Genomic DNA, 106674 nt, shown 5'->3' on the forward strand with positions numbered 1-106674 from the left:
CGCGTGTTTTAGGCGGTGGTGCTTATCAGTCATTGCTGGCCCAGCCCTGGTTCAAGCGATGGAAGGGAGGTGGGCGTGTCTTGGTAGCTGAAGACGAGGACTCGCACTGTATTCAGACCCTAGCAAGGGACCACCTGATTTCGTCAAATTCCCATTGGGTAAAAGGGGACTGAATTAGGTGGGAACCAGGGCGTCAAGTGGGCTCTCGGAGAGGGCTGCCATCTGTCTTGGCGGCGCGTGGCGCAGGTGCCACACGGTGCATTCGCGTAACTGTTCCGTGCACTAGCACGGTACGTACCTGATTTTTCTCTTTCGTCTGCACTACTCCGTGCTAGCAAAGCTCTTATTTTTTTTTTCCTCTCGAGGAGGGGCTGCTAATTGTGTTCCGCTGCTGCTATTGTTACCAATACTCTTCCACTATCTATGCATGTACGAGTGGATCTGAACCTGCATCAGGTAATGATGCGTATCTGCTAGGTACCCAGCCACCCTTCACCACCAACAACGAACCCAACAAAACCCCGAGGGCATCTATACTAGCAAAGTGCGTCGTGTCAAGAGTTCCTGGGTAAGGTATACGCAGCAGAGTGGACACCCAGTCTGAAGGGTACCATTTTCTCATCCAGACACCTGGCGGCTGATGGCTGACTGCAAACCGGCAGGGGCTGTTGGCTTAAGCACAGGGCGTCAGCCAGTTCCAGCTCCCTCTCCCCCCCCCTCCATAAGAAAGCTCACAGCCAGTAAGTTTCTGGTGTGCTCAAGGTGGCCTACACTTATGCCAGTCAGTATCTTGCCCAGACTGGGAAGCTTGAGCACTGAACACTCGACGCCACAACGCCAGGTGCACCCAAGTACATTGACAAGAGCATATTTCTGCTGCTTCGCGTGCCTGTGTCTCGTTCCAACTTATAACGCAAAATCATCCCGTTATCGCCAATGAAGTAGCTATTTGCCGGAATTGCTAGCCACTAACGCGCAGCAAAGGCACATTTGTTGGCACATGGACCTCCTTCTGGACGGCCTGATAGCAGACAAGATCCATACCAGCCTTGCTCGTACTCGTTCAGTCCGAAGATTGAACGACGACGACCTTGCCTGAGCTTGCGTCAGATCCATATCTTCCAACGCCTAACCCGAATTCCTGGCGCCGTACATAGACACCGCTCTGCCTTGGCTTGATCTACCCTCCCCCTGGTCACACATACCATACAATAACCAACACACAGAGCGCACATCACCAATCTAACCCAACCTAAATTACCTGAAGTCACAAAACGACCAAAACGCCCTCGATCCACATTTCTGTTCCATTTCACCATTGTTCGTGCTATCGACGTGTCTGTGCCTGTGTCTCTGATTCGGCCGTCGCCCGGTTTGGCTGTACCTGAGTGGCTCGGTGCATACGAACCAACCTCTGTCTGTCCCTTTGGACATCGTCGTCTCCCACACTCTTCAATCCCCCTCAGCCATAGCCAAAAAAAAGACAAAAAAAGAAGTTGTTGCCTCTTACTAAAACCGAAAGAAAAAAAACCTCTCCGGTCACCGGGGGGCCCGTTCATCAAGGTCGCACAAGACTGGCCGACAACCGTCTCTGTCCTCCTCTCGTCGTTACCCCCATTTCACGCTAGACAAGACGTTCCTCTCCATCATATTCCATCAAACGGCCACCCGCTACACTTCCTTCAATCCACGGCCTGGACACACCTAGCATCCTAGCATTGGAACGACGAGCATTGGCCAGACTGATTGGCTTCATCTATCTCGATTTGCGTCGCGATTGCTCCTCCCCCTTGTTCTGACGAGAGCAATTTCGAGTCACCGCTTAGAGAGACAGACTTCACTTGTGAGACATTGTTACCGCCTCGACTGTCCGTCCGTACATGCGCCGAGCAAGCGGCAGTAGTAGCAGCAGCAGCAAGCAGCGGCATTGGCAGTACCTAGACAGTGGTGGCCAGCAAGAGACCAAGACTGGACTCTTCCAATTTTGGGCCTACAATTTCCGCCCAGCCTTTTCTCCCTCCCCCCCTCTGCTCATCCTAACCTAACCTAATATTACCACTCCCCTCTCAAACGGGGGAAACAAAAAAAACAAATCTAACGATTTTCTCGCTCTCTTTTTTTTAACTACCACCGACAATACACAAAGAAAGAGGGAAAGAGAGAAAAAAAAAAGAAAAAAAAAAGGAAAAGGAAGACATTCACATTCCCAACGCCACGATGGAATCGTAGTTCACCCTATCCACACTACGTATCAACTTCGCACCGTACAGATTACCCTACAGTCACGAACAGGCATCTCAATTTCCAAACTTTCAGAAAATTCCCCCGACGGTAATTTCTCAGGGTCTGTTGTACCGTGTATCCGCACCGCACCGCACCCACAACGCTGCCTGAGCCCAGTGCGACACATACACCCACACACTCTTTCTCTCCAAACACTTGCGAGAGAGACTCCCAGGGCGGACTCGCATTAGAGGGACACAGGACAGTGGGCCCCCACTCCACCGCCTGGGCTACACCACTTTACCACGAGACGCCCTTTTCCCCACAACATCCCCAGACCGAGCTTTCACCTCCCCTTTCGTCGCCGTCTCCGTCTCCGTTGTCGTTGTTGTTGTCGGCCTCAACTTCCATCCTCGATAATTGTTGCTGGCAAGGTATGACGACTGCTGGTGCCGCTATCGGTGCCAGCCCTCTGCCACCCGCTCCGGGAATGTCCGCCACCGTCGACTTCAACGAGTATCTGGATTACGACGAAGAAGGCTTCGGGGCCTCGAGTCCGTTGCCAAATTTCGATCTCTCCAACCCCGATACCCTCAAACTCTTCGAGTCATCGCAATCAATACACGAGACCAAGGTCCTAGAGCCGCAAACCACCCTCCTAGCCAACAGCACCGTCGCCGCAGCATCACCAGACTCCCTCGTCGACTCATTCCGAGACTCATCGTCCGACTCCGCCTCCTCGAAAAGGACCGGTAGCTCCGCCTCCGGAAAGACTGGCTTGACAGTGGGCGACGTGATGATGACAGATGGAGCCGATATCAAGCCTGACTGGGACTCCTCGGCGGCCTTCGTCGGCCGCCCTGAGGATAGTGTCTTCCTCTTCGGCGCGAATACCGACGCGACACTGCCCGACGGCCTCGATTTGAACGACGACAAGTTCATGGACGAGTCTTTCGACTTCGAGAGCGCATCCAGCAGCCCCAACACAGCCGCCGCCGTCAACATGGAATCGCCAGAAATGCCCACCATTCACGCAAATGGCCCACAAAAGGCTCCCGCCCTAAACAATACCAGAACCGCAGCTCATGGCAAGAGGAGTTCAGTGAGTCTTATCCCTCAGTGTCATGCCGGAAAACGACTAATGTGGTCAGCAATATTCCATTTCACAGCCCATGAACGGACTAAAAATGACCAACTCGAGAGAGTGCTCGCCAATGTCTCAGAACATGATAACGAGCCATGAGGCTTCCCCCTCGGCCTTCTTCACCAGCTCACCTTCGCCAAGCGCCCCCCCGGACTTTTCGAATGCCACCATGAACGCGATGAACCCCAATGGATTTTGGCCGGCGAAACTGGACCCGACAGCGCATCAGATGGTGCACAACATGTCCCTGCAACCGCAGTTTCACTCACACGATGGCCTCCCCGTCACTATGCCTCAGCAAATGCCAATATTCACCCAGCCAAATTACGAATTTCTCAACCGTGGTTGCCGGTTGACGATTCATCCGACACCGACCAAGTCCCGCGTCGAGACGCAAATTCCTATCAAAATGACTCTGTTCCCACTCCCTCCCGGCATTAAGCGCCTACACCTTCCCACGCATACCATTTCGAAGCCGAAGCTGCTAGCGAAGCCGCCAGCTGAGCGTTCTCCCGACACTCTGGAACTCTACACCATGCTAGTTTGCACTAGCGCGATGCAAAACGATGACAACAAGCGCAAGGCCTTCCAGCGCGCCGCAGCCGCCACCCACAGCCCTGTCATGAACGCCCGGTCTGCTAGTGATGACGACGACGAGGAGAACAAACCGCAAAACGGCGGCGAAGTTCGTATCTGCGCCGGCTGCATCACACGTGAGCGAAAGCGGGCGGCAAGGAAAAAGATCAAGAAGGTTGAAGAGGAAGAGATGTGGAACAGGGACGAAACGAGACGCGTGATCGTTTTCAATACACAGGAAATTAAAGAGTGGCAGACGCCCAACGGCGTTGTATCGGACTCGACAGTTACAGGACGGCCGGAGCCGGTAGCTCCTCCTGGAGCGATGCAAGTAGACGCGCCGATGAGGATTGCCTGTTACTGCCGACACCACGCAGAGAAGCTGGGTTTTCAGGTTATCTTCACCATCAAGGACTGGCAAGACCGTGTTGTCGCACAGGAGATGTCCCAGTCTATCATGATCACCGACGACCACAAGACGCACCCGATTCCCCAGCAGCTAAATCCCCCGGCGACACAGAGCTCGGAAAACAACCTCGTGCCTATGATGAGCACGCCCTTAGACACAAGCCCCCTTAACTCAGGAGGTGCCCCTTTCCGGTTGTCACACTCTAGCTCCGATCTGCAGAGTCTGCACCGCAACGCTGCTCCGGCCCCATCCTTCCCTGTCTCGAACCCTCCGAACAAGATCCCGGCCCCTACGCCTCCAACAACGGCCGCTCGCTCCTTGTCACGGCCGCCTTCTCCGAGCTCACACTCAGGCCCGATAACAAAGAAGCGCAAGGCTAGCGGGTCAAGGGTGCCCATCGGCATGGCGATGACTCGTTTGGATACGACACCTCCGCCGTCGCAAATGCCCGGGAACCCAATACCTTCTGCCCCGTCTGCCTCGACATCACCCTTCACCCCCAATCTCACCAGCTTCCACACTCCTCCCGATGCGGTGTTCCAAAACGGAGCTGCCTCAGGTATGCCTCAGCCGTTCGCTACCGGACCGCCCACCCCCAACAGCAACGACCAGACAATGTTCACCAACGCCAATCGGTCCGCCAGTATGGAGAACGTGGCGATGCCCATGTTCTCTGCGCCCGCGTCGGCCCACCAGAGCCGCGCACCAAGCCCCAACAGACTGCCGAACGGAGTGAACGCTGTGTCACAGAACCAGTTCAACGCCATGTCGTACCTGCCCACGAACGTCGCCCCTGCACGACCGCAACCGACCATTCACAAGATCATTCCCAACGAAGGACCGAAATCCGGCGGCATCGAAGTTACGATTCTCGGTGCAAGCTTTTACCAGGGCCTGGAGGTATTGTTTGGAGATCAGAAGGCTACAACTACCACCTTCTGGGGCGAGTCTTCTCTAGTGTGCCTCTTGCCCCCCTCGCCCGTTTCTGGGCCTGTTGTGGTCACATTCAAGCAGAGCCAAACGCAGACTGGACAGCCATTCCCGGCCCTTTCCAAACAGAACCAGATGTTCAAGTATGTCGACGACGACGAGGAGAAACTCATCCGCACGGCACTCTCGATTCTCGGTCACAAGATGTCGGGTCAAATGGTTGACGTCAAGGAGCTCGCTCAGCGCATCATTGGCCAGGGCGACTCAAGCTGGGGAGCTGCAGGCCCTTCTGGCAACGCGGGCGCCTTCGGCGGAAGCACCTTCAACATGAGCACTGAATCACAGCTTCTAAAGTGCCTCGAGTTGATTGATCTGGATGATAACCCGAGAATGTCGCGTCTGGACTTGAGGAGGTCTACGGGACAAACAATGCTGCATATGGGCTGTGCCCTGGGTTACCACCGTTTCGTCGCTGGTCTGCTCGCGCGTGGTGCCAACCCGGATCTGCGAGACAAGGGTGGCTTCACTCCGATGCACCTGGCGGCCTTGAATGACCACGAGTCGATCGTTCGGAGGCTGATGCAGGCGGGCGCTGATCCTACGATCCGAAGCCTTTCGGGTCTGCGGCCGGCTGATGTTGCCCGGTCACGCAAGGTGATTGAGCACATTCGTCGTTGCGAACGCCATATTCGATCCCGCAGCGGCGGCTCTCTGCACAGCAGAGCCAGCAGCGCCGCGTCGCTCAGATCCCTATGGGATCCTCTGGGCATGTCCAGCGAATCCGAGTCAATAGATGATGGCGAGGAGAGCCCTGAGTACTCATCTGGGGATTTTGAAGACGAGGAAGAAGAGGAGGACACCTGGCTCGATATGCGTCGTCGCTCTAGCGGCCATGCATTCACACCTCGTCCAGACCGGCAAGCCCTGCAGCGAGGGCACGATGAAGTGCAACCGGGACTCGCATCGCCCACGACCGCTATAGCGTCGGCTGTCAGAGACCAGTTCGCTGCTCAGATCCAGCAGTTCCAGCAAGCAATGACGATGCACTTCAACAATCTACCTCAAATGCCAGCTCTGCCGAGGATGCCTATGTTGCCCGACTATCAGGCCTATCTCCAGCAGAACCCTCTAATGGGCAGAGTTACGTCCTTGATGCCTGGCATGTCTGGTTCAAGGCCCGGCTCTGCAGACGACGAAAACCCGAGACAGATGGATGGACGTTGGTGGGATCTTTCGTCTTTTAGGAACAACAACAACAACTCTGCCCCGCCCCCGGCGTACGATGAGATCTTCCCGCAAGAGGAGCTTGACAGGAAGCAAGCGGCAGCCCTTGGCGCCGCCGCCGACGCTGCTGCCGATATCAAGTGTGCATCCCTGTACGACACTCAGACAACCGAGACTGTTGAGGCATCATCAAGCACGGCACCAGTGCCCAGCGTACTCAAGATTGGACGAAAGAGTGCCATCACCAAAGAGCAGCAACAGAACTTCCTCCGAGCCCGCGAGGCCAAGTTCAAGGGAATGCGTAGCGACAAGAATTTGTGGTTTATTTGGGTAAGTCAATCGGTCTGAAAAAGAGTCTCCTGGGGCTATTCACTAACAATGCCTATAGATTCCACTCCTCACCTGTATACTGGGTGCCATGCTGTACAGCCGATTCCCCCAGTACTTTACCATGGCCTTTGCCATGCTTCGATCTGTTATGAAACTCGACCAGGTCCCGAACACTGTCAGGAACGTTCAGGACCGCGTCGTCGAGGTCCTTTAAAATGCTTCTTCGCGTTGCGAGCCCACTTCACACTTGTTGGGCATTGGGGTGCGCCCCCATCTTGTTTGTGCTTAGGGGTCTGCTGATATAGGGGAGAAATGGAGTTGGTATCTCTGGGTATATGAAGGGCAATTTCAGTCCCTGATTTACAGCACCGTGGGGGAATTCTGGCGCGGTCTGGGAGTGCCTGGCCGGACCCTGGACATGGATATTGCGCAGCACGGAATCAAGGAAAGAGCTTTTTTCACGGGACCAGTAAGCTACTTACCTCACTGGGAGTTTTAGCTTGCTCTCCCTTTTTTTTTTTTTTTTTTGCGTGCTTTTCTTTTTAGTTTTACTTCTTCATTCGTTGGAGTAACGCGTGGGAAAGTCTCGATCGATATAGTATTGGCAGGAGAGGGAGGGACGTTACGAGGTCTAGATGGTCTCGAGGTAAGGGCTGTATCGAGTATATATAGCGAAGCTACTTCGAACTCTTTTATTTACATAGCGGCGGACGTTATCGGTTCAAGCCGAGGAATAATGTCAGTGGTACAATCACTTTTGCGGTTGTGATGGGTGAGATGGTGTGAGTTCGATAGTGCATGATTGATGTGTTTACAGGCCTTGCCTGTATATCTACAGGGTTCACTCCTTTCTTACACTTGGACTTGTTTCTGGTTCAGTTACTGGCGATTTTAGAGGCAGTCGATATGCGCCCCATTTCGCACGTTGTCTCTTTAGCCGACGGTTCAGAGTTTTATCCGTCGACGTCGCGATCGAATATCGAGCGTGAGTATGAAAGGCAAGCAAAGGAGATGCGGAGTCTGAACCTTGCGGTGTCGGACAGAGAGATGTCATGATTACAGTTTTACCGCCAGGCACTGACTGTTATGAGATATGTACACGTATTGCCCAACTTGCTCAAAATGCCTTTGTGCCGCCTGCATGATCTGCTACTGTCAACCGGGCCGTCGCGGTCGGTTTAAGGATGCGCCAGCATTTTGGTCTGGCTGCCACCGTCTGGTTAGACATTCATTTTGTGGAGGGTGTTGTTGTGATGAGGATAGGAAGGGCTTGGAGCAAGGAGTCTGACCTCTCCACCGTAGGACAAAAAATGAAAGAGCAAAAAAAAAAAACGCAATTCAAGGTAATAATTGAGAAAGAATGCGGTAGAGTGAGTCTACAAAAAGATTATTATGTTTGCTCGATAACACAAAAAGATTCCGGAACGGGGAATTGAACCCCGAGCCTGACGGAGCTCTCGGATGAGAGCGTCAAATGTTGACCATTACACCATTCCGGATTGTTGAAGACCATTGCGTTTGATCCTATTTATGAAGGGCTAACCCGAGCGCATGGACCAGCTCCACAACATCAGACTAACATCACGCTGGAAGCCGACATACTGTTCGGTTTCTTTTTCGTTTCTTTTAATATTGACCTGAAATAAGTTGTAATCGCCCGAATCTGGAGGTTAATGGTGTTTTAGAGACCCCCGCAGTGAAACCAGCTAGCACATCTGTTCCTCGCTTCGGGCTTGCTACACGAATGATCGTGCTGATGTGAGAGATGAACGAAGAGCCGACACGACACGACAGCTTCGACAGAGAACGTATTTCGACGCAAGGTACATTCTGCCCGCATAGTAAAGGGAACATCTCTTGACACATTCTTTTTCAGAGAAACCGATCAATCAACGCTCTGCAAGGCAAATCTTTCGCTGGTTGCCGTAAATCTAGAAGTCCCTCGTTCTCACGGGGAAACCCACACACCATATGATACCCTAGACCGGCATTGCGTGATATCTAGATACGACAGATGACCCATAACTCCGAGGGAACGGGTGCTTCCAGCCCTCATGAACCACTGAGAGCGACACGCAAAGTGTCGAATCTGCAAGGCCAATCGAGCCTCGAGCCATTCTGGCAGTTTACGCTCTGGAAAGTATACCTAGACTGACGAGATAATGTGTGGATGGCATGTCAACACGGCAGTCAAATCAACCAGATAGACTTGTCAGGAAAACATCACTAGAAGTGATACACATAATACCACTGCACCAGTTTCCACCCCCCGTGGCGATTGTCCAGATTACGCCGCATTCCCGTCCAACCTTCAATCACATAAACCTTAGCCAGCACAAGAAGTCTAAGAATCGAGGTCACTTCCACGTGCTGATTGATCTAAGCCACACACCAACGTACACGGAAAGCCCACGAGGCGAGTGACAACCAGTTACAAGTAATATCAGAGACGACGGGACCTTGAACACGTCATTCGCAGCGAAATCCAGCACGGATTCTTAACATGATCGACCGTGGCCGCGAGGCAAATCATATAACCGCACACTCTTCACATTCTCCAAGACGACTCATCCTTGGTCAGTAATGTCAGTAGATAACAACACAAGACACACACACACACACACAGCAGCAGCAGCAGAAATCTCGTCGACAGGTAACATATGTATTCGGCCAGCAGGCGTCCATCGTCCGCCTCATCAAGCCAGACAACAACAACAACAACAACAACAACAACATACACATCTACCCGCGAAAACTCGGCTCATACCAAGCATCACATTCCCGCAGGCCACGTCCAGTCAGAAAGACTACAAGACGACCACAGACCGGGGAAACCGCCATGAGCACATCAAGAAAAAAAAGTAATTCCCACAACATACAAAAAACACCCCACCCACCCCCTTCCTACATCAAATAAAAAACGGTTTCCCATCCCATATCGACACATCCAGGTCCATATCCGGCATACTACAGCACGGATTGGTTGACGCGGAATAAAAAACGGCTGACATGGAGCACTTATTCGTCCCTCCCCACTGCTTCTCCATTCCGCCGTTTCCTCCAGCAGATGTACTCTACCAGATAGACAAGAACGTAGAGAAAGCAAATGGGAGAAACTGAAGACAGCCAAATGTCGCCAGATACATGAAGAGAGGAAGAGCTTTCCCTCATAAGAAGACGCGAAAATCGTTCAAGGACATCTCCCGTCCGTCCCGTAAGCATTGTGTAACGGGGTTTTAGTCGTGAGATTCATCCTCCTACTCCCTTCTTCTTTTTTTCTCTCCCTTTTTTTTCACACATCGTTGACCGTCTTTTCCGATGCTTTTCGTCAAATCCCTCCCCTTTGCTCGTCCTTTCTGCAGGATACTATCTTCAATCAATGTCATCTTCACTTCACGTGAAAACTAGACGAAAGTCTTCTCCTATACAGGTTCTTCAAGGGGAGGAAACGATACGTCGTACTATGCGGTCGATGTCGATTTCATAAAAAAAAAGAAAAAAAAGAAAAGAGTGTTCATTTCATGTCGTCATAGTCGTAAAGCTCGTCGAGATTGTAATAACGCCCGGCGCCTTTTCACACCCTTAGAATATAATTCCAGCCCACCATCACACGAGACAGCAAACACTTCGCTTGCCTCGCATCTATGTGAACCTCATACCCCGCCACCGACCTCCATGGTGATCACGCTCTTGCACGGCCAAGCCAGTGTTGAGGTGCGTGTTTTCCCTCTCGAAACCGTACCCGCGGTAGCCCTTGTACTGCTCAGACACACGCGGCATGGCCGAGGCGCCGTGGTTCGAGTTGGGCCGCAGACCGAGCGGCTCGGCGGCCTTGCGCGTGGCGCGCGAGGTCCAGGCCCGCGCCGTCTCCGCAAAGGATCGGCGCGACTCGTTTGAGTCGATACTGCTACGGCTGCTGGCGGCGTACGCCGGGTTCGGCGGCACGAAGTCGGTATCCATGGGTGTAGTCGACAACGCCGAGTAAGACGCGGACGGGGCGTGCTTGGACAGCTTGTTGCTTGCCCTGGTTGAGTTGCTGAATGTGCGCCTGGCAAACGGGCCTGCCCCACGAGGGGGCGGTGGGGGCATGTAATTCGGCGGTGGGGGAGGGGGCGGCATTGCGTCTGAGGCCTCCACCATGGCGTGGGAACGAGGTTTCCGAAGACCAGGGAGGGAGAGATCGACAGAGATGCGCGAGGCCGACTTGCGCAGCTTCTTGACGGTGGACATTTCGTCTTCGTCGTTGAAACTGCGCTTCCTGTTTCCGTCTCGGGAGTCTGGCAGGGGTTCAACGTCGTCCTGCATCGGCTGCAGGGGCCATTGCTGTGATACGCGCTCCGCGAACGACTTCTTGTCCACGGGCGGCCGCGTTGAGTAGATGGCGTTTGAGGAAGAGAAATTGGGCGGAGGGGGCTGGCGCGTGGAGCGAATGGCATGCGCGTCGAAGAAGCCGTCCTTCATCAGCTGCTGGTAGCTGGCCATGATCCCCTCCCTAGAAGGCATACCCGCACCGTGTTCCATTGCTGCTGCCGCCGGCGTTGGCGCGCCACCGCCGGTGCCGAATCCGCCGGCTCCGCCTCCTGCAGCGAGAAGCTTCCCGTCCAGGCTCAGTGGACGCTTAGCCCCCCTATCCTTATCCCTGACGAAGCTTAACTTCTCGCGGAGACCGCCCCAGAAACCTTTCTTTGCGACGTTGCTGCTCGAGGAGCTTGCGGGCCTCTTGACCTCGCCGTAGGTGACGGTCGGTTGGTGGAGAACGGGATGGCGCTGATGATGCGAGGACAGCAGCGATTGCGACGACTTGTGATGATGCGGCTTGGGAGGGGAGAAGACGCCGGCGTCGGGGGCTTCGACATAGAAATCCATGTGGAAGCGGCGCGCGATTTCGGACGAATCTTCCGGGCCGAGAAAGTCGATGGGCGGCGCGGCGGAAGTGCGGTCGTTCATGGAACCCTCGACGAAGCGCGAGTTTGCGCGCTGCATCGAGTTGGTGCGCTTGGCCGCGGGTCGCTGCGCAGTCGCAAAGCTGTTGGAAGTCGCTGGTGGGCCCATGATCGGATGAGAGGTCAACGGACCCGGCGCGAACGAGTCGTCTATATGCATTGCGATTGATGTATGCGGATGGTTCGATTTTGTTTGAGAGAGAGATTGGTGGTTCCTTGATATCAAATGTAGAGGTGGCACCCCTCTTCTGTCCTCGGTATCGAGATCGATGAAACAACCTCACGTCGTCAGACGTAATCGAGGCGAGAAGAGGTGTGAAAGGCGATCAGGTGTGCGGTAGGAGGAAATTGAGGGGGGAAGGGGGATGGTTGGATGTTGGTGCATCCAAGTAAGGGCGGGTTTTGTTTACTTTGGCGGCCGTCGCACCATCCGCAATCCGCAGCCCGCACACCCGCAACGGCTGCTGCTCTTTGCGTCGAGGCTTCTTCCTTGCGCACGATGGCAGGAAAAGGGTGCAAAGATGACGAAAAGCAATAAATAAAAAAAGGAGACCAGAGTATCAAATGGTTATATAGGTGTGTGTGTGTGGGGTGGGAGAGGGAGCAATATTGGAAAACAAGTTAAAGGCGACTGAATGGCAGGAGCAAGCGATGCGATGCCGAGGGGGTGACTGTTGATCTTGTAGGATTGGCTCCATTGGAAGGGCAACGACGGGTTGCGGTCGGCCGGGGTTCGATGTCTTTGTCTTTTGTCTGGAAGGGATGACGGGGGCCCGTTGCTCGGGCAAACAAAACGCGCCCACACTTTTTGGTAGGCGCGACCCTCCCGTGCTCCACTTGGGTCTTTGTCGGCCAGTGATGCCGTAACCTCCGCGCTGGCCCCTTTCGCCTTACTACGGAGGACTACTCTGAACTATACTAGTACCATGTAGGCTGATAGGATAGGGTAGTTAGGCTAAAGTGCTCTTAGTCTTGAGCTTTTTAGCAGGCGGAGACACGTGACGCTTGGACCTGTTTTTTTTTTTCCCCTTCCCTTTCTCCCTCGTCTATTCGTTTCCCTCCCTCTTTGGATCTAGAGTTACTAAATTGATTCGTATGTAAGGAAAGAATCCGAGGTGAGCTAAACGAAAACTCGGGCCGTCCTCTCTCTTGTCCTCCCCGCCCCCCCCTTTCCTTCCACGCATCCGACGCTTGTCAGAAATCTGCCACGAAGCGCTAGGACATTCTTTTGGTGTCTAGAGAGCTAAGAGATCCTTAGCCCGCTTAGCGCAACGTATATTGAGATCTGCGAAGCAAAACATACCGTCTTGACAGCGGATGACGCACCCACGCACATACAGATAGATACCTTTCTATATATGGACATATACACACAGACATTTGGCTTACTCTCTCTCTCTCTCTCTCACTTATCACCCACATAAACTCTCCTCGCGGCATCATTGTCTCACACAAACTTGCGCACCAGTCTACACTTTCAGCTTCAGAGTGACATTTCCATTTTCCTATACAAACTAAAGTCATGTCTGCAACGCCCTTGAGGCCAATGGACAAACCAAGTTCCACTCGATACAGTAATACCCCCAGAATAAAAAAAAGCCCAGTTAACAGAGGAAATTCAATAGGCAAGCCAATGACACATTACAGCCACATCAAGTGTGTCCATGTCTTCGTGAGCCCCAATCGTTTCGTTTTTGTATGCCAATCTGAAAGAAATCATACCGCGAACCACCTCATAGGCGGCCTAAGTCCGCTGAAGTAAAACATAGTAGGAAAAGAAGACATGAAAAGAAAAAAAAAAGAAGAAGAAGAAAACATGGGTTAGCTGACAAACAAGCCAAAAAGGCGGCTGCTGTCATCGCAGTGAGTGAGATGTCGTGTATGGATGACTAGACAAAAGGAAAAGACGGACGTGGGTAATGCCGCCATGTCGAAGTCCTTGATATATACAGTCGAATAAGTTGATAGATGTGTCGCAATCCGTCTGAACGCCTTGGTTGCCCGTAAACGCCTACGGCCCACATGTCCGCCTCAAAAGTGCTACCAAAACGCCGCCCAACACAAATGCGCCAATTCTTCTACTCGCGGTAGTTGTTCGATGGCTTGGATCCTACAGAGCCATCGGCACGCTTGTATGCCAATTCACTCCATGCTCGTGCGTTGTACATTTGGCTGCTGTGGTGGGGGTCTTGAGGTCGTTGTCCGTCGTACAGAGACCGCGTGTTTTCGGTAAAGGTGTCGGTGTATCCACGCTTTGAACCAGCGCGAACCACCTCAGGGGGAGGGGGCAGGCCGATCGGGGCAGCCTCAATAACATCGTTGCGCGACAGGTGAGGCGGCGGCGGCGGCGGTGCAGTCATGCTGTGGATAGGAGGCAGTTGCAATGAAGGCTGCGGCCTGTTGACGTCGACCAGGGGTGGCATACGGTAAGACGGCAGGGAATCCCTCCTGACGTCTGACTCCCGCCGCATGAGATCTGCCTCTCTCGGAGCATAGACTGAGGGAGACGGTGGCACTGCCATCGAAGATCCCCGTCGGTCGTACGCATCAAGGGGCGTCGGAGGCGGGTTGCTCGGGGCGTACTGCGAGCTGGGTCTGCTGGAGTAGCCGTGGCTAGGCGCCTGCTGGTACGGTGACGGCTGGCTAGAGTAGTACGACGCCGTAGGCGAGATGGGCGGCGGTTGAGCCATGGGCGGAGGGTGCTGCTGGTGAGGCGGGTAGGGTGCGCTGGAAGTATCGGCTCCAAACCGCAGGTAGGCATTTGATGGTGCGGCACCAGCTGCGTGAGGGGGCGGGGGCGGAGGGGGCGGCTGGAAAGACTCCACAGCGGATGGTCGTCGCTCGGGGGCAGGTGGATACGCGGCACGGTGTTCGCTGCTGTTGCTGGCCGACCTGGCTCGGTACTGTTCCGCATTGCTGCGGAGCTCGGGCGTTTGGGTCCTTCTGCTGTTCCTGTTGTACTCGCTGCTCTCCGGGGTGTTCTCGAATTCGTTGCCGCTTGGCTTTCCCTCCCTGCGTCTCATGCGGACATCGCGTCTAATACGGACACGGCAGCCCTGCTCTGAGATAGTCTTGCTGAGGTGGGTAGACTCAGTGAGACCGGGGAACTTCTTCGCGCTGAAGACGCTGAAAGGAATGGACTTGACAGCCATTCTGTAGTGGAAGCAAGGGTTCTCGTCGTCGGCAGGGTCGCTGTCGTGGTCACGGTCCTCAACATTCTTAATCTCCTCATAGAGGTGGAAAGCGAGAACGTAGCGGCCCTCGTGGCGGACCGAAAGGTCGGGGAACAAGAAGTAACCAGCCTCGCTGGGTCGGTCGAGGTAGGCCATGCCGGAGACGGGCATACCAGTCAGAACGGGAGTGGTGGTGGCGGCAGGAGTCTGAACGCGACCATGGGCCATAGGGCGGGCGGGAGCGAGCTCAGCGAAGAGGAAGAAGTTTCCATTGTAGGCCATGGTGACATCCTTGGCCTCCTCCTTGCTCATGCCCTTTTTAACCTTCAGTTGAACAACGGGTGGCGGGTCGACGGGACGACGATCAGCGGCAGCTAGCCAACAAGGTCAGGACGGTGCACTGAAGGAAACAATCGAGGAGCTCGTCAAGGCAATCTTACACTTTTGACCGGAACCGCAAGCGCGGGCGCGCTCCGGCTGTTGCAGGACCGTCAATTCATAGAAGAAAAACGGACCACCTCGCGTGCGGCGCTCGTGGAACGAGTGAGTCTCGGTCACCTCCTCGATGGAGGTCGGCGGACGGGGTTCGAAAGCCATTGTGATCGTTTACGGACTCGATATCGTCTAGGAATGAAAATGGGTTCGGTCTACTTCAAATTACGAATAAGGGATCTCTTGGGGCTGCGCAGATGTCAGAAGAATTGATCCAAACAAGCGACAGCAGCGTAGTGCAGGTCCCCCGTCCAAAGGCAATCCGACAAAATGGATGTGGACGCTCCGGCAGAAGGGAACGCAGGGCGGCTGGCTATTCCTAACAGTGGCGGGCGACTCACTGTGTAAGTTGGCGAAAGGTTACGATCCCAGCAATAATCCTCCACGTCCTAGTTACCAAGGCTTGTCGTTGTGTGTCGTATGTAAAGGAACGTTGTCGAGGCGGCGACAGCGATGGCGACGACTGCGATGATGCGGTTGTCGAAGATCGCAGGCGGCTCGGTGGTGGTGAACAGGTGTAAGAGGGAAAGGGGGCGATGAGGTGGGAATGGGGATTTGAAGAGGGAGAGTGAGTGAGTGGGACGGGGTGGGTAGAAAAGAGTGGGAAGGGAAGGAACGCAATTGGCTTTGGGGGGTTGTCAGAGTGGTTGATGGCTGGGAACCAGGTTGGACCAGGGGAGAAAAGGAAGAAACCGTGGACAATGAGCAGTACGGAGTGGACGGTGGACTGTGGACCAGGACTAGGGGGGTGGATTAGGCCTGAACTGGCCAACTTGGAAGCAAAGACAGAGACACTGTGAGAAGTACCCCTACTATGGAACCCTGTCTAAACCCAAGTTGGGGGACGGGGGGAGGGGGCGTGGGTGTGAAGGAGAGAGAGAGAGAGGGGACCCAACGCCTCGGACTGGGGCCTAGCTGACTCGGCCTTCATTGGTAGAGACGAAACTGACAATGACGGCGGCCGCACTGCCCTGCTGAATGACCTTGACCTACTAGTACTTTGTATGCTATGCGCAATTGGGATCCAGTCCGTACGTAAGGAGATACAGATCTTTTTGCCTTGCTTTTGTTCTCCTTGCACAGTTCATGAATTGCAAGGTGGATATGCGGACGAAGAGATAGATGAGAGACTAAAGCGAAGACAAGAGGCATTCACTGGTTATTGGCCGTGCTGAGTGGAGATCGAGATGTATGGTTTAGTGGGCGGCGCCTTTACATTGGCAAACGCCGTGGCTGCACCACTGGCTATTGAAGTGAGATGACGGATGAGGAAGACACACAGCGGTATTTAGGGATGAGGATACAATACATACAGTACAGAGCCACGGTAAACCACCCCGCTAGGCGTCGGCATGAGCACTACGCATACGAAATACACACACTCGTGCATACATGCATACCTACATAGTAGCGTACGAGTAGAGAGAAACAGACACAGGAAGCCGACGACTGCTCGCAAGGAATATACCATCACTATCACCATCATAGGGGGACAAGGGCAAGGGCCAGGGGCGGGGTCGGGCAGGGGAGCTTGAAAGAGAGAGCCAGGCCGGTGATACTGCGGTAATGCCAGGCAGGAAACCAGTCCGGGATACCTCCGACACCTGCCCATTCCTCTACCATTCATCAAGTACCACACACCACAGTGGTACACTTGGGTTTGTGGGGCCCCATCTCAGGGAAGAAAGAGGCTAGTATGACGACCTGGGGGTGGAAGAGACGAAGCACAAGCCAGCGGACGCTAGATACAGACCAAACTAGTCCAAATGCGTAGGGCATTTCGTCGTGCGCACATGGGGCCAGTCCCAGCAGGGCCTCGCCAGCTGCATGCTAAAAGTGCTGGCGCTGGGCCATCTCTTTCCCGTGCATCGTTTTCTGGCCGGACTGGCGTTGGGCGGTTCGCTGGACACCAAAAAAAAAAAAAAAAAAAAAAAAAAAAAAGACTGGCCCTTCTATCTTCCCTGGTTACTCGTCTCCCGTTCACAGGTAGTCGAGTAGCACGGAGTACAGTGCCTCCGACTCAAGGTGGATACTGGTGTAATTGGAATTCGACGGTTCAAGTTAGGAGAATCTCATTTTTTAAAAATCTACGCTGTCTCCTTGCGGGATGGCCTCACATTCCGACAATGGATGGAAGGTTTTTTTGGGCTGATTCCATCTCTGAGCGATGATCACTGATCAACTACTTTTCCAGCTGAACGGTTCGCTGTAGCGTGCTCACCAGCTGTTGGGCGTGCGTATGTCTCTCCCGGCACGGAGGTACCCTTTTTCGATCCCCTCAGAACAGACAGAGCACAGCATACTTTCTCTGCCTTTTATTCGGCCGTGCTCAGTACCAGTGCTCAACCCAAATGCACAAAGAGCCGAAATCTCGGGATCGATTTGAGGGGAAGGAAGACGTATACTGCTTTGCACTGTGCCGCTTTGCTGTGCGAGAAGAGCGAATTGAATCCAAGAAGCTGCATTTTACTGGTACTCAGTTTTTAACTGCACTGCGTAGTAAATCCATAAATCCACGCCCACGCACATATCATGAGAACGAATACGCTGCAATAGAGTCCTGGCCTAGCCAACCATCAACTTACTTCAAAAAATACCACAGATACAGGCGCAGGCACGGACAAATGATGACCTGTTGGACTCAATCTACTAGTTAGGAACCAGGCAAATCCAGCGGGCAAAAAAGCGACATCCTGGAAATAGGCGAACGAGGAACATTAAAAATGGAATTGAGACTGCTACTGTACCGTGGATGGCATGTACCTTTTTTTTCTTCTTCTTCTTTTCCCCCCCTCCCTTCCCTTCCCCGGCGCCCGCCAAAAACGCCGCCAACCCGCCCATCCATCCATCATCACACCCAACCCAACCCAGGGATCTCTTGTCCCCCGTCCCTGTTGCTGCAACTCCATCTGCAGCTAAACAGTTGCTGCAGCTCGCAGTCGTGGGTGTGGTTGCCGTCAGGCCTTTGTGCCCGCTCTCGGCCTTTCGCGCGGATGTAGCTCATCTTGATGAGCCCCCGACCTTTGATTCGCTCATCACCCCATCTCCCCATACCCCACTCTCGGCTCGGATAGACCAATCCCGTCTCATTGTCCGTCCCAGCCCTTGCGCGGCCCCCCCTCCCTCCCCTGCTTTGCCCATCCATCTTTCTCGTCCTTCCCCCCCGCCCTTGTCCATGCCCAGAGCCTATCCAAGCCAAAGGTGCCAGCATCTTAAAAATCACTACCAATGGGAAATAAGAATTTGAAGACGGGCCCTGTCGCTTGTGGTTGCAGCCAAGATACAGTGCGAAAGGTATGACCCACCTCCAAGGGTAAGGGACGAGATATGCTTGCTCCCATCGATGGGTGTGTTAAAGCCACCATCGTAACTTACATACGAATCACCTTAGGTAAGATGCGTGCTGATGCCAGCGCTTGTCTTTCTCTCCTCCTCCCCCCTCTCCTATCACCGTCGAGGGCTTGAATCATTGTGCACCCCGGAAGAACTCGCCCGTCGTGGTGAGACATTCTGCGTACTACTACGCTGCGAGCTCCTCTCTATCAGTATCGGCTTCATCGCATCGAAGCTACCCGATGCCCACTGGGCCGTTCGACTTCCAAAACGTCCCACTCATGCGTGCGTGCGTGCGTGCTTCTGCTGGTATAACTTCGGATGGAGGAGGAGAGCAGGTGCCTGCAGCCTCTTTTTTTTTTTTTCCAATATGCATCCAGCGGGCAATTATGCCCCTCTCCGCTCTCTAGCTTGCCACAGCCCTTTTTTTAAACCTGCATCGCCTCATCCAGTCAGCTAAGGTCTCGGCCTTGCACTAAATTTATGTGATGTGCCGTGCCGTCGAGGTGCACGATCGGCACATTGAGAGGCTGAAGAAGCCTTTCGGGCCCATAATCCAACCCGGGTAGGGTATCCCCGTACCACTGCGCTGCGTCAAGCTTCCTCCGGTATGAGAATCAAACAAATATCCTATCCCTTCGTTCCTCGTCTACCCATCTTTGGGGGGGCCATGGCAGGACCTGCATTCTTCCATGGTCTACGAGATGAAGCTGGCTTCCGCCGCTCCCGCCGCTCCAAACGTACCAAACAAATTAACATCTAGGTTCCATTGGCGGGGTGGTGAACCGAGTCGAACCATGGCGTTCGAAACGGGCGTTCTGTGAGGCGCTGCAAGGCATCGGATGGCCTCACCCTTTCATTTTTTCTACTTCCAGCGCAACGACCAACCCCGGCATGACGGGGAGACTCTGTGCGAAGGATGAATACGGGTCCCTTGCCTACAGTGACAGAGTCTCCGTCCCATCGGCACTAAACCATCCCCCAAAAAAAGCCAAACCCCAGCATCTGGGGGTCATGTCTTGTCGCCTGCCTCAGATTGAGCTTGGCTCCAGTCTGGGTCGGCCGAACTTTGGAAACACTATTAATCGGGCCCAAGGAAACACCGTAGCACCCGAACAACCGTTCCCGGTCTCCGTGTGCGATGAGATGCTGAAAAGACTTGGAAGCCAGGGCAGCAGCGTTTACGCCTGGTCCGCGACGCTCGTCATAGGGCGTGGAATAGGCTTTCTGACGCATGCCACGAGTCGGGAGTGTGGGAAAAGCTGGTAACGCGTGACTGTAGGCCGTAGCGGCTTGCCACTCGCGTTTTTCTTCAGACGTTCATGTGTTGTCGATATTCCTTTGACGGCTCTTCCGAATTCCCGAACCAAGAAAAAACGAAACTAGGCGTCAAAGGAAAATCCGAGGTTGACTGAATCAGTTGCGCTCCTGACCAAGGACAGTTCCGAATGATCAGCGTCTACCGAGTGCCCTTGACTCCACACAGGAGATTTTTTGATGTTGGCATTGGTCAGGTTAAAGAAGGCGAAATGAATGGTCAGGGTCCGCGCACACGGATGTGCTATGGGGGGGTTTGGTAGACGGGAATGAGTTAGAATTTGGACATCCATACTTGCTTTGTACTCAGTGGCAGATGTGATTATGTGTACGGCTTTGCCCCGTATCATTGGGAGAATGAGACTCTTGACGCTTTAGGAAGAGGGGTGAAAAAAAAAGCAAAGACGCCTAAGGGTTGATCGTCCCCCCAAGCACAACTGTACAGAATGGCATGGTCAGGCAAACCTGTGAGCAAAAGGTTGCCAAGACTGGATCTGGCAACGCAGATGCCGGCCGACGACCGACAAGCGAATGAGCTTGCCATCACCCAAGGAGAAGTAAAAGTCTTCAGAAATCGAATGACCAGCTAGTGAAGGCAGCATATCTGAGTTGTAGTAGGGCGGGGACGAGTGGGTATGTCGGGACCGAAAGTGAAAGTCGCCAAGGCAAAGGGCGGATTCATCCCGTCTTTCTCGGGCTTCGACCAAGCGGCGCTTTGGAGATGGGGAATGCCAATGCAATGCGATGCAGCCGCAAATGTTAAATCAGCGTTCCAGACATGATCCATCAAAGGTTTTGGGGTGAGAAAACAAGATGGTGAGGGGGGCTCGCTCATTGCTGGGAGTGATGGTACATGTTGGCAGCATGAAAGTATGGCACTGTGCAGTAGAATATACTATGTAGGGAGGTGAGAGAGATTCGCCGGGTTGGGACTCGGTACAAAGTAAAACTCTGACTGAATGCAGATTGAGCCGTGGCGGGCCACACCAAGGCTGCTTTGCCACTCCCAATACCATAGTGGTGGATGAACGGCGCTTTGTCCACCGTGTCCAGGACCGTAGCTTCGGGTGCTGAGTGAGATGAGGTGAGTGGTCGACAGCGTGTGAGGACATGTCTTGGGTTTGTTATGCAATCCATAGCATTGGGTTAACTGCCATCCCAAAGGGAAGTGGCTTCGGCCCTCTCATTGGTGAGGCTCATGCGACAGCAGCTGTGCTGGTGACGTTTGAGCTTGCCTGCCCGCTCAAAAGAGTGCCTCGACTCTGCCAGATGGCCCACCGGCACAGGGGGGGAAGAAGCCCAGTACCCTAGGCCTTAGGCAGCGGCTCAATGTTTCCAGGGCTTTGCCATGGATCTGGGTGCCCTGCGGCATGCTGCAAAACTCCCTGAAATTTGGGGGGTTCATGTCCGTCTCCATATGACGGCCGGATTCCGGATTCCCTTCCTTCCCTATTCGTGAAATGGTAATCTGTTTTCTATTTTTTTGGGCAGTTGCACTCCATATTGTGTGGACCTGCCCGGGAAATAGCAAATCGAGAGGCGCAGTGGAGACAGAGCAAGCGGAACGGATACGCTACGGGAATCGTCGCTCACCCGGCGGCCTGAGCGTTTTTAGCCGACGCGGAACAGAGCTCATCCACAGCGAACACAACCTCCCCGCCTAGGAAGGAACCTGCTGGGAAAGTAGGTAGGCAGGGGGGTCCTTTCCTTGGTCCTTCCCACCCCAAGGCAATGGGTGGTAGATGCACTCTCCCAGGGGGAGAAAGCCGTGCTGTTAGGATGCCACAGATGCTTGACCTTGACGCCGATGGAGGATCCACAAATGTCCACCTGCCTCCACCTGTCACCAACATGCCTGGTCCTCGCTCCTCGTCTGCTCATCGAATCAACCTCGCTGCCTCGTTCTCCTTACCTCGGCCGTTTCTTTTAGCCCTGTAACTTGCCCTGCCTGGGTAAACACTCACTGTGACGATGTACATCCACCTGCCCCTGCTTTCCGGACAGTTTCCACACTGTGTATGCGTCCTGCCTCACAACCCTTTCGTCGTCGCCCACCCACTTCAGCTGCGACCTTGATCCACATGCTTCTTAAGCGAAGACAGATGTTGATCCACTTCATGATCTGATTCTATCTAACTGCCTCCTCATTGACGCATCCGGTGCCCAGCTTTAATGTATGTTTCTGTACGTAGTGCAGACACTTATTCGACCATTGTCGAACTATCACGATATCACACCAAAGGCAAGCGAACCTGTGAGAACGGGGATACCTTGACGAAATTTACATTGTGGGTATCTGAATTGCCCGGCACTTCTCCTTGTTTATGTTTTTTTATCGTGGTTTTCTTGAACGTCTAAACCCAAACCACTCAACCTTTTTCCTCGGAGCTTCTAAGCAAAACTGCTTCACCCCAAAACATCTGCGGTCTGACTCCTCGCCAGACCTGTCAAAGGGCAAAGACAGGGACGCCACAATGGACTAATGAACCGCAGCTCCCCTCACGAATCGACGTGCCAAATCCGACAAAACAGCCATTTTGATGTTCTACCTAAGCCGGCGGCGTGGGAAAGTTGTCAAACTCAACGCCACACATATGAGGCCATGTTATATGTTTGCCAGCAATTGTTGGTTCTACTTGCGGCAATCTAGGCGGCATGAGGCACACACTCACCTTCCACACACACACACACTACTCACTCACACATATACGTAGTCACACACACACACACACAAATAGCCACCCGCCCGTTCCTGCCTGGTGGCTTTCTTAGTGATCGACCATGACCACCAAGCCATCTGGAAGCCACGGGGGCGGATTCCTTGACCCGTGACTGTTGAGGTTGGTCTGATCTCCATCTATAGCGTTGTAACGTGTGGTTAGCAAGTAGCAACCAACGTCCGCTCCTCTCTAGTGTAAGACATGGCCCGCAAGGGATGAGACTTGCTGGATAAGTGCAAGTGATATCCACCCCAGGACTCAGAACCTGCTGTTCGGCGACATACAATCTCGCATTTCCAACTCGCGGCAACCTCGTCTCAATTCCCACTCGTTACGGGCAACCTAATCACTCTTCAGTTCTCGGCAAGCTACCACTACTGCCGTGCCGTGTAACACGTGAAGAGATTTGCTGCCGATTTTGGTTATGGATCTGGCTGTTGGGATGTAGTCGGTCGGTCGTGTATGTCTCCTGCTGTTCTCCGTTGGACATGTCCCGTATCACCCACTAACCATCCATTCTGCTCCAATCATCTCGCGTTACCCTGTAGCATTGTTGGGGGTATGTGTTAAACGCCCTGCCTCATCGAAGCCTCAAGATGTCTTGTCGCTGTCGCACAACATGGAAACCCACCCCAGTCAGAGTGGCCACACGCGAGGCAAACAATGGGCTTGGCCATATATGAGGGCCGCTGTCATTGACCACGCCAACTCGCACCCTGTATCCTGCACGTGTTCACTAGCCTGCAAGCTCGTTTTTTCCTCTCATGGCCAGGGTGCAAGGAAAGGTCTTCCCATGTGTGGTGAAGGGGAAAACAGCGCTTGCAATTGCTCGCCGTCGTCCACCTCCCCTCCACCGGCTACTATTTTGTTCTGTCATGTCTTCCATGGGCTGAGGCTGAGGCATCTATTACCTTACCGAAATCAGATACATGGTTTGGTGGCGCAGGAAACAACATGAATAGCTTGAGCTTCCGCAGAGGTTGCCACGGACATGCATGCCATAATAGAGAAGGCAGCACGAGCCCGTTATCCAAACAAGGGTTCCTGGTGAAAAAGGCTGGCGATTCATCCACCATGTCCTAGCAGTTGCTGAGTCCATCCACCGTGTGCTTTGAAAGCATTTACTCAGCTCGTTGTCACCTATGCCCCCGACTTCTCGACAAGGACCACAGCTGCAGAGAATCCAGAAACGTCTCTGACGCACGTACCTACGCCATCTCTATCGAGCCTCATCGACATGACATCTGCTCACCCGCTCGCCCACTTCCCATGAAACTAACTCGAGCTGCAGAGACAGCTCCTCAACTGCCGACCCTCCGTGGACCCTTGCGCCGCAGCTGCGTGGTATGTCTTAGAATCAGTCGTTTCTGTCGGGTACAAGCAGGCATGGACATTGTTCCACGAGAGTGAAAAGAAGAGGGCGTTTCCGATGGCATCATGCCCTTTTTTTTTTTTTTTCCTTTTTTTCTCTCTTTCTTTCCCGCCTTCTATAGCTCTTCTGAGCATTGCGAGACCGTTGTGATACTCCGGGTCTAGAGGCTCTCCGGCCAGCTTCCAGATGGTGTGACGTCGACCACCGCTCACAATGCCAAACCCAGCCTTTTTTTTCTCCCCCCCCCCAACACGCTCGTCAAGGTTCCATGGTTCGCGTCAGTAAGAGAAATCGGTTGACGCGAAAGAGCGAGAAGCCAAGCCCGCCCTTCCGTCTCAACATGGTTCCCGGCACACCTAACCTACCCGGCCCAACTACTTGGGGAAACAAAAAAAAAAACGTTGCTACAGGAATCACCCCGGCCCGTCCCTTTATGTTTCTCCGCCCGTGACACCAAATGAACCTGCAACAATTACTCGTTCATTGTTCCCTCCCTTTGCGCGGTAGAGAGAAGGGTAAAGGTGGTCTGAGGAACATCGAGGGTGTGTGACGTCTATCTATCTGTCTGTACTGTGCCAACACATGAGACTCTACCGGGCCGTGGAGGGTGAACACTCTAAATTGTGTTTTTTTTTCTGGTTTCTTGTTCTTACCTCCATTGGAGAAATCTGACCACCCTCTTGCAGTCTACCTCTTCATTAAACCCACCGTGGAGAGAGAGGGGAGAAAAAAAAAAAAAAGAAACTCGGGAAAGTCTATATGTGAAGATGATGCCACCTCGCCAAAGTTCGTCTTTTACAGGAGACGTCGGGGGTTTATGACGGCTCCTCCCTGCGGCCGGCCGGATAGAGAGGATGTTGACCCTTGAATCGAAGGACACACCACGTGGGCGGGATAGGGGGGAGGTGAAGGGGGAAAGCATGTTTTGCTTTTTCGTGGGGATCGGTCAGGAATAGGACCGTGGCGAAAGAAGCCCGTATTTGCGTCGCAAGTGTTTTCTTTCTTTCTTTTTGCGTCGTGATAAGCGCGCCTGGGCGGCTGGTTTGTTTTTGGTAGGTAGCTTTCGTTGGCTTACTGCATGTCTCTGCGCCATGATGCTGGGGCAATCAGGATATTGGGCGTCCGCCCCGCAGACCCCAGCGTCCTGGACGCAGGGTTGGTGATTCCCGTGTTGTTGGTGGTCGTGTGGTCGGCTTGGAGACTGATAAATACCACTTTTCTTTTCGTCGGGGTTGGCGTATTGGAAGACACTTCTGGGCTGTTCGGTGCAGCGAGTGGAATACGTCTAGTTTTTTTTTTTTCCCCCATCCGAAAACTAGTGCGTGCTCAGCCCTGTGGAGGCCTCGTTGGGTTCTTGCTGATGTGTTGTTGTGTTGGCCGTGTTAGACCTTTGCGGGCTTGCTTGTGGTTCACTGCGTTTCTGGCGGCGAGCAAAGTCTCCGATGTATGGTAGACACAGGGACTCGCTTGTCAAGATGTAGTTTACACGCAGAAACTCTTTTTTTTTTTTTCGTATGACATGCAGTTTACTGAGACGAGTCGACGTGAGAGGATTTACAAGTGACCTCTGGATATGGGGTAATAGACTGGCCATGAATAGATCACGGGTAGGATCTCGCACGAAAGCAAACACATCAAACGACCGGAACTCTAAGTAGCATTTTACGGAACCGACGCAGCCAGTGTTTAACTTACTTCTATTGTAAAGTCAGCCGGAGCGGGTTCTGAACTGAAGCGTTCAGGGAGGCGGCAACTAATAAACTTTGATGAGTCTATTAAAAAAAAAAAAAAACAGCTGTATGTGACGAGGAAGCCAAAAAAAAAAAAGTCAAGTATGCTATGCGGTAGAGACTCAGTCGGCCACAAATGCCCAGAAGTTTGCCGCGCAGAAACTTAGTCACGCTTACAAACCTGATGTCGCTGATTCAGACAGAATCACTCGTGATGAGCCGAGTCAAAGACTTCCGTAAAGCCCTCGACGTCTCTTCATTTCGCACCCTGACTACTTGTGAGTCAAGAACGCTCCTGGCCCTGTAGGCATTAACAGGCCTGTTATGGTAAAAGGATAACGATTCATTCACTGTCGTTGGCATTTTCGTATGGAGCAGAAGGACGAGATATACGCTCGACGATTCGTATGAAGATTTGCTTTCTAAGCTCACATTCCATTCTGATAACCAACCTTCTTGACTCGAAACATTAAAGCAACTCAGCCAGGAAACACGTTAACAGCACGGTAATACGGGCTGATTCAAGGATGGGTAACTAACATTTTTGCAATAAGTACCATCAAGATGGAAGGTTTATCGTAGAGACAACTCTAACTTTATTCAATGTAACTATTGGCAACTTTCTCCATTATAGTATTGCCCAACAGGTTTATTACTGGTTTCCATTTTCTGTTTCGGCCAAACTTTTACAACCTTGTTTTGACAGCTGAAAGTCAGGGGTTCAAACCTTCTTTCATTTGTAAGTGGAAACACCTGGCGACGATGCCACAAGGAAGTGAGATTTCGTTACGTCTCTTCCCATTCCAAGGTTCTACAGTTTTTCAGTTAGACTCGGCTGTTAAAAGAAAAGAGATAAACGGGCAAAAAAGCTTGTTCGGAATCTTATCACTGGAGAATTCAGTGACTCGTCTGAGCAAAGGGAGGCGATACATTCGAGTTAAAGTTGACGAGGAAGAGGCATCGAAGAGATCAGTCGGGAATAGTTGTGTCCAAACTTACGCAAAGTCGACTCTTATTCCCTCGCCTCAGCTTCATGGCTTCTTGTAGGGTGGTTGCGACGCTATCGGCGAATTATAACAACGAGGGTTGGGTTTCTCATAGAACCGAGACAAGCGCATACGTTTCGATAACTGGGACGTCACGGCGGCGTGGAAACAATGACGACTTGGCGGACACAACATCGTAGATAAGAAAGTCGAGTGCCAACAGTGAAACTCGGTTAGGGGGTTAGAATGTGAAGCTGGACAAGATGAGCTGATGGGGAATAGCGAGCTGAGTTCCTGCCGCTGCGATGTAGAGTTTGGGAGTTACTACAACAAGAAGACCGTTTTCATGATTTTGCTGAGGGTGTTAGCTTGTCTGATCGCAAATCTAGATATCACGAGGCTTGCGGTGCTAGTTGAGATGTCTGCTGTGAGCCGTCAGTTCGCCAATCTGGACGTAGGTGATTGTACCTCGGCCACGTTCTCAACTTCTGGGACATCTTACACATAGGTCCTTGTCGTCATGATTGGCAGTGGCCTGTTATCCGAACACTCTCCGCTCAACTGCCTACCTGCTATCAATAGCTGAACCAGAGCGTTTACATGTTATACATCCAACTGGCCGCCGTCAGGGACGATTCTATTTATGACACATGTCAACGCGTTGATGGTGCGCTGACAAGTTCTGAAATCAGATCCCTTGACGATTATTGGCTGTCAGAGCATTTGCCCTGCAACCGCAGGCTTGGTTCCCATTGACAAGTGCAAGGCCACAAGTATCGGTGGAGGAATAGGAGCTCATCACCTCTCTGTGATTTTTGCAGCTCGCTTGCAATTTCATCAGTAGTTGACGTAAATATGGCAGCCTTAGTTTTTAAGCTGTGCGTAAGGCGGAGCCAGTTTGCTAGACTTTTCATTTGTTGTAAGGTATGATTTACCAACAATCAACCGAGAGAAGGGGTAAACAAAGCGAGAAAGCAATACCATATCATGAGCCGTCCTTACAGTTTTCTTCGTCAACTTGTTGTCGAATCCATTTCATTTCGGCCGCAGTATCAGGTCACCTAACCGGGCAACCCCGTCAATGTTCGATGATGAAGCGAGTAACAATAGCAGCATCGTCTCGACAATAGAAACGGTTCACCCGTGCTATTTGCGGTTACTGAATTATTCAATGTGTTAGCTATAGGGATGTAAGACGTGTCGGAAACGTCAACGGCGTCTCGTCCGCCGTCGAGCAACACATGCCAAGCATCAGAGCCTCAGCCAAGACAACGACGACACTATTTTATCATCCTTCGGCAAAGCATCCGAGAGAAACAATGACTGCTATGCATACTTCAACCCCTAACTCAAACCCGATTAAAGCCACAGTCGTCGATCATCCATGAGATTGACACCATGCTTGACGGCTGCAGATCTATCTCGAAATCTCTGGAAACGGCCGCCACCACCACCACACGACACGATTGAAAGGGACAAGGACGCGTGGCGTAGTTGTTGTCGCACCTATGATTTTCGACGAAAAACAACACATAACAGTTATTTCGTCAGCATGTGTAACATCCGTCGTTCATCGTCGCAAAAAGAACCAAGACATCGGTGGTTAGACGAGTGAGATAATTTTGAGGTGATTGAATGCAAGCCAAGGATGATCTTATGCCAAGAGGAAGGGGGGCCCAAAGCTTGAAAAATTATCCCGGCGATACTCTGGGAATCCCCGTTTCCTCGTTAACTGCATAGCTGCCTGTTCCTTTCGTCTCTGAGCTCTTGGCTATGCTGCCTTTGTCGGTACGGAATGTGAGCGGAAATGCGAACAATGTCAAGGTGTATGAGTAGAGAGCCTGCGGTTCAATTGTGTCGGTATTTTAATGCCTGTCCGTTTACGGGTTATTCTTGAAGATGTTTGGGCACAAACAATGGCCTTTAATCGATATATCGGACGGGCAAACGTTCATAGGGAATGAATGTTGTTTGCCGATATCTCTCGCAAGTCAAAGCGATAGAATATACGATGAAGCATTTTCGCATCCATGGATTATTTAAATGTACCATATTGTTTTGATTAACCTACCATTGGTGATATCATTCCTTGTTGCCTAGCTACACTACATCTCCGACAGGTTTTCACAAGTCATAAAAGCATGTAGTCAAAGAAAACAATTATTATATCTATCATAGAATATTATCCAGCCAATCTATTACATATTACCAGGTATTCCTTAGAGTATCCTTCTTTCCAAAACGTAAGGGGGAATCTTAATATGATCAAACGAGTGAGGGTATTTCAAGTCGATATTCGCCCAGTCTATTACAAATCCGCCGTGACGCTTCCTTCCAACTCCCGTATCAAAAGAGTGTGCTCATTTCTTGTGTCATTTGTTTCGTTTTCGTTCGTGTGTCGTTGAAGCGTCAAATGAGTTGCCGTAGACAAAGTCATTGGCAGAGGGGTTATGAGACTCCTTAATTTGAACATCTCATGGTATCCCACATGTTGCAGGCTAGCTTAGACAGCAGCAGTTGTTGCCGGAGTGGCGGCGGGAGCGGGGCCGGGGCCGGGAGCGGGAACAGCCGACTTCTCGGGGAAGTGACCGCCCTGGGGAACACGGCCGTACTGGGTGAAGTAGAGGTTCAGGGCGTTGTAGTCCCACTTCCTGGAAAGGATAAGGAAGAGGACGGCACCGAAGGGGATCATGAAAATATCCAAGATGCCGAAGAAGATGAAGTGAGGGGTGACGCCAATGGTGTTGCCTCCCTCAGAGACACCAAAGGCAATGGGGTAAAGAAGCCACAAAAGGTTGAAGTAGCCAGCGAGGATCCAGTAGTCGCCAGCAGTGCCCACACGTCTGGCACCGACGCGGCCATGGGTGAAGGTCGAGACGGCCAAGGCAAGGTAGGCGACGGTGCCGAAAGCGAAGAAGCCCCACTTGTAGTCAGACGAAGTGTAGGCAGAGACGAGGTAGCTAATGACCCAGACCCAGGAGAGGAAAATGTTCCAGACAATAGTGGCCCAGGACATGTTAGCGACGAGGCCGAGGAGGATGTTCACCACGGCGAATGAGACAACCCAGTTGATGTACTTGGTGAAGAAGATTTGGCGTCCAGACACGAGGGACCAGCCGAGATCAGAAGCGTTGGCGAAGTAGGTGATGGCGCCGACGAGGAGAGCGATGCTTAGGAGGTAGTGGAAGATCTTCTCATTGCCCCTGGGTTTGAAGGACATGGCATACACGCCGAGCTGGGATGGTGTTAGCTGGCCCTAGACGAAGGGGGCAGGGTAGTAAGAGGTAAGACGTACGAAGAACAATGTGTAGATGGCGACGACGGCCCAGAGCCAGTTGGAACCGTTTACGCTCAACCGCTCTACCACTGGTGGGGGTGGGTTGACGTCGAGAGCCTCGTTAGCTCGGTTCAGAAGTAGACCCATGGCTGCGTTTGTTTGGATGTTTGAGATAATATTAGATGGTGTTGTAGGTTATCTCGCAGAGTCCGTCTGATACAGGGCTGGAAACGAGATCAGAGCTGTTATGATCGCCGCGAAGTGGTGGAGGCTGTCTTAGACTGTGCTGTTTGTTGGTGTTGTGATGGGCCAACAGATCTCTCGGAAAGGAGAAGAGGGAGGAGGGTCTTATACTTCTGGTCAAGGCCAGGTGCCCTCAACTTCTGAAGCGGGATACTGTCCAAGGGTTTCAGCATGTGAATCACTCATACCTCTAGAATATCGAGCGTCACTAACACGTCCGAGGCGTCCGATGACTGGCTCTCGCCGGAATGGAGACTTGCGATTCGAGGCCGGAGGAGACCCTTGTTCCCATCCTCCCATCCTCCCATCCCAGAAACCACCTAGTCATGGTCCCCAGGGCGGATGTTACGGGCGGGAGTAAGGTGAATCGTAAAAGGTCCCGCTATTGTCGGAAATCGAAGGAAAGATCTCTGCCCTGTTGACAAGGTCTTTGGGTCAGGCGACCTTGTCTGAAGTCAGCCAAGTTGGAGAGAAGGTTTGTCTAGATGGAACGATTCTGCACGAACAACATGGGCTGCAGTACGTTCCAACAAGGTCCGCTCCCAAGGCTGCCGGGGAGGAACCCTGGAATGAAGGCGTAGTTTGTTTGTGATTCTGCCAATCCAATGTGGCCATTGGTGAGGGTGCTGTGGAGAAGGTGATGAGTCGATGATGGGGCCAGGATGGATTTGAGGTTATGTGAGCGTCAGAGCCGCTTGCACCGAGAGGTATCCCGGTAATCGCCTGCAGATGTACCTGAGCATGACACCGGAGAAGGTGTGGATCTCATAATAGGTAGGGTATCGCATCGTTACTTTATTCATCAAGCAACATGTCGAAGCGCCTCATTTGTTGGTTTGAAGGCGTCAGCGCCAATGGTCTAGCATTATTAGTCTCTGTCTTGGTCTTGTACGGCTCCCATCCCAACAATGCCGTGACAGGCTGCAGCTCTCAAGCTCGGACATTTTTGTGTCAATCTTTCCAATTGCATGCCTGTAGGCCCGGAGGATATCGTCCAGGCTTCCAACCCATCAAGCTTGACCTCTACATTAGCCATTATGTGCGCTAGAACAACCGGCGAGGAAAGCAAATCCCGACCTGGGTAAACAAGATGCACAGACGCATCGTTCGGCGGGTTTGAATCATAACAAGAGACACAATCCTTGTCGCTACCCGCGAGTGACCTGAAGGACGATGGGGCAGAAAGAGAGGGAATCCTTGCCATGCATTGCAGAACGGGCAGAACGGGGCTTCACAAGGACCCAATTGCAACACACGTGGTTCGGCACCAAAGAAGCCACCATTAACGGCTCTAAACATTGGAGCCCGTCATTGGATTGGTAATGCTGCTGGCGCAAATGTGGAAAAAAATGAGGAAAAAAAAAGTCTGGACATGATGACATCGACTTGATGGAAGCTTGCATGCCAGCCACACGTGTTGCCTGAGGGAGCCATTACAGCGACTAAACCTCGCGGAAGACCCGCTCCGGGCTCCCCGACCGCATTCAACCGGCGCACATTCGGCACTGTCGGGATCCCGCCACACTTAGTACGCATGCCCTCTGATAACTAAAGGGCGTATTGTCCAGACTCATATCGTAGCATTCTTTAGCAAATCAAAGACGCTAGCTTTTGAGTAATGGTGATCAGGGCCAAGGCAGGGCGCCATAGTGACACCCAGGATGGGAGGGTTGACGTCCCATCTTCTCTATCCATCTCACCTCACAATACTCGTCAACTGGAAACCAGCAAAACGAACGGCTCGCATCCCCACAGCAGCCCATATTTCATCTCATCACAGGGTGGTATGCAGCTCAGATAGTTCTGTCGAGGAGTCACGCCAGAAAGTTTCAGAAACCAATGGCGGGGTATCAACGGGTAAAGACAGCCATAGCTTCGAGGAGAAGGTATCACGACGTACTATGTATTCAGAGACCTCTCTCTCTCTCTCTCTCTCTCTCTCTCTTTCTCACCCCTCCCAAAATGTAATCCATCTCACACGCTTATTCGTCTTCCCAACCGGATAACATGCGGGAAGCAACTCCATCAAACACAAGGCCGGTAGTTGGACGCACCACACCGCGCCAAGATGTAGCAGCAGCAGCAGCAGCAGCGTTGTTGTATCTCGATGCCGTTCCGGCCCCCCTCTCTCCCCCCTCCCCAATCGTCTGCAAAATACTTTCTGGCCCTGTCCATAAGTGAGGGTAGTGGTCCACAATCCAATAACCCTCCCCTCCCTCCCACTGCGTCATGCCACCAACACCCCTGTGCCGAACGACCCTGTCGTCGATCGTGACCCGGTTTGGAACCCCTCCAAGGCACATTAGCGGCGTCCACTTTTGAACCTGTGGTGGATCCCGCCTTATGTGAACCTAGCTCGGCGTTTGTTCTTGTTTGCCTATTTTTTTCTTTTCCAGAGCTTTCTTCCCTTTCCCTCTCGTGATCATCAGATCACATGGAGGACAACGAACCCATCCGTTGCTTCCGGGGACTTACACAATAACACCAAATCCTGCTGCGAGCGGTACTAACAAGGAGGGAAAAAAAAAAAAAAAAAGGGTTTCGAAATGTAACGGGCGACAAATGGAGACCAGAAGAACCGCTTTACATGATTCGAAATACCCCTCGCTCGGCCATCTCCGCCAGAATCAATCTCGAATGACGTCCGAGCCGACCGCTACTCCGTTACACGCATCCGTTGCCGGGATTACTCACAGGGGAGCCTCCGGCGAGAACACAGCATATGCAATGTCCGATTTTCCGTGCTGCAGTGGAATCAGTCGATGTCTCCCACAGATTGTGACGTTTCCAAGCTCCATTGGGTTAGAAGTCAATCCATAGCACACTCAAGTAGCTACTTGCCTGTACCCGAATGCTTCGGATCAAGGCGTTCATCATACGAGACACGGCAGAGTCAAAACGAATAGATCGATTGGCTTTTTCCCAGTAGAACCACGCCTTGGCTTACTACTCTTCTTATTCTTACCCTCTTCGTGAACAGCCATATGAACCACGTAATCCTCAACTGGACATGTCTTCTCGTTAAAAGACATCGCGTAGCATCACTTACGAGTTGCGCTCTGAATCTGGTCAGACTGTAGCGAGATACAACCTTAGTTGAGAATCAAACAATAGTCAATACCTGAGGTAACGGCGCCCTGGGTGCTCAAGCTGACAGGTACATTTGATTCTCGGCCCGTGGCAAGCTAACAGTGAGAACCACCTGACAACGTTGCCTCCACCCCTAAAATACACTCAGCCAACGTTATTACCACTTTCAAACACGACAAGTCCTCGATAGAAGATGTAATCATATCCAATCAATGCCTGTGCTTCATTCATCATGTACTGTTATACCGTATACAGTATCCCCTGCAAGCAAAACTCCATGTACATCTATCGTACATGCATATAACACACCATTTCAAACACACCCACTCGCGCCTTCTAATAATTGCTGACCTGCTTCATCTGCCAAACCGCACTTTTGGCCCGCTCCCGCACGTCTAGTTCGCAATCGTCCTCTAAACCCTCCAGCTTGGTAAGGAAACCCAGCTTCTTCAGCTCGTACGCCCGCTGAGCGCACGCCCGCGCGTCGCTATCGTCGTCCTGCCACGTCAAGTTGCTGATCAAGTGGCAGAGAGCAACCCGTACCTCCTTGTCCTTGCTATTGAAGTGATTTGCCAGCAGCTTGAGCAGGTCCGTCTGCGCAATGACCAACTGTCGATGCCTGGGAATGCTAGCTGCCATGTGAACCAGGATAAACACCACGGCCTCAATGATCTTGGCTTGCGGGTAGAGCACCCGAGTTTCACGCCCCGAGCTCCCGCCCGCGCCTACTGACCGCCTTGACGTTGGGTGGAGGACCTTAGCCTGCAGTTTTCTGGCCAGTATATCAAAGAACCTATCTTGCCCGAGCTCGTTGAACAGGTAGTCAATCATTTCCGTGGTTTCGTTCGCCGATTCTGAGCTCGAGCCAGACCCCGTTGCTCCGATCAGGTTTCTGATGAAATCGAGCCCCTGCTCCTGAATGGCGAGATCATCGTTCCGTGCTTTCCGCAGCGGGTTTAACTCGGCCTCGCGCAGGGCTGCCAGCTTAGCTTCCGTTTGCCTGAGCTTGGCTGCCCGTTTGCTGTCAGCATCTTGTGGTTGTATGGTGGAGCTCAACCACGATTTAGACAACGGATCCGTCTGGTCCATCTCAACATCTCCGTCCATGTCGTCTTCGGTTTCCACTGCGGTTTGTTTATCCATCTTTGATCTAGCCAGGAAGAGTGCCTCATCCTCCGTGTCGTCGCAGATGAGCTGCACAAGCCATCCGGATTCAAGTTCCTCCAGACATTGCTTCTTGGTCTCGGGGTCCACGGCATGAACGAAATGCTTCAGTGCCCAGAGAGCGTTTAGTCGCAGAGCAGCATTGAGCGAATGTGCGTGTTCGCACAGGATCCTCATGACACCCCTATCGGCGAGAACCTATAAAAGATTTGTTAACAGGTAAATTCTACTGGAACATGTGGCGATTTGCTTACCTCTCTCATGGGGCTGACTTCGGTGACCAGATTGCATATCGCAGCAGTTGCGGCAATTTGGACGTCAACGTCAGGATGTCTGAGGAACCGGAACAAGGGAACAGCAACAGCATAATCGACCAGGGAAGTTCGCAAGATGCTCACGGACCGCGACAGCATCCTTATTGCGTGGCAGCCCGCAATCAGCACTGACAATGGATTGCTACCGTACCCAGAGTTGTGGTCAGACGGTGAGCCGCCAGAGACGGGTCCATCCGGCTCGTTCGTCTTGGAGCGGTCCTTAGGGTTCGACGGCTTGCCGGGGGTCGGAGAAAGAGACTGGACGATGTGGGCTACGACATCTTGCTCGACAAACGCCTTGCGGTACTCATCCTTGCCGGCCGCAAGGGCCCCGATCGCTTTCAGCGCACTCTCCCGCGTTCTTACCCTGTGTGCTAGGAGCGGAGGCTGTCCTTCTGGCCCCAAAGCACACGAGGGGGACGTGTTTTCCGTCTCCATATTCGTATCAGCTTGCGGCGACCATATCTTGGCATATGCTGACGGAGGAATCGGTTCGTACGCATCTTTGAGAAGCTTGCTAAAAGTCTTGACGGCCCCGCAGTCAAAAGCAGCCTTCTGAAGAGGTTCACTGTCGGTGATCATTCGAGCAAGTATCGCTGGCGTCCGCTCCAAAATCGCCCACTTCAAGGCCGTCTCCGCATCGATTAGAGGGGAATTGACCACCGGCGGTGAAACTTGAAGCTGGTCCAGCATTTCCGTGAGTACGGGCACGACCAGTAATCCAAGGCTGGTTTCTCTCAAATGTTTGCTTCCGAACCCAGACCTGAAGAGCGATGTCAAGAGGTGAGCAGCCATCAGCCGCTCGGCATTTCGACGCGACCTGATTAGAAGAATGAGCCAGGGAATAAGAGGGCTCTCTTGATCCTCCTCAGGTTCTCCCTCGTTTCCAAACAACTCGAATCGTGAAGCTTCCCAAACGGATGCGGTAGAACTGTATTTACTGGCAGCTGAGCGGGCCCGCTCCAGCGCGTCAGAGGCACCAAGCGGGGGGAAATGCGACTGTTGGGAACCCGAAATTCGACCTTGGTGCACCGGAATAGCAGGAAGCAAATAATCCATCGCACTGAGGTTTTGGTGCCGCGCATAGCCGAGACCGGTTACTTCGAGTGAGTTCCAGGGAGCTCGGATTTCTTTCGCAGGGGTAAACTTGATGGAGGGGAAAATGGCCATGATTGCAGGAGAGCATAGTAGCATACAAGCCCTGAAGCGTGAATCAGATATAATTGTAGCCAATGCTTCCAAAATCGGGGCCAGGTTAGAGGTTGAAGGCGCCGCGTCCGGAATGGAATCAGACAAATCATCCACGCGCCCAAATATTTCAGCGTAGGGGACAACATGCCCTTCGGCAACAGCAATGCTTGCTAGCCTTGTCGCGAGCGAGTCCAGAGCGCCAGAGTTCGCCAGGGCAAGCTGGTGCCTTTCCTCCCGACATAATTGACTGATTATATTCGCCACTAGTGTGATCTGAGTTTGTTGTGCCGGAGCCGGGGATGCAGTCGACAGTATAGCATTATAAGATTCGATATGTTCTGATGCAAAAACTGCCTCGGCCAAAGCTTGCGTATCAACTGGAGAGGCTGGTGTTGCGAGGGCGGAAGCCTCGATGATGTTGAGCAGGGCACGTAGGGCCGTGGTGACGAGCAAGGGAGCATTCGAAATCGGGCAGACATTAGCCAGCAAAGCTGGCAGGGCTCCGGCGGCAAGAAGCGGTTCGATAAAGGCAGTTCCGCCTGTCAAAGTATAATTTCAGCATACAGTCGAGATGACTGGGTGTGTGAGAACTGGCGACCTACCGTTGGCGAAGCTTGCGAGGAGCTGAAGAACCTGCAGCCTCACGTTCTCTTCCTCGCTCAATCCCCGCGAGTTACCGTGGGGGCGAGTGTCCTTGCCGTTTACCTTGGCCGGCGATCGAGCGGCATTGAGTATCTTGACGATCGGTTCCAGCACGCCCAGTCCAGCCCACAACTCTTTCTTTTGCGCGTGGCCAACGATATCATTCTTAAGTGCCCGCAACGCACTTGTCTGTTCGATATAGCTCCTCGCACTCAGTATCTGGGAGAGGATCGGGGGACTTGACAATCGCGCCATGATGGAGATATTCGGTGATGATGCGGGGAAGGACCTCGGCTCTCTGCTGTCGACTTCAACCAGCACGTCGTGTGCTTGCAAGGACGAAGTGGTGCGGCGGCGGCGACGGAGCTTGCGTCAGAGGCCAAGGTCCATGCAACTGGTCGAGTGTCAAGCAGGGGCGGTTTGAGCTTTACAAAATCGGCAACCGTCTCCCCGGCGAAGGTGGCGATGTAGTGACCGGTGCGGTTCTCGAATGGTGTTTGTTGAAGCCTGGTACTAGGTTGTGAGTCGTACAGCAGATGCAATGAAGCCAGGAAGTCTTTCGCAAGATGGCCCACGATTAATCAATCACCTTCAGGGCGATAGGTATCCGTAGGCTGGGAAACTGGGTACCCGTGCCAGTTGGCGGCACTGGGGGATAAGGCACGTGCGTTTTACGTATCGCAACCAGTCGTTTTCAGGATCCTCACATGTCAGCTGAAGTTTGGGGTAGCGCCTGGCGTGTGCCACCTGCTGTCAATGTAAGAGTGTATGCTGCCCTCCTTTCAGTTTCAGCCTTGAAATTGAGTACAGTTGATTAATCTATGAGCCTCCAAATAATAGTATTCTCAAGGAATGCGTCTTTGCATGCCAGTTTTGCCGCAGTTTTCTTCCCCCAGATGATAAATAACAAGTGTCCCAGGAGGGAACTGGAGCTCCTCATTGATAAGGTTAAAAGCGCCTAACAAACTGGGTGGCTGCGCGCTAAATGTGCTGGCCAATATCCCGCCTCCTGTCTCATTGATTCACACAGAGCTACCTTCCGGAAAGAGATAAACGGATCATTAGCATTTACTTAGGTACAATAGTCAATCACGTGAGGAAAGTCCGTGTAAGCTGGACCTCATCCTTCCGGGTCAGCGACAATAACCCCTCACTTTAGTCAACTTTGATGAACTTTTGAGGCTTTGAATCAAATGGTGATATCTATAACCAATTCGTATCATTGTGTATGTGTGAGAATAAGGGCTGGAGGATGAAATGTGAAGGGCCTTGAAGTAGATCATTGTCTCTATCGACACCTTAATCTCAGTACCGAACGCTTAAGAATGCTGTAAACTTATTGGAGGACTGTTGAGATATGTTGTCTCGGTTTTTACTCTTAGACTAATCTGCCATTTGTCATTAAACAAGCGCCGCTTCGTTTCCAGTCACCCTCGTAAATAAGAGTAGAAAGCCACTGTATGATACCTCCTTCATGCAAGTTGTGTGAAATACTTGATTGATTCCAGTGACGTAAAATTGAGACGGGAGTCGTGGCAGCAAACGTCCATGATCGTTGACCTTTTCCACCGCTGATGTCGAACAACTGGTGGGTCGACTCTTATCTTAATACTTCTCTCTTGTTCATATATCCCGCCTAAAGCTCCTGTCACTCAAGAGATGCTGGAAGGAATGGTTTTACTACGGCTCAACCCAGGCTTGTTTGTGTCAGGCCTTCGTCCTTCTCATGTATTTTATGACATGTCCCTTCTCTGTTCTTTGTCTCAAGCTGCATCTTAAAAACCCCATCTCAACGCTTATGCAACGACGGATGGCGTCTTACCCTGACTCAGCTGCTATGCAATTCATCATGCCCGTCAAGTAGGACAACGTGAGTGACTATGAGGGTACTGGAAGCAGAAGCGGTTTTTCAACAGCCTGTAGTAACACGCTACACCGTGATGTCAAAAGTGCGATAGAAGCCCTAGTTCAGCAAGTAAAGCTCATACTAGACTATTCCATCTGCTTCATATGCTGAGAGAATCCTAGTCTCTACGCCGTCAGTCACTAGTGCTCATTCGACGTCTACAACCTCAAAAGAACAGCTACCACCCTCCCTAGGCTACGTCTCTTAGGCAATGAAACGATAGAAGCTATGACGAAAGAGGAGTACCCGTCGGTTTTCTCGAAGCCCTTAATACATTCTTCATGGCTACAGCAAGATGATCCCTTAGAACTCCGTCAACGCTTGGATCCAAGCTAACCATCAATACCGACAAACAACAGCCAACTCAGCTCTCCCTCACCCACAACTCTGCCGAGCGCTCTGCAATTCGAACGAGGAAGAATGTATGATGGTGATAGACCACTGACAGGGAACGAGATTCGGTGATGGCGGGTTTGCTAGAAACGTATCCACAAGGAAACCAACCAGGACGGCAGCCAATTATGGCCTATTTCGCAAGGAGACATGGTGTCTACCAACTAAGAACTAAATCAGCAACTGCAATTGTCAAGTAAGTTCTTTACAAATGGTTACGTACAAAAAACATCCAGCGTATCCATTCAGTCAGCTCCTACCCCCTCAGGTCTGTTTGATTCCATCAGACAAGCTGCATATTCTCACCGATGTTGAAGAAAACAGCCATATACGAGCGATCCCGGTTAGCTCAATTGGTCAGAGCGTCGGACTTTTACGACTACCACAGTCAACAATGTTATCCGAAGGCTGCGAGTTCGACCCTCGCATCGGGAGGTGTTCCTTTTGCTTTTTGGCACCTTAGTGTAATTTTCTGAGCGTGAATGGCTTCAAATTGCTAAAAACAATCGAGGAATACGCGGCTACACATGACGTTACATGTGATTGTCTGTCTAATTGAGCTGTTTGTGAATTTGCTATAATATGTTAGACCAAGTGCGTTGAAGAGTTTAAAGAGTAAATTTAGTTCGTATGCATCTTTCGTTGAATGGTTAGGATATGTTTCCGTCAAAGTTGGTCAGAGCGAATGGATGATTTCAGTAAATGACTAAAAACCCAAAATTGAATTGGTTATGTTGTCAATAAAGCTGAAAACTCCTACGAAGAAGTACAGTCACGCAATGAATGATGGGGACATCCCGTGGCCGGAAGCCTCGCACATATAAATGAGCATCGATTTTCACTAGCTTTCAAATACGGTTGATTGACATGATGAAGTGTGCAGATCCCTCGATTTACTGGTGGTATAAGGTACGGTTGAATGTAGGCTTTGATAACCACTACTAGTGGAATCCCATTCTCCCAAGCGCACGCAACATGCTGCCTGCGTCACTGACATAGTTCTTTTGGCCAACACGGCACGGAGGGAGTAATTTGGGTTTGAGAATCAACTTCCCCTTGCGGAGTTGCCAGTTAGGTGCGATACGTCTAAAAGGCAACCTCGGAGCGGGGCACACAGCCCGCCGGCTGACGGATGTCTCATCTCATTGGAGCAACCGGATCTGGACCATGTTGTCGGGTTCCGTCATAGTGAGTAAAAGGTGGCCTCAAAAGCCCGTATGAAGGCGGTCACTAAAGCGGGATGCAGAACTGTTACGTACAAGCTAGACACCTAAGCGGACGAAGGATCGGCTAGGTGATGGACAAAGACGAAGAGAGTGTATCTTCTCTGGTCCAGGTGGGCATATGGACCAAAAGAATAAAATAAAAATAAAAGAATCGTATGCTGTCCAAGGTGGTGCAATCGTGAGAATCAATCAAGGACTGGGGGTTATCTGGCGCGAGATTACTGACATCTGACGACTTGTAGTGACACCGGCATTCGAGGCTGGGGAGCCTGGTAGGGGATCAACGATAGGCGGGGTTGAGCAAGGCAAGGTGGACGCCTAGTGTATGAATCAAAAAAGTCAACCACTCCCCGCCCCAAAACAACACAAAGTGGCAGCCAGCAGCACGTTGTCTCGGTGCGGTTTCCCATACGAGGAAGGCACCTAAGGCAGGTACGTGGAACTCAAAGAGGTTCGTCTCAAACAGGCTGGATTGGATCGTTCAGAAGCCCGCTTGCCAGTTCACTGGTGCCCCGTTGTTATCTTCTAGGCGGGTGGTGCCAAGCTTCTTCCCCCCCGTCCCACGTATGGTTCCTCATATCTCTACGGATAGAGATGGGGAGGGGGAAGAAAAAAATTCAGCCTCCTAAACGGCGCCTCCGGTCCAGGCCCAAGGTGCTGTAACCAGCCAGTACCCTGTAAGCACCTGCGTGAGAGGGTGTCCCGATGCCCCAGTGGGGGTAGAAAGGGTTACAATACTGGACCCCAAAGCAACCTTAGTGGCTTCCCTCGGTGTCCCGAACCAGAAGAATGGCCCACCTAGAAGGGCCGCCTCAAGGAAAGAGTATGGTGCAATCAGCGGGCCCCCAGATATCACAAGGGGGAAAAAAAAACAGCCCTCTGCACTGATAGCACGTAGCACCACTCCTGGCACATTTCACACGTCCATGTGCCAATTGCACCCCACTAAACCCGCCACAGATGACTGGCTGGAAGAAGCAAGCGTGGTGCTTGGCTTCGGTGCCGAGACCGCAGAAAATCAGATTCGCGCGTCCTCCTCCACACATGCCATGCCATGCCAATATTATTCTGGTACTTCTCACTGGTTAGCGGTACGTAGTCTGGATTACCCATTTTCCAGTCCAATTACTAGCCCGTTAGTCCACTCTTTCCCCCTTGACCTGCTGCTTTTTGCTGGTAGTGTAGTGCTTGCTGGGTTCGCTGGTGCCGATGAGCCCAGTGAGTGGCACTTGGGGGGGACCTGGTATTAGGTAGGTAACGTGAACTGGGCGAATGTGTTCAGGCCATCCACGTCGGCAAAACGAGCGCCCTCCTCCCGATTTTCCAGCAGGTGTTAATCTGATCTTTGTAGTTCTGTCAATCTGCAAATCTGCGCCTACTCCAGACATACCAAGCCTTCCACGTTGTTGCCCTTAAGCACTATCAACCGGCCTCTGCTCACTCTCCACGTCCGCTCGTTCTGCCTCCATCAAGACCCACGATGCGCCCGGGACCATGTTGACAACATCTCCCATCGTCGCCAGCTCCGCCAATGCCTCGCCGAGCAACTTTCATTATGCCCCTACGCGATCCTCCCCGCACTCATCTCCTGCCCGGCTTTCGGCCCCTTTGCCGCGGCGACACTCTGCATCCAGATCCTCCCCGTCTGCCTCAATGGCCTCGCCCTCCCAACAACCACGCCCCAAACAATATGTAGCTGTCGATGCGGGCACACAATATTCTCCCATGGAACCATCGAACCAACACGCCCAGGCGCAGGGTCAAGAAGGTGCCGTCGATGTCCCGCGCACCTCTGTCCCTGCGACGCCTGCCGAACCCCCACCACCACCGCGTCCTCAGCCGATAGACCCTTCCGCACCGCTTCCGCGACCACAACCACCAACACAATCACAGGCTGTCGTGGCTCCCGTTATACGCCAGGCCACGACTGTCATGGCTTCGCCCGGCAAACGACGCAATTCCCAAGATCCTGCCGTCGCGCAGGCGAGCGCATTCACCGCTGGCGATTCGTCTACGAGCGCCACTAAGCGCCCTAAACCGACAGCCGGGCCGCCCAAGATTTTGCCTCAACGATATGAGCTGTGCAGCGTCGAGGACATGGTCGTCCTGATAGCACACATGTTATCGGAGCTCATCGAGACCAACGACGCCCTAGCCCTTCGTTCCGGCAGCCTGACTCGGTTCCACTCGAGGTGAGCAAAAAAAAAGCTCTTCATGTTTTCTTTGATGTCGCAGTGCTCACAACATATTTCGCGCAGAACGGCACCGAGTATCTCGGTTCTTGAATACTTAAACAGATTAGCGAAACATGCGACGCTGACACCGCCGCTATTACTATCCATGGTCTACTACATCGACCGTCTGTGTGCATTATATCCAGAGTTCACCATCAATACGCTCACTGTACATCGTTTCTTGATAACGGCCGCCACCGTCGCCGCCAAGGGCTTATCAGACTTGTTCTGGAACAACACGACATATGCGCGGGTAGGAGGTGTTAGGGTCGCTGAGCTCAAGCTCCTCGAACTTGAATTCCTCTATAGGGTAGATTGGAAGATTGTCCCGAACCCGGAAGTTCTTGTTGCGTATTATCGTGGCCTGGTCGAGCGCTGCCCCGGCTACGCCCTGCAGGACGAAGAGGCAACCGTAGAGGACGAAGATTCCGACGACGTCGACGAGGAGGACGGGTCAACTGAAATTTCAGACGTTGCCGGTGACGATAGTGGGGACTCGCCCGATGATGCGAGCCCGACCAAGTCGCCGCCTTCTGAAGCCGCAGTAGAAGCGGCGCGAACTCAGTCCTCGTAAATGATTGTTGGGACACCTATTTTCAATAAAAGGGAGGGCGCATGTTTTGTTTTCTTTTCTTTATTCTTCCTTTAAAAACGGACGGGCATCACTGCGGCCTTTAGAGGCATGGCAAAGCGGCGTTGGGACAGGCGGGATCATTTTGAATGTTGAATGAGTGACAGCGGTAATGAAATACCACACTTTTCTGAGTCATCTAAACCAATCATCTCATATCTGGGAGTGCATCTTGCATGTTCGAATATGACTTTATACTATTATTTATTCTCGGAGATATCTCCGGTTTGTCGAATGAATGTTTGACGCAGCAGGCGGTGGTCCCATTTCCTCCTTCTCAATTCAGTGATGCGCTGCACCCGTACACCGTAAACCTGGAAAATCTGCCGAACTAATCCCGGTCCTGCCAGGCTGGGGTCCCCATCGAACCTCCCCTCCAACAACCATCCATCTTCAACCCGCCCCCAAACGAAACCAGCGCTGTCACCCGGAGCGCCAACACGGAAAAATCAACGGGTTTCAAACCATTGCCGTAATCATGCGCGCCGCGTCCTTCTTTTCGGCGCTGTTCGCAGCGACCCTCGCAACCGCAGCCGAGGCGCGCCTCGCCAAGGTCTACGTCCAGCCCGTTTCCCTCACGAGCACCTCGCCCTCCCTTCTCGCCGAGGTCGACTACGACGTAAAGCAACCCTCTGAGGCAACCGTCCCCTCCTTCGAGTTCCCCGAGCTTCCCGACGACGGCGCGAAGCTCGTGCGCGTCGGTGTCTACGACCCCAAGACTGCCAAGTGGATTTCCTCTGTGTCCGTCGCCTCGACAGAGAACTTCGCCAAGGGGTACCAGCCCAACATCCTGCTCAGTGTCGATGCCGAGGGGAACGTCATCGGGGCGGGTCTGAAGGGCGTGAAGATTGATGCGGGTGCTACGAGGGATTTCGGACCGCAGGCCGTTGTGAAGGTTGCTGGGCACGGAAAGACGCCAGAGCTGAACAAGCCTATCGTGCTGAGCCCCGAGGGAAAGAAGGTCGTGCAGGAGGAGAAGACGCTGTTCCAAAAGTATGTTGCCCCTGGTCCTTGGGACTGCACGCCGTGGGCGCAGCTTGATGGCCTTGTGCTAACGGTGAATCAGGTACTGGTGGGTGGCTGCGATAGTTGTCCTCATGACGGTTACGGGTGGCGGAGACGGAAAATAGAGAATGAGGCAGAGGGAGGTAGCTTTCACGAATACCCATTAATTGACCTTTTCGTTGATTTGACAGCATGCCCAACACCACTCTTGATTTGCCTAGGCTGAACTGAAACCACCGTTGATGATGTCTACATAGTGCGTATCCCCTATGAATCCTGCCTTGAGAAATGATTGGTCTTCTACCGCTTCTACTTTGTGGGTGGTTAGGCTCCGGCATAATACTACTGTTGTTTGCTTGGAGATCCAGTGTCATAGGCTACTTGACATTCGTGCTTGGATCCTCAGCTCATATATGTGCTGAGGCTAGGATGGGTACCAATTCAGCCGGAGAAGCAATGATTCAGAGGGGCTTAAAGTATCCGCATAACTAGCTGCATACCACTCAACCAATTTGTCAGAGCCTCAATATGTCTGAGGCTTGTTAAACTGAATCCAGTAGAGTGAGGAGGTATCGGTAGCTCGTCGCACCTCGAAGGTGCAGCTGAGCTGGGGCAGGCAAGAACAGACAAGGCACGTGCAGTACAGTTTTTGTGGGCTCCACCCCCAACTGGGCTAGCGCCGTCGCTCAGAGACTCTCCCTACTTACATGTAAACCACACAGGCACCTTAACTCTTAAAAGCTGGGACCGGGGGAAGGTACGATCGGCTTGATAAAATCCGTCGCTTGCCTGCGCAGCTTCCCTCCGCTCTTAGTCTTCATCCACCTACACTAACCCACCCAAACTTTTACAACAACGTTTGCGACTGCACTTCACTACTCGCCCTTTCGTTGCGCAAATTTTACCAAAAACCAACAACAACAGATCACCTCTACGGAACCCACCTAGCCAGACACAATGGCTGCCGAGAACGGATCCGTCACCGACCCCACCACCAATGCCCCCGAGGTCGAGACCAAGGGAAAGGGCAAGGAGGTGGCCAGCGAGGAGCCCGTTGAGCAGAGCGAGGCCATGGAAGAGGATGATGAATCCAGCGACGAGGAGGAAAACAACAACGAGGTAAGGCTACTTCCCTTCCCAACTCTACCTGCTTTGCGCTGAAGCTAACACAACAAAATAGACTGCTGAGCCCGGTAAGCACGCTACGGGAGCTCTTGTATGACGGTGCGACTAACCTTTCTGTGCTACAGCTGATGAGGATGACGGCATGGACGAGATCGACCTGAACAACATTGTCGAGGGTGGCCGCCGCACCCGCGGTCGTGTCATCGACTTCGCAAAGGCGGCCGAGGAGAACCCTGCCGACGATGATGATGACGATGAGGACGACGACTTCCAGGCTCCTGACGACTCCAAGATGGACGAAGACTAAGCGGACAAACGCGCTATCTCACTTTGTCTTTCTCCCCGACCCCCACTCGCAGTGGTATAGTCATGGCCATGGAACGAACGGCACAACAGAAAACGGAATGGGTTATACAAAAGTTTCATGCCGGCCTGGTAGTGGTTCGTTCTGATGAGAAAGTATTTGGCGGTTGGGCACATCGGGTCACGCATTTGACGGATGGATATTCTGCGTTTGGACGGCGTTTAGAGACGAATTGGTCTGCTGTCTGGCCCCAATACCCTGGTTGGGAGGGGATGCGTTTTGTCTAGCCCGCGCTGCCCTGCCCGTGGTGCCATTATCCCGACTATGAGAGCTATGGAAATGAAGATTATGCGACATGGAATCGTCCCGTGACTTGATTGTGACTGTAATCGTATGTGTTGTCTCTTAGTATTTCATGCGCACGTGGGCCGATGCAAGGCGTTGTCTACCATGTACTTTTCTCAGCAACTGTGCCTCATGGCAGGTCCTCACAAGCTATCAGCCAAGGAGCTGTCCACACACCAACAGCCATCTCAGTCGCTGATTCATGCATGAAATGGCCTAGAACCGTCCAGGGAACCAGTACTGCCCCGGCAATGACATGTACGTAGCTACGTAACTTGCCTTGTTTGTAAACGGGCCCTGTAATGCAGACAGGACGAACTGACCCGTCTTTTATTTATTTATTTATTCTGTCAAGTAAGATATGGTTGGTATAACGGGGCTTTGACATGTCGTCCTGAGACTTCAAGGTCTTGGCTTGGATCTCTACAGACTGCGACTCGCTTTTAAAACTGCCCTCCCCGCTCTAGAATGCCAGTGCCACCCAGAAGGTAAATGGGAGGGAGGCGCCCTAGTAGTCAATGGGTTCTTTATCGCCTTACTTTTGGGACGGGCATCCCGCCCAGCGCCAGGTCCAAGTAACAAGCCGCATTCGCGGTCTGGCCCGTCCCATCGCATATTAGGTCATCACCGTTTTCAATTGGACAGCGGGAAGAGCGAGACCACTTCCAAAAGGGTTGTTCCCCAGAGCAGTCTCCGATGACAGGACACATCGCATCTAAAATGAACTGGACACGCTCTCGTTGTCTCGAGTAAGAACTCATCTCTCGTCTATGCGGCTCCCCGTTGATCTTCTTCACCCCTGACTTTTTTTTTTCTTCTTCCTTTTACTTTCCCAAGGTTCGGACACAAAATCTCGTCCACCGTCCGCCCCTTTCTCACGCAGCATTTAGACCTATACCCACTAACAAACCCCCCTTCCCCTTCCTCTGACAGGGGCGAACGGACCAAGACAAAAGACGTCAGGGTCAGGACTGCCGCTACGGAGCCTTACCAAATAAAATTAAAGATCGCCCAGCCGTCATTAACATACCCCGGCCGAGCGAAGCGACAACCCGACCTAGCAACGAGCACATCTTGGATGGACGACGAAAAGTTCTTTATTGTCTGACACAATCTAGCCCCCCTTCCCGCCACTTTTGGCATTCCGCCTCGAGACAAGTCCCGCGAAACGCCGCCGGGTATTGTCGCGCGCATACCGTACAAAACCTCGATAGTTTAGGAGCCCCCAAAGTTGGCCGCCATTTGACGGCGAAGCTTCGGACACCATGGCTTCAAGGTGCGTACTCTACAAACTTATACCGACGCCCCTTTCATCCTGCACCTGTTCTGCTCTTCTGCGCGTGGGCTCGCGCAATGCGAATCCGTCGCGAGGTACCTCCCGAGACCATAAACTTGTGTAGACGTCATGCTGCGAGCACAAAGGCCACGGTAGCTACGGACTCGACGGCGGCCCCTCGATATATCGCGGTTCTCGCACCTCTTGTTCTCGAGGGTCACGTCTGCGGGTCTGGTGCTTGGCGACTGCAAGTGCCGTGCCGGCAGACACAGAACCACACACCAAGAAAGTAAGCAAGTTGGACAGAAGCTAACGAGCGTCTGCGGACTATAGATTCGGCGCCTCCTCGCTCCACCAGCGCGACTCCCGCAGCGCCCTGTTCGAGGGCTACACCGGGGACAATTCAAGGCGGCCCGTCAGTGCCTCGCCCTCGCGCCTCGGCGGTGGGTATGGCTACGGCTATGCCGGCGGCAGCGCCTCCCCCGCCCCCATGGGGAGCCACCTCGGCGTCGACAACGGCACCCGGGGGTTCCGACCCGCGACGCCCAACTCACGGTATGCCCCCACAGTTCCAGCTGGAGAAGACTGGTATCTGGATGTAGAGACGGCATGCTAATACGAACGGATTAGTGGCCAGTACAGTGACGCAGTGCTCAACGAGCTCGAGAGCCAGAACGATGCACAGGTGGAGGGTATCATGGGCAAGGTCAAGATCTTGAAGGACGTACGTGTGCCATCATCCTGTTACGCAGCTCCTCTGTCCCTGTCATCAGGGGTCTTGTGCAGAGGGGCGCTGCGAACCTAGCAAATAGACAACACGTTGCTGACGTTCGGGGGCCACAGATGACGGTAGCCATTGGCGATGAGATCCGCGAGTCCTCCGCCCTCGCCGAGAAAATGAACGACACCTTCGACTCAACGCGGCTGCGTCTGCGCGGTACCATGAACCGTATGTTACTGATGGCTCAGCGCACCGGCGTCGGCTGGAAGGTCTGGCTCGGTTTCTTCGCCGCCGTGTGTTTCCTCTTCATTTACGTCTGGCTATTTTAAGAGGCACGCATAGAACCTCTGAGAAGGCCAGACGCTTATCAGACGACGGACCCGAAGGCCCACCGGGGAGGGACGTCAGTTCTGAAAGGCATACGACCGTAACGAGACGAAGGACGAGCCCTCACGGGCCGCCTTCGGCCGCATGAAGGAAGGCGCAAGAAAGCCAGGAAAAAGCGACTGTTTGTTCCCGCGAGGGATAGCTGTATGGCGGTCTTCTCTGTTTACTGATCACGATGGAATTGCGAGGGAGCAAGCGGGACCTACAGTTCACACGCAGTCACGGGTTGGTCGATTGATAGTTTTCTTGCATTCTCGGCGTTGGGAGGCGTTTCTGATTCCCGTACTCCGCGTCGCTACACCACCGCCCCGCTTCACATACGTTGGAATCCACAGACTCATCTGCCATGAGAGAGAGAGATATGAACGCGGCGGGGGTAGCGACAAGAACGAGAGCGGGAACAAGAAAAAAAAAAAAAAAAACCCCCGAATTTCAAACTGGAAGGCGTGACACGAAATGAGAACATAGGAAAAAGAAGGAAGCAGGCCTTGATTTGTTTGTGTGTGTGTGTGTATGTTTCTCTCTTATTCGACATGTGTCTACGTTTTGAAAGGACCAAGGGAAACGGGGATAGTTTGTTTTTGTTGTTGTTATTGTTGTTTTGCCTACGGTACATTATATGATCTGTGTCTTTCTTGTAATAACGTGTATACCGTCTAATTCTACCACTTTTGAGGGGTCTATAAAACAAAACGGCTGCGTGTGTGTGTGTTTGGTCTTTTGGCGTCGTCAATCATACAATGTCCCGTCCTGCCATTCCCCCTAGACCAAATGCAAGTCCCCCAAAACTGCTACGGTTCCCTATGTCTTGCTTCTTTTCCTCTCCTTCTCTCCCACGATAGCTTTAACATGAAAAAAAAAAAAAAGAAGAAATAAAAAAAAGGTCAAATGGGTATCATGAATCACCCCTCAACCCCCCCCCAGCCCAAATCCTCAGGAAAGGGGTCTCTCAACACGACTACCGTCTCTGAGCCCTGACATTGGGACTGCTCTGCATCATACTACTATCCATCATACTGCTCTCGGCCGAAAGAAGACCGCTGAGATCCATACTGCTCCGCGGCGCCCCGCCCCTGCCGCGCGTCGGGCTCAGCGGGGCCCTCAACAACGGCGCCGCCCTCGGCGGGAAGCTGATGTCTTCTTCTTCTTCTTCCTCCTCATCCTCGTCCTCCTCGTCGCTGCTAGGTCCCCTGACGGAACTGGTAAGATCCACTTCGGAATCCGTGTGCTCATACACGCCGCTTAGCTCGCCGGCCTCGGGAATGTCGTCGTCGAGGTCGGCATCCATGTCCATGCCCATGCCGAGATCATCCTCACCCTCGCCGGGCGCGAGGAGGTCCTCTTCGTCGAGCAGATGTCCGCCGCCCTCGGCCTCTAGTTCTTCGCCGCCGTAAATCTCTTCGCCGCCGCCGCCGTCCCCGCGCGCCATGGCTTGTCTGAAGGCGTCGTCCGCCATGCGCATCCGTGCCTCGACGAGATTATCCCTCTCGTCCTCGCCGCCCACCTGTCGTGCACCGGCAACAGCGGGACTGAGACCACCTTCGCCACCGTCATCATCATCGTCGTCGTCGTCATCTTCAGAGGCGTCTTCAGCGGTACTAGTCATCCCGCTCAGCCCCCCATCAGAATCGTCGTCGTCCCCACCGTCGAACCCGAAACTCTCCTCGGCATCAGGAATCTCGTCGTCCAAATCCCGCACCTCCTCCTCTTCCTCCTCAGCATCGAGATCAGCACCGAGATCCCCGCCGTCTTCCAACACGTCTTGCCCCGCGGCCTCGGCCTCGGCCAGCTCCTGCACAAGCTGCTCCCTTCGCATGGCCTCGGCGTGCTCCGCCTGCTCCTTTTGTTCCTCGCGCATCTGGTGCAGCGTCTTGGGCACGCCGGGCGGCCGGAGCCAGCCGCTACCGAAGTTCTGGACATTCAGCCGCCGCCTGTCCATGTGTTGCTCGTCGACGCGCAGCCTAGCGAGCGCCGACCGCTCAATGAGGAGCTGGCCCGCGCGGCGCGAGTTGGAGCCATGTTGTTGCTGCTGCTGTTGTTGTTGGCCGTTCTCGTGAGCGTAACGCTGCTCGTGGGCTTCAAGTAGCGCCGCTTGGGCTATTGGGTTGCGGGAGGATGTGTACCATATCGAGTGCGACTGTTACGGGCCGGGAAGTGTTAGCAGATTGTCACGACGGCGGGTGGGCTGGGTTCAAGGAAGGGAGGGGACGAGCTTACGTCTCGCGGGGTCAGGTCTGGGAGGAGACCGAACATGGTTGGGTTATGCGTGCCGGGATGGCAGCTGTTTACATATGGTGGATAATTGAACTTGCCAACGGGGGGAATAATCGTCGAAGTCACATGAAAATCAGGTATCGCATGTCGTTGAGAGCTGTACGTGTGTGCGAAATGGCACTCCCCCCCCAGCTGCAGGCGCCTAGGCTATCGTGAGGTTGCAAGAGTAAACAATTCTACAAAATACGTACTTGCGGCAGTGACGGGGGTAGGTGGGTTAATACCCCACAATCCCAGACGCGCCGCGCCTAGCGCGCTTGGGGCCAACCCCGCCGCAAAAAAGTTCACGATGCTTTCACTAACAGACGGCAGAAAATGCGTTGCGTTGACTACAACCTGTTCATCCAACGACATCCCTCAATCACGATACTCAATAATAGCGAGGTTGTTTTCGGCGCTACGACGGGTGGGTTGTGTGTGTGCACATCCTGGGGACCGCCCGTCACTCGGCCGCGCCCCCCTCTCCTCTCCAGGCAGAGAGCAGCCCTAGCAACCGCCAGCCGGAAGACTGAATAAGTCGGGGAGAAAGGGTGGTTGCGTCGACTGCCCCTGGACCGTTGGTCGCCCACCGCCAAAATATATTGCCTGCCTGCCAGCCTCCCAGTCTCTGAATTGTCGAGGCTGTGTGCGCTGGTTGCCACGTTTCATTGAAGATGCCCACGGGCCACGGCTCCTCGCGGCGGCGGCTACTTCTCCTCGGTTCCAGTGTTTCTCCAATTTCTGTGAGGTAATAAGAAACAGGGGGGTCGCGCATCGCTGCCGCCCTTCTTCTGCCCACTATTGCTGCTTTTCGTCTGTCTACCCTAGCATTCGTGGGTGCCTGTCTGTCCCCCGACTCGTCCCGTACTAGACGGGGGAAAACCAAAGGACCAAGTCCTCCCCCCTTCGAGGCCCACGGCGGGCACTTCTGGTGTGTCTCGTCGGGAAAAGTCGGAATGGACGATGACAACAAGGTCATTGGCATTGGCCATGCATGTGCTGGTGGAGGTTTCAAATGCCATGTTTCCGCAATGTGGAAATCTTCCTTGCGGCCCATGGGCTGACTCGAGTGGGTTCCTTCTATTTTTTTTTCTGCCGCTGTTTTTTTTTCTTTTTTTTTTACTTTCCTGTAGCGTACGGTCTGTCAGTGGGTGGCCGCTCCGATATAGGGCGGTCTAGCATTACAAAACCGCTTCGTCAGGGGTTACACCCGCCCGGCCCTAGTTTGGAAAGGGGAGGAAACGGCCGAGCCGACTTCGGCGGGGCTTCGCTAGCGCTGTAGGCATGGCAGATGCCAGCCATGCTGTGCAGGACGTAGGTCCGCTTCCTGTTGCTGGTGGGAGAAAGAGAGACCCCACCAGAGAAAGTGCGGAATTTGTTCAAAAACAGTCAGCCCTTTTCCAGAGCCGATTCAGGCATTTATAATTCCTGTTGCTCAGGCCGGGCAGCCACCGTATGCATAGAGAGAGCATGGGGGGTTTATCAGGCCCAGTCTGACCATACCATTTGACAGCATTTAACGCTCTGTTGATTCGCCCGGTTAATCATGACCGAAATACATGCCAGTGGGGGTTACGGGAATTAGCAGCGCCCCAAACATTGTGGTTGTAAACATCAGCCGCCGTTACACTCAGATTGGGATAATAGAGGGTGGTCTCGAAAGGGCATAGGCGATCAGCCGCTCGCGGAATCTTGGAATCTTGGGTTCAGTTATGCGTCCATCCAGATCAAGGGTGCAGACACGTGCTGCTTGTAGAGGCTAACCTGGAAAACCCTAATTGTGCTCCAAGAGAACAAAATTCATCAAGGTTGGGGGGTTAAAAAAAAACAAAACAAAAAAAAAGTGTGGTGCGCAGTATGATAAGCATCCTTAGCACACACCAGCTCATGCACCTCCACGGCATCTGTGACGTAGGAGCTGCGTGTCACTGTCGTGGTTCATCACTGAGGAGGAGTGAGACTGTGTCTCTCTCTCTGTGTTGTTGTATGGCGTCCACTGGTCTTCGGCAGGCTAAGCGTTTGATTCCCTTCTGCGAGGAAGCCCCTCTCCTCTACATAGTGTATGTAGCACACACACTATAGTAAACCCCCCTCCTTCTCCCGACGGCCCCTCCAACTCCAATAGCCAAGAGGCGAGAAACGTCTGTGCGCTCACACCAGCAGGGGCCCGGAAAGGCAGGGAACTGTGAGATCTCGAACGCCTCCGGCCGGCGGGGTTGCATCTAGCAGGGGTAAGACTAGGGGATGCCTAGCTTCACTGTAGCTCAGATGCAGATGCAATCAGTCGCTATCGTGGTTGGTCCGAGATAAGACGGTTGAAGATGCGGCTCCTGTCATGATTGGCCGGCCTCTCCAATTTCACGTTGTCGATTTTTTGACAGCAACCCTTATGGCGTTGGCCGACATCATCCCTCGAATACTGTAATACGGCCAAGTCACGCGCCCACCTCCATCTCACTGGCCTCGATATGCCGGACGTGAAAGGATACTGACTGAGTGGTTGCCTTATCCGTATGTCATTCTGTGCAACAATGGAATGTATCTCGTCCCATCCCATCTCATCTGGCTGCAGCCGTCGCGCTGCCTTGGATGCATGTGCTCGGTGCTCCTTACTATTGGTTAGCCTTCCAATAGAGTCTATAATGTTTGCAGTCGCGACGTGCATCTCTTCGGGAATCTCGCTCTTCTAGGCCGCGTGCAATCTTGCTCGTCTGCAGACCGACCTATTCTCTCTCAGGGACTTTGTCTATCCACCCTCCCACAGGGCACCCATGGTCAAAGACGCCTCCGGCGCTTTCGAGGAAAAAAAAAGTTAAGTAGGTTACTCTCGATATCCCCCTGGTCTCCTATCGGCGTATGCCGCACAGCCATGTCTAACCTCAAGTTCCGTAGATCGGAGGGGGCGATAGATGGATGAGATACGCTCTCCATCCTTATTCGCGGTTGGCACTCCAGGCACAGATCGGAATTTGTATCGGCGTCAGCTTAATGATGCAATAGACTATAATTATCGGACATGGTCTGGTCCCTTGGACATGCTCCTACGGCTGGTTGCTGCTACTACAGATGAATGGCGCATGCATAACCGCCAGACACGGAGATGAACTGATGGGGCATAAGAGGCGCCTCCCAGTAGTAGCATGTGCAAGCGCAGTTGGAGATGAACGAGGTTCAATCCCCTCTCTCTCTCCCTCCCTCACTTCCCCAAACTCCATTCCCCCGAATCACCCGCATCGAGTGCTTGACTTGCCCTTGTTCAAAAAGGGTCCGGGTCCAGTTCCTTAGGGGCTTCCTGCGACCCGTCAGGGGCCCCCAAGGACCGAGGCGACAGACAACCAAGGGCCTCTTTGAAATGCACAGAGATGATTGGCTGGAGCTCAAAGCTTGCTCCTCGGTGACATTAACCTTTCAGCTTCTCTGTTTCGCACGATGCAGAAGTCGACTGGGTGGCCCCTGCTTAGCCTGCATGCGGTGTGTGGGGTGCATTTCTGGACGCTGGATTTGGCCGAAGCGCTGGGTTTCTGTGTCGAATTTCTCTTACACCAAGCTATTGTCGCAAAAAAACACTTGACTGGAAGGAGATTCGTCTGGTTGGAACACCCGGCAAGGATGAACGGGACAACAGGCTGTTGCGTCGGGAATGAGCGGGAGAGGCTGGAATAGATCAGCGAATCCTAGAACATGCGCCTAGAAGGACTTGTGGTTGCCCTGAAGCGAAAAGTGCAGCAGGGTTGAGTACGGCGAACGAATCGCTGCTCGCAACATTACAATTGATGTTAATGCTGAGTTGAAGACATGCTGAACGTAAAATCATGTGATGGCACATTACCCTGGGAAGCCATTGGCAAGTACGATCAGCCCACGGAGAAGTTGGTATTTACGGCGGTTCAAAGAACTCGCTTCTTGAGTCAATGAAAAAGGTGGCAGATGAGGCGGTCTAGCTAGTTAACGACTAGTTCGCTCTGCCCAATTGTCCAACCAAGCGGCTGGCGGCTAGACGCAGACCAGAAGAAAGGTAATTCTGCGGAATTGAGAGGCCATGTCTCCGCTAGTCTCGAACTTCAAGAGCGGAGGTCAGAATGTCCTCATAAAAGTGTAGATCTGAAATTAGGTCACCGCCATTGGCCACGACGTCTGACGGGGACCGCAATGACCCCCGAGGTGTACCGAAGCTGCGAGCCTAGCGTGCAGGTTCGGAGCGAAAGAAGATGCGCAGTGAATTGGACGAGACGATGGGTAATTGTCGGTCTACACCGTAAGGATCAGCTGTGGACCGACTACTATCTCCAAGACGGGTCTAAATAGCGGCGACCTGGGGGATTGAATGCGCTTGCGGACGATATCCATGCTCCCCCAGACAAGGCGACCAGGTAGTACGTCAGGCAAGCCGGTTTATGCCTCGTGGTTGCGGTTGGGCCCCGTGTCGTTCAACTGAAAAGGGGAGTGAGTACGGGGTGAAGCGCTGTTAGCCCAATAGCACGATGTGATGGAACACACCCAACGGTCAGGGGAGAACCCCGCAGAACAACGTTGGCACGTCCGCTGGAGTGGGAAGAGGCCGTCGCGGCGCATGGAGACACAAATTACCGGGAGGTATCACCTTACAGAGGTGACTGGAGACCAAGGTTTCCGGAGAGCATTGGGATGAGTGCGGCGTGTGCCACGGTTAGGGGGAGACAATATGAGGCGAGGCGGATGAAGGAAATGGGTGGATTTGCGGGCAATGGGTGACGGGTGAGTCGACGAGGACAAAAGTCGATCGAGGTTGACGTGGCCAGAGATCACCACAATGTCCTGAATGATGCACCGGTGTGTGGTTGGTACTGTGTGGTGAGTCGAGGAACAAGAGCACCCCGGCGTCTGTATCTTAAGCGTCCCAGTGTATCCGTACTCCGTGCCCCGTACCGAGACACGAAATGATGACCTGAGGTGGTGCTCACTGCTCGACAGTGCACTAGTGCCGATGGTGTCCCATCTCGCTGCCGATGTGCGGTGTTTTTTGGCATGTGGTTTTTGGAGTGCCCATTTCCTTTTTCCGAAGACGTGGTGTCCATCAGTGTGTCGAGCAACGCCATGGAGGGGCGAATCGTGCGCTGGACGGTCCACCCGCAGACCATCCTCACCATGGACAGGCCACTCGAGAGGGAGAAATTCCAAGGTTTGTTGCAGGGAGGTAGTCGAACAGCCCTGGATTACCTGGGCAGACCATGGCAGGCCCGGAAAGCTAGCAGGGTGGCATGGGAACAAAATGGTAGCATCAGTGGCAGGGGTGGAAGGAGTCCACTGAAGAGACATGGACCGAAAAACGGAGCTTGGGAGGAAGCAACACACTTACTATGTAAGCCTGCCAGAGGCGGGGCGGAGAGGAAAGAGTCAGAGGTGTCTACCGCACCCCACCAATAGGAGCCAGTCCTGATGGACTGACCGAGAGTCTAATTGGCTCTCGCATCTCGCTGTCTTCTGAAAGTCTCCACAATGCTTTTCGGTTTAATTTTCTTGGCCTACTCCGTACCGCTGTTGCTGCTGCTATTGTACGGAGTATTACCTTACCACCATAGTAGTGTAAATGGGCAAAGTGGGAAAGAAACCCGTCATCAACGATGTTGTTCTAGAGTTACTTTTAGATTGATAGAATTTATGGTGTGCTACCATGTATCTATCTATCTTATCATACTTCGTAGGTAGGTAGAAAGTAAAATGTGAGAAACCACCGACTCACCCGAGAATAACAGGCAGAAAAGCACAGCTGCAGCGCACTGACAGCAAACCGCCGTCCACGGAGCCTTACATAGGACGCAGCGGATGACGGGGTACGTACCCTTTTTTCCCCATCCACTTATACTGGGAAATAGCAGATACTAGTTATAGTAGTATCATCTCTATGTATGGCATACACATCCCATCTCGGCCATATTCGCAGGCAGGTGGGGTACGTATCGTTTTCATCCCACCACGCAAGCTGCAAACCCCCACCACTTTTCGGCCCCTCTCTTCAGCAGACGTGGAACAGCACCCAGCGAGAACGAAAGCGGCAGCAGCGGGACGAGGCATGAGGCATACCTTTCCATGGTATAGCGCGGTTTCTCCGTCTCGCGTCTCGTCTGCACCTCGCAAATTACCAGGGGATGGGGGGGTGGTTTGAATACGGTCCACGGATGCTCTGCTCCAGTAGATGGGTTGATGGGCTTTCCATTGCCTAGAGCCCTCGTACATTAGTGTGAGCTGCCAGCAGTGGATCGTTATTCTCTGCGCATTAACGGTTGGTCGGCTTGTCTTGCCACAGCCCAGCCCATCCCACCTCGCTCAGAAAATGCCCAATATCCCGAAAAAGGTTTCTCTGCCGCCGTCTTGTCGTTCGGGGCCTCGTCCGCTTTTCGCTCCCTTTTGCTACTGCCTCTGCCTCTGCCTCTGTCTCCCCGGTGTCCACCCATTGATTGTTCTCCATCCACAGCCGTCTTAATCATCCAAATTACATTAGCTTCGTATGGTCTGTGGTCTCGTTCGAGTGGCCGCCGGCGAGTAAGAGTGCTTCCCTTTCCAATCCCTCCCCCCCCTTCTTCCAACCACCCCCAGCTTGGACCCAGCGTTGCCAGCGCCGACTCAGGACTTTCACTCTACTCCTCCTCACCCATCCCACCTCTCCTACTCCCACACTCCCTCTTGGGCGAGAACCGACCCTTTCATAAAAGGTTGCTCCTCTCCCTCCTCTCACAGTTTCTTCCTTTCCTCTTTCTTCCGCCCTCCCATTCTTCTTGCGCGGTGCCTCGACGGTAGTAAAAGAAACCCTCTCGATACCATTGCGCAACCAGCCTGACCCTTCGGTCCTTTTATATACCCCACGCTTGCCGGTAAGTTTTTTTTATACTTGAGCATACACACAGAGAGACACAGAGCTCAAGCCCACGCTTGGTGCCTGAGAATCTACCATAATCAATCCCACCTCCTTCCCACCTGTTTCGTGAAGGGGCATTACCTTTCCGAATCAGCGTAGCAGAGAGAAAGAGAGAGAGAGAAAGAAAAGATCCACAGAGAAAGACGAACCCGAAAACCAAAGGAGAGCCCGCAAAAGAGACACGCAAAGCATATAGCTCGAGAGTCAGAAAGAACGAGAAGAGAGACAATTGCATAAACCCAGAAACCGAGACACAGAATTCCAAAGAGACAAAGCTACCGAGACGAAAGCGGCGATTCGACAATGAACCTTATCATCCAAGCAAACAACCAGACAGCAGCAGCATCAGCAGCAAGAGTAGAGCCATTGAGATAGCAGCAGAAGCAGCCCAGCCAGAAGCCAATCCACCCCATGAGTTTGGCATCTTCGCCTACACTCTACGCTTTCTGCGCAGCGCTTCCCTACCTACCACATGCGCTTTTTGGGGGCTTGCGCCTACGACTGCAGGCAGACCCCACACCCCCAGGCCCAGACAGCCGACCCCTGGTCAGAATCCCTGTGGCGGTGATGTAAGGTCACCGCGGGAATGGAGCTTGCAGTCGCCTATCAGCCGAAGCCAAAACAATACCTACCACCACCAAAAAAAAAAAAAAAAAAAATTCTTGGAGGGGCATTCGGCCGGTGGCGCCCTAGCACCACTAGCCTGCAGCATGGCATAGCATGGCATACGGGGGTGTGTACGATGCTTGTCCGGTCTCTGATAGACGGGCGCTGGCGTCACACATCTTTAGCCGCACATTTCTCTTGCTATTAGCTAGTCTGTTATTGGCTGCAGCCACTGGCACCGACTGGGCTCGGTCGGCACCACAATCTCTATTCTGCAATCGTCCCACTGACTGACTCTCTGCAGTCAGTCGGCCTGGTTCAGAGGTTCAGAGTGGCTTTTGCCCATTTTGCTATCTACCCTGTCCGAGCTGTCTCTGGGTTTGCCGGTTGTGGCTTGCTTGCTAGCCCCTCTCCCTCCACCCAGGTTCGGCTGGCCTGTTGATGACCACTGCTCTGCTGCTGCTTGCTGCGGACGCCGTCATTCCTGATCCATTTTCTGCTGTCATGGCTTGTTGCATGTGCTGCTGCATGCTGGTTTTGCCTTGTTTGCTACTCGGACTTCTGCTCCGCAAACCTTGGCCTTACGTCGATGCCGACCAGGGCTGGAGGCACCTTTGCTCCAAGAACGCTCATCTATTTGGGGCCGTCCTATTTCGGAAGACGTTGGACACTCCGGTTCGAGAGCAAAGTTTCCCCTACCCTGGAATAGCCGTACTCTGTTCCTCCGTGCGTCCCCTGGACCAGCTCGAGCTTAATTGAAAGATATCACCCCGCATTCGATCTCTCAGACAATTCTTCCTGTCACACATCTGTCTGTCACATAATCTCTCTCGGCCACCCGGGTTATCACTCTTGACCCTTCGTCTCTCTTCCACTCGTGTGAAGGATTGCTCGCGTTCTCTGTGCGACCCTCCTGCTTGCTCGTTGCCAGGCATCTCTCCTCATCTCACCTCGTTTAAGCAAATCTGTCTTTTGTTGCTTTTCAAATTACTGACCTGGGTTCTTATCGTCTTCGCAGATCAGTACAAGAGCAATTGCTCATTACCGATCGCCTGCCGCCGACTGGAATAGTCACTCTCTCGCCGACCTATACCAGCCTTTTCATTTACATACAGGCTCGAATCCTCGCCTAGCATGGGCCTGCCTGAGGATTTCGACGACCGAAAAATCCACATTGAATCTGAAAAAGAGCAATACACTCCCTATGAATACCAGACGGAGAACAACTCCTCCTGGGCGGGTGCTCTGCCGGTGAAGCAGTACGTTCATCTCTCCGAGCCCACAAGTCTGTTCCTGTTGCTAACAAGATATCGCAGAGGATTGTACGATCCGAGCTTAGAGAAGGATGCATGCGGTGTCGGCTTTGCTTGGTACGTTAACAATCATCGCCTCTTTTCGTTAGTGTAACAGCGACTGACCCCTTGTAGCCACATCAAGGGCAAGCCTAGCCACAAAATTGTCAGCGATGGTAAGATGGAAAACCTTATACCCTCTTGAAGCCTCTCAACTGACCACTCCTGCAGCGCGCAACCTGCTTTGCAACATGACCCACAGAGGTGCTGTGGGATCTGATGCACGAGACGGTGATGGCGCTGGCGTCATGACTTCGATCCCCCACAGGTTCTTCATCAAGAACTTTGAGAAGGAGGAGGGCATTAAGCTGCCGCCTCTGGGACAATATGCTACGGGAAACTTGTTTTTTAAGCCAGACGAGGAGACTCTTCAAGAGTCCAAGAGGCAGTTGGAAGATATTGCCGAAACGTTAGGCCTGCGTGTCTTGGGATGGCGAAGGCCTCCCGTTGACTCAACTCTGCTTGGTCCTGCTGCCAAGTCTCGTGAGCCCATTATCATGCAACCCTTCGTCGTCTTGACCTCCGCCTACGGCTCGGGCAATGCCCCCGAGAACACCGACCCCGAGCAATTTGATGACAGACTCTTCGAAAGACAGCTGTATGTCCTCAGAAAGCGAGCCACCCACACTATCGGCCTCCACAACTGGTTCTACCTCTGCTCCCTCTCCAACAAGAACATTGTTTACAAGGGACAGCTGGCTCCCGTCCAGGTCTACCAGTACTACTATGATCTGGTAAACGCCGACTACGAGGCTCACTTTGCCCTTGTCCACTCTCGATTCTCTACCAACACATTCCCCTCTTGGGATCGTGCTCAGCCTTTGAGATGGGCCGCCCACAACGGTGAGATCAACACTCTCCGTGGTAACAAGAACTGGATGAGAGCCCGTGAGGGTGTCATGCAGTCTGACATCTTCCGCGAGGAGCTTGAGATGCTCTACCCCATTGTCGAGGACGGCGGTTCCGACTCCGCTGCTTTCGACAACGTTTTGGAGCTGCTGACCATCAACGGCGTTCTCTCGCTGCCCGAGGCTGTCATGCTCATGGTTCCCGAGGCCTGGCAAGGCAACACTCACATGGACCCCAAGAAGGCCGCTTTCTACGAGTGGGCTGCTTGCCAGATGGAGCCCTGGGATGGTCCCGCTCTGTTCACCTTCGCTGACGGTCGTTACTGCGGTGCAAACCTCGACCGTAACGGTCTGCGCCCTTGCCGTTTCTACGTCATGGATGATGACCGTATCATCTGTGCTTCCGAGGTCGGCACCATCCCCGTCGAGCCCGAGAAGGTCATCCAGAAGGGCCGTCTTCAGCCTGGTCGCATGTTGCTCGTTGACACGCTCGCTGGACGCATTATCGATGACAAGGAGTTGAAGGAGGCTGTTTCCAGCCGCCAGGACTTCCGCGCTTGGATTGATCAGGAGCTTATCACCATGCCCAAGGTCCTTGAGACCATTGGCCAGACCGTTGACGTGGCCGCCAAGCCCGATGCCACTCGTCTGCAAGAGGACCCTCTCCTGCTCGCGTTCGGCTACACTCACGAGCAGGTGAGCTTGCTTCTGGCTCCTATGGCGTCTGACGAGAAGGAAGCCTTGGGATCCATGGGTAACGATGCTCCTCTGGCATGCCTGTCTCAGGCTCCTCGTCTTCTGTACGAGTACTTCCGCCAGCTCTTCGCTCAGGTTACCAACCCTCCCATCGACCCTATTCGTGAGTCGATCGTCATGTCCTTGGAGTGCTACGTCGGCCCTCAGGGCAACCTGCTCGAGATGGACAGCTCTCAGTGCGGTCGTCTCCTGCTCCCCAGCCCCATCTTGTCGATCCCTGAGTTCAACTCTATCAAGAACATGGCGAGCATCCACCCCGAGTGGACTGTCAAGATCATCGACCTGACCTTCCCCAAGAGCGAGGGCACCGAGGGCTACCTCCGCCATCTCGACTACATCTGCAACGAGACCACTTCTGCCATTGAGAACAAGGACCGCATTATTGTCCTGTCTGACCGCAACACCTCCAAGGACCGCGTCCCCGTCTCTGCTCTGCTCGCTTCCGGTATGGTGCACCACCACCTCGTCAGCAACAAGTGGCGTTCCCTGGCTGCCATCGTCGTCGAGACCGCCGAGGCTCGTGAGGTTCACCACATGTGTGTCCTCCTCGGTTACGGTGCCGATGCCGTCAACCCTTACCTTGCCATGGAGTGCATTCTCAAGCTGAACCGTGAGAAGCTCATTAAGAAGAAGCTTTCCGACGATGCTTTGATCCACAACTACAAGCACTCTTGCGATGGTGGTATCCTCAAGGTCATGAGTAAGATGGGTATCTCCACCCTTGCTTCCTACAAGGGTGCCCAGATTTTCGAGGCTCTTGGTCTTGACGAGTCTGTCATTGAGCGCTGCTTCAAGGGCACTGCTTCCCGTATCCAGGGTTCCACCTTCGAGCTCATCGCCGAGGACAGCTTCCGCTTCCACGAGCGTGGTTTCCCCTCCCGCTACACTGTCGGCGTTTCTGGTCTTCCCGAGTCTGGCGAGTACCATTGGCGCGATGGTGGTGAGGCTCACATGAACGACCCCACCTGCATTGCCAACATCCAAGACGCCGTCCGCACCAAGAATGACAAGTCTTACGAGGCGTACTCCAAGTCTCAATACGAGCAGATCAAGGCCTGCACGCTTCGTGGTATGCTCGACTTCAAGTTTGAGGACTGCACTCCCGTCCCCATCGAGCAGGTCGAGCCCTGGACCGAGATCGTCCGTCGCTTCTGCACGGGTGCCATGTCTTACGGTTCCATCTCCATGGAGTCTCACTCGACTCTGGCCGTTGCCATGAACAGACTTGGCGGTAAGTCCAACACCGGTGAAGGTGGTGAGGACCCTGAGCGTTCTCAGCGTCTGGCCAACGGCGACACCATGCGTTCTGCTATCAAGCAGGTTGCCTCTGGCCGTTTCGGTGTCACCTCTGCCTACCTCGCCGACTCCGACGAGCTCCAGATCAAGATGGCCCAGGGTGCCAAGCCTGGTGAGGGTGGTGAGCTTCCTGGTCACAAGGTGTCCAAGTCCATCGCTCGTACCCGTCACTCCACCCCTGGTGTCGGTCTCATCTCCCCTCCTCCTCACCACGACATCTACTCCATTGAGGATCTGAAGCAGTTGATCTACGACTTGAAGTGCTCCAGCCCTCGTTCCCGTGTCTCCGTCAAGCTCGTCTCCGAGGTCGGTGTCGGTATTGTCGCTTCCGGTGTTGCCAAGGCCAAGGCCGACCACATCTTGATCTCTGGTCACGATGGTGGTACTGGTGCTTCTCGCTGGACCGGTATCAAGTACGCCGGTCTTCCCTGGGAGCTTGGTCTTGCCGAGACTCATCAGACTCTGGTCCTGAACGACCTCCGTGGTCGTGTTGTCGTCCAGACTGACGGTCAGCTCCGTACTGGTCGTGACGTGGCCATGGCCTGCTTGCTCGGTGCCGAGGAATGGGGCTTTGCCACTACTCCTTTGATCGCCATGGGCTGCATCTTCATGCGCAAGTGCCATCTTAACTCGTGCCCTGTTGGTATTGCTACCCAGGATCCTGAGCTGCGCAAGAAGTTCACCGGTACCCCCGAGCACGTCATCAACTTCTTCTACTATGTAGCCAACGAGCTCCGTGCCATCATGGCCAGACTTGGTTTCCGCACCATCAACGAGATGGTTGGCCACGTTGAGGTCCTCAAGGTCCGCGATGACCTGCGCACCAACAAGACTGCCAACATCGACCTCTCCCTGCTCCTGACTCCCGCTCACAAGCTTCGCCCGGGTGTCGCCACCTTCAACGTACGCAAGCAGGACCACAAGCTCTACGTCCGCCTGGACAACAAGCTTATTTCCGAGGCCGAGTTGACTCTGGATAAGGGGTTGCCTTCCAGAATTGAGTGTGACATTGTCAACACCGATCGTGCTATGGGTACTTCCCTCTCGTACCATATCTCCAAGCGCTATGGTGAGGACGGTTTGCCTCTCGACACCGTCCACGTCAACATCAAGGGTTCCGCTGGTCAGTCCTTCGGTGCTTTCCTTGCCCCTGGTGTGACTTTGGAGCTCGAGGGTGACGCCAACGATTACGTCGGTAAGGGTCTTTCTGGCGGTCGCCTGATTGTCTACCCTCCTCGCTCTGCCGTCTTCAAGGCTGAGGAGAACATCATTGTTGGTAACGTCTGCTTGTACGGTGCCACTAAGGGTACCTGCTTCTTCCGTGGTGTCGCTGCCGAGCGTTTCGCGGTCCGTAACTCCGGTGCCACTGCCGTTGTTGAGGGTGTTGGTGACCACGGTTGCGAGTACATGACTGGCGGTCGTATCGTCATCTTGGGTAGCACTGGTCGCAACTTCGCTGCCGGTATGTCCGGTGGTATCGCCTACGTCCTCGACATCCACAAGGACTTCCTGTCCAAGCTCAACACCGAGATGGTTGAGGCCGAAGCGGTCGAGGAGCCTACTGAGATCGCCTACCTCCGCGGTCTCATTGAGGACCATCACCACTACACTGGATCCGAGCTTGCCGCCCGCATTCTCGTTGACTTCAACCGTGCCCTTCCTCGCTTCGTCAAGGTCATGCCTGTCGACTACAAGCGTGTCCTCGCTGAGGAAGCTGCCAAGGCTGCCGAGGCTAAGCGTGCCGAGTACAACCTTCCCGTCATCGCTGGCGTCCCTCACAAGAAGGAGGAGAAGGCCGCCAAGCTCCAGGATATCGAGGAGACCATTGGCGACAACGCTGCCGAGAAGAAGCGCGCCCTTGTCCTGGACAAGACCAAGGGCTTTATGAAGTACCAGCGCCGTGCTGAGAAGTACAGAAACCCCAAGACCCGTACCAAGGACTGGGCCGAGCTTTCCTCCCGTCTCGACGAGGATGAGTTGAAATATCAGTCTGCTCGTTGCATGGACTGCGGTGTTCCTTTCTGCCAATCCGAAACTGGATGCCCTATCTCCAATATCATCCCTAAATGGAACGAATTGGTGTTCCAGGGCCAGTGGCGCGATGCTCTTGATCGTCTCCTCATGACCAACAACTTCCCCGAGTTCACTGGTCGTGTTTGCCCTGCTCCTTGCGAGGGTGCCTGCGTTCTCGGCATCAACGAGGACCCTGTTGGTATCAAGTCGATCGAGTGTGCCATTATCGACCGCGGTTTCGAGATGGGATGGATGATTCCTCGTGTCCCTGAGGTCCGCACTGGCAAGAAGGTCGCTATCATCGGTTCCGGCCCTGCTGGTCTGGCTGCCGCTGACCAGCTCAACCGTGCCGGCCACACCGTCACCGTCTATGAGCGTGCTGACCGCCCTGGTGGTCTGCTCATGTACGGTATCCCCAACATGAAGCTCGACAAGCGCATCGTCAAGCGTCGTACCGACTTCATGGCGGCCGAGGGCGTCATCTTCAAGTGCGGCGTTGCCGTCGGCGAGGACATCCAGCTTACGGACCTCAAGGCCGAGAACGACGCCGTCGTCATTGCCACGGGTGCAACCGTCGCACGTGACCTCCCCATCAAGGGCCGTGAGCTCGAGGGTATCCACTTCGCCATGGAGTTCCTGCACAAGAACACCAAGTCCCTCCTCGACTCTGAGCTCGCCGATGGCTCCTACATCTCTGCCAAGGGCAAGGACGTCATTGTCATTGGTGGTGGTGACACCGGTAACGACTGTATTGGTACCTCGGTCCGTCACGGTGCCAAGTCGGTCATCAACTTTGAGCTGCTGCCCCAGCCCCCGCCGGAGCGTGCCCGTGACAACCCGTGGCCCCAGTGGCCTCGCATCTACCGTGTTGACTATGGCCACTCCGAGGTCAAGCAGCACATGGGCAAGGACCCTCGCGAGTACTGCATCATGTCTGAGGAGTTCGTCGACGACGGCTCCGGAAAGGTCAAGGGTATCAACACCATTCGCGTCGAGTGGACTCGCTCCGCCAGTGGCGGTTGGGACATGAAGAAGATCGATGGCTCCCAGCAGTTCTTCCCTGCGGACCTTGTCCTCCTCTCCATGGGTTTCCTCGGCCCCGAGGCCCGCATTCTCGGCGACGACATCGAGAAGGACGCCCGCAAGAACGTCAAGACCCCTCCCGGCAAGTACAGCACCAACATCCCTGGCGTCTTCGCCGCCGGTGACTGCCGCCGTGGCCAGTCCCTCATTGTTTGGTAAGTTCCACGTGTGACCTCATCCACTGTAAAACACCCATCAACTAACAGAATTTTCAGGGGTATCAACGAAGGTCGTCAAGCTGCTCGCGAGATTGACTTGTTCTTGGAGAAGTGCACCAACCTGCCCGTCACCGGTGGTATCGTCAAGCGCACCGCTGGCGAGATCTTCAACCAAGTCAAGCCCGTCCAGGCTTAAATGATTAGAAGGGAGAGGATGGAGTATGAAGAAATGAAACAGAATGACCGCGAGGTCGGGGATCGGACTTGGAGGGTTCTTTCTTGATACCCTAACGAAACGTGCTTTTCAGCGATCTATTGCGTGGGTTGGTCTTTGTCTTGTCTTCTGTTGTTAGTTTATGGCGGCCTGTATTCGATGATTATACCACATGTAAATACGTGAAACAATACTACTAGTGTGCATACTCGCTTGGATCTTTTGCGTGAATGTGATGTGCAACTCACCTTGTATACCTGGACCTCACTAAGCGCACTTGCAAACCAGTTTCTCCAAGTATAATGCCAAACCCATCAGGCAGCGTAATGGCAGGGCTGTTTGTATTTACTTTGCAGCGTGGTATAGAAGTAGATGAGAGACCAATCGTTACTCGGTCCTACTAAATTTGCCTTTGTGTGTCTTAAGTATCTGATTCCTGGTATTTGCTGCGTTTGTATCTGTATTTGAAAGCTACGTCGTCGTTTTATATTTTCTGGCAACTGGAAGGAAGCGGTTAAACAGCATGGCAACAGATAACACGACATCTACAGCACCTCGAAAGACAAGAAACAAAATTTCAACACAATGTTCACCTGGACTCCCGTAAACGACTCAGTCCTCACTTAACGTCCCCAATGAAGCTATCGCGGTTCTCAAGTGGGGGGACATAGATACATTTTCTTCATCCATGTCCACCACCCCATCCCCCCCCCCCAAATCCCGATCCTCAGACCCTCACAACACCCCGCATTCAACCTCTCACATCTTCGGGCTCACTCGTCGATGGACTCGTGTTCAATCCGGCATAGTGTAATGGTTAACATACTCCGCTTTCAACTGGATACCCGTTCTGGTGAAGTGCTCCGGAGAGCTCCGAGTTCGATTCTCGGTGTCGGAAGTTCTGACTTTCTCACTTTCATTTTGCCAAAATTCGAAAGGTGCACTTCAAGGATTGGTGCAATCGCGTGTGGTGTTGTGTGGGGAGGACTTGTCTTTTCCTTAGGATTGATGAGTCTTGCAAGGACGAGAGTATACGGATCAGGAGTTACATCGGGTCAAACACCAGCATGTAAGCCAACAGAATGGAGCGCTATTCTTCATCCTCTATAATTAGGTGATACTGAACGAGCCTGAGGAATCTGCAGCAGCTTTTTGAAAAAAGTTTTTCCTAGTCTACCAGTTGCGCTTGATCCTCTTGCGGTGATATCGGCGATATTAGCCATTCCCAAGCAGTGTATGCCTTCAGCAGCCGCTTGACCTAGGACATGTCATGTTCATGAACGGAGTCAGACAGCCGTATCGGTGCTTCCGGGGCAACCTTCCATGTCAGATCGGCCATAACGGAGCAAATGCGCCGGGGAGCGGTACGACGGAACTAAACCGGCGTTGCAGGGACGCGCAGATCTTGGTCCTTGCGGAACCTACGTCTTTAACGACTCAGTAGCTGTATTATGTATAAGGGCCATATCGGATTGCTACAGGGACGCATGTTGGCTAGTGAGTATCTCTGGTATAGCTCTAGGTGGTTGCAACCAACTTCTCTACACGACAACCCAGGGGCTGTTACAATTCTAGTTACGTCCAACGCCCTGTCGTTAACGTGTAACGTTGATCTCTGATGTTCCTTTGCGCCCCCTTGATGGCGAACCTCGAGACTTTAGTTCTTCATGATGCGTCGTCTCTCATCCTTCTTTGGCTTTTCCCCCTTTTCTCCGCCGTCCGTCACCTCTGCCTCGGACGAGTCTGGTATATTCCTTTCGAGTATGCTCCTCATGGTCTAGAACCCCACCGGCCGCCCTTTACCAAAGAACGGTTTCGGGAGGGCATCAACCGATCGAAAGCTTGTGCCTTTGAGTATGCTGTAGTTATACTCTAGTGGTGGGTGGCTCGGTGGCATTGTCCTATCTCGTCAAGACCCAGATGGCCAACATCATAGATATAAAGCATGGTAAGACGGCGGCCAATGATGGATAGCCAAGTTCAACCCGAGTGCGATGCCGTTGGTTGCCTACTTTTCAGAATAATGGCAAGTTATCTAAGTCTGTGGGTTATGTCATACCGCTGATTGGGCCTTTCACCGGCAGCCACGGGCGGCAGCAGAGTTTAAATCGCGTAGAGTTGAGTTGGCCAAAGGTGGGACGAAAGGCGGCAAAATTATACCCGCAGGAGAACATGTAGGTGATTACATATCAACTCAGTCATGGATGGTGACAGTAAGGTTCATATCTGAACGCATGTGCCAACTGTAACTTAATCTTCCAAAAATCGCCACAACCCTTACTCAGTTTAAATACTGTGAGCAACGTGTGACCAGTCTGGCAGGGGGCAGTTGCTCTTGCTATTGTTGAAATCGCGCAGCCGATCGCGATGAATATAAGAGAGCCGCATGCTATAGCTAGGCTACAGGCATGAACTGCATGCCTGGAAATATATGCAGAGGCATTAACTTGGCAGCACGTTGTTCCGTTGTGGGCCACCCAACGGATCAGACTCCGGGCGGCCTTCCGGAGTAACAAATGCTAGAAAGACGTGCGGGGAGACTTCCAAGGTTCGGAGAACAGACGCAGCACATGTGAGATTTCTATTCTCGTAGAGCAACCAGAGCAGAGTTCAGGGTCCAAGAGCCCGCCGGATGCTTAACTTACACCATATAAACCACTCGCAAAGGGTCCAATGCGCACAGATAGTTGCACTGGGCTTAAATCAGATGGCCGATTCTGGTCTAGCTGGCGACAGCTCTCGAAAGTGCTGCCATCATTGGTGGCTATTACGCGGGTGTAGCAAAGCTGTTTGCACAGTTTGCTCTCCTTGCGGTTTGGTGTTTGGTCCCCGAGATGGTGAGCTACTATATCGGGAACACGACAGACGTGCCCAAATATGCCAGGGCAGTAAGGAGGGTCGTTAACTGTCATGTAGCACATGTAGTGTGGTGGGAAGTCTGTGGATACCAGGCCTACTACGTGCGATATGGTCTTCAGAAACCAGCTTTCAGGATAGCATGGACCCTGAACCCGGTTGCCACACCACCTGGCCAATATGTCGAAACAGCAGACCCAGAGTAACACTGGGAAGATCCATCAGATCGAAGAACTGGTCAGACAAATGATCCACAGAGGGCCATATGTCGGAGTCACGTCGTCGGGTCACTAGAACACATCGAGTCGAAGGCGTAGAATAGCCGCGACGTCATTTTCAGAAACGGCGAGCGAAAGAAATTGCGATGATCGAAGATGTGTTGGCAGTTCTTGATATTCGGCAGCAGAGGACGCAGGGCGGCCTGGGCAAAACGGACGGGGCGGAAGCCGGAAGTGTCGGACATTGGTTTCTGGGAGTGAGAGAGTTATTGCCCAGTAGCGTGCACGCGTGATGAGTTTGGCCGACGGCGGGTATTGCGATATAGAAGTTGGTCCTAAGACATTGTTTCGCCCACAATGGATGTTCCTGAGAAAACTGTGAATTCTGGCTCGCTGGAAACGGTTCCGAGCGAGGAGATGCCGATTGATTGGACCGCTGGACAACAAGCAATTCAGGAGTTCGATCTCGATCAAGGAATGTCGGGGTTGCTGTCGAACTCTTACAGTGCCATCAGATGGTGGATTCGGCGGCTGACGTGCATGGATGAGGATGAGAAAAGCTGGGTATGGGTGCTGTTGGCGAGAGACAAGAGTGGAGGGGGAAAGGGCTTGTTGTTGGCTGTTAATGTCGGGTATACCAGGGTTAGGGTTCCTGGATCGGGAGACAGCCGGAATGAGCGTCGTCCAACGTACGAGAGACAGAAAAATAATACTATTAAGAAAGGAAAGACGAGAGACGAATACAGTTGGGAAGGCGTCTAGGCGTCGAATTGGTCTTGGGCGAGTCAGACAACGTGGGGAGAGCGGGATGACATACGACGTGGCAGGTTTGGATTTATCACAGGTAGGTGAAGACGACTGGGTTATTCCCCTTTGGAGGTCAGACCATGCAGGCTCACCCTTTCCTGTTGGTTTTGGGGCGTCATTGCGTTAGGCATTTCGCGATGAACGTCGCCTGCAGCGAGCGCCGCAATAGTAGACTTTTTTTTTTTTCCTTCACAGCCACACGTGGATCCCACACATCGTTGTCAGTCATTCAGGTCACTCATAAAAGTAAATTATACAGTACAGAGCACGCTGTGCTTGCCTTGCGCATACCTTAAATGCGGTTGGTGTTGTTCTTTCCGTCATTCTATAGCGAGGCAAGGGAAACTCGGAAGGCACCGCCTCACTTCAACGAAAGGCAAGTAGTCGCTCCTTCCTTGCCTCACAACGCATGCACCATACATAGTACATACAACATAGTGCAGGAGCATCCACAACAAGGTGGTACCTGCCGACCTGGCCAGCCCACTTAGCCCCAAGCAAAATATGACAGGGAAGGTACCGCATCCTAAAGGCTATAGGGAAGGGATTACTACGTACGGAACAGTAGAACCCATTTCCCTAAAGCAAGGAACCGGCGATGAGAAGTCGATAACCAGTGAGGCTTGCTGCGGCAACACACAACTGTGACCGGCAGCCCTGATCAGAGACAAACAGAATTTGGCAGCAAAACACTCACCAGTCGTACGCAGCACGTACGTACGTACACACACTTTCGTGACCGTGTCACTGTGGGCTAGCTTTCTCAAAAACAAAATACTGTGAGCTCCCCCGTCCAGTCCTGGTTCCTTTACTCAACGGTGCCCACCCACCGTTCTTCGCAGCACTCAAACCCAAAAACCCCCAAGAGACCCGCTACCGCCCGGACTCACTCCGTCATCTCATGCCGTTGCGACACGTGAACCACCATCTTGGGCTGAGGTAACCGCCACAACTGGATAGCATCTTTCAACCTTTTTTACCTCATCCAACCTTCTGTGCGCTCGATTGCGTGCAGTGCCGCTGTGCTGGCAAATTCGGGCAACACAACGGATGCGATTACGCCTACAATTACTCTTGCGCTTGGGACTGCACACCTTACCCAACCTTGCCCGCCCTTGCCTTTTCCTGACCTTCAGATGCTTCTTTGATATTCGGATACCTCACAGACGTTCACTCACGGACGCCCGCTTTTTTCCATCCCTCGGGCGACAAACAAACGACGGCTTGAAACTCTCGCCAGCCCCCAATAAACAGTCCGCTGTCCTTGTTAAAATAATGCGCTGCCAATTTCTGCATTGAATTCGATCAAACTGTCCATCGCCAAGACGCTCCTTCACTAAGTAATCTGAGCTGATGCCGGTCAGCCTAGTCTGTCTGCGACAGGCGCATTCCTCGTGACAGCCACGCGACTGACCAAATTACTGACGCCCGCTGCTATCCGGGCCTCGACGGATTTTCTGCACCTGTTTTTTCTTTCTTTCTTGGCTTCTACGTCGACATCTTTCTCTGAGCGCCCTAACCGCCTCCAAGGCGCGTCTTGACCTTAATCTAATCAATGAGACATGGCCGACGTCAAGGACGGGAGAGATCGAGAAAGTCGATCCGAGAAAAAGAGCTTCTGGGGGAACATTTTTAGGAACAGGAGTCATGCAAGGAAAGGGAGACTGGTAAAGCCCCCTTGGACGATCGTGATTATCACGCATTTCATCTCGGACTCAATTTTTTGCTGATTCGATCGCAGGAGAACCCAGAGTCACGCAGAGCCAGCGATGGAGATGTAGCTCCGCGGAGACGTCGGTCGACACCCGACATGGCCAGCGGCACCAGAACTGTTGAATCTCCAAACGGTCACCCGCCTCAATCGCGCCGGAGGCCAAGGAGGCCTGATCCGGCCCGTGCCAAGGGTAAAGGCCGCGCGCATCCTAATGGCCATCTTTTCGACCAGGTACCATTGACAGAATGGCCTCCTTCCGGCATGTCGAGCCAAGAGGAACTCACTCTCGGTCATGCCATGGAACTCATATCGCGGGGTGTGCCTGCCCATCGAGGGCACAAGCGCCCCGTCCCTCATGCATCAGATCACTACTACGCCTTATTCTCAACAACGATCGGCAATAACACTGAAGACTCCGATGCTGTAAACTTACACGACTCCATGACCCAGCTCATGACCCTTCGCATGCAAGGGCCTGGTTTGGCCGATTACCCGTGGGAAACACTTGAGCAGCCCAGTTATTCCTTCTTTCACGGCCAGCGCCCCGGTACAATCACTTTAAACCAATGGGCTGCCATGTCCAGCGTGTTGCCTCCGACGATTGCCTTGAGAGATTCTGGTGTCGAAGCTCGCGAGGTCGACTTGGGCCACATTTTTAGGCGTCTCAAAGAGCTGGAGTCCGGTTTGGAGGATGACAATGAGGAGTTTATGTACAAAAGCCTATACCGCCGCTTTCTCCGCGACCCTGATAAACTACTCAACCCTCACAAAACACTCGACAAGCAGATTACTGATTTGATTATGGTACTCTCGCGACCAGACTGGATTGACTTCACCAACCCCAAAAACCAAGTCGTCGCTCGATATATATTCGACCCCAGCCATTCCAGCCAAGCGCAGTATATGAAATTCTGCCACCAACTCGTCCTCAGCATGGAGCTGGACCTACGTATCCACTCGAAACTGCATGGAGACTGGGCGAAAGAGAAGTTAGTACCACAGCTCCCACCTACTATTCAATGGGATCTTGCCCTAGCCAGGCGTTGGCGAGAGCATGTTAGGGTCGAAGGCTATGGGAAAACAGTGGATCAAAGTAAGGAACCGTTCATTCAAGCTGCATTTACATGAGCTAACGAGTAACAGTCAACCTGCGCTTCAGGCTCAAGAAAAGGCAGATAAAAATGCTTCGCCGCTTTGCTCAGATAATGAAATGGCCGAATTTGGGTCAGACACTGGACAACATGAAGCAGCGGGATATAGAAGCAACCCTTGACATTATCAGCTCTGATGCTCTGGCATTTTTCAGCGGTCTCGTGCTCCCTGGGGTAAGTGTTCTCCTTCTCAAATACACCACACGACGCTAATGGTCTGAAAGCGCACATTCCCCTTCCTCATCATGAACACGCTCATCGACATCGACCCTGACAAGGCCACTGACTCCCTCGCCCTTCTCACCCATCTCCACCCTCACTGCGGATTCCAGTACAGAAACAGTTACACGTACTGGACTGCGACGTCCATCGTTGGCAAGGTCCTTGCCCCTACTTGCCGAACCCTGGCGGGCTGGGTTGGGCCCGCCCGTCCGACTACCGACCTCGGGCGAAGTCAGATTGCACGGGTGCGCTCACGACGCCCCCGCCAACGCATGACTCCCGAGGATGTCCAGTCGATGAGCGAGCGATCTGATCCCCTGGGCCCACCAGCGGAGGTTTTCCCCGTAAAAGAATATAAGCTCGTGGCTCCAGATATCGATGATATTGTCGATACGGTGCGCATCGAGCTTCTCAGTCTCAAAGTTATTCCCGACCGCTTTCAAGAACCGCCGCCAGCACCGAGAGTGTACGACGCCACAGTCCAATTCGCCATTGACGGAGTTTCTTGGCCTATGCGCCTCACCTACGATGTCTCGTTTATTTCCGCATGGCCCTGCACAGACGGTCCTCACCCGCTGTTCTTCGATTATGTTTTCCAAACTGTAAGGGTGGATGAGATCATGGGCATCAAGGATTGGGGCGGACTATATGGACAATCCCCGAGCGCGCGCAGCTCTAGGACCAGCTCCAACGCAGGACCCCACGCGGCAACAAGTCGAGAGCAAGTTGATGAAGAACAGGTTTTGGTTGTGGAAGCGTTCGGCGTCAAGGATAACGAGGTTTTGGCGCGAGCCTGGTGTTCACACTGGGGGCTTAGCGCTGTGGTTGCAGATCTTCGAAAGACATGGTAGGTCTGCCGACATGAGTGGCGAAGAAGTAGAAGCTAACTTTTGTTTTACAGCATGGCTTGTGCCATCCGCGAGGCTTACGCGGCAACTCTAACAGTCGTGGTATTGGTCGACGACCAAGATTACAGCGATAGTGAATAATGACAATGCATGAGCGACGTTTGCAATAATGATGATTAGGTAGGATACAAGGGGTGGGAATATTTGAATGGCATGTGGTCATCACCCACCAGGTCGATTTCCCTTTATCGGGCTCTGAGATACCCCTGCGAGTCGTCTTTCTCGTGAGGAATATCTCGTGGATGATCAGCAATGAAGGTGTCAAGGGAAAGAGGGGCGTATTTTTGTTGCATGAGAGCTGGCATAGCGCTCTGGAGCGGTTTTTTTTTTGTCCTTTTTTTTTTTCCTTTTTTTGCGACCACGAAATACCCATGGCAAAATGCATTCTTAGGCGTCTAGTCATGGATGTTGGGGAGCTGTACCTCCCTTCTGAATACACTATTACCATCTATCATTAAACTTTGCGGCTCTCTTGTGTGCCCACTCATTCAGTATCGCCTAGGATAACTTTAAACTGCCCAAGGCTTTCCTGCCATAGCTTTGATCCTTCACCAGTGGCCCAGGCCGTCACCCTCTCTACACCGTCGAGGTCGCCCTTCATCCGGGTTTCGTTCGTTGTCCCGTCAAGCACACTGACGCCTCGCAAGCCGAGAACGAGGCTATACAGTGCGACTTCATTGCTCACGCCTATGGCCGCGGCAACCTTTCTCACAAAGTCACTTTTGACCAAGTCCGGGTTGGCAGTCAACGTCCAGAAAGATTGGAAATTGATACCGCGCTCGCGGCAGAAGACTCGGACGGGGGTGTTGTATGCCTCCTTCGGGTTGAGCCGGTTCTGGACGACGACGGGCTTGACCTCGGCATCGTCGCAGAGGGCGCGCAGCTCATCCAGGTCAACGTTGGAGATGCCGATGGTCCGGATGCGGTGGGGCACGTACGACTCCAAGGCACGCCATGCGAGGAGCGTATCTTCGTAGGCGGGATACGGTGCGTGGAGGAGCACGCAGTCTAGGTAGAAGTCGGACTCTTGGCCGGACGCGGTTGGCTCCTTTGGCGATTCTGCTGCAGGGGGGCCGTCTTTGAACAGCGAGCTAGGCGCAGAGAGGTGTTTGAACGAGGAGGTGATGGAGCTGTGCACCTGGTCCGGGATGGGGAGGTGGGACGGGGATGGGGAGAATTTGGTCTGGATGTAGAGGGAGGAGCGGGGTAGGAGGCCCGGGTTCTGGGACAGCCAGGTCCGGAGGCCGGCGCCGACGCCCTCCTCGTAGTAGTGGTGGGACGCGGCGGTGTCGAGGCCGCGGAAGCCGGCGGACAGGGCGGAGACGACGAGAGGGGCCGTTTGGGCCTTTTTCCAGGCTGTGCCGTAGATTAGGCGGGGGATCGGGGCGACGGTGTTGGTTGCCATTATTTATACAGCTTCAGATGGGAGGTTTCACGAATAACAGAATGGGTGTTTGACCTGGAATTGGCATTTGAGACCAGGCTTGCAAAGTGCACCATGTATTGCAAGGGATGATATTACGGTTGCGTTTGTTTGGCGGAGAAGATTACTACATGTGATGTCAGGGAGGGGGAGCCACTGAGCGAGGGGTGAATATTGAGGCTCAGGCGGCGCACATTGATTGTTTCAAGATATGAAACCTTACCGGGCGGGATGCAAGACACTTTGTTACAAAATGCTACACTAAGCTTATAAATAAATGTTCAAGTGTGCGAATGCCCTCCTCATCCAGGCCGATACTCCCCGGTGACTCCCCCTTCCCGGTCACCAATTTCCGCCATTGCATGGGATTCATGCCCCGTATAGCGCTTCAATGACGTCTTATCGGCAGCGATAAGGGAGCCCCGCCGCGGGGTATGGCCCGACGTTCCACGGAGACCCCGCTACTGCTACCCCTCAGCACCTTGGAGGGCTGGAAGCTTCGCTCAGCAATCTCCAAAATGGCCAGAAGAGGAAAGTTTAGCAGTCTAGCTGGTTAGGTCACGGTAAAGGTGGGCTGGGCTACCTTTATTTTGATGATCTTCAAAGGCGCATCAATAGCGTTATGTCTTTTGGGCTGTTGGTTATTAAGGATTAATAAAAGTCATGGTGGTTGGTACACTATGAGATCCCCAAGAATACATCATTTCTAAGCGTATGGGGGTCTGGCTATTTAGTTCTTGTTTCAATTTACCCGGTGTTAGGGCGTGATTTTGGCGGGATTTGGGGCGGAATCTCCGCCACCTAGCTCCCCTGTTTCCCCTTCTTGTACCCCGCAACAGCTGCCTCCGAGCACCATTGGTGACTTGGAGGAGGGGTCGCGTCGACGCGGAGTTGCAAATAGAAATAAGGCACACTCGCCGATTCGAGCTTTTTGGACCCATCTTATTTTCAAGCGTCGGAGCTATCCTCTCGTTATATAACGTGCTGTCAATTCCTCCTTCTTCTTTTTTCAAGAAATTGCAGCGTCTCGCCAAACCACCTTCGAATTGCAAAGTATCGTTCCCTTACGTCTACCAATTCAAAATGGCGCCACACACTGTCAAATGGGGCATCATGGCCACTGGCTGGATCGCCGAGAGTAGGTTCCCTTCGTCCTAGCGACAGCTCCAATCTAGGATTTCTTTTCCTTGAACGCCAGAAGCTAATGAGTTGCTTTTCAGCTTTCTGCAAGGATATTCTGACCAACCCCGCCGCTCGTGATGTCACCGATGTCGCCCACAAGATTGTCGCCGTCTCCTCGTCCAGGGACGCCCAGAAGGCACGCGATTTCATTACCAAGATCGACGGCCCTACGGACGCAGTCTGCTACGGCTCCTACGCCGAACTCGTCCGCGACCCCAATGTCGACATCATCTACGTCGCCACCCCTCACAGCCACCACTTCCAGAACGCCATGCTCGCCCTCGATGCCGGCAAGAACGTCCTCTGCGAGAAGGCCCTGACCGTTACCGCTGAGCAGACCCGGCGTCTCATCGAGACCGCTCGCGCCAAGAACCTCTTCTTCATGGAGGCTGTCTGGACCCGCTACTTCCCCCTCAGCATTAAGGTTCGCGAGCTCATCTCGTCCGGCGCCATTGGCCGTGTCTACCGCGCCACCGCCGACCTCTCCTTCAACAACAACACTGAAGACCCAGTCAAGCTGAGCTTCGCCGACTCCCACCGCATGGTCAACCCCGAGCTCGCTGGCGGTGCGCTGCTCGACCTGGGTATCTACTCCCTGACGTGGATCTTCCAGTCGCTGTACCACCTGCAGCCCGAAGCTGAGAAGGAGTCACCCCAGGTCCTGGCGGCGGTGCAGAAATACCCCGTCACCGGCGCCGACGAGTCGACCACCATTCTCCTCAACTTCCCCAAGCACCAGACCACCGGTATCGCCACGACTTCGCTGCGCGTGTCCACCGACCCCGATGGCACCGGCAAGGCGGCGCCCGCCATCCGCATCCAGGGCTCCGAGGGTGAGATTCAGGTTGCGCACCCCGCCTTCCGACCTCTTTCGTACAAGGTCGTCAAGAAGGACGGCACCGTCGAGGAAGTCGACTGCCCGATCCCAACAGACCCGGGTCGCAACAACTGGGGCCACGGCATGTACTGGGAGGCCGACGAGTGCGCGCGCTGCCTGCGCGACGGCAAGCTTGAGAGTTCTACGCTACCGCTGTCGGAGAGTCTCGTCATCATGGAGACGATGGACAGTGCGATCAAGCAGGGTGGTATCCAGTACCCCGAGCTCATCACCACCCACGAGTTCGACCCCAAGAGCCCTTTGAACTTGGGCAACGCTTAAGACGGGGTTCAGTTGCTAACGGGTATAAGCGGTGGATTTTTGGTTTAATGTTTTGGAAAATGAATGTATGTAACTAGATGCAACATGAGATACACGGTGAAGATTTGGGGTCAAGGGGTTCCCGCCTCCGAGAATCTGGAACCGCCGCCCCGGTCCGAGGTCTCGGAACGGGACGGGGCGGAGGAGGCGGCAGACTAAGAAATTTAATGAAATAAGCGATTCCCAGTTACCCGCCACCACTACGTGCTCATTATCCGTAATGTCTCGACGATGCCACCCCCCCTCTACGAGAATAAAGTACGTACTGCGTGGTAAAGAAAAAAAAAAAAACAGCCTCGAGGGAGAGAAAGAAAGGTAATCAAGCGTTCGTTCGTCACAGTATGTTGCTACTCACACACCCCATCTTCCACCCCCCCCGTCTGTCCTCCCTGCTTCCCGAAAGAACCCTGATGTGCTTCGAGAACAATCACACACCACCCAGGTACTCCGTACTTTACCTCGAGTCCCGCCAAACAGGGTCATCACATCCTTTGCGCACGCCATGCAAATTAGCGCAACGTGGCAGTATTCGACAACGCCAAGATACCAACCGCAGCATCACCCGCCCTGATTTCTCCTGACCCTTTTTTTTCTTTCGCATGCACTCAAAGTACTGATGTGTGGGACTATCTTTTTCTGGGGGGGTGGCGTGGAAGAGCCGCTTACCTGCTTGATCGCAATCACAACCAGCGGCACAGCGCCAGCATAATTTCGCATGGCCACAACGTAATTGGGCTGATCGGAGATTAAAACCTGGTCCCAAGGACCCGGGGCCTCGAAGAATGGTTCACCTGAATCTGACATTGGTCCTGAAAGGGGGGCCGGGCAGTGGTGGTTTGTCTGTCGGTACGCATAAATCGATTCTGTGTAAGTCAATGTAATTAACGCAAGGATGCAGAGACCCGAGACTCAAGCAAAAATTGACGACCCATCTTGATCCCTGATTTTGGGCACTGCTACTCTATGCGCCCCGAACCCATCGAGGAGAATTTCTCGGAATGAACAGACGTTGGTAAGGAGAATTAAAAATGTAAGAAACCGAAAGAAGAAGTAAAAAGTAAATAAATAAAAGAACCTTGGGTCGCCCTATTCGCGGAACCGAAGAAGGCTTATGATCCCTGACGACAATCACGCAAGAAAATCCAGGATTGATTCTCCATCCGTTCGTACCGAGGATTCGGTACTTCGAATTTCGTTTGATGCCCCGGTCGATAATGCAATGTGTCCCCTTTTCACCTTATTTTACCGCTTTCGCGTCTCTTTCTTCCCCCCTTCCCTTCGCTGGTGGTTTGCCGCCGTCCTAGGATCTCACACACACACCCCTCCCCATTTCCCTCTATTAAGGTAGGACAAGGGGCAACAACATGAAAGTGATGGACCAAACACCCATGGGTTGAATCTCATCGGTAGCCCCATCGAATACCTCCCTATACATCAATGCGCGACGAACTACACTTTTTTTTTTCCTTGCCAAGGATTAAATATACTTTTACTCACCCTTCCGCGGGATATGGAGGTGGCATCCGGGATTGGACTCGGAGTACTCCGAACCGGGCAAGGGTCCCTAATCCCGGAGCGCATCCCCGTTCGAGCACCATGGCCCCCCTCGTGCCGCACCGTGCCGCACCGTGCCGCGTTTCCTCTTTCGTTCAACCGGAACCGGGACCCACCGCACACAATGCCTACGGTAGTTTTTTTTTTTCTCCCGAACCTGCCCCCTTCTCTCTCCCCAAAGCAGCGCAAACCAGCGGGGGTGCCACCCGCCAAACGGACTCAACGCTCAGACGTCAATTTTCCCTCATTGTGCCCTCACTCGAGTCCGCTGTGCTGTCCTTCGTCATACTTTTTTTTCCATCCTTCTGCAACCACACCCGTCCGCCCTAACACCTGGCAGCAGCAGTACCTCCAGCAGCGCACGCACCCTTTTCTACTCTGGAATTTTCTGCTCTTTTATCGTGCATTTAATATATTGGGCAAACACGCGAGACGCATCCGTCCGGACCCAATTCCAACCGGCCCGCCGCTATATACCAAGCCCAAGCCCAAAAAAAAAAAAGCATACCAACCTTAACAGGACCGCAGACCAGGGCCCCGGTTGATTTTGCTTACCCCTCCCAGCCTCGCTGACTCCCCCCCCTATCTGTGGAACGCAGTGATACATAGCCCTACCAGGGACGGACAAGGGAAAAACAAAGGGGAAAGCTACACCGACAACAGAACCAGGGGAAACCCTCACCGCAAAAGTTAAGGCTCATCTCCTGAAAGGGGATAATTGCTGCGGCAGTGTAATACCGCTGCAACCAAAAACAGAAAGACAGAAGTGAGAGAACAAAAAGAAAAAAAAGGGGGTGTGAGATTTCCAAAGTAGCATACATCCACAATGGACGGCGTATCATCCGGCACCCAGCCCGGCGCCGGCTCCGCGGCCGTGCCCGCCGCTGATCCCCGTTCGCCGGGACTCTCTTCCGCCCCGTCGTCCCAACCGCCTGCAGATGCCTCCCAACAACAACAAACATCGTCGCTTCCAGACCAGGGCGGCAACGAGGACCAGCAGGAAGACGCAGAGTCCTACGAGTCCCGCCACGTCCACTCCGTCTACGAGGCCATCGCCCCGCACTTCTCCTCTACCCGCTACAAACCCTGGCCCCTCGTCGCCTCCTTTCTGCTCTCCCTATCCCCGGGCTCTGTGGGCCTCGACGCAGGCTGCGGAAACGGCAAGTACATCGCCGTCAACCCTTCCCTATACATCATCGCCTCGGACCGCAGCGCCAACCTGGTCTCGCTGGCCCGGGACTACCAGCCGCCCTTCTTCAACGAGGACGCCCCGAAGCGCAAAGGTAAGAATAAGAAATCTGCTGTCGCCACTACCGAACCTCCAGCAGCAGCAGCAGCAGCAGCAGCAGAGGCGGCGCCGGCAGCGGTGGTGCCACCGCCGCCGAAAGCAAGCCCCAAGAACCAGGTCCTGGTCGCCGACTCCCTGGCCCTGCCCTACCGCGGCTCAGCCTTCGACTTCGCCATATCCATCGCCGTGATCCACCACATGTCGACCCGCGAACGCCGCCAGGCCGCCGTCGCAGCGCTGCTCGACGCCGTCCGTCCCGGCGCGGGCAAGGTCCTCGTCATGGTCTGGGCCCTCGAACAGGGCGACAGCCGGCGCGGGTGGAAAGCCGGCGCGGACCAGGACCAGCTCGTCTCGTGGGTCACCAAGGGGAACAAGACGGAGTCGCAGGAGAAGCCGCGGGATACCACTTACCAGCGGTATTACCACCTCTATCGCGAGGGGGAGCTGGAGGAGGACGTGGTGGCCGTCGGTGGTCGTGTGCTTGAGAGCGGGTACGAAAGGGATAACTGGTGGGCTATTTTCTGTCGTGATGCTTGAATTTACACATTGTGAAGAAGGGGAAGAAGAGGTATATCATGTTGAATAGACCCAAAAAAAAAAAAAAAGGAAAAACGAGGACATCGGAGACAGCAGTGAAAGAACACATGCGTACACAGACACACAAACAAAAAGAGACTTCATGATCTAGAGACCTGCAATTCTATCATGACCCGTAATCCCATCTCTTCATCAAGCGACATCTTGTTATTCTGTTTCTCTCGCTCTCTCGCTCCCGCTCCGGCGTTCCCACCCCGGCTCTCCAGCACTCAAAGAGACAATACATACATACGAAGTTTCCATGCCCGCCCAGACCATCACCATCACCATCAAACCCCTGAGAGATACCAAAAAAAAAAAAAAGGAAAGGGGGGGGGGGGGGGGGGTTCGCCCATGCCCTTTGAAAAAAGAAATATCCCCCTCATTTCCATCCCACCTGCCGGGTACCGTGGAAACCCAACGGCAAAGAAGAAGAAGCTGTTTTTGTTTTCTCTTGCACATCCCGCTACCGGCTGAGAAATGTTCTGACAAAGGAACGGAGAAGAAAATGAGGAAATATTCGGGCAAGGGGGGCGGGGACTGGTAAAAAAAAAAAGTAAATGACATGAAGTAGAGTAATAAGAGACAGGAAGGGAAGCATAGTGTAGAATATGAAAAAAATAAAAATAAAAAAAACCTCTCGCTTGTGGACGAGGTCGCCTCCGCTCGTGCCGTTAAAAACAGAGGGATGAGGAGGAAAACGCCTGACTATCACAGGCGAGAGGGGGTATGGTCAAGCCCGCGGATATGCGCGTGCGTGTGTGGTAACGATGTTGTTGTTGTTGATATGAGAAGTAAAAAAGATGAGACAAAATTTTTGCTCCGATCCTGATGCAACATGCTGGTGTGTTCCCGCTCGTCGTTACCTGCCAACCCTCCCCGCAACACATAAAATCCGAAAAAACAACAAGATTCCTGGGAATTCCCCATGCTATCATAACTGGAAAAAATGGGGGGGAACATGTATGTTCGCCTCTCGTAACAAAAAAAGAGAATATTTTTTTCCCCAACTCCAGGTTCGCCCTTGCCACATTTGCCAGCCCTACAGTCATGCTATGCGTCGCCTTTCCATCTCCTCCTGCCGGGGGTCCAAATGCCGCCGTCGAGTCGTCTCTCGTGAGCTCATCTCCGTGCCTGGGCTTGCTCGTCGTTTCGATCCGGCTGGTTCATGTGGCGGGTAGTGGAGGGCAGGGAGTAATGGCCCCGGGCTTGCCCTCGCACTGGGCACGGGACTCGCCGTGGGCATGCCACCCATCGCGTACGCTGGGGTACTGTACGGGCTCACGCCGGTTGTCAGCTCGGCCACTCCCGGAAGCATTCCTCCACCTCGGCCCGGCGGAAGGGCTTGAATCGGTGCTAAACCGGGGCCGCCCGGCGGTCCGATACCAGCCAGCGTCACGCCCTCGTTCGGATCCGGGCCCAGCGGGGGCCTTCCTTGGATGCTTTCGCGTCTAGCAGCGATGGCTCGTCCGCCGGGAATCGGTGATATGCCCGGTGGCGGTCGACCGTATCTTGGGGAAGGTCCGCCAATGTCCCGAGGTAAACTCCCCTGGGATTGGGAGTGCATGTGGCCACGTGAAGGCGACTGCCGGTGACCGCCGCTCGGTTGATCGACGTTAACCGCGGTGAGGGAGAATGGAACAACGCCCGCTCGTCGGGCCATATCGGCTTCACCAAGTTGCCAATGCATGGCTTCTGCGGCACGCCAGGGTACCGCCATTTCCTCCGCAACTTTTGCCCACATTTCCGGCTTAAACCTAGATTCACTTATTAGCTTCTGCTCCTCACTCTATGGGTGACGGAGACTGCAGATCTGTCCTCCGTCGTCGATGTACTATCTCGTACCTTTCGTACAGCCGTGCGAGCTTATTCTTGCGCTCTTCGTCCCATTCGCTCCGCCTCTCGAGATAGTTCTGGTAATGAAGTCGGCAGCTAATGGCACTCCGCCCCGGCAGGCGTTTCGAAATATCCTCCCACTTCATCCCGCTCCCCCGGAGCTCAATGATTAGCGCATCCTCCTCCGGCGACCACTTGCTCTGCTTCTTAGCGGGAGACTCCGCTACGTGCGGCGGCATGGCGCGTTTGCCGCTCGCAGCCAGGCCCGTTGCTACGGGTGGTGGCGGGACATACGGAGGTAGCCCGCTGACAGGCGCTGTGGTCGCCGTGGTTGCGGTTGTTGAAGGGTCTGACGATGATCGGGTGTGCTGAGGAGGAGCAGCGGCGGACTCATCTGAGTCGGGGGCCTTCAGGAGAGACGCGATATCCACGGTGACGGTTTTGCCGCCTAGGTATGTGGGATACGGCCTTGTGTCATGGGCGCGATAAACGCGCGCCAGCTTTTCGGTTTGTGCGACGCCACCTAGAAGGCAGGCGGTTTTTAAAAATGGGGATGGAGGGGCGATGGTCGGCTCAGATGTTTACCTGGTTTGGAGCCGAATCAGATGTTGTTGGATGCTCGCCGGAAAGCTCTTTACTGGGTAGCTGGGTAAAAGTCGACTCGCTCGAGAAGGTGATTAAAAAAGAACCAGAGAATGTCGACAAACGGGTATTAGTGACGGTAAACCGTTGTTGGCGGATAGGAAGAGCAGTAGAGTTCTCGTGAGTCTGTGGTAACAGGACAATAGGCGGTTTTGACCTCGTGAGATGGGAAATGTTCCCGTGTATCTTGGTGGAGAGAGAGAGAGAGAAGGGGGAAAAGATCTTGAAAAGGAAAGAAGACCTGAGCTTAGATCAAGACGGCGGCGTAGCTGGCGTTTTGAAGGAAGTCATCAACATGATTGGGCCAGTCCGAGAGGCTGGTGACCAATGATCGGTGAAATGAGCTTGCCCGGTGGTGAAGCAGGTAGGCGAGCGAGCAGCGGGCAGGGCAGAAAAAAGGAGGGCGGCGGCGGAAGTATACGTCAGTCAAACTAGGCTGCTAGAAGTCTTCATCAGAAAGCGAAGCTTTGCCAGAGTCATCGTTCTCCTACGGAAAGTCGGTAGAGGCCAACGAAACAAGGTACAAGCCGGTCTACGTCGGGAACTTGCGGTTGCTGCAGATTGTGAATGGAAGAGAAAAGAATTAAAATGGATCAAGAAAGTAGTAATAGTTGGACGGACGGTGATGGGTTGAAGAGGTGGAGGAGGAGAGGTGGGGGACGGATACCGGGGTCTGATTAACACAGTGACAGCCAGGGCCAAAAAGACTCTTAAACCGACGAGAGGAAAGTCATCGAAGAAGGAATGAGAGAGGACACTTGAGTGGGAGCAAGGGAGGGGCGTGTGGAGGGGGTGCGTGAAAAAAAAAAAAAAAAGAAGTGGAAGACAAAGTCAACGGGGCTAGAGTGACTGGCCAAGCAGCAGCAATGGTAGTAGGAGTAGTAGTAATAGTAGTAGCAGAAGCAAGCAACAGAGCGGGAAATAGCCACACCGCGGTTGTGGAGAAGAACAAGAGACGACGGGGAGGAGGAGGTTTGGGTAAGTAGTGTGCGTATGTGCGCGCGCGCGAGAGAGAGAGAGGTGTGTGAATGAAAGAGAGTGTGTGCTTGGTGTGTGTGTGTGTGTGTGTTTGGCAAGGGCACAGGTTGGTTAGGTTTTGAAAGCACACCAGCGGGAGAGAAATAGCCAGCAGGAAAGGTAGCCGGCCGACAGGAGCAGTGTACGTAGTAATAGGGCAGAACATATATGTCAAGCTCGCGTATAGGGAGTGAATGACGAGTGGCATATGATGGGGCCTTGTTGGTGCCGTCCGCCCCTTGCCTTACCTTGGCCAGTCCGTCTTTTTGCCCTGTCCTCATTGAAGAATGCGATGCGGTGGAGGTGGTCGAATAAGGCTCAGGAAGGATAACCTCACTCAGGCATAGTTTGGGAACCTACATGGATGTGCCAGTTGAGCACATGTTTGAAAGACACACGCCCCCCTCCCCAACCCGCAGCACACACACAGACACCAGGTGGCTGCCATGCTTTCTTTTCAAACCACACCCCCATGTCTGCTGCCCTGCCTAGTGTCTTGCCTGGGGCTTGCTGCTGGTGTTCTCCCGTAAGTCGACACCCTAAGCTGTAGCTCCTAGTTCGAGAGGGGTCCTGCACGAAAGAAGATGTAGAAGAGAGGGGGGAAACAGTAATCGCAATTCGACTCTTCTAGGCATCAAGAAAGAGAGAGACGATCGGTTTAGGTGCTGATAGTAGAATCACGAAACTCATGCATAAGTCTTCTAGTTGACCAGAACCCACAGTCTGTGGTCAGCTTGACCCAGCGCGTTTAATGCGATGTCCAAGCTAAATAAATCCAAGATGGGTCAAGTTGGGTGACAGCTCCTCCGAAGACGGAATCCAACAAAATGCAGATAAGGGTACTTGCCTTGGATGAGGTATGTTCGTGTCCATGCATAGCCAGACTTGGTCACAGCTCCCCTCATAGCAGCAATTCTGAGTTGGAGGCGGGTGGGAATCTCATCATTGAGGGCGTGAAGAGCACAAAGAAGACTGAGGAGGAGGGGAGGGGGGAAAGAAAGAGAGGGAAAAAAAAAAAAAAAAAAAAAAAGGTCGTCAAGTGTGCAAGGCCTATCCATCGTCCCAGGGTCCCGACAGGGCCGGGTATTGGGCGGCGAGTGTGTGTTTAGGGCAAGACAAGAGTAGCGTGGAAGAGAAGACAGGATAGGAGAGAAGGCGGAATGTGGTGGACAGCAAGCAGTTCCCACGAAACCGCATACGGGTGTTGTGGAGCCCATGTTTGAAACCTGCGGGTGCTGATGCAGAGAAGAGTTGAGTGGACATGAGCTGGGTTTGGTGGGCTGGTTTGTGGATAGGATTCTCCTCGCGCCGGCTGACGATCTGCCTGGCAGCTGGCGGGGGATAGCCTCGTAAACTGATTCTTGTGACTCCGGAGCCAGCGGGTAGCTTCGTACTCGCGGACTCATGGTTCGCTAGTTCCCTGGATCCGGCACGCGCTCGCAGAAGTCAAATATGAAAGTATGACGATTTGCATAGCTGAGCAGCAACAGACAAGAGGCTAAGAAACAGTTCGAGAACCGGAGACAGGGACACCGGTGATACCGATGGGGAGAAGAAGGGATGGGGTCAGCCGGCCGAGCTGGAACGCCTGTGAGGGTTCCGATGCTTTGGTGGCCGGTCGGACATGCTTGAGGAACTGAACAGAAGTGTATGTGAACTGTGCTGACGCGCTGTGCACCGTTCTAGTCGCTTGCTTGGTTGCTTCGCTTTGGTTTGGATGCCCCCGCCGTTACCAGAGCCTGAGCCTGTACGGATGATACCTACGCCTGTGTGTACTGTGGCAGGTTGCTAAAATCCAATCCCAGCGTCCTTACGCTGTTCGCTGCCGATCCTAACGGGCTGAACGGGGGCCTGCTCGATCAAGCAATCAGGCTGCATGTCTGTCCTTGTGTCTTGGGCGGCTCGTCTTCCGCGGCTAGTGCTAGTGCCATTGACGCTCGACTGTGCAATTCGGGTTGACGAGCTGAGCTGGGTTGGCTGCAAAATAGACTGGCAATGCAGCTCAGTGCTGTGCTCTGCATCTGGCAACGGCAGCGGCAGCGGGAGAACAAGAGCGAAGAACAGTTGCATCAAGCCTGACGTCTGTGCGGTCCCAAATGGGCGTAAGATGAGGCTTGTCTCGACAAGGCCGGAGAGCCAACAGTCCACGTTGACAATGCGCCACTGCCGAGCGAGTGGTCGAAGGCGGTTGATTATCCGCAGGATGGTTGGGACTAGGTTGGCTTGAGAAACATTTGATCAATGCCCTTCATGCCTCGCCAAATTTCGAGGCCCGCGTCCAACCCATGGGCCATCCATGAACATGATGGTGAGCCAGGAAAAACCCTCATGGTGCCGGTTTATCTTGTCTTGCCTGTCCCCACGCCGTGTTGTCTGGTCCTTGCCATGCTTTGCCTCGCTTTGCTATGTGATACTCCCTCCTTGGCTTGGCCCTCAGGTCTGATGATGAACTGGCGGTCAGGTATGCAGCGCAGCTTGCAGCGTCCGTCCAGCAAAGCCTCCCAGGACCAGGGCGGTAATGGTCTGCCGTGGTGGTAGCCCAGCAGCTCAGGTATGAGCTTGCGTAGTGGCATGGCTGCATCAACTTGCCATGAACCATGATCGCCATGCAAGCCTGGGACATGCTTGCTGAATGCTGCGTTGGCTAGCGGCTTTTCCAGCAGCTCTTGTTTTTTGGGTGGTCGTCGCATCCTTGGGAGCTTTGCTGTTCCTTTCTGCCGCACCACCATCATCCATGATGACCATTTTCACCACCACCCACCCACCCGCTGCTCACGATACTGACATCGTCGTTCGCCCGCGACCAAGCCACATGCTGTCTTAATTGGGTCGTCTACCGTTTGTCTGTTGTCTCTTAGGGTCTCGAACTGCATCTGCAACCATCCTATCGGTGCCTGGCATAACGACGGCCCAGTACCTGAGAGAGCAACTTGGGTTAACGGAAAGAAAATGAGTAATAATATATTGTTTCGGGCCTGGCAAGAGGCGTGTACAATGAGATACAGGCTTGTCGCACAGAATTACTGATCGCGAGCACCTCGTTTTTCTTATTTTGGTTTTCCCCTCTCTTGTTCTTGTTCTTGTTCTTGTTCTTGTCAAGAGGGGCAACTAGGATAGAACACTGAATGTTCCGACGATGGGGTATTCCCCAGAAAGATGTTGCCAGTGGGATGAGTCAGGAATGCGGTGTAGAGTCAGGATAATGGAATTTACCATTATTATTAAAAACTTTTTTTAAAAAATAATAATCCAGTTCCCCCCTATTTTTCGTCTCGCCTGCGTGCAATTGTTTCCTTCGCACTCCTTCCACCCAGAGCACCTTCCGAACAAATGGCCCAGTGCTGAGGCAGGTGCTAAAGCAGGGGGGGGGCCATGCACCTCCTCGCTGCATAGCTCCTGCTATTCAAGACTTCCGGTTCTGATGCTATTGCCTCCTTTTGCATTCATGGGGCGCTGGTCACTTCCCCCTTACGCATGTTCCATTGATCATGACGGCCTGGCAAGGCAAGTGCGCTAGGATAATTTCTTCGTAACCTTCCGCTAAGGTAGGAAGCAGGTAATCAAAGTAAAGTTGTTTTTAGGATGAGGGACGGGGTACGTACGGAGACGAGGGCCATGAGGGGCAGCGGCAACCAGCCTGCAGAGCACCACCGGACAAATACTTTCCAGGTTCCCGCTAGGAAGTGCACATCACATAATGCTCCTTGGCGTATCATGCTCTTCCTTGCGTCACCTTCCGAAAGGTCACAGCTAGAAAATCCCATGCTACCTGACCCAGGGCCGGCATTGAGCTAACCTAGCTTCGTGCCTAGCTGATGACGGCTGGTACCCAATGTCCCGGACAGCTTGCCTATTGCCAATTTGGGCCTATCGGCCACCTGCCGTCTGGCGCGTAGGCATCAATGAGATTCCAGTGATGCCCTGCCCCAGCCACTCCTACTTGACCGAAGCTGACTATATGTGCCCAATGTCAATCGTCTCGAGGCCGTCGGCAACATACCTGAGACAACTCACCGCCGCTTGGCAGAGGCATCGGCTTATACGTTCTATGTTAAAGTCGGAAGAGAGAGAGAGAGAGATAGAGATAGCAAAATGCCTTCAATCTTAAGCACGACATCGTCATGACACGCATCAATGCCAACGACTCGCGCCCGAAATGATGCGTCAAGGCATCAGCTGTACTGAGCTCAGCTCTAGAAACTATCTACCTCTCGGTAGACGACACACATGCGGCTGTAAGTAAAGCGGCCGATGACCCGGCCAGCCATTCCCTCTCTGCCGCCAGCCATCCTCGCCGCCCATGTCGATGTAGTAGCGCATCAATCAAGGACCAGGGCCCTAAGATGCCGAGAGCAGATGCGCCGGAGTTTTGGAATCTACCTTAATCACCTACCCAAGGGCACGGCAGCAAGATGGCGACTGGCCATTTTAGCCTGCATTTGTCCCAACAAAGCGATTGAGAACATGACATTGAATGCACGCACGTGTTATCGTCTCGTCTTCGTTTGCATTTTGACATTGTAACCAAGCCCGAACCCGCTGCGGAGTAGCCATATTGAGCCACGACAGGACGATGCCATTTGCATCTTTGTTTGATCCGCCGCGGTTTGTGGGCCAAACCATTGATAGCCCAGCTGTCGTTATCTGCGTGAAGGCTGCGGGCACACAATTTAGTCACCCCCGTGCCGTCTACAAGTAAGCAAGTCAAGTGAGCTTGAGCGTATGTATGTCGTTTCCCTGTTGGTGGTGTCAGAAGAAGTGAGAGCCTATCAAACGACTCTCGACATCAGTGGCAGCCGCCTAACAATCCACAAGGCACCGCCGCTGGACTGGGGTTGCATTCCCTCTCGGGGGCTGACGTCCAAAAGGAATAATTTCATTGGAAATTCTCTTCGCTGCACTCCCTTGACTGTTTTCCCCCTTCGTTTGTTGACTTTGCATTACTACTACGGCCTTGCACGGAGAGCGTCTACTCAGGGGAGCCCCAGCCTTGGGAGGTCTAATCCCGTCACCAACACGAGACATTACACAAGTAGACTTTCCAAACCTTTTTAATGATAGTCCGGCAATAGACTGGAAACAAGGGCCAGGGTAACAATAACTGGCGACACGACTTCCAATTTTGTCGTCGGTAGGTTTTCCGACCTCCATAAAAGAGTGTGATATAGCCAGATGTGCTGTGCTGGCTATGCGCCGTTCCGAATCCCTGTCCCGGGACTGCCTCACCAGTTGTTCCCGCGCCATGACTGGTGTCGACGTCATGGGGAGATCTGCAAGGACGAACAGATTGACGGCCACGCCCACACGAGACGGGCGGATGGCACATATCCAAATGTTCAGGTCGAGGAGGGCTGGGGCAGAGACGGGGTGGCCAGTTTGATAGATGCACTCCAGATATCCCTGCTTTCAAATGGATGCCCTCCTTGGGCTGGCCTCACTCAAAAAGAGGCTTCACGTCTTATGCTTCTTCGTTGATCGTTATCCTCTGTCACTAGCGTTTCCTTCCGTCCCGAGAAGGGTGCAAGAGATCAGATTCGCACAAACTCGGCCAGCACAATGAATTGTCGGTGACACAAAGGAAACCCAACGTGGCGGTGAACGGCAGCCAACATTGCAGAACCGGATCTTTCTTGGGCATAGCGGCTGACCGCTGGCGGATCGGGTAGCAAGGATAGATCTGGCGCGCAGTGGAGGTAGTTTGCCCATGACAGATCAAACATTCAACATCGTCCAAGGGTTTGCAGATTCGATGCCATTGCAGTCTGTGGCTGGTCTACCCTCAGCTGACAGCCAGGATGTTGGCGATCTGAGGCCGCCATCGTATTGTCCACCTTCTTTCTCCAAGCCTTTCCAATAGTTGCATTGAAATTAACACAATGCCAATCTTTCTGGGCTATTGCAAGTTCGGACGCAAAAGGTGATTTGTGACGATGACGCATAGACAATCACTAAGAATTTTCCTTCATAAGGACGATGCAAGGATTCTTCTCGAAAAGAAAGCGCTTCGTGCCAATGGGTTTCTCCATCCCGAGTCCAACACAGAACATGCTCCGTGCCGCGCCCCGTCTGCGAGCGACTGTCCCATGCCCGCCCTGCGAGCAAGACTGGAGAATGCGATGGATGTGTGTATGTGCACGTTCACTGGTGTGTGTGGGTTATCATGATTCTGCAACGAACATGATCAGGAATGTTTCATCTTATTCGTTTGTGCTGTCCTCTCAGTGGCTGGATCATCATATCGCTGGCAGACCTGCACTAGAGCGGTGCATCTCTGGGGGATAAAAACATGGATGGATATGTACTGTGGCAACTCTGGCAGTGATGCGTATGGCAGTAGGCTGGTTGCACCTACATGTAAGAATGGCGAGGGGCTCCTTGGTCAATTCCGAATGGTCGCGATATGCGTTGCCTTTGCCCGATTCCACCCACCCACCATTTAGCCTTCCAAAGGGGTGCCGCTCCAATTCCGTTTGCCGCGCGTGGTTGTCGGCATGCTTGATGATACTACTAGTACCTACCATGTGTAGCAAACCAGGATTGAGCGGTAGAACGGACTATGTCAGACAAGACAAGACCAGACCAGACGGGTCTTTGCATGCGCGAAATCTGACGTTTAACTGCATCGATGCCGCTGTTGCGATGCTGTGCTTCCCGAGCAAACGGTTCCCGTGGATTGTGGTCTACAAACGGAGACTCGCCAATCATGCCAATGCCATTGTTTCTGCCGGCCGTAAGGTTAAACTTGTCTGAAGCGGCCTCGGACGGCTGCGCCTGATTTTTGTGTGACCATGTCACAAAGCCGGATTCTTATTTTTCTTGTATCATGCAGTAGAAAGAGTTAGCCACAGCCGATAAACTGTGTTGACAGGCTTCAATATGGTCGGTTCATGGATGTCCCAGCTTCAGATTCGGGTTGAGGCATTGCCGGGTTGGCCCGTAGGTAAGAGCGAAGCAAGGAGGGCTCATGTCCCGGTATGGCGTATATGCCGCGTTTGCATTTTCCTTGCTTCTTTTCTTTTCTTCCCTTTGTGTTGATGGTTGCCATTTGGCGGTGTACAGACAAAGCCCGGGTGAGTGTGAGAGGGTGAAAGTGTGGATGGGTTGACAAGTCATCACCGCAGGACGTACCTCTCCCGCCCGTAGGATCCTCACCCAAAACCCAAGTTGGGGGCGGAAGGTGCGGGTACAAAGACAGAGACGGTACGTATATATGTGGCTGAAGCATGAGCTGGCGGGTGGGGCTTGCTCTGGGCTAGATGAGTCATTAGGCTCACACCCCCTCCGTTACCCGCTTCTTGGGTAAGTGAGGCTTGAGCCGTCCCCACGTTCTTGACCGAATTTCGCCCATCTCACACATTTCAGGCACACGACAACTCAACCACACCTCAACTTCTGGAGCCCGACCTGACGGGAGTCACGCCTTCTAACAACACCCAACGTCACCAGACAGAATTTCATACCCTACTTGCCTGACCGACCCTCTAAACCCTAATTGCGGTGGTCAGTGGCAAAACCGTAGCTTTCCTAGAGCGGCCTAACGAGCGACTGGGTCGTGCGTCTGACTTGCATACGGCGGGACTATCCAGCCCTACTGCGCATTGCTTTCTTCTGAACCAACGAAATATTGCCCGGTTTACACCTAAGACGCTTGGTTCTTGAACCCTGCTGCTCCATCACAACACCTTCGGTAACATTTATCAAGCAAATACGTTCTCTTCATCCCCGGGGACAGCACGAGCCCTACGCCGGAACGCCCAAGAGACTCCGCGACGCCCCACGTGTTCCTTGCAGCCAGGCAGACCCTTAGCCCAATTTCCTCTTCACTCAGGCCCAGAAGTCAGAGAAAGTCACCCACCATGGCGGACGTTCCTCTGCAAGTCATTTCGGAAAACTCGTCGTCAGAGCGTCGTATCACCCCATCATGGACCATCAGCCAGCTCAGGTCGAAGCTGGAGCCCATTACGGGCATCCCGCCTTCGTCCCAGAGAATCAGCCTCAAGACGGCTTCGGGTAGCATTCCGATTGAGGCAGCTGACGAAGACAACGCACATTTGACAGCCTTCCCACTTGCCCCCTATGCGGAGCTACATGTAAGTAGGGCCTTTCCCAACCCACATGTTCTTTTCAGCTCGCTCATGGCGGCTCGATCACGCTTCGCCATGATAGGGTGTCCTGGCCGCCATTGACAAAATATACGTTTATTATGGACCATGTTCAGTCCAGTGACAAAAATGAGGCGGTATAGTTGCCGCCCGATTCTTCCCACTCACTTTGAGGCCTCCTCGAACGATGCCTTACGGTGTATCCAAGGGTTTTCTGCTTTCAGGAGTGCCCTTTTGGCTGACATAATTTATCGTCAGGTGGCAGATACGCGGCCGGCAGGAGCGCGCCCGAACTTCACGGACACTTCGGGTGTTGAGAAGTATGTTATGCCGGAGGAGGAGTATGCAAAAAAGACCGACTCTGTTTTAGCATGGAAGAAGGCTCAGAAGCTTGGTCGCTTCGATCCCGAGGCGCCAAGCCTTGAGCAAGCCAAGGTTGCTGCCCTTCAGCAGGAGATTGAGCAGCGGGGAATTGAAGTTGGCAAGCGGTGCCGAGTAGGCGGCGAGGACTCCCGCAGAGGTATCATCAGATACGTTGGCGAAGTTAAGGAAATCCCCGGGGGCTTGGGACCCTGGGTCGGAATTCACCTTGACGAACCCGTTGGAAAGAATGACGGCAGCATCAATGGGAATCGTTATTGGGGCGAAGAGTCGACGCTGAAGCACGGTGTCTTTGTAAGGCCCGAGCGGGTTGAGGTTGGCGATTGGCCGATCCTTGACGACTTGGAAGACATGGAAGAAATCTAAAGGAACCGCACTTTCGACGCCGTTGCTACCGCATTTGGTGTTCATGGCGGCGATATGACCAGTTGGTCGCGCGGCCACGCGAGAAGAACGAACTCCGTTTCTTCTCTGGAACATTCCCCAGTTCAAGTCCGAATACAAACTTGAGACGAACACGAACGTGGAAGCTCAGTCATGCGTTGTGCCCGAATTCGAACTTGTTCGCGGAAACCAGTGACCAGTGCCTGATGACAAACCGGTAAGGGGGCGTCAATGCAGTAATAACAACATTCGATGCTTTATTCCCTTTCGAGTACATGGCCCTGTGTGTAAGACGGTCTGCTTGGAAAGTGTGGTAAGGGACTAGACCAACTCTGTAACAAAGATATCAGACGAATGTCCAAGTCCTTCATTTTCCTGAAAGCCTCGTTGCTTTCTCCTGTTTTCGGCAGATTTTCAGATGAACCGGCTGTGTGGCTTGGGTTCGCTTCTGTTTTCTAGAAACCGGACTTGAAGAAGTTCTCGTGCCAAAGAATCAGAACTCGCTCCCGCCGGGGTCAAAGTCTCCGCGCCGGACAAGGCGGCATAACCAAGCATGGCTCTGCGACCGGCTGCTTCCCGAGCCACGTCGTTGCGCACAATGCTCATCCACTGGTTTAGACATCCGAAACCAGGGAGCTGTTGGCGAACGCCTGCCGCTTACCAGACTGATGATGTGGGTTGGTCGGATGAATGTGTCGACACGTTCAGCAAGTTTACAGATATCGTAGCAGAACTGGGGCAAAGGCATGGCGTCAATTTTTCGAAAAAGGATACGCACGCCGCGGTGGTGAGTGTTCATTATATCAACTCACGTTCGCTTTACAAGAACACCTTGGCCAAACTATCATCTGGAGCGGTTCTCTACCTCACACTAGCAAGAGAAGAACGGCTATTAAACTTCATCAAGGGAAGGCTCATCATTCCCTTTTTCCCATTTCAATATTCGTAACTCTGAATTCGGGTAATGACCTCACCACAAAAGGGTCCGTTCCCCTCAGCGTGACTCGATCGTGGCAAGAAATCGAGAGGCACGTTCTCAATGCCTGGAACTTCCGACGAAGGGTAATAGGGCACAAAGGTTGTTCAGGAAAGAGCGAGGCAGAGTTAGTGAATACGAACGGAGGAAGCCAGTAAAAGAAATAAAGGTAAAAAAGACAAAAAGCTTGCCGCCCAGGGCTTGGCATAAATATTACAAGTCACGCCAGTATCCCGTCCAATGCCAGTCAAGCCATACCGAGTCTTTGTAACTCTAGAACGGTCTGGAGGGGGGCATGAAATGACAGGCAAGTGCCGACCTCGTGCCGGAAGTGTGTGTGTTTGTGTGTGTGTGTTTGTGTGTCTCTACCTCCTTCTCTCTCTGCCTCTCTATGCGGCTCGGTCTAGAGAGCGGGTGGGAAAAGACGGGACTATCTGGGGTAGGTTCGACAGTCTGAATCTTGGCCCGGCCGGTCAAGGATCCGGGATGAGCAGACTTTCTCAGACGCAGCATCTGTCTGAGCCAGAACTCCGACCGCCTGGTCTAGGTCCCATGAAGAACCATAAGTGTGGCCAGTGGCCGGCATGTTATCCTTTTTCTTTTCCCCGATGATTCTTCCCTCTTCCTTCACCATGTCATGGTTTACAAGGGCTATGGGGCGGCACGAGTTTCTGGCTCAGTAGGAGCAGTCATTTTGCTCGATCCTCCACACATGTATGATCATGCTACGTGAAGGTTAGAAGAGAGCTGTGGAGGGCACGTGGAAAGCCAATTTAGATAAAAGTAGACATCGGGAAACTGGACGACATGGGGTTTTCTGTTGGGTGGTTAAGCGTGGGGATGAGTTTGGCATCTGAGACTGAACAATGGTCGATCACCAAGCACGACAGAGACGAGAAAGTTCCGAGGCAGCCGAATGGGGGGGTGTGTGTGATGGGCGAACCACACAAACGCTCTGCATTGGCGCGGCGTTCGTCCAGGTCGACTAAGGGTTGCTATAGTGGCGAGTGGGATTTGCCTCAGAGTGCGAGTGAGATCAATGCGGATAATGCAACGTCAAACGTTGTGTGGCCAGTTAGGACAGGTCTTCCATCCATACCGACAACAGATTCCCTTCAGAGTTCGTCTATGGAATGACGATGGAAGCTTGGTGTTTGACGTCGGAAGTGTGTGCCGGATAGCGTATAAAGACAACCGGGATCTGGCCGGCTAGAAATGTCTCGTTGTCCATTTGGGACCTCATCGTCTTGTCCAAAAGAGGGGGGCTGGCCACAGTGAGTGTCGCGGAAATGCAGGTTTGCCGGGCCCGAATGGGGGGAGATAGAGTTGAACTAAGAGGTAAATCAGCCTCTTGCCTGACGAGATCGCGAGACTTTTGAGGGGTGGTGAGGTTGAAGGGGGGGGGGGGGGGGGGGGGGGGGGGCGGGCAAAACACCGAAGAAGTTTTGCTGATCATACGAGTTCGGAGGCGAGCCATCAGTGGGTGTCTGGCGACTATCGTGGCTATGAAATTCGGCCGAATTGGTCAAGCTGATGATCTGCAAAGCACGCTCACCGCCTCAGTGGTGATGTGGCACCCCAAGGAAGACTGCGACGGCTGCGTCGAAATATTCTGCAGAGTGGCAGGAGAAACACATGCGCGGCGGGGAGATGCGGCTAGGGCATATTACATATCGGTAGGAGGCCGAGGAAGCCGCCCCGGAAAGAAGCCAAGTTTCCGAGGTAGCCGGGAGATCTGGCATAACCTGCTGTTTGGAACTCAGGAGTTGAAGGCTCGGGTCCAGGCCCGGATCTCTGAGGATAGGCCTGGACTCCAGCAACAACACTAACGAAACCAGCAACTTGAGCCGAGACGCGACGGAACTATGTCACAAGTCAAGCTGGTCCAACCGGTATGGTTAACCCATGAAGACGATACCAAACTGCCGATGGCCGTGGAACGAAGCTCAAGGGATCACCCCAATGTATCTCGTTTAGCCAACGAAAATCTGCCGCACAAGGCTGAGAGACGTGTTCCGTCGAGAGTAGTCTTGATGTGTGAAATTGAAAGAATGATGGGCCTCTTAATAGGGATGGTACTTGTTTGCTTGCGAACCACCAAGTTGGATGGTCCCCGGAGCCGAACTAGAGACAGTGTGGCAAGAGAAGCGCGAGTGGTGGGAATATAGCATTGAGCTTTATCCGTTTGAGTTGCACTCAAACGGGGCTCACCGTCTCAGCGTGCGTCGGAGGTTTTGCGAATCGCTGATGCCCCGTAAGGCGATCAATCTACCACACACAACTGGCTGGCCTCTTTTGTCGCATCCACTCAATTTTAGTGAAGAGCTGAAGAAACTCGGCCCCAGGTTTGCGACAGGCAACGAGTAGAACGGGTTGGGATACATGGATTGGAGGATTTTGTGCAATTGGGTTTTGGAGGAGCTGGGAAATGGAGACATTATGAAAGAATGAGAGGCAGCAGCATCATGCCCTCCTTCCTCTTTCTTTGTTTTGCTCCAAGAATTACAGACACTGGTAGTACGTAGTAGGAGGGAAGGAGCAAGGGTGACCGGGGCCGCGAAGGGCCGTGCTTCGACTCGGAAACCGGCGAGAGGCGTCACAGTCACAGGGCAGTCTCGAAGTCTGCCAAGACCGGGTCCAACGGTTGCATCTGAAGCGTTAGCGATCAGCACAGAGCCCTGAGTGGAAGCGGCTCTGTACACTACGTACTACGTATTAGTATAACACGCCCCCCAAACACGCAGGGGATTGATTACCTCGAGCCTCAAGTTTTGGAACGCGAAAAATAACAAAAACCAAAACAGTAGAAGCTTGTTTAGCGCGTATCGCTGGACACGGGGTGGGGGATGGTTGCTTCAATCGCCCTCCGTCTACCTCCGCATCATCTCAAAGTGAGGCTCTACTCGATGCGACTCGTGTTCGCGTGCCAGAGGCAGATTGAGGCCCGGTCTTGTGGTTTTGTGGACATTGTCATCTTCACATCTTGGCATCTTTGTTGGCATGGCAAGTGGCCAGTGAGCGAGACCGTTGCCACGTTATGCCGTTGCGCCCCAGCAGAAGCCTAAACTGGACTTGGCCATCTTTGGTTTGAAGTCAGACCTCTTTTCCCCTTACTGTTTTCCTCCCACCAAAAACGCTGAAAAAGCCGCCAAAACGTGGCAGTAACAATTGCGGTCTTGTGGTGGCACCCGGCAAGGTGAACCTTAACAGGCCTTTGGGTCGGGGAGTTAATAATTGTTCCGTGCGGCACGGCAAATTGATTCAAGAACAGAACAGAGGCCCACCTGCCTAGGAAGGCATGTAAACTAAAGCCTGAGGATTATTACAGCGGCGTCTCGCAACTGGAGTCTGGAGTCAGCAAGTCTGGAGTTGTGAGCTAAGCCACCATAGTAGACCCAGTCAATGTACCTCCCCACCAAGTTCAAGCGTGGCGGATACCTCAAGAAGGTTTTGCGTGAGGCATTCCGTATTCCCGCGGCAAAACTCAGTTTACGTCTGCCGGGACAGGAGAGCCAATGAGGGAAAGACGAGGCAGAAAGGCAAAGGAAATGAGAAGGAAATAGCGGCCTCATTAGGTCACCAAACACTGACAGCAAATCGAGCCTCACTTGCGACACCTGAAAATCAGACCAGGTTCATCTCAGGTCTTTGAGGTGTGAGTTAAGGTGGCTTAACGGACGGCATAGCGAAGCGGGTTGGTGGGGGTTGTAGCGTGGATTTGTGGCTTTTTTGACATCTAAAACTCGACATCTGCTGTCACATTTTGAGGCTCTGTTGTTACTTGTTGCTACATTCTCTCTCTCTCTTATCTATTTTTCTTCCCACCCTCCGCTGCTGTCGGTGTCATTTGCCAGCGAGCTCGTCTTTCTCCGGAGATCTGCGAGTATCCGTGGAAGGTTGCTAAAAACAGAAGAGAGAGAGAAACGTACTCGAAATTGTCCGGCAATCTCTTATCAGCGATACCTTGTCCTTGGTGCTGAGTCGCCTTATCTTGCGGAATCCCCGTCCTTCTGCTGCAGCTGACCAAACCTCCCGGGCATGCCTGTGGCCTGTGTCACTGCGACTGAGACCAACCTCCGCCATCACTTCCCCCACATTCGTCTTGGCACTCATCCACCTTTCCTACTGGATTCTGTGTGTGTACTGACTCTCCCTGCCCTTCCTCCACCCTCCCTGCTGCCGTCACTACCGCTCCCATTACTTCCGGTCACTTTTGTCTGCTTCTTTCCCGCCTTTCATCAACAGCCACGAGACCATAACGTATTCCCTTTATACACTTCCGACCCGGCCGTTCCTGTCGTCCAGCCTTGTTTTTCTCTTTTGGCGCCGACATCACGCGAGACCACAACGGCAACGACGACCACAAGCCACCTAACCGTCCGCTCCCATTGACGGCATAGCGCATTTACCCACAGCCGCATTAGCTCGGCTTCGACGATCAAAAACCTTGGGAAATCCGGAAGGGAGAAATAACGTCCATCTGATATTCACGGTTCCGAGGAAATGTGACACGCCAATCCCCCTCATATTCTTCTTTCAGACTGCTAGCGAGCGAACCCGACCACACACGTCTAGTCCTGCAAACTACTGCATCGACCCTACCGCACCGCACCGCATCGCACCGCACCGCACTGCATGCCCTTCCGCACTGCGCTTCCTCCATCGTCAACTCTTCGGTTTCCACTTTTACTCCTCTGACATCCGTGTCGACTGTCATTTCACTTCGAAATCCTAGCTGTCATCCGAAAATCCCATTTCTTTTCCTCCGTCCGCACCAGGCGACGTCGACCGTCGCGCGAACGTGAGAGAGAAAGGGAGCGTGGAGTCAACAAGCAAACATGGCTCGTTCTATGCTGCTAGGCCTGGCCTTGGCCGCCGCCGCCACCTTCAACTCGGCTCGCGCTGCCACGATAACGTCTCAGAATGACATTCCCTCCTGGGGCCAAAAGTCAGCAATGCAGCTGCAGCTGTCTTCGGCTGCTGGCGACGTTGTGCCTTTGACCTTCATCGTCATACCTTCAACACAGTCGCTGGGATTGAACCAATCCGAATTGGTCCGCGGGGTACGACATGTGTCTTGACGGCGACGGGAATCGTCCGTTGTCTGAAAATATTAAACATGGCTAACATAGCAGCAGGCAATCCGCATCGAGGGTACTATGGTTTCCGCCACCACTGCCAACTACAATTCAATCAATTCGCAAAACCAGATCGCCTACCTGTCCTGCGACAAACCCGAAGGCGGTGGCTTCATCACTCCGGACATGATGCTGAGCACTCTTATGGAGAAGAAGCCGAAGGCTATTGTCCTGTACAGCACCGTTGGGAACTGGTGTTCGTTGTCCGGCGAGGTCCCCTACCAAAGCATATTCACGATGGAGGATGCTGGAGATGCGTCTCAGGCTTTGCACATTCTCAATGGCACAAACGAGGTCGACATACTCAGGGTTACCATTACAGGAAACACGACAACTGACGGCCGCGAGCCTGGAGGCGCTCCAGGCAGTAACAACTCAGCGGTTGCCATGAGTATTCTCTACAGCATCACTGGTCTCATTACGCTGCTATTTCTCATCATCATCGTCACGGGTGCCGTCAGGGCCCATCGTTACCCAGAGAGGTACGGTCCTCGGAGAGCGCTCAATGGCCGTCCACGCCAAAGCCGTGCGAAGGGCCTTGCCCGTGCCGTCCTAGACACCTTGCCTATTGTCAAGTTTGGAGAACGTCAAGATGGAATACCGAAGCCGGACCCTAGCATTGAGTTGGAGAACGCATCAGCCGTTCCCACGAACGAAAGGGGCGTGGAAAGCCACGACGAGCATAGGCAGCATGACTCCGTCCCAGCAAATGCCAAGAGCACTGAAGCGACAACGTCTACGACCACTGCCGTTGCCCCAGAAATGATAGGCGCTGCAGTCACGACCACAACCAAGGCCGCGGCTCCTGCTGTCACGGCCAAACCGGCAGAGACCGAGAAGCCTGGCGGTGTGCAGCAAGACGAGGCGAACCTGGGCTGCACTATCTGCACGGAAGACTTTTCGGTTGGAGAAGACGTGCGAGTGCTGCCTTGCAATCACAAGTTCCACCCCAACTGCGTTGACCCATGGCTGGTCAATGTCTCGGGCACCTGCCCTCTCTGGTGAGTACAAGCCCAATGTCCCCATGTGAATAATGTCGACGCGCTTTTGCGCATGTCACACAAATACGTTTATGTTTACTAACATGCGCCAGTCGTCTCGATCTTCGGCCACAAGGTGACAATACTGAGAACCCCACTGAGGAGCTGCCACCACCTTTGGAACTCGACGGACACGAGACAGACGGGTCCTCGACCACCCAGAGACGGCCAGGCCGGTTGTTCGACCTCAATAGGTTAAGGAATGCTTCAGCTGAAGAGCGGATCCAGGCCTTGCGGCAGTACAGGACACAGCAGCAAAGCCAGGGTGAAGCGGAAGAAAGATCTGGCGCCGAGCCTGATGAGAGGAGTCGCAGGGCGAAGTTGGCGGACAAGCTCCGTGACAAGTTTCGCATCCGAACAGGGCCGCAACCATAGGCGGCCCTAACGAAGGCCAACCACCTCAACAGACCAACGAGGAATCGAAAGGTCAACATAGTATTCAGAGAATACGGAAGAATATTGATCAATGCAAATGACGAAGGGCCAGATGGCCGACAGAAACAGCATATCAATTTGTTTTGATGATGCAGGAACCCGGTCAAAACCGGTTTGGAAGTGGGCAAGGACCCCCCTTTTTTCACTATATGACATATAGACATGGGCGTTATGGGAACAAAACTACACCGGCGGATATTTCAGCATGGAACGGAGTTATGTGGGCATGGTATTATGACGGGCTGGGTAACCGGTTAACTTTTATTCTCTCGGACAAGAGAGGAGGATTGTACAGCTAGGGACAAGAGGACTATAACGCTCTTGGCATCGACTACGGAACACATACATAAGGGAGGGGAGCTCAGACAGAGCGATATCAAGGGAACAGAGGCCAGTATGGATAGCCATGAAGCATTCACCCACAATTGATTGAAGCAAGCAAGACTTTTGATAGCATTCACAATCGCAGAGATGCATAGCTAGACAAGACGTACGTAGGTGAATGACGATTTGAGTACATGACTCGACTAGCGGTATTGATGTGATCTTGGCAGGCTGAGATGAGGGTTGGCGAGCCTGTCCTGGGAGAGAGACGTCGTCCAACTTACGAATGGGTTCGGGAAAGCCAACAGCGACGGGTTAGCCGCACGGCGGCGGCGATGTGTCGAGATTCTAGGCGATCCATTTCACCCATTCAAATCCAGGCTTGGCTGGAGCCAATGGTCTTTTACTGGTTGTAGGGGTGGGGGGGGGGCATTGAGGCGCAAAGAATTTGTCAAAAATAAAAGAGCTCTCCGAGTAAATTCTCGTCTTCTTTTTGGTTGAGATGTGTCGCAGATCTTCGGCCGATAGATCAAAATTGATCAGCCGGCTTAACCCCGTTCTATCACGATTCGCTTGGTTGTCTGGGCGGTGGTGGTTTTGGTGGCTGTTGTGGCGGCGTCGGCGTCGGCGTCGTCGGCGGTGGTGGTGGTGATGGGGAGGGGGGGAGTGAGATGCAAGAGCGACGATGGACGGAAAGGATCAGCAGCCGCGGTATCGTCTACTCTATCTATCCGGTTGGCAAAACAACTATCGAGAGGGCCACGAACGGCCGGCCCTCTGAAGTGCGGGAAGGGGGCCTGTTTGTCTGGTGCCTCGCTTACCTCGACTAGCGGGAGTGATCGTCAGGGGGAGGAGGAAGAAGAAGAAGAAGAAGAAGCTTGGAGCAGAGGGTCGGCCGGGCACCTTTGGAACGAGGCCGTCCGCGATGCCCGGATAGTTAGGAAGCTACGGGGCGGGGGGGAGCCGTTTAGTTCCCTTACGAATACTATACTATTGTTCTCACCCCCTTTTTTTTTTTTACGCTTGTTTCCTGAGATGGTAGTCGTCGCCGCGGATGACAGCTTTAAGGCTAGACTAGTTAACGGAGCTGGACGATGGTTCAAGAGGCAAGGTGACGACGGTGGGAACACAAAAAAAAGGGGTGGGGTGTGTGTGGTGTTTTGTTACTTCCATTTGACGGTGGCTGAAAGCGCCCTTTATCGTGATGGGCTTTGTCGCTATTGTCGCGGGCGCGGAACTACTGGTTTTGAAACGGGCGGTTTCCGTGTCGTCTTTAATTTTTTATTAATTTTTTTATTTGGATTTTTCTTGGTGGAAGGGGTCATGTTTTCCTAGGGATGAAATGGGAGAAGGGGATTACGGTTGGCTTGCAGACTGACGACGCCTCCGTTTCGTCAATAGTGAGATTTTGTCTAGCATTCGTGATTGCAGGCTGGTACTGACAAGTTTCGACCAGGTAGGAAACGAAGCTATTCCCCTTTCTTTTTTTGCCCTTTTCCACCCTGTCGCCTTCTCTAGGTCAAGGCGTGGACGCTGAAAGATGTGAGTCGGAATAACCCGTCGCTCGCCTTCTTTTGTTTGGGGGGGTTTTTTTTTTTTTTTGGTCTTCTTCCTCAATTGAAGCCTTTCGGTAATATCCCCCCCTGGCTGGGGGTATCGTGGGCTTTGACGTCTCAAATTCGCCCATGAGGCTGTCACTCTGGGCAGTAGTTCTCCCACAACACCATCCGCGATGAATAGGGTTGTAGCAGGGTCGGTTTTGAGTAATATGGGGCGTCGGGGACGCACAAAGGGGATTGTTGTGACCGTCGCGGAGGCACTCCTATCGAGGATGCTGGTTCTGGACCATGCCTACTCGGACATCACCAGATAGATGGTGTCTCGGAGGTTTAGAAGATTCTAAAGGAGGGCCAGCGGTGGTGGAAGGGCCCCCCGGGAGGGGCGATGAGCACATGGTTCGATTAGAACAGCGGCAGAATCAACGTCTTGATATTCCATTTCCTTCTTCTCGTATGTTCTCTGCCCAGACAGAGTTCAAGCCCTCCCGTACGAATGGCGGGCGTATTTCCCACATGTCGCACGCGTGTGTTTCCACGCATCTCAGCCTAGGCAGGCAATCTCAGTTTCTAGTCGCGGGCGAGAAGGGGAGGGATGCCACACAAACATGGCCGCCCGCCTTCAGTGGACTTTTTTTTTTTTGTCATTATTTATTTTTGGGGTCCGCGAGGAGGGGAGACAGAAAAGTAGCCCATCCACACACGCACACACTGCAAGAATGAGACAGGTATGTCTTGGACACCTTACTGGACCCGCCGCATCGTATGGAATGGAACAAGATGAACGGCCGCCCGGTAGCGATTCGATCGTCTAATCGGGCATGACGGGGGGAGATACGCTTCAGATTAAAATAAGAATCAATAGTTAGCCAAGCCGAGGAGCGATAGTTGAAAGATTTGAGATGGAAAGGCTTCTTCTCGGCGTTACTACACGCAACGAAACCAACTGCCGATTAACAAACTCCCCCAACAAAAGGTATTTTTTAGTTTGTTTGTTGTACTCTAGTGAAAACAAGACAAATATGCGAAATGAGAGAGCTATCGATAAAAACCAGTATGGCGCGTCGTGGACCCTGGAAAAAAAAAAAAAAAAAAGGGGACCTTGTTTGACCATTGGGTGCTAAGATGAGCTACAAAGGCAGCTGGACATCACGAAGGCCTCACTTAACTGGCTAAACCCTCCCCCAGCTTGAGCGCCCGAGCGCTGGGCGTGGCTAGCGAGGTGTGGCTGAACAAGACGACGACAGTGTCTCAGTAGCCCGTGACGATCGAGCCAAGCGGATTGAGAGCCGCTCTTTTCTTTTGCTCGCTTTAATTTTTGCTTTTTGCTTCCACTTTGGTGGATTTCTGGTCTTGAACTAGACAAAATTGTAGGAGCCCTTCTTGCTCCCTTGGGAGAATACGTTTTCTGACCGCACGGGCCTCTTGCAGTCCGTCGAGGCGACGACGACGGAGGGATTTCTTGGGGCTGCTGTCCGTGTTTGCCTCGGGAAAAAAGTGGCTTTGGCTCTCGGACCTCGCACGGGGCGGGGGGCCCGTTAGAGCCCCTGTCATTGGATGTCTGTGTTGGCACAGTTCGGGAAGAGTGGGGCTCTATCTTCACTTTTCTCCATGGTTGGCCCGTTGGTTAGCTGGTATTCCTCTAAGAGATACAGTCAGTGAGTGAGTGGGAGACGGAGAGGGAGAGAGAGAAGGATACGGCCATCAAAGTAAGGTTCGGTCCCTGCGCCGTCTTTGGGTGGTGCTCGGATGACGACCAGTGGAGTCGACGAGGCGCCCAATTTGTCTGTCCAATGACTGGTCATTTCTGTATGTCTGTCTGTCTGTCTGTCTGTCTGTCTGGTGCTGTCTGCGGTCCACGGTCCACTGACTACTGTCTGCTATGCCTCACAACTTGCTTATTCTGCACTCGTGTCTACAGACTTGTCTCTCACTGATACCATACTTGCGGGGCTTGGAACAAGGCCCTGTTCGTCACACTCTAGACTCCATACAACCAACTCTTCACGGCCGCGTGTTTTTGTTTTTTTTTCCTACTCATGTCTCGCCCGCTTTTAGTATTTTCTTCTTTCCCATCATGTCTCTCCTTCGGCAATTGCAACCGCGCCCCATCGTACGTTGCGTTTCTGGGGTCAAGTTTGTGTTACGGGGATTTTACGTCGCCGCACACACCATTTCCCCCCTACCTTTCCTCCCCACCCCCCACCACCACCACCCGGCTCCTACCCTCGTCTGCCGCCCTTCCGCGCATGATGGGGCGGCACAGCTAGAATGCAACCTCAGCTCGGGGCCTCGTTTCTGGGAGTGACGGCAGACACTACCATTTCCTCAACCGCAGTAACATCGTGCGTTGCAGCGGGAGCACGGGAGAGGCAAGCACTTTTTGATATTTCCTCGGGCCCAAGTGTTTCCTCGAGAGTCACGGAGACGCGCCTGGCGTACAGACGGTGTTAGAGATGTCATTAGATAGATCCTTCCTAGCTATAGATGGGGGTGGGGAGGAAATACAGCAATGAGCTAGCAGAGACGGCGAATGGGCTCCCGGTGTCGGTATATGCAGGGCGCTACTGCCATCTGCGCGGCGGGTGCACGGTGCCCTTTCCCTCCTTCACTTCACCCAGCGCTATTCGTATCTGCTGCCACCACTTCCAATTGTCAAGTACAATCGTCAAAAAAAAAAAAAAGCACCAACACTTTGCAGAAACCATTGTAGAGAAAATCAAGACTCGGGACGAAACACATATCCTCTGCGGGTTATGCCATGTTTTCCTGTGCGGCCATTGCGCCCATACATTACCTCTGGAGCGCTCCGGAGGTCTCACCATCTCACTATGTTCCTCTCAACCTCTCTTTCCCATCGATTTGTTTGGCCAGATGTCATCTCGCTGGCTGTCATCTGGATGCTCGAAACGACGCTCGGCCCGCCACCTGAGGCGGGAGGAATAGGAACTCTTTTGGCGCGTTGTTTGCAAAGCTCGGTGCGGACCTAGCTCATCACGTACACCATTCTCATGTGAGAGCTTTGCAGATGGCTTACCTTTCTTTGCTGGACATTGGGCGTTGCCCGCATGATGTCGAACAGAACAAGCCGGCAGGCAGGCTATGGCGCAGGGCAGCATAGACAGACGCCTCGACGCCCGTGAACCGTTGTTTCTTTCTTCTTTTTCTCGTTTTGATGCCCTTCTCGAAGTGCGTAATATCCAAGGGTCTCTTTTCCAGCTATGCCTTGACGGCTCAGCTCAAACGGTCGACCGAACTTTAGATCTCGAGTACCCCACCCACCATCGCTCTGCCTGCTTGCCAACAAAGCTCCTACACCAGCACTCGGGGTGCAAAAATAATGGCCGCTTTTACCCAGCCCACCCACCCACCCCTCCCCTCCTAACCTAACCTTTCCACCACCACAACCACGAATATGCCACCACACTACGATACGCCAACAAAAGCCCGTTTGCGAGGCGCTCAAGACTTCCTCGATAAGAAGGGAATTAAATACAAGAAAAAGGAGCTATATGCCTATTTTGGCGTGAGCGAGAGGTCTGGCAGGCGAATCCTCTCTAATGAAATCTCTGCTTCCGACCGTCGCCACCATAACGACCCTACCCTCCTAGAAACTCGTGGGCGTAAGAGGCTTTTCGACGAGACAGCTATGAATGCTATTGAGCAAATGCTTGATATAGAGGGCTTTGAGGCAAGGCGATTTGTTAGAAGTATAAGTATATTATACTTCTATTTTACTTATTTATCCTATTTAGTCTTATCTAAGACTTAGTAGGACTTACAAAAGTAACTAGCTAAGAATGGCTGCTTGCTAGTTTAAACATATGACATTCAGATCCCTATGGAATACTCTCTTTAACCTTATCTAAAAGTCTATTTAGTTAAAGAAGATTCTAGTC

The 106674-nt window shown here is 53.2% G+C and overlaps 19 protein-coding genes across 19 annotated transcripts; 12 read left to right on the forward strand and 7 right to left on the reverse strand.

Moving 5' to 3' along the window:
* Positions 1-2659: 2659 nt before the first annotated feature.
* Positions 2660-7050, forward strand: CTRU02_203461 (ankyrin repeat protein; the record flags this gene model as incomplete). The annotated part of the gene is made up of 3 exons (XM_036724086.1): positions 2660-3325; positions 3375-6836; positions 6895-7050. 3 exons carry the CDS (start codon positions 2660-2662, stop codon positions 7048-7050), a joined length of 4284 nt encoding a protein of 1427 aa, XP_036584200.1.
* A 3428-nt stretch (positions 7051-10478) lies between these two features.
* On the reverse strand, positions 10479-11939 carry CTRU02_203462 (uncharacterized protein; the record flags this gene model as incomplete). Its single annotated transcript, XM_036724087.1, has 1 exon — positions 10479-11939. The coding sequence occupies one exon, from the start codon at positions 11937-11939 to the stop codon at positions 10479-10481; it is 1461 nt and encodes a 486-aa protein (XP_036584201.1).
* A 1918-nt stretch (positions 11940-13857) lies between these two features.
* CTRU02_203463 (sexual development activator) lies at positions 13858-15549 on the reverse strand (the record flags this gene model as incomplete). The annotated part of the gene is made up of 2 exons (XM_036724088.1): positions 13858-15326; positions 15393-15549. The coding sequence occupies 2 exons, from the start codon at positions 15547-15549 to the stop codon at positions 13858-13860; spliced, it is 1626 nt and encodes a 541-aa protein (XP_036584202.1).
* A 4242-nt stretch (positions 15550-19791) lies between these two features.
* Positions 19792-20046, forward strand: CTRU02_203464 (uncharacterized protein; the record flags this gene model as incomplete). The annotated part of the gene is made up of 1 exon (XM_070204211.1): positions 19792-20046. The coding sequence occupies one exon, from the start codon at positions 19792-19794 to the stop codon at positions 20044-20046; it is 255 nt and encodes an 84-aa protein (XP_070061974.1).
* A 9359-nt stretch (positions 20047-29405) lies between these two features.
* On the reverse strand, positions 29406-30326 carry CTRU02_203465 (heat shock protein 30; the record flags this gene model as incomplete). Its single annotated transcript, XM_036724089.1, has 2 exons — positions 29406-30137; positions 30198-30326. 2 exons carry the CDS (start codon positions 30324-30326, stop codon positions 29406-29408), a joined length of 861 nt encoding a protein of 286 aa, XP_036584203.1.
* A 4562-nt stretch (positions 30327-34888) lies between these two features.
* On the reverse strand, positions 34889-37078 carry CTRU02_203466 (armadillo repeat protein; the record flags this gene model as incomplete). Its single annotated transcript, XM_036724090.1, has 2 exons — positions 34889-36720; positions 36784-37078. The coding sequence occupies 2 exons, from the start codon at positions 37076-37078 to the stop codon at positions 34889-34891; spliced, it is 2127 nt and encodes a 708-aa protein (XP_036584204.1).
* Positions 37079-41842: 4764 nt separating this feature from the next.
* On the forward strand, positions 41843-43156 carry CTRU02_203467 (cyclin; the record flags this gene model as incomplete). The annotated part of the gene is made up of 2 exons (XM_070204212.1): positions 41843-42540; positions 42595-43156. The coding sequence occupies 2 exons, from the start codon at positions 41843-41845 to the stop codon at positions 43154-43156; spliced, it is 1260 nt and encodes a 419-aa protein (XP_070061975.1).
* Positions 43157-43691: 535 nt separating this feature from the next.
* CTRU02_203468 (uncharacterized protein) lies at positions 43692-44343 on the forward strand (the record flags this gene model as incomplete). Its single annotated transcript, XM_036724092.1, has 2 exons — positions 43692-44206; positions 44280-44343. 2 exons carry the CDS (start codon positions 43692-43694, stop codon positions 44341-44343), a joined length of 579 nt encoding a protein of 192 aa, XP_036584206.1.
* An 832-nt stretch (positions 44344-45175) lies between these two features.
* On the forward strand, positions 45176-45650 carry CTRU02_203469 (histone chaperone domain chz; the record flags this gene model as incomplete). The annotated part of the gene is made up of 3 exons (XM_036724093.1): positions 45176-45337; positions 45399-45411; positions 45469-45650. The coding sequence occupies 3 exons, from the start codon at positions 45176-45178 to the stop codon at positions 45648-45650; spliced, it is 357 nt and encodes a 118-aa protein (XP_036584207.1).
* Positions 45651-47257: 1607 nt separating this feature from the next.
* CTRU02_203470 (ER-golgi snare complex subunit) lies at positions 47258-48318 on the forward strand (the record flags this gene model as incomplete). Its single annotated transcript, XM_036724094.1, has 4 exons — positions 47258-47268; positions 47602-47823; positions 47899-47992; positions 48112-48318. The coding sequence occupies 4 exons, from the start codon at positions 47258-47260 to the stop codon at positions 48316-48318; spliced, it is 534 nt and encodes a 177-aa protein (XP_036584208.1).
* A 1016-nt stretch (positions 48319-49334) lies between these two features.
* Positions 49335-50629, reverse strand: CTRU02_203471 (uncharacterized protein; the record flags this gene model as incomplete). The annotated part of the gene is made up of 2 exons (XM_036724095.1): positions 49335-50513; positions 50594-50629. The coding sequence occupies 2 exons, from the start codon at positions 50627-50629 to the stop codon at positions 49335-49337; spliced, it is 1215 nt and encodes a 404-aa protein (XP_036584209.1).
* An 8632-nt stretch (positions 50630-59261) lies between these two features.
* CTRU02_203472 (glutamate synthase) lies at positions 59262-65634 on the forward strand (the record flags this gene model as incomplete). The annotated part of the gene is made up of 4 exons (XM_036724096.1): positions 59262-59386; positions 59444-59497; positions 59555-59595; positions 59651-65634. 4 exons carry the CDS (start codon positions 59262-59264, stop codon positions 65632-65634), a joined length of 6204 nt encoding a protein of 2067 aa, XP_036584210.1.
* Positions 65635-71290: 5656 nt separating this feature from the next.
* On the forward strand, positions 71291-73804 carry CTRU02_203473 (uncharacterized protein; the record flags this gene model as incomplete). The annotated part of the gene is made up of 5 exons (XM_070204213.1): positions 71291-71395; positions 71470-72535; positions 72586-72771; positions 72816-73662; positions 73717-73804. The coding sequence occupies 5 exons, from the start codon at positions 71291-71293 to the stop codon at positions 73802-73804; spliced, it is 2292 nt and encodes a 763-aa protein (XP_070061976.1).
* Positions 73805-74207: 403 nt separating this feature from the next.
* Positions 74208-75128, reverse strand: CTRU02_203474 (putative aldo/keto reductase; the record flags this gene model as incomplete). Its single annotated transcript, XM_036724098.1, has 1 exon — positions 74208-75128. The coding sequence occupies one exon, from the start codon at positions 75126-75128 to the stop codon at positions 74208-74210; it is 921 nt and encodes a 306-aa protein (XP_036584212.1).
* Positions 75129-76229: 1101 nt separating this feature from the next.
* On the forward strand, positions 76230-77487 carry CTRU02_203475 (nadp:d-xylose dehydrogenase; the record flags this gene model as incomplete). Its single annotated transcript, XM_036724099.1, has 2 exons — positions 76230-76284; positions 76367-77487. 2 exons carry the CDS (start codon positions 76230-76232, stop codon positions 77485-77487), a joined length of 1176 nt encoding a protein of 391 aa, XP_036584213.1.
* A 2419-nt stretch (positions 77488-79906) lies between these two features.
* CTRU02_203476 (tRNA (uracil-5-)-methyltransferase trm9) lies at positions 79907-80905 on the forward strand (the record flags this gene model as incomplete). The annotated part of the gene is made up of 1 exon (XM_036724100.1): positions 79907-80905. The coding sequence occupies one exon, from the start codon at positions 79907-79909 to the stop codon at positions 80903-80905; it is 999 nt and encodes a 332-aa protein (XP_036584214.1).
* A 1087-nt stretch (positions 80906-81992) lies between these two features.
* On the reverse strand, positions 81993-83352 carry CTRU02_203477 (MYB DNA-binding domain-containing protein; the record flags this gene model as incomplete). Its single annotated transcript, XM_036724101.2, has 2 exons — positions 81993-82701; positions 82790-83352. Coding segments are annotated over 2 exons (1272 nt in total), but the record flags the coding sequence as incomplete, so codon positions are not given.
* An 8943-nt stretch (positions 83353-92295) lies between these two features.
* CTRU02_203478 (cell polarity protein alp11) lies at positions 92296-93288 on the forward strand (the record flags this gene model as incomplete). The annotated part of the gene is made up of 2 exons (XM_036724102.1): positions 92296-92529; positions 92800-93288. 2 exons carry the CDS (start codon positions 92296-92298, stop codon positions 93286-93288), a joined length of 723 nt encoding a protein of 240 aa, XP_036584216.1.
* A 5832-nt stretch (positions 93289-99120) lies between these two features.
* Positions 99121-100835, forward strand: CTRU02_203479 (E3 ubiquitin-protein ligase; the record flags this gene model as incomplete). The annotated part of the gene is made up of 3 exons (XM_036724103.1): positions 99121-99345; positions 99421-100421; positions 100514-100835. The coding sequence occupies 3 exons, from the start codon at positions 99121-99123 to the stop codon at positions 100833-100835; spliced, it is 1548 nt and encodes a 515-aa protein (XP_036584217.1).
* Between the last annotated feature and the right edge of the window lie 5839 nt (positions 100836-106674).

The sequence above is a fragment of the Colletotrichum truncatum genome (genome assembly GCF_014235925.2).
Source record: "Colletotrichum truncatum strain CMES1059 chromosome Unknown Contig_0002, whole genome shotgun sequence".
Taxonomy (NCBI): Eukaryota; Fungi; Ascomycota; class Sordariomycetes; order Glomerellales; family Glomerellaceae; genus Colletotrichum; species Colletotrichum truncatum.